We start from the raw sequence: 143616 nt of genomic DNA, 5'->3' as shown, positions 1-143616 counted from the left end.
ATGTGTATTCCTTATACATTTCACGAATTGGAGAGGTTTATACACATTTATTCCTTTGCTGCCCTTCTGCCTTCCCTTCTCCTTCTTTGCAAAGACTCTGCCAAAAGAAATTCAATTCCATTAGAGGACAGAACAATTTTAAAACTACTTTGAAAGTCATAAAGCTAGAAAAGAACCCCTGTCTAATTAATGAATGGATGAAGGCTGGCAAGAGAAATGGGGGAGGCAGAGGAAATATGGATTTTTAACTCAATTTATAGGCAATTTATAGACATTTTGGAGTGAAAAGCTTTTGAATTTTGGTAATGCTCTCCTGAAGAGTGACAAAGTTTAAAAAATGAACCTTTTGTGTCACAGCAGCTGTTTTATGCATGGGCTGATGTGTGTCTCTAGGAGTCACACCAAGGGTAGGAAACACTTGTCTCCATGTTCAAATGCTCAACAGCTTCTTTTCTCTGAAATGTGATAGTTAAAAGATACTGTTTTGATTTGTACTTGGGAATTAGTATTAAGATATTAACTGTATTAGGTTGATATTGTAAACTTTGCATTCCACAGACCTGCCTGACTTACAAGTAGTGCAAATGAGTGGTCCTGAGGCAGGGAAGTAGCTGTTATTGCAAATGAAGATAGGTTGCTGTTGGAATGACTGCCATGGCTTTTTTTAAGATGTGGACCTTTTAGCAGGCATGTTCCTGCTGTCATATTTATTGTATTTGTCACCAGGGGTGAATGCAGCTCAGACTGGTGCTGCTGTCAGAGCTCTGTCCTAAGCTTTGGAATGGGACTGATGCTGGATGTAAACAGTTTATTTGTTAAATGAAATCAGAAGAGTTGGCTTACTCTGTAATGTGTCTATTGTAGCAAGGGTGGAAACTGTAGGGACAGTATTACCATTGATTTATGAATCATGCAGGCATGGCTTCATTTCTTGTTTATAACTCGTGGAGGAATCAACACTGATACTCTGAAATGTAGCTTTTGTTGACATATATTTACTATATATTTTCTATAAATACTTCTTATTCCACACTCAGTTTCCAAGTATTTCTTGTTTAACATTGAAAATTACTGTTGTTTGGAGGGGTAGCCCCATGGAATTAAAATTTCTCCAGACTTCTGTGAATGGGCAGGCTGAGGGCAATACAGCACCTCAATTCTACATGTAAAAGGGCATTTTTCAGTTATTAATTCAACATCCAATTCCACAAAGCTCTGAATAATTTGGCTGGCTTTTCTGTTTCTCTAAACATTCGTGGGAATTTCACCACCTAGACCATTGGCAAAAGACAAAATGCAGCAGGCTGCCAAATGTGATGAAGTAAAGCAAACTTAAAATATTTTTAGAATTTATGTATTTTAATGTGAATTGTATAGGTTTGGGGGTGTGTTAGGTCTGGTAATGTGAAATCTAATTGGTAGTGTGGGTCTTCTTCCCATTTAGGGAAGTGTGGGTCTTTTTCCCATTTAGGGCTATTAGACTATCAGGAAATCTGGGAGGAGTATTTTTCCTGACTGTGTCACTGAACTCAGCAATAGCATTCTCTTCCATGTACAGGCAGAGTAAAAATATGTTCCTATTATTGGATTATAGATTACAGTATTTCAATTTTAAAACAAATTTAAAAGTTCCTCTGCTGTTAATGGTACCAATTACAGCATAAAAATTATGTAAAATTATCAAACTTTAAAAGATTGTGATAAACAGGAATAAAAATGTTATGGTCATTAAACCTATCAGGAGCAAGAAGCCTGCCAGATTTGTGCCAAAGGACAGCAGAGTTAAACCAGAAAAGTTAAATGATAGTCTTGTCAATTAAATTGATAACCACAGATGAGCAGGACCAGATGGTAATTACTCAGAACTCCACAGTGTTATTATCAGCTCCAGACCAAAGTGTGGTGCCTGCATCTAAAAGCAGGCTTGATACCCAAGCACAGGAAACTGTACAAATGTGAGTTTTATTTCCAAGGGAGTCTTGGAGGCATATAGGGAACAGTGGGGCAAATCTGGCAGTGCTGGTTAACCTGAGAGGAACAGCAGTGCTGGTGATAAATAAGAGGTACTGTAAAAAAGGTTTTGTGTGTTCTTTGGCAGTGTCTACAAGCATGTCATGAATTGTCCTTCAGCTTATAGTGTATGTGGTTTTTCACAAGCTTGTCATAAGTCACTCACTAAAGATCCCTACAGAAACTGAGTTTTGTTGGAATAAGGAGTTTTATATTTTGTTTTAATAATTTAACAGGAAGGTGGCCATAAATGGTCAGGTTTTCAATGATCCAGAAGAACCAGTGCTGCTGAGTGCATTCCTAAAATGTAGTTGAAAATAATGTGATGACAATGCAGAATTATTCAAGACAGTGAAAAGAAAAATAAGCTGCAGAGTTCCAGAAAGATCTCTGGCATGTTATGAGAGGTGATAATGTGATAAATGAATGTCAGTGCTGACAAGTACCACATAATACACAGTCTCCAACACTGTAGCACCTAGGAAAGAGATCTTCATGAAGACAGAGGCAGCAATATACCATAGCTATATACCTGCAAAACCACATCACTAACCAAAACCACAAAGAGATTGTAGCATTTTTATAAAGAAATGGAAAAGTCCAACCAACCAACTAACCAATCAAACAAAAACTGAAAAAGGAATATTGTTTTTTCCACTACAGGAATTCAGATATTTTCTCATCTTTTCAGTGTGTGCCTTGAATCCTTGATTAAAACATTAATAGTCTTGGAGCTCCTGCAGGATTTGCTGGAGGGCCTGGGTGACCTGGTGAATGACTGATGAAAAATGGCAGAGTCACACTTCTACAGCAGATTCTCCTCATTCTTATTGCTGGAGGCATCTGTCAGCAGCCAGCTAAATGTCTACAGCCTGGTCTTGGCATGGTCTGCTGAAGTATAAACAACTGCAAGGTGAATTTCTTCTCGGCTGACATCCCTGACAGGGAAACTCCAGTGAAATATCTCACAGGAATTAAGGAATGTTTCTCTAGGAAGATGACACAGCCAACAGCTCAGCTGAGGTACATTTACACCAAAGCAGGCAGCATGAGAAACAGAGGAGTTGGAAGCCACTGTGCTGCTGGAAATCTATGACCTAGCTGCCATTACTGGAGCTTGGTGGAGTGAATCCCATTACTGGAATATGACTGTCAATGGCTACAGGGAGAAAGGAGAGGTGGTGGGGCTGCCCTGTATGCCAAGAACTGGATTGAGTGTGGACAGTTGTCTCTCAAGAATAGACATGAGCAGGTCAGAAGTCTGGGACAAGAACCACAGACCAAGGCAGCAAAGAGAAACTTGTGTTGGTGCTTACAGGCCCTGGATCAAGGGTAGCCTATTGATGAAGCCTTCTTGCTCCAGCTACAGGAGACATTGTGCTCTCAGGCTCTTCTCCTTCAGGGAGACTTGAACAGCCCTGAAACCTGGGAAAGTTGCATGATAGCTGTAGGCAATCCAGGAGACTCCTGGAATGCATGCAGGATAACTTCTGACCCACGTAATAGCCAGCCCTACCAGAGGACATGAGATATTAGACCTGGTAGTCAGCCACACAAGCAGGCTATTCTGGGATGTCAATACAGGAGGCAGCCTCAGCTGCAATGATTATATGCTGGTGGAGTTTGCAGTCCTGAGAGATATGGGTCACGTCAGCAGTAAAGTAAGTAAGGCCCCTCAATTTTAGGAAAGCAAACTTCAGCCAAGTCAACTTTCAGCTCTTCAAGGAGTTAGTAAATAGGACCCTCTGTGAAAGTGCCCTCAGGGACAAGGAAGCAGTACAGACCTGGTAGATATTTAGGGACACCTTCCACAGATTGAACTTTCCAGGAGCAGGAAATCAGGCAAAGAAGGCAAGAGAGTGGCATGGCTGATTTGGGACATGCTGGTTAAACTAAATGGCAAGAAGGAAGTTCATGAGCAGTGGAAGCAAGGGCAGGTGCCCTGGAAAGAGTACAGATACAGTCTGGCTATATAGGGATGAGATGAGGAAGGCCGAGGCAAAGCTGAAACCCAGCTTTGTAAGGGATGCACAGAACAAGAAGGGCCCGTGTAGATATCTCAGCCAGAAAAGGAAGTTCAAAGAAACTGTACCATTTATGACAAGCAAGGCTGGCACACGGGTAACAGCAGCTGAAGAGAAGGCTGAGGTACTTGACAATGTTTCTGCCTCAGTCTTCACTGAGAGCTTTTCTTCCCACAACTGTCAAGTGAGTGGACGACAAGACAGGAACTAGAGAGCAACATGCTCTCTAATTCTTACACACTAGTTCACCCATGCACTGTTGGCAAAGATCAGGTTCGTGATCACATGAAAAATCTGATTGTGCATGAGTTTATGGGATCCCAGGAGATGCATCCCAGAGTCCTGATGGAATTGGCTGATGCAATTGCCAAGCCAGTCCCCATGATACTTTTGAAAAGTCATGTGAAGTTCCAGGTGACTGGAAAAAGGGAAATATGTACCCATCTTTAAAAGGGTAGAAAGGAGGACCCTGGGAACTACTAACCTCTCAGCCTCACCTCTGTGCCTGGGAAAATCATGGAGCAGATTGTCCTGGAAGCTCTGCTAAGGCACATGGAGGACAGGGAGGTGACTTGACACAGCCAGCACAGCTTTGCAAAGGGCAAGTCCTGCCTGATCAACCCAGTGGCCTTCTGTGATGGAGTGACTACATCAGTGGACAAGGGAAGGGCTACAGATGTTATTTATCTCGATGATGGTAAAGTCTCTGACAGGATCCCCAACCTTTTCTGAATTTGAGAGAGATGGATTTGATGGGTGAACTTTTCTGTGACTAAGGAATTGGTTGGATGGTCACATCCACAGGGTAATGGACAATGGCTCAATGGGCATTGGTGGCAGGTGGACTCCCTCAGAGGTCCATGTTGGGACCAGTATTATTTAATATCTTCTTAAAGACATAGACAAAAGGAGCGAGTGCACCCTCAGCAAATTTGCAGATGTCACCAAGCTAAGTGGTGTAGTTGACACACCTGAAGAATGTGATGCCATCCAGAGGGACATGGACAAGCTCAAGAAGTAGGCCTGTGGGAATATCCTGAGCTTCAACAAGACCAAGTGAAAGATTTTGCACCTGGGCTGGGGCAACCCTGGGTGCTAATACATGCTGGGGGACTGCTGGATCCCCATCCATGGAAACATTCAAGGTCAGGTTCGACAGAGCTCTTAGGAACCTGATCTAGTTCAAGATGTTCCTGCTCATCGCAGGAGGGATCGCACTGGTTAACCTTTAAAGGTCCTTCCAACCCAAAGCATGATCTTCAGTGTTTGGCTTTTTTTTTTTCCAATTCATTATGGCTGTGGAATGAATTCTCAGCTTAAGGTCACTAATACTTGAAGTTAATTCTGGTGGCCTTCCTGAATAAGGGCAGTAAAAGGTATAGGATAACACTGAATATGAACCTCAAAACAAACACACTGCTTTCATTATTTTTAGGATAAGAAATACATTCTCCTTGGTAGATGCCTTCTTCTGCTTGCCTGGCTCAGAGATGGTGACTCAACCACTTCACTGGGCAGCCCATTTCAGTGCTTGACAAAAGTTTTATTTTTTTCTTTAGTTGATTCAATGCTTCATGTTAATCAGACTTAACCTTATTTGCATGTACAATGAGATGGCACACATCTCAAAGAAGGGAGCAAATAAAGCTGAGCGTTGCTAGGCAAGAAACATGGAACAAATTGCCCAGAGAAGTTGTGGATGCCCCACTGTTGGAGGTGTTCAAGGTCAGGTTGATGGGATGGGGCTCTGAGCAATGTGATCTAGTGGAAGGTGTCCCTGCCTGTGGCAGTGGGGTTGGAACTAGATGCTCTTTGTGTCCCTTCCAACCCAAGCCATTCTGTGCTTCTAAGTAATAATTTTAAATTGTGCTGACATGTAGGGGATCTTTATGTTCAGGAGCATGAAGGAGTGAAGAAACGGTCCAAGATTTATGCTGAGAAGAGGGACACCAGACTGTGCCCACCTTGTCACCAGCTCCTGGCTGCTGTCAGCTGTGTGTAGTGCGTTTAATGCCTGCTCTGTCCTTCCCTGGTAGTGCAAGCAGCACATTAGCAAAGCTGTTGGGAAAACCAGTGCTGCATTACTTGGACTTATCACAAAAGCCAAGATGGTGAGGAATGGGACTCTAAACTGAGTGTTTATTTCCATAATCTAACCTTCCTCTGTAATTTAGGCTGCTCTGGATTAACCTGAAGTGCCTCATTCATGTGATGATAGGTGTGTTCTGTACCTTCTGTGTCCATCTATGTTGTCTTTTGAACCAAGACATCTTCCTGTCTTGCAAGAAAAACAAGGCGACAGGCGAGTCAAAATTTTTTTGTGGGCTGATGAGGACCTTCCTTCACTTTTCTTATGTGAAGAGCCCTGGAGCATTATTTAAGCACACACTGTAACACCAGAATTAACAGGTTGTTTGGGTTTTTTTAACTAGTAATTTCCTTGTTGAGTTATTTGCTCAGCTTCTCTAAGTGTCTCTTATCATGGTAAAGACCATTTAGATGCCATGCACTTGCACAAAGAGATTGGCTAGAGAGAAGAACAGCAAACAGAAGGCAGGGAAGGAACAGAGAGGCATAACCTCAGGCACTGCTGGATGTGAAAAGTGCATTTGACTGCATGAAGTCATGGGTAAATCAGATCCTTTGCCCTCATTTTCATATCTTGACAGCAGAGGCAATATAACTCATCCATGGATTTCTTTTTTTTTTTTTTGACACTGATTAATTCCTATTTAATTATAAAGTCATACACTTCTGCTTCCTTCAGCAATGAGTTTTGAGGATATATTCAAGCCTTCTGTAGTTAATTTTTCAGAATCTGAAGCTGTTTGTCATATTGTTTTAGTTTGAATTTCATAATTAATCTCAGTTCTCCTCTGTTTTAAATAGGGACAGATTTTTCCCTTTGGTGCCACCTCTTTCTCATCTGCTTATTCATCCCACCTGTTTGGAGAGCTGCTGCTCCCTGCAGAGAGAAGTCACTAAAGCTGAACTTTCATCTGAACTCTCTCAAAGCTCTTCACAGAGGAGCCCCCTGCCTTGCCATGGGGTGTTGTCTTACCTCCTGTGGTCCCTCTACCATTTCTCAGCCAGTTGTTTGGAGAAGGACTCAATGCCATCTGCTATTTTTTCCTAATGGCAAGGAACGAACTTGAACTAATTCCATGTGGCTTTTTATAGAGCTAAGACTGTGATGGTCTTAATATGCTGAACTGGAAGTTTAACAGCAGGGGCTGCCCTTACTCGATCTGTTTGGGGCTGGTTACTATATACACAAATGAGGGACCAGCTGAAGCTGGCTGTGTCAAGGATGAGCACTCTCAGGGCTAGAGACTTTGGCTTACTTTTTTGTTTTTGTTGGGCTGTTTGATTTTTAATTTTGTTGGATTTTGAGTTTTTTCTGGTTTTGTTGTTGTTGTTGTTTTGTTGTTCTTTTTGTTGTTTTGGGTTGGGGGTTTTTGGGGGTTTTTTTTGGTTTTTTTTGGTTGGTTGGTTGTTGTTGTTTTTTTGTTTTTGTGGGATGCATAATTATCCCCTGTTGTAACAATATTTGCCAAGCAATAAATTTTTCAATTTCTTATTCAGGTAAAGCTTCTGAAGCCACTGAGGTTTGTGTCAAGGTGAGGGTTGATTAAACAGCTGAATAACAAGAATGCATGTTCTGATTAATGGTATCCCACTGAAGAAACTCCTTGCTTCTCTTCCACTTGTGAAAAATGTGGTGTTTTCTCTAGAAGGAAAATAAAAGTGTATTTAAAGAAATTTCAAATTAATGACTAATGAGTAGCCCAAGCAATATTATAATGAGGCAATTTGTTTTGCAACAGGAATAAGTATTCAGAAATCAGACTTTGCAGACTAATACTAGATGTACTAAAAAAAAAAATAGATGGAAGAATCTCTATTGACTTAGAATCATGGAATCAGTAAGTCTGGAAAGGACCCCTAAGAGAGTCCAACTGTTAACCTAGCACTGCCAACCCCACCATGAATTCCTGTGATTTTTAACAAAGCTGGACTTGTATGAGCGTCACTATACAGATGCACAATATAAATACAGGGTGTGTTTCCTTAACTATTGTGTGTGCAAATAAAAAAAAATCCAATGCAAATCAAAGCAGCTCAGTGCCTGAATTAGTCCTCAAACTCTTGATGACATTATTGAAACCATAGTGGAAGTGTCAGATGGCTGCCATAAGGTAAATTTCTATGTCACTGGGGACTGGGGGCTTTTTTGCCTTGCACTGCAAAAAATGTATTTCATATTTTTTATAAAGTCTATTTTTAAGAGGGCTCTTGTATATTTGGTATCATGCCTTTTTTTAAGTTTTTTTTCTTGCCTCTCCTTTTTTGCATTTATAGAATTAGTTTGGGTGCAAAAAGGATAGTTTTGAGACCTCCAGTTTCACTCGGATTTAATCAACATCTGTGTGCTGTGGTGTGCCACATCTGAAAGCTCAGCAGATTTGTCCAAACAAGAACTGCCTGACAGAATTTAATCCTGAGTCACAAATAATATTTATTTTTAAAAAAATCAAATGAGCTCCAATGTCTGTCATCACATCTTTTTAACTGCTGGCTGAAGCTATAAATTCAGCGTAGCCTGATCTGCTGTATCCTGCTCTGTGTGTGCTCTCCATCTTGTAGGTAGGAATAGGATACTGATTTGGCTCTGCAGAAGTTTAAAAGGATTGCCATGTGGATGTTGAACAAACATCTTCAGTCAGTAGTGATCATTAAGTCCTTCCTAGCTCACTAAAGTGCGGAAGCGCAAATTAGAGACATAAATCAAAGTCTGACTGAAAGGAGAGAACTGGCTTTTTTTATTTTATCAGAGGGACAGCTGAATCGCAACTTATTTCCTCAGCTTCATCTATTTTATTGGTGTGTTTTGTGAAGGTGAGAGGCCAGAAGGCCCAGGAACTCAGTGCCAGGGAAGAAGTCAGCCTTGGCAAACTTTTTGTTGTGCCTCTGCAGTCATGCAGCTTGCCTGTAGTATGTTAGGAATGGCCCAGAAAAAGCAGAATTATGTTATCTAGCAAGTACCAGTAACACTTAAAGCTATGAAAGATTTGCCTGGCAGCTTTTGTAAGGCTATTCAGAAAAGATATTTTGGGATAGCTATTACATCAAGGCTAAAATGATTCCCTGCCAGCATCACCAAAAAGATGAGGGGTAACGTTATGCATTTCACACCAGTGATGGGCCCCACAAATGTTTAGTTGGCTCCCTCCCCTCCCAGGACATGGTTCCAGGCCTTCGTTTTCATGCCAATTGGTCAAAACCACAATTGTTTTAAAAGCTCTCTAAGGACTGCAATTGCAGTACTGCAGCACAGGCAGATGCTCAGAGAAGGGGTAGCTGTGCAGTGCAGGAAATTATCAAGTGAAATGTATGCCATGAGTAACAATACTGTGTCACATAGCACAGGCTAATCCAGTGTAACAGCAGTAGCAATCCTGGACAGCTACATCTGGTGTTCCAATTTCGTGTCCTTTGCTCATCCTCTCCTCCATCCCAGAGCTCCAGCCTTCCTGCCTGCATGCTTGCTGTCACTGGCAGGCACTCTGCCTTTCTGCTCCTGTGTCCTCGGTGGGAGGGAGTGATGCTCACAACCTGTCTGAGTGTTCATGACCTGCTCTATTGTCACTGCTCTGCATGAAGCCTCTCTTTGGGGAAATTATTATTCATGTATTATTACTCATAACAACTGTGCCATTGTGTGGATATTTTTATGTTGTTTCTCTTTCTGGTCAAACACTGAAATGTACTACTAAGATCACAGGGAGTTCTCTCCAGCTGTTTTGAATGTAAATAGTTATTATGGATGTTATGCAGTAAATGCTTTCCTAGACAGTTCTCCATGCATGAGTTATGAAACTCAGTTAGAAGAATTACAGTTTTACTTTAGTTTTAATTATCACTTCTGCAATGCAGCTCTTCTAAAGAATATTGCTAGTGGTAGTGCCATGTAAGCTAAACAGTAAAGCTCCTTCACTGATTAAGTGCTTCCCCTTGCATGTGTTTTAGGAGACAGTGAGCAGCCTGAGGTGCCTGCTCATTGCTGATGTATTGGTATTACCAATATGATGTGGTTCTCTCCCAGCTGTTGGTCCTCCTGCCACGCACTTGCAGAGGTATCTATTGCAAAGGCACCTGTGATGGGGTTTTTCAGTCCTCACTGACCTGATTCTGCAATGTCACACAGGCACTGGGGACAACGTGAGAGCACAGAAATGTGCTCTCAAATAACAAGTTTACCCAAACCTTTTTAAGTTTGGATGTCATTTTTGCTCACTTGTATCTCTCATGTGCTTCTGTCAAACTGACAATGGAAAACTTTCGTCACCTTGGCAGGGAGGTTTCATTTCACAGAATCACTAGTTTGGAAGTGACATTCAAGACTGAGTCCAACCCAGCCCTAATACCTCAACTAAACCATGGCACGGAGTGCCACATCCAATCTTTTTTTAAACACACCCAGGGACAGTGACTCCACTACCTCCCTGGGCAGACCATTCCAGTACTTTATCACTCTTTCCATAAAAAAACTTTTTTCCTAATATCCAACCTGTATTTTCCTTGGCACAGCTTAAGACTGTGACCTCTCGTTCTGTTCATTGCTGCCTGGTGAAAGAGACCAAACCCCACCTGACTACAGCCACCCTTCAGGCAGTTGTAGAGGTGATAAGGTCACCTCTCAGTCTCCTTTTCTCCAGGCTAAACAACCCCAACTGCCTCAGCTGTTCCTCACAGGGTTTGTGTTCCAAGCCCCTCATCAGTCTCGTTGCCCTCCTCTGGATGTGCTCATGTGTCTCAATGTCCTTCCCAAACTGAGGGCCCAGAACTGAACACAGCACTCAAGGTGCAGCCTCACCAGTGCCGAGCAGAGGGGCAGAATGACCTCCCTGCTCCTGCTGGCCACACTATTCCTGACACAGGCCAGGATGCCATTGGCCTTCTTGTCCACCAGAGCACACTGCTGGCTCATGTTCAGCTGGCTGTCACCAGCACCCCCAGGTGCCTTTCTGCCTGGGCACTGTCCACCGTCCCCAGCCTATAACACTGCAGGGGATTATTGTGGCCAAAATGCAGGACTTGGCACTTGGACATATTAAATTTCATCTTATTGGACTCTGCCCATCCATCCAACTGTTCCAGGTCTCTCTGCAGAGCACTCCTGCCTTCCAACAGATCAACACATGCTCCCAGCTTAGTATCATTTGCAAATTCACTAATGAAAGACTAACTTGTTCTAGACACCATATTTAGGCCACTTAATCCTGCTGGGAGAAGGGACTCAATACCAGGTGAGAACATCTAAACTCAGGCATTAATGTGGGAGTTCAGTTCACTCCAGTCCATGGATATCTATTCTGTATAATTGATGAATCTAGAAATAATTAAACTCTCTAAACCCAGGATTCAGTAGCCTAGAAGCAAATGTCTAATGTGCTATTTTAGGTGTTGTGGAGTATCCCACTTGGCATCCAGTTGCTTCAGCAAAAAGAACCTGGGCTTTCTGCATCTTACCAGCCCTGTGCAGATGTCTCATCTGCCCTGGAGTATCAAATGGCAGGAGGAGCCAACATTAAAGAGCTGAAGCCCATCTGTTCTGGTAGGGCATCTGATTTCTCCTTCAGACTCCCTTGACTGCATCAAACTGATCTCTGCTGATTAAAAAAGGAGCCAAAATACTAAATTATGAGACAAGATATAAGCCTGACTCTGCAAAATAAAGCTATCTCACTGGAAAAATAACAACATGTGGGAACTGAAAGTGACAACTAGATAATTTGTGGGTGCAACTGTCTCTAGTCCATCCTCCTCTTACCACACCAAATGGCAATCCAGCTTACAGGGCAATGATTATTTTTAAGGCAATTTTTCACAGTCCCTATTGCTGTAACTGCACCCCCATGTGCAACTGGCTTGAGAATCCCTTGTCACCTAGACAAGGTTGCCAACTAGGGATTCAGAAGCAAAGTATGACAGGAGGGAAGAAGTAGACTTAAAATTAAATCTTGCCTTTGCAAGGTGAAGGAGGTGGGAAAGTGTCGCTGGGAAATTCACCAGAGTTGTTTGGTTTTTTTTCACAAAAACATTTTGATTTGACTAATTGCATCTATAACCAGCATCCGATGAGATGGAAATTTTACTATGGAAACAGAGCTACAGGGCAGATTTAGCCAGAGACAAACAACAGCTTAGGGTGGGAGTTCACAAGATTGGCATTGGACTTGGCTGCCCAAGAGGCTTACGACTGCCTTTTATGATCTAAACTTTTTTCCTGTCTGTGTCAACACTTGAGAGAAGTGACAGATAAAATGGGATGGAAAGTATGTCATGTCCTCTAATCTGTAAGCTAAAATGCATTCTTTCCAACAAGAAAGCATTCTCTTTCCCCCAGTCTCCTCCTCTTGGAAGTGAGGCCTAAGTAAAGTTAGAAAGGTTTAACAGCTACAGAAAAATCTGAGTAATTAAGATTTGTTTTAATCTTGGCTACTAGCTAGTAGCTGTAGTTGTCACCCATCTAATAATCTAACCATCAGGTGCTATAATTTCCTAGAAATTTCAGAAAAGTGGGTTGCAATTGCTTGTGGAAGGCCATTCTTCCAGTCCAAGACAGGAAGAAGTACACCTGAGCCATTCCTAGCAGACATTTGACTAACCTGCTTTTCAACACCAGCCAAGAGGTGCAGTCGTCATTTTACTGAGGTCTGTGAGGAGAATGTCACAGGTGCTGGGTGCAAGGGTGAAAGCAGGTTTGCACAATTTGCTTTTGTGCAGCCTCTGGTTGAAGCTCCAAGTCAGATGATTGCACAGCTGTAGCAAAAACTTTGGGGACACTCCAAATCCCATTAAACCCAATAAGATTAAATTGAAAAATATATGCAAGCTCATTGCTGAATGACAACCACAACTGTGTTTGAGCATGAGGTGGCATTATTTGACACCTTTCCATATCCTTAGTACCTCACTAGACTGAGACTTACATGGCAAGAAGTTGCTCCGACCCCTTATGAGCCAACAAGTTCCACAGTTGAGTGGCCTCTGAGTTAAACTGTTCTTCTTAGCAAGGTTAAAGGGCAAATGCTCATTTAAAGAGAAGAAATAGCATAGGTAGGCAGACACCCTACTCCCATCCCCACGACATTCCATGTTTGTAAACTGAAAGGTGTGAGTGTGTGACTCACTTGGCAGGCACAGATATTGCAGCCATCTATGCTGAAGGAGGACCACATGGAAGAGAACTGCTTTGGCATGTTGTTTTTTCCAAACTATATCACTATGAAGACCGGACAAGAATGTACTTACCCCTCAAAACTGGAATGAGAGCCTGCAAACCGAGCTATATCCAGCAAAGTTTTATAGACTCAGAATTATCTCCAGCATCTGTGCAGGAAACATGAGAAAGGACATTCATGCAGTGATTTAAGATGTTGCTAATGAGGATACGGTTGCCTCTACCAACTCTTTTCAGCTGCCCCATGCATATTCAAGCTATTCCATAATTTTAAGCCATAATTTGAACAGCAAACTGCTATGGGCTCTCTTCTAAAGGTTACCACCCAACAGGTCTCATGAGCTCTGACACACCTTTACAAGCAGAAAGACTTGTCTAAGAGCATCATCTTAGAGTGGCCACTCTTCTGCAGAAAGCCATGTCCCTGGTTTGTGTGTGGTCTGACTAGAAAAACATTTCTCTGCTGCTTGACTGATGGGAGAATTCAGGACCAGATAGAAATTGCTTTAGTTCTTCGTGACAAAATGCATCTTCCTAAGAGCAGTACTGCTGGCATGACTATCTTGAGCCTTGTAGCACAGCTCCTTAAAGTCAGCTGCTTCCCAGGACCAGAACAGTAATAGCCAAAGCAGTATAAAATCCATTTAAAAGAATAGCACTTTCAATTTTTCAAATTATTATTTTTTATGACAAAACAAATATAGTTTCAGTTGTCAGTTGAAGGGGACAATTTCTACAAAAGCACTTCTTATCTTGCAGTGTTTTAGCGGTTTTCTCCTGCACTCTGAATAGAAGTAGCTCCTTATTAAGGATCTTTGATTTATTGGTTCTTAAGTACAGCTTCAAAAACACCAGAATTCTATCTACTACTTTAGAAATATGTAATAAACCACAGAAGCAAAACCTGCATAGAGCTAGGCTTGTAATGTGTAACATTTATCTTTTCATTTAAATTCAGCAGTGAGTAATAGTGCCATATTACTTAGGAGAATGCCTTGCCAGTGTTTGCTAATCACTCTTCCTAAATGTAACAGATATCCATGGTCCAACAAATTGTAAGTCAATCTTCAGGTTCAGTGAAAGGCAATATCCTGAAAGAAAAATCACTTTGGCAGTTTGTGATCAGCAACTTGAGTTACAGTCGTGGTACTCTCAGCATCACACTGTTTCATTTAAGAAACATGACCACATATTTTTGAAATGAGGACTGGTTTTTTATTTCATTGCAGAAGCCAAGTTAAAAATCATAAAGATAGCAAGAGAGCAACAGCCTGCCTCATCCAGAGGAGGAAAAATCAGAACATAGCTGTTAAGTGTAAGAAAGAAATAATTATATTTAATATATATAATGGTTTATATTATATATATATATATATGTATATATAATACAATTATAGCAATAGGCTAATGGTTGTTTAATTAGAGACTTCTGTACTCATTCCATTGCTCTTATCTCTGGATATAAACGTGGTATTATTTTTTTCCATTGTGAATACCAGTTTATCAGAAACATTGAAAAGCCTGGTGTTCCCTGTCTCTGGAAACATCCCTTTCCTATACTTCGGGCTCTAAAGCATTGCTGAAAGGTGGGGCAGAAGCCAAGCAAAGGCCAGGGCTGTCTCACTTTGTGTCTCCCCCAGGGACAGGAAGAAAGAGGTGGTGGCTCTGCAGGCTCTGCCCTTGCTGCCAGAGCTGACTGAGTACCTGGGATTAACCCAAACAGTGCCAGCAGGTGCAGGGAGAACCTGCTGCGGTTTTTAATCCAGGGGACCAATGACAGTAGATGAACACAAAACAACAAGCCTTTTGGCAGAGCCAAAAGAACTCAGGAAAAAGCATTTAGAAAACCCTTTATCCTTCACCCTTCAGCAGAAAAGGCAGGGCTGGGCTGGAGCCAGCCAAGACACCTCATGGCGTGTGCCAGGCAAGAGCACAGAAGGGGAGAGATGAGCTTTCCTCGTCCTTTCCCACAGGTTATTTCTGAACTGCTGTCTTCAGGGACTAACTAGCTCAGGTTTAGTTTCAAATGAGCCACGAGACCCTCTTAAGTCAAGCATCAAAATTCCAATCACTCAGTCCTAGGTCTGACTTCCTCAGCTCCCTGTGAGGTAGGAGAGGACAGCCTGAATGGGCATCTGAGATGTTCCCACTGGCTCAAGGACTTTTCCACAACATGGAGCCATCAGCAATTCAGGTCTTGGGGAGCTTGGCAGAGTAGCACACATCTATTCACCCAACTCCACATCAAAAAATGGTTCCCCTTGGTGTTTCACCACTGCAAGCAGGAAGTGTTGCTCCCCATGGCCATGCCTGCCTTCCCAGCCACCTCCCAGCCTTTAGGTGGCCCTGGCACTCACTGGCTGTGACATCATTGAGCTTGGTAAGCCTCTCCCCACCAGAGAGGGATCTTATTCTGCAGAGTGTTTGTGTGTGCCACAGTGGCCAACCAGCACCCCAGGGCAAAGAAACAGTGGCACTCTGTGGTGGGAAGCAGTGGGAAGAGGAACAGAAGAAGGAAGATGCACCACATTCTCATTTCCATTCACCACATTCTCATTTCCATTCAGCCTTCTGTGCTGGCACAGAGGCTCCCACCCCACCAAGAGTCCTGCAGCTGCCACATTTAAATCAATCAACAGGGTATTCAGACACCAGGAATGAAGCCTGTGGTTTGAGGGCTTGTCCTGTGCAAGAGTGCTGCAGCCCCTTTGCCAGCCAGATTCAGTACACAGATACAGCACATTTGCATTGTACATTGACAGCAATAGAGATGTTGAGAAGTCACCTCACTTGTCCATTTCTTCCCCATCCTCCCTCTTACTCTGCTGTGTTCCCAGAACACTCTCCGCATTTGTTGGCTAGAGAAGACCACTGGCAGTTTTACAAGAGCAAAGACTCCTTTCACAGGTACAGCACCTTTTCTAATCTTACCCTCTCCCTGCCTTAAAGGGCCTCTGACCAGATGCCTAATCATTTGCAATGTCTATTATGGCATTTCTAGTGCAAGAGGACAGTGACAAAGTCAGGCTGCCTTTTCTGATGGACCAGTCATACCAGCTCACCCAGCTGGCTTGAGACTCCAGGCACAAGGATTACTGTTTCTCTATGCAAAGAGAATGGTGGTTTCCTGATGGAAAGCCATTAATAAAACTTGTCAAAATGTAATTTAAAAAACCATGAAGGGGCACTACTTATTTTATCTACAAAGTAACCTGGCCTCAGCAGACCAGAGACTCTGGCCCTTCCAAGCCAGCTAAATTGGTACCTCAACAACTGCATTATTCACTTGCACTTTCTACTGTCAAAGACTTCTTATTGGATCACATAGTGTTTCGTTTTCCTCAGTAGTGACCATGTCTGTTTCCTGTAAAGCACTCAGCATACTGAGCTTGCCATAGCCAAGTGTCCTTTCCTCCCATGCAGCTGTCACATCTGGACAAGGATTTCTTCCTTCAGACACAGGCAAGGAGGGAAGCAACGAATCCTTTTAATTACAGACTTTAATATACACGTGCTGTAACACCTCTGATCCAGGTCTTCTGGGCAGTGGGACATGTCTGTGCTGGAATGGAAACACAGTCCTTTTAGAATAAAGCTCATTATACCAACAAAGCCACCTAATTCCATTATTTTGTTTCACTAAGCCAGCACCCTCAGCTCTAATTTGACAAAGGTCACAGTGGTACACATGTAGGCCGTGACTCAAGCACAGGTAGCCATAACCATCAAGCAATGCTGGCATGTTCCAGTTATGAATGTGCCTACGAGCTTATGTTTGTAATATACACGTGCTGTAACACCTCTGATCCAGGTCTTCTGGGCAGTGGGATATGTCTGTGCTGGAATAGAAGCACAGTCCTGTTAGAATAAAGCTCACTATACCAACAAAGCCACCTAATTCCATTATTTTGTTTCACTAAGCCAGCACCTCCAGCTCTAATTTGACAAAGGTCACAGTGGTACACATGTAGGCCGTGACTCAAGCACAGGTAGCCATAACCATCAAGCAATGCTGGCATGTTCCAGTTATGAATGTGCCTACGAGCTTATGTTTGACCTTGGTCCCCAGATGTGAACTCCTTTGGAATTCATGTGGATGTGATGTAAGTAGTTCCTACATCAGTTAAATATGGCCTGCAAAGGAAGCACAGTCCTGTTAGAATAAAGCTCACTATACCAACAAAGCCACCTAATTCCATTATTTTGTTTCACTAAGCCAGCACCCTCAGCTCTAATTTGACAAAGGTCACAGTGGTACACATGTAGGCCATGACTCAAGCACAGGTAGGCATAATCATCAAGAAGTGCTGGCATGTTCAAGTTGTGAATGTGCCTACAAGCTTATGTAGGCACATTCACCTTGGTCCCCAGATGTGAACTCCTTTGGATCTGATGTGGATGTGATGTAAGTAGTTCCTTCTTCAGTTAAATATGGCCTGGAAAACAGCTGTTCAATAAACTGCAGGTGCATTTAGGGGTCTTCACATTCAAGGTTATTTCTTTAAAAGAGCCTGTAAGTGTTTCTTTCTACCACAGGGTGCAACTCTTGCCAAGTAAATATTCCTGAATCCTGGAGCTTCCCAGCCTCCCTCAGCAACTTCTCCTAAAATATTTTGACTTTACTGTACAGAAGGATCCTGAAAGTGTTGGGAATAATGTGTTTCCTTCTCTCACTGTGCATCAGATGCATAATCCACATGGAATATCCCCACTGTCCCATTCAGTGACTGTTCAAACACCTAACAGAAACCAAGTTTAGGCTGAAATATATATATCCATAGGAGTGTACATGGACTCCACACACACACACACACACGCGCATTTCTTTCAAAAAGGGCTTCACAAAGTCTTTGACACACATGAGCGAACAGCACGAAGCTGTGTCAGGAGAGGTTTAGGTTGAACCTTAGAAATGGGGTTTGGGTTGAACATTAGAAATGGGTTTTTCACAGCACCAAGCCTGCCAATATTTCAGGAAGTTTTTGGACAAGGCACTCAGGCACATGGTGTGACTCCTGGGGCTGTCCTGTGCAGAGCCAGCAGTAAGAATTCAATGATCCTTGTGGATCCCTTGCAGATCAGGATATTCTATGATATCTCACTACAAGCACATGCAGATATCCATATCTTTTAACTGTGACGCTGCATCCCTGGTACCAGGAAATACACTGAAGCTGGACACCTGACCCAGGCAGGCACACTCCTGATGCTGCTCCCCACACCTCTGAGGAAAGAGGGAATACCCTGGCATGGGCCTCCCCTGGGAAACTGAAACCTGAAGTCACAAGCACTTTGCAGCCCTGTCATGAGCTCAACTACCAACCTGCCGCTTCAGTGCCAGAGCGTTCCCTTTGCTATCAGTCAGTGTCAGAGGTGTTAATATCCAATTATAGCAAAAAATGAGCTTTGCAACAAAGGAAAAATTGATGTTGCCTTTTCATAAGCTGGGAAATCTTTGCTTCGGGGAGAGAGCATTTTTAAAACCAACTATGAAATATATAAAATCACTATGAGATGTGTTTTCATTAAATTGAGAATGAGGGGTTTTTTAAATGCATTTCTATTCTTCCAAAGCAAAAGAGACATTATAACAGAAAGATTTTGCTTTTTAATTTCCCCCCTCATACTTTTTTGCCAAAAAAAGTCTAGGACTGCCAAAGATCAAGTTATCTTGATCAATATCTGACACCTCATTAAGTTTCAGAAACACAATTTACCTTTCTCCATTTTTATTCCATGTTACACATCCATTAGCATGGCATTTTATGCGCGCTTTTTTCAGTCTGTGGCAAGCTGCTGAGTGAGTTAAAAAGGCTGACATGAAGAGTGGCAGCAGAATTGCCCTCTGCACCTCAGTATATAGGATCCCCCTGCCTCTGTGGGGATTAGATTACTGCTGAGTGAGAAGGCCTGCACGGTCAAAAATACCCTGAGAACAGTCCACTTCCTGACTTCCCATAATAAGCAGCAACAAAAGAAAATCTGCCACGTGTACCTATGGACAGTGCTTTTCTCTTCACTCTCTCACATGGATTTGGGGTGCTGCTGCCTCACCCAGGAGGAACAGCTGGGCCCCAGGAGAGTGGAGGCAGAACGTCCTTCTTCTCCAGCAACTGAAACAGAGGTGAAACAAGCCATCATCTCTTCCTCCACAGCCATCACAGAGGCCTCAGTGCTCTGGGGTTGCCTCCTGCCACCAAGAGATTTGTCACTGCTCCTGACTGACTGGTAATGGTACTCAGGCTGATGAGGACAAGATGGCAGTGCCCACTTGCCCAGAAAAGGAAGAGTCCAGCCAGGGAGTGGGAACTGTGGGGTCAGATCCAGTCAGACTTTTTCAAGTGCCACTCTGCTGCCAGGAGACATTCCCACTCAACCATAGCCATGACAGAGGTCACATCATGCTTTTGGCAACCTCCCACAGCTGTTCCCAGCACTGCTTTCCCTGCCCTTCCTGCAAGCACATGGAAATTTATTAACCATATCCTGGCATCATTTCAAATCCTGCTAGACCAGGCAGCCAGAAACGACTGTTTGGAACATGGTGGCAGTCGGATGGGAGGCTCCTCCCGAGCTACAGATTGCAAGCCTTAGGGAAGAAGATACTGAGAAGGGCTTTGTGCTTCCCACAGGGGCCTGGGGTGCAGTCTAGGCTTCAAACCCTACCCCAGAAATGAACTGGGCAGCTCAAGCTGATCTCCAGTGCTGCAACGTTTTAATGGGTCGATGTTACTGACCCAGCAGTGTTTTTCACAGGCTCATCTGAAATGAGGGCACTCCCCAGGCTGTTTACACAGTGCTGCTGCTCTGTCCCTTCTGATGGGTGTTTTGACGGGGATTTCTTTCATCCATAGAATATCTGGGGAAGAATTTTCTGAAGGGAGCAGCTGACTGGCAAGGGATCCAGCCACCTTCAAAGCTGTCATGTGAGATTTTTCACAGGATGCCAGAGAGGGCACTGAAATCATCAAGATCACAGGTTTTCCAGGCATGGATTCCCGGTCATCCTACCTCTAACTATTAACACAAGCATTACTTCACAGTGAATGAACTCTACCCACTCCCCTTGCAGAGATGTGGCATGAGGCTCCTGCAACATTTAATGCTATTTAACCTCTCAGACTGGGGCTTTAATGAGAATTAAATGCTGAGTTTGTGCTAGACTGTCCAGAGGAAAGTTTGCTTCATCCTGCAGGCCATGAACTTGTAAGAATTATGGTATAAGTTTAAAAAAAAAGTTCTGTTTTGCATGTGCATGAGTATACCTGCACATTTGTGTGGGTATTCCCATGTGCTGGTATTTGAAAAAGCACCCCATTAAGTTTTTGACCATTTTCTTATACCATTTAAGATTAAATGGTATAAATGTAAACACAAGAAGGGATGTTTGGGTTTGGGTTTTTTTCCTGCTGTATTTCATTGGCTGCAATAAGCACAACATTAAGACTGCAAATGAAGAATGGGAAGTTCCAAGACTGTGAACATATTTCACCAATGTGTACATATTGCAAGTGTGCATTTGTGCCTCCTCTGCACAGAACACAATGCCTTAAGGATGATTCCTGTGGTCCCTTGAGGCTCAAGATGCTCTAATTAGTCCTTGTGGCTTGGAAAATCCTTTTATGAATTGCCTGAAGATTAGTTAAAAGACCTAGTGTCATATAAATGGTGTAGTGAAGGTACATATAGCTGCCAAAGATGCAGTCTTATTTTCACAGCTGGTTAGGGACTGGAAGGAGTAAACTGGGAAATAGAAAACCTTCTTGATTAGTATTTCAGTCATTTTCTTCCCTTGATTTTTCTCAGCACTTTCTCAACATCTGTAAGATGCAGAAGAAGGAATCCTACACTTACTACACTCCTGCAGTTCTGGCTAAGAGGGAAACTCATTAGGCTCTGGGAGACCATGCACTTCAGGATGTAGAGACAGCAACAGGCCATCCATGCAGATGAACACCTGACTTCAGCATGTGTTAGCTTTACCACTACAGCTAATACTGGAGTTGCTTCAGTGCTTCTGCTGAACAAATAACCCATGGAACGAGCAAGAACAGTGCAGTCTAAATTGCCGCACTTAGCATGGGAAACTGTCAGCACAAGCAGCATACGACTAAACCTTCTTCAAGGTGATTAAAAAAAGCTACTGGCACTGGAGAATTCAAGGCTCCTTCAAAAGAAAGAAAGAAAGAAAGAAAGATAGTTGAGGTGAGTGTCCTTGGAAAGCTAAAGAAAAGGATGTAGCAACTGGAGGAGGCAAAGCCACACTTGACATATTTGAGGTATTATCAGCTTCAAACAATAAACTTGTGAAAGGAAGTCAGAACAAAAATCCATATGCACAGGAGCTTAAAGGTTAGATCTTCATGAAACTATGAATTCTCTGCCATCAGATTGCCCAGAGGCTCAAGAGCAACGTCTGCAGGTGAAACCCCTTGGTCTCACACAGTAGAGCGGGCTGGCAGGAGAGCTGCTAACCATTTGCTTTCCAACTATCCAGTTTCACTTCTTTGGTAGCAAACAATGTTGGGACATATTTAAGACATGACAATGTGACATTTCCGACTGCTCTGCTACTCCAAAATATGGAGATGGGTCTGCAAGTGTCAAGGAACAGTAGAGTGGCAGAAATCATACTCCTCTCTACAATGCTCCACTGAAACAAATCAGAAAGAGGACAGAGAGAGATCAGTCCATGAAAGACAAGAACCCAAAATGGCATGCTGCATCCTCCAGCTTCCCCTTGAATGATTTGGCTGGAGTTACCTAAGGGCCCTGCCTGGTCAAAATTCAGCACACCCTGCTCAGGTCAGGCCATTTGACCTGAGCCCACTGTGTGTGCCAGTCTGCAGAAAACTTGCCTGCCCTTCCAAACAAAAGGAGGAATGCTCTTGAGAGCTGAATAAAAACACTGTGAAACTCTAAGTGCAGGTCTGTATTAAACCTTGTGAGTTAGCATTCATTACCATGTAGGTGAGGTCTGGGACTGGGACCTTGCACATAAACACTTTATCTTATGAACATTAAACATGCACTACTCTGCACTGATTGTGCACAGAGAAAATGAGCAATCCATTTCAAAAGACAGCATTTGGTTTGTTGCACACTTCCTCTAGGCAGAACGGAAGAGGACAAAGAGCTGATGTCAATGATACTCTGATATAGGCATAAACTTACAGGAGTGAGAGAGCTGCAGGGACCAAACAGAATTATCTACTGTGCCTGTACTAGCACAGCCTCTTCCATCCCCTCTCTGGGCTGTGTCACTGCAAACACAAGGGCTGCTGCCATAACGTGGTCTTAAAAGTTCCTGACAGTCACCACAGCAAATGTCATATAATGTTGCATCGGCAGGGATAGGGCTAGATGACATAGCTGGATTCTCTCATTTCTGCAGTTCAAGGAAAATGCCTTGCCACTTAAAAAATATTTAACTTCAGTGATATCAAAGCATCTGCTGAGATATGTTTCTGCTGCATTTCATTTCCACTACCAAATATTGAAAGGGACATTTTAAGAATTCTAACAGATTGATGCAAAATCAATGCAAAACCATTACTTTCTTCCAACTCTTTTTTGACAAATCAACTGACCTACCTCACTGATTAATTGATCCAACCTCCTTTTTTTGCAGATACAAATAAATTCCTGACCACATGAGGGCCTATAACCTCAGCTCAGCATTTAAACAAGGCCAAGAGCTCAAAGTGAACAGAGCATCTAAGAGAATGACAAGTTCATAAACATAGTTTGCTGCCATTGGGTCCTAAACCTGATTTGGATACAGTTCTACTCCGGGCTAAATCTGATCTTGATCCAAACTGGGGACTTAGAAATCTCCCCTAACCTGGAAATGGCTCATTTTCTTAAGGGTCAATATTCTAGGAAACAGAACCTGCAGTTATTTTCTTTGAGGAAAAACAACAACAACCACCAACAAAACAAATAAACAAAACCCAAAACAAAGCAAAAGAAAACCTATTAAAACCAAACAGCAACCTACAATCCCAAAATCAAAGTAAAACCTGCCTGAATCTAAAATCTAAAACTGGAAGGACTGAAAGCAGCAATTAAACTGCAAAATAAATAGCACCATAAATTCCATCCTGCACATGACCTTTTCCTAGGTCATCTTTTCACCACCCCTTCCATTAGCTCTGTACCTGTCCATCGTGCTATCAAGCACAAGGCCAAAACCTCGCTGTGGGCCACAGCACAAGCTGGCATGAGCATGATGCAGTTTGCCAAGTCTGCCTCCTTCTGAGTTTATCACCAACTTGCCTCTTGACTCCACAGTGTGCCTGATGTCATTGCTCAGACATCCTCTGTGTGATTTGCTGCAATTGGCAAAGACCTACAAATTCCCCATGAAAACAAGTCCTCCAGCTTGTGAGTGTAATGTTACTATCCTTAGTGTCTTCCCAGAATGCTGCAGTGTAATGATCTTCTTTTTTTGTATTTGTTTTTCAGTTAATGAGATTAATTGTGGAACAGACATTTGAGAGACCTGTGTTTTTAGATCCAATCTCCAAAGGGCTTTGCATGCTAAGTATTCAGGTGATCAAGACAAGGCTGCATGTCCAGAAGTTCAAAGGTTAACCCTGGGATGACCAATCCCACATAAATAAAAGTCTTGTAATGCTACAGGGTCTTAAGAGTACTCACAGTGGATGAAATCCTGTGCTTCATCTTTCTTCTTGACATCTTGAATTTATTCATGTCATATAATCTATTGCTTTATAAGAGCTGAGGAGAAGAGCCAAACACGTCTGGGGCTGAAAGCTGTCATGTGGACTTCAGCAATCTGTTGCCCTTGCAGCATCTCATGTAAAATCTTCCACTTGGCAATCCAAGTGCCCATGTACAAGAAATGCACACTTTGTGACACAACTCCACAACTTCAAGTGGAGGTCAGATACCTGACATGGTTAATTTCACCCAGCAAGAAATTCTCAGAGGAGAAATAGATCAGGACACTCTTAATGGTGTATCAGACAAGTACTTATGAGTACTTTTAAACAGCTTTGTTTAAAATTATGGATTTTAAATGAGTCCAGGTACAACATGTGTGTTACTACCGGAACCATTCCTGAGTCTTCTCTTCCAGCCTATCAAAGTCTTTGCAAGGGCTGCAAGAGCCATACCCCTACAGTTTTATAACAGCTTTGATCCATCAATTCCCACTGAGTTCCAGCTGAGTAACTACAGGGCACAAAAAACCCAGTTCAGTCAGAGCAAAGGGCATTCTTACTTTTGTCACCATTTAATGCTATAGTTTCCATGCATCCCCGTTGAAAATTTTACAACCAAAACTGCACAGCATGAAGAGGTGGGGGAGAGATCACTCAGGCCATACTTAATTATTGCTTTTCAGGAAGCTGTAGAAGATGTGAGGAAATTCTTACACTTTGAGAATTTGAGAATATACTTGATCAGGACTGAAAGGTCCTGAAAAAAGTTTCTGGCTGGTCATTCCTTGGGAGGGAGATCACAGATAAGAAAGAAGGGTGGTCAAATATCATCTCCCCAGATATGCTCAGATTGGTTTTAGATATGGCACAAAATGCAAGACTTAAGAATGTCCACTTAGCTGGATTTGCAAGGACATGTAGCAATACGACAAAGGGCAATGGCTTTGAGCTGAAAGTGACTAAGTTTAGATTGGCTATTAGGAAAAATTCTTCATTGTGAGGGTGCTGAGGCACTGGGACAGAGTGCCCAGAGAAGTTGTGGATGCTCCATCACTGGAAGTGTTGAAGGTCAGGCAGGCTGGATGGAGCTCTGAACAACCTGGTCCAGTGGAAAGTGTCCCTGGCCTTGGCAGGGTGGCTGGAACTGGATGATCTTTAAGGTCCCTTCCAACTCAAGCCATTCCATGATTCTGTGGTTACCAAGTGCATCAAGATGCTAACAACTCAAGCACTGATGCATGGAGCACAGGAACTGAGATGAATTCATTAGCTGGTTGAGCACAGAGTGCAGCTTTGCAGGACACCAGGAGGATTTAAAATAGCTGGTGACAGCCTTGCAAGCATTAGTCCACCTAAGACTCCCCAAGCACAGTTAGAGGACGTATGAACTGTCCTATGAACACTTAATGAGCTAGAAGACTGCTCTGAGAAGTAACAGTTCTTTAAAAATTCTGCTTGGGGCTACTGACAGCCACGTGTCAGTCTTCAGGCTCATTTCCTTGCATGCTAACACTTCCGGTGTGCATGTAAATGAGTATGAATGTTTATATTCAAAAGTATATAGCTGGTAGCAAACTAGATCCTGTTACACATGTAAATACATGACAGTGTGTAAGATAAAAGGGGAAAATAAAAAGGTAATAATTAGACCTTCAGTATGACTTCAGTTCTATGCACTAAGCAAATACACACTCTCTGCTGAAATCTACCAACAACTGAACAATATCCAGAATGGATTTGATAAATTGTGTGAAACCAAATAATTTCTCCACCTACTCCAGAAGTAATACATTTTGTGAACAGCAGTAGATGTTGACTTTATTACACTTTTCCACTGCTTCTTTCTATCAGACTAGAGAGTCATAGCATAAATTAACTTTCAACAGCACACATGCAAAACCAGAAAACATTTCTGAGTAATGCAACTGAGACTGATATTCTGTTGGAACAGAAGAATAAATCACAGAGAGTTCCTTGCACTCTTTTCTTGAATTCTGGATGTTTAAAAATATCTTGGACTCCAGAGTAGATAAGGTACTTTTTAACAATACAGGTAAGAGAAAAGGAATTCCTGGAATGCTTTGCAAAAGAGAGTTAGAAACATCCTAAGTTAGCCTTATGAGGAGCAGCTGAGGGAGTCAGGGTTGTTTAGCCTGGAGAGCAGTAGGTTCAGAGGAGACCTTACTCTCTACAACCACATGACAGGACGCTGTAGCCAAATGAGGGTTGGTTGGCAACCAGTGAACAGGATAAGAGGACACAGCCTCAAGCTGAACCAGGGAAGGTCCAGGTTGGACATGTGGAAGAATTCTTCACTGAATGGGTGGTTAAACATAATGAGGTGCTCAGGTAGGTAGTGGAGTTATTATCTCTGAAATTCTTGAAGTGAATGTGGCACTCAGTGCAATGGTCTAGTTGATGTGATGGTGTTCAGCCAAAGGCTGGACTCAATGGTCTCAGAGATCATTTCCAGCCTAAATGATTCTGTGGTTCTGTAATTCTGCCTGCTTAAATGACAGAACTGACCTGGAGGAATGATAATTGAAGAATGTAAATCATGTATCTGCAGAGACTCTGCAGTTACTCATTCTGACAGCTTCTGGATAAACAAAGGGCTTAATTTTCTGTCAACCTACGTGGGAATTAAAGGCAAACAGAAGTGCAATGCCACTTCCTGCATCTCATAATAATCATATTAACAAAAGTGAAAATGGCCTAGGATCTTGCAGCAAGATGCAAAATGTACACAGTGCCCATATTTAGGGGTTGTAGCATAATGTTTATAACTATAACTATCAATAAACTCCAGATAAGTAACTTACTTGAATGATTGAAGACACAACTGCAGAGGGTATCTGATTTTTGAACTGAGAATTAAATGTTAAAGAGATTTAAATCAAAACAGTGTTCACAGCAAAAGAAACCCTAGCAGCAGCAATCATGCTCTTTACCATCCCTAACCATGCTAACCGTTTAAAAAAGCAACACATAGAGTGAAACTTCAGAACAAAAACATACATGGAATTAAGCTCAGCATTCAAAGATTGTATGAACATGCCAAAACTATTAATTCTTTCCTTTCAGCATTGAGAACAGAAAGGTTTGTTCCACTGGCTCCTGGCCAGGTCAGTTCACCATCAGCCAAGGGGAGAGAATAATGAGAGCGACCTCCCGCTAGCAGTGTCCTGTGCAGTCCCAGCACATGCAAGAGCTGTAACAGCTGCCACTGCAAAACAAAGTGGTTGCATTTATCAAGAACAATGAGGGAATTCAAAGTCCCTAACAAAGACTCTGAGAAATGTATAGCATCCAAATTTGTCATGCAGAAGCATGTGTTATGATGACACCTTCCTTAATTAAAGTAAGGAACTTTCATTTAGCACCACAACTACAAAGCCAGAAATGTTCCCAAAGAGACTCGTGCACATGGAGAGAAGCTTTTATGCACTGCACATTTGTCACCTGACGTTATCACTGCTCCCAGAGTTTATGACCTAAATAATGCTACAAAAGGCACCATGCACCTGACATAATTTCATAAAAATAGGTGCCTAGCACATACACATTATATATTTATTATATACTATATATTGCATATCAGGAACACACTTACATAGTAAGTCTGAATAGACTAAAAACAGGTGGGCTTACTCCTTCACCCTTCCTGGAGAAAGTGTTTCTGCTTATTGCCTGCCCATCACTTCCTCTTTCATGGAGGACTCAAAACTTCTTCAGACCCTCAAGAAGTACGATGCAATAGCTAAAAATTAAGCAGTGTAATGGATATCACTACTTTTAAATATAGGAAACTATACTGCCTCATCAGGTAATAGCTGGCTGATCACTTTCAGAAAATTATTAAAAGTTACTTTTGATACCTGTGAACACAGCATGTCCATGTGCTGATGTGTATCCACATCCTCAGGAAAAAAAAAAGAAGGTTCTTGCTCAAAAGTCAAGTTTGTAATTTAGAGGGAGTTGAACTTTTAGAACAAATATGTGTCTCCAGCCTAAAACAAACAAAAAATTTATGGTCTTCTATTAAAAAATTTAAGAAAATAAAAAATGTTTCTGATCCTAATGTCCTTAAGCTGATATTTATTTTACACTGAAATACAGACCCCCCAACATATGTTTTTATACTTTTATAATTATCTTTATGCATTTCTCTGAACAAATATATTCCAACAAAAGCTTAACGCAAAAGGTCATCTCTGTTGTTCCCATTGTGTGTTAATCTAAGTCTCTGGTATGAAATGCTGTATTTATAATCCAAAGAAAAGAACAGGGATTGTCTGATGTGCTACTGAAAGTTATCAGGTCCCAAGTTTAGACCAGGGATAATGTCATTCTTTGGTAAACAGCCACTGTTTCTTCAAACCCAGCTGCCTTTGGCATATCAAACCTGTCAGAGGTGCTTACAGCAGTGCATAGGTTATTATAACGCTCGACATATATTCCCATTGAGAAATGGCAAATCACATGCCTCAAATGATTTTCATATTTGGTGACAGACTTAGATTATTATGTATGTACTATGTAGTTTCCCAAATCAACTTCTATTTCCAGGAGTGATGTAAGGTTAAAGTTATGAAACAATGCCATGCTCCTAAGAAACCATGTTTTCTTAGATGTTAAATTAAAAACATTGACTCAGAAGTTCAGAAAAGATTCATATTTGTGTTTTTGGTGGAGCTTTAACTTACAGTATTAATATTTAAGTGTGTTAAAAAAAAGGATTTTCAATACTCCTATAAAGGAATAAAACTGGATTTCAGAATAGTTACTCAGCACACTTGAAAATCAATAAGAATCTATCTAAATGTCCTCCTAAACCCAGAAAGAACTAATTTGGAATAGTTTGATATGAGACTTGCTTTATGATGGCAAATTAAAAAAAAATAATTTGCATGTTAATTAATGCATTTTATTAGATATGCAGAACTCAATAAAACCTAAAATTTATCCATCATAAAGAATTTGCCCATGAGTTGGAATCCAATATATATATTTATAATTCAATTGCCTTTGACTTACCTAGCAATACCTGGAGTCATCATCTTCCAGAAAGAAAGCTACAGCAGGAAAAGTGTGGCAAGAATGTACTGGTCCAACCCTACTGCCATGGACCAGAGGATTAAAGAATGACAGACACTCCTTCCTCACTCATTCTCTTCATCACAGAAAGGTTTGGGTTGGAAGGGACCTTAAGGGTCACCCAGTTCCAGCCTGTCTGCCACAAAGAGGGACACCTTTCACTAGACCAGGTTGCTCAGGGCCCCATCCAGCCTGGCATTTGTGATGGTCTCAACTCTGCTGCGTATTATTTACCCTACCTCAAAGACTGTGCTTATGCACAGAAGAGTTTCAAGTGCTGAAAGGAGATTGGAGCCAAGAAAATGAACAGAAAAAAAATAGGAAGTAAACTGGTAGCAGCTTGCTACCAGTAATGCAGTAGTTTACATAAGAAAACTTTCTTTACATAAGAAAGTAGTTTTCCAGTAAAAAATAGGAAGTAAACTGGTAGCAGCTTGCTACCAGTAATGCAGAAAGCATAAGAAAGTAGTTTTCCAGCGGGAAGGGGTTACACATGGGTAGATTTAATGGGCTACATGTTCCTCAAGGACTGCTCTGGAGACAGTATGTGAGTAAAGCAGGACAAATACAGCAGGGAGACTGAAGAGGGAGGAAAAATTAAAAAGAAAGAAAATGCAAAAAGCAGACCAAGGAGCAAAACAGCACCAAAAATATAAACTACACCAGTGCACAAAAATATCCATTACATATAGAAATGAAAGCAGTATTGAAAAAACCCAGAAGCTAATAAGAAGGAAGATTTTCTTAACCTTCTTCTTGCATGCCTGTTTTCTAGGCTGAGATTGTAACTACTTTGGGACAACAAATCTTCTCAGTCCACTTTTGCCAAGTATCGTATTTGCAAAGGCTTAACTGGTGTGAACTACTAATTAGAATATTGTGATCTCCAATCAAGACAAATTAATCTGACATTTCCCTAGTCTGCTGGACTCCCCAGATGTGAGCTATGGCTCCAGGAGCAGCTGCCTGGACACCGTCTATGGTTCAGCTCAGTGGAAGGTGCACAACTCACGCAGGCTGTGCCTGACTTTCACTCAGCTTAACACTTCTGCATCTCACTTTAGCTTGACATCTTTTAGGCAAGGTAGAAATCCAGAGAAATAAATCTCCCTGTAAACCTCCCAGGTTCTCCACTTCTGTCTTTCACACTTATAATGCCTGGATTGGGAATTGGCCTGTGAGGTGGCAGGATGGTCACTGAGACAGCAGCTCAGAACCTGAGCTACCCTGCCAGGTTCACTTCTCAGAGGGCTGCAATATTTCAATCCCAGTGTTTGACAATGTCCAGCTGGCAGGCTGACAGTGAGACACTCAGAGCACAAGCCAGAGTGAGCTTATTTTCCAGGAGGCGAACATATGAAAAACAAAGTTCTGCTGGGTGATGACATCTTCAATCAGCTAAGTAATAGGGCATCTTAATTGATATGAGTGAGCTTCATACGCTGATACTGGAAGAAAACATGAGCTCTGGCTAAATACCTTGCAATAGAGTATTTTGGAATTTTTTTATTTGCCTGTGAAATGCTCAATATACAAATACTACAAGCACTGTTATATATTGTTGGTGCTGTCTTCCACCAGATTAAGGCTGTGTTTTGAACACAGTAGGTCATTTACTGTACAACAGAGCACAGCCCTGGAGACAGATGTGTACCTAGAAAACCAGCCACTGAGTGTCTCTCCCGTTTGTCAACGTCAGATGGATTGAGTGTGCTGACAGCTGCCAAAAAAAATTGCCTGATGTCACTCTGGACATCTCACCTTTCCCTCTGCACTTGGCTCTGCCGAGTCCACACCCTGAATGCTGTGTCCCATTCTGGGCCCTCACTTCCGCACGGACACTGAGGCACTTGAGCACGGGCAATGGAGAAAAGGGCAATGGGGCTGGTGAAGGGTCTGGAGCACAAGTCTCACGAGGAGCAGCTGAGGGAGGTGGAGGGGAGAAAAGGAGGATCAGGGTGACCTTATCGGTCTCCACAACCCCTGAAAGGAGGCTGTAGCCAGGCGGGTGGTCTTCCCCCAAGCAACCAGCAAAAGGGAGAGAAAATCGCCTCAAGCAGTGGCAGGGGAGGTTCAGGCTGGACGTCCGGAGCAATTTCTTCATGGAAAGGGTTTCTAAACATTGCAATGGACTGCCCAAGGGAGGCGGTGGAGTTGCCATCCCTGGAAGGTGTTAAACAAATGACTGGATGTGGCACTCAGTGCCGTGATCTTGCTGACATGGTGGTGTTCAGTCACAGGTTGGGCTCGATGGTCTCAGGGGTCGTTTCCAACCTAAATGACTCTGTAATTCTGTGACTCATCCCAAGCATCTCATCTTCTTGACGTCAGTAAAAACCTGACTTTCCGAACAATCCCTACGCAATTTGCTTTATTTGTGCTGAACCACCACCTAGCAGTCCGTGCAGTTTTTGTACACACGGCTGAATAAAAACAATTTACGTGGGGCTTTATTTATTTCTGGGTGTTTTATACGTTTAACACGGCCCAACCCGCGCCCCTCCACAACCCCCCGCGCAGGCCGCAGCCTCTCCGCTCCCTGGGGGCGGGGCCTCGCCGGCTCTGACCAATCAGCGCCGCGGCAGCCGGGCCGCGGGGCGGGACTGGCGCGGGGAGCTGTCACTCCGGTGACGTCGCGGCGGGATGAGCGGGCGCGCGGAGGTATGGCCGGCGCTGTCCGTGCGCCCGCCGCCCGTGGGGGTGCGCGGGCTGCTGCAGCCCGGGACAGCCGCCCTTCCCCTCTCAGGCGGCCCTGGAGATGGGCAGGGGCGGCGGGCTGGGTGCGCTGCCGCCTCTGCCTTCCCAGGAGAGGTGTGTCCCTGGCTGGTGGCGGCTGCAGCTCTGCCTGTCTCTGTGTGCAGGCCTCTGGCTGTCCCGCGTGTGCTCCGCCATCCCCTGCCTGGTCTGGATCTCCCACCCCTCCGGGGGCCGCAGCTCGGCAGGGCCGCTGAGCGCCTCCCTCGGCCTGTGCAGCTCCGCTGCGGGCGCTGCCGAGGAGCGCCTTCGGGACACTGAGTTTATCCCAGCCCCGGGTGTCCTTTGTGCTCCCAGAAGCCGCCACAGGGACACTTGTGTTGCCCAGTCCCGTTCATTCCGCAGAACATGAGCAGGACTTGTGTCTGGATCGGCTCCTCCTGCCTGTGCTGATGGAGGCCCTGTGCCCCTGGAGCTTTGGCCGAACCTGTCCCCTGTCCCTGGGGGAGGTTTCAGTCGTCGTCTCTGCAGGCTCCTGCTTCAGTCAGTGGTTACCACTGTGATTTCAAAGTGTTTGCTAGGCTCTGTGTTAATGTCACATTATTATGGTCTAGGCAGCTTAGTTAGGCCTGAAAAAGCTAGACATAGAGGTATAGAGAGGATCAGAATCATTTCACTTTGTGCTTTGACTGCCTTCCCAGGAGAGGTGTGTCCGTGGCTGGTGGCGGCTGCAGCTCTCCCTGTCTCTGTGTGCAGGCCTCTGGCTGTCCCGCGCGTGCTCCGCCATCCCCTGCCTGGTCTGGATCTCCCACCCCTCCGGGGGCCGCAGCTCGGCAGGGCCGCCGAGCGCCTCCCTCGGCCTGTGCAGCTCCGCTGCGGGCGCTGCCGAGGAGCGCCTTCGGGACACTGAGTTTATCCCAGCCCCGGGTGTCCTTTGTGCTCCCAGAAGCCGCCACAGGGACACTTGTGTTGCCCAGTCCCTTTCATTCCGCAGAACATGAGCAGGACTTGTGTCTGGGTCAGCTCCTCCAGCTGGCTGTGCTGATGTCCCCCTGGAGCTTTGGCCGAAGTTGTGCTGTCCCCTGTCCCTGGGGGAGGTTTCAGTCGTCGTCTCTGCAGGCTCCTGCTTCAGTCAGTGGTTACCACTGTGATTTCAAAGTGTTTGCTAGGCTCTGGCCGAAGTTGTGCTGTCCCCTGTCCCTGGGGGAGGTTTCAGTCCTCGCCTCTGTGCAGGCTGCAGCTTTGCTCAGTGGTTACCACTGTGTGATTTCCAAATGTTTGCTAGGCTCAGTGTTAATGTCACATTATTATGGTCTAGGCAGCTTAGTTAGGCCTGAAAAAGCTAGACATAGAGGTATAGAGAGGATCAGAATCATTTCACTTTGTGCTTTGAAGCTTCATTCTCTAATGCAGAACATAAGGTGTGGAGTCATAAAGTGACTTGCTCATTATTGTACGGAAACCCTGAACCCTAGGTGCAGTTACTCATTTAGTACTCTTAAGAAATAAAAACAGGCTTGCAATTTGGGTTTATTTTTTATAGACTAGGAACACTTCCTCTTGGTTTTTTTGGGGCTTTTTTTTTGTTTGTTTGGAGTTTTTTTGTGTTTTTGTGGTTTTTTTTGTTTTTTTTTTTTGATAATAATATTGGGTTTTGTTTCATTTCTAGGTTAAAGTGAAAATACCTTTTGGAAACAAATGCCTTGATGCTATCTTTTCTGTCCCAGAGAAGAAACCAACGTATGGAGTGATTCTTACTCATGGAGCTGGAGGAGACATGAATTTCCCTCATTTAGTGTCCTTGGCAGCCTATCTTTCATCCCATGGAGTTCTGTGTCTGCGGTTTACTTGTAAAGGCCTTAATGTTGCCTACAGGACTAAGGCTTTCAAAGCAGTTGTGGTAAGGAGTGAAAAAATTCTTAGACCAAAGCTTAGATCCATGGGTGCTGTCTTCCAGGTTTCTTAAATTACAGCCAGAGATTAGTCAAGTAACAGTGGGAAAATTAGAACCAACGTTTAGGTAAATGGAGCACTGTGTGAGAACAGAAACAGCAGAAGCAGTTCTTAGATGAGCAACAGCTGGAGCAGCTGCCACAAGTGTGCGGGTTTGAGATCAGGGACAAAGGAAAGCCTGACAAAAATCAAGGGTGTTTCATGGGAAAACTTACAGCTTGCAAAAAGTGGAAGAATTTAGGATGGAAACAAGCTGGGTGGAGAATTTAGGATGGGTGATCTGCTTGCATTGATATAGAGGACCAAAGTCCAGTTCTAAAGGAATTTTGTATTATGTCATTGTGATGATGTTATATGTACATCAATTTGAAGTCAGACTTTACTGTCTTTAATGGGTATCTCCAGTCTTTATGGAAGAAGCATAATTTTGTTAGTGCATTGATGTTAATATGCTGATTTGTAAAGGTAATTTTAAGGCAGCTGCTAAGATGATCTGATAAGATAGCATCTGATTAGTTATCTCCTAAAACGTGAAAAAATGTTGCTGAATTTTATCTTTTCTGTCGGACATAACTGATCGTGTCACAAATACATAATCTCAGTGAAGGGCATTTTTGCAAACCTGCTTTTCCTTTTGATGCGCCAAGAGTGTGCATGGGGTCTGTTACTGTAACTGAGTTGATACATAGTAATCACTTATGTTTTGGTAACTTTATAGGGCATCCGATATTTTAGAGTTGCTGAGAGCTAATGTGAAATTGATTATGTTGTTGCTGCAAAACGTTATGAAACCATTTGTGTCATAAAACTCAAGAGAGCACCTTCTATGTATCTGTTCTTTAATCTGTAGTGCTGAAAGAGCTTCCCATTTTTTTTGTGTAGTAGTTACAAACAGAGCTTCCCAGCTCTTAATTCCGACTTATAATGCTTCTCTTTCTCTTATTTCTTTAGGAATACTTAAAACTTTGTGATGATTATAAACTTTCTGGTGTTTTCCTTGCAGGTATTGTTTTTATTATCAATAATTTTCTCTCTTATACTGTCTCTAGTAATAGCAATCTGTAAGTATTCCAAGTCTGTCCCACTTTGGTGAGAAGTAAATGAACCCTCCTTATGATACAATAGATCTTACCACAGAAGAGGAAAGAAAGTTGTATTTTCCAGGTACTTTGGGAGAAAACTTCCTTGTCACTTAGAATTTACAGGGCATGAGTTTTCTGATTATCCATGTGTACTTTTTAACTGCAGGTCTTGAAGAATCCTGATAAATGGAAGTTTTCCCAAAACAGGTTTTGGGAATTAAAACCTAGTGACAGATAAAAAAAGTCAGCTATGTTTTGTGAAAAGGGGAATAGATGGGGGTAGTTAGGAATATCTTGATAGGGGAAATTCTAAGTTTTCTCTTCAGTGAAAGCAAGTCTGTGCCGCTATAAGAACTAGCAACTTGTAACACTCAATTGCAGTGCATTGTCAGCTCCTGTGCCTCCTCTTTGAGGAGATACTTTGATATTCCCTTGCTGTTACTGACTGACCTCATGTTCTGACTTCACACTTTTTTCCCTTCCTTCTACTTTTGCTTTTAGGCTGAAGTTCAAGGTGTGCATAAACACTTGCTGGATTTGTTTTGTGAGCCAAGTGAAATCAAGCACAGAATTTTGTTTTGAACTTGAGCAAATTGAGGTTGCATGAAAATAATGATACAGGATACTGTCATGGCTATCTCAAATTTCCAGGCTCTGGAGCATAGGACCAATCCTTCTATCCCCTTGTCCCCAGGATGGGGTGTTGTTCCTTCCAGTATTGCAAGGGATCCCTATCCATTTAGATTTTCTTTCTTTTCCCCTTATTTTTTAAACAGGGGTGTAAATGTTACAACTAGACAAATATCTTAGCAGAAAATGTTGAAATTAGGATTAATGTTTTTCATTAAGTAGAACATCCCTAGAATTTTGTGCCAGTGAAATACACTCAGTTGGATTGGTTTGGGGAGTTGTTTACTAAACCAGAATGTAGATGAGGTGACAGCAGATAATACTTTTTTCCTTTATTTCTGCATGGGAGAAAGGCCGTTCCATGGGCTCACGAGCTGCTGCCTCAGTGATACGTCAGCTGAGCCAGGGTGATGATGATGATGGCTTCATTCAAGGTCTTGTGTGTTTATCTTACCCTTTGCATCGACCAAAACTGCAGTCCAAGCTCCGGGATGAGGATTTATTACTGATCACGTGTCCAGTGCTGTTTGTCTCAGGATCAGCAGATGAGATGTGTGAAAAAGTGAGTACCCTTGTAAATCCTGCTATGAAAGGGCAGTCTGGAGGAGCAGCAATGAGCCTCAGTGATGCCTGTGTTTCACTTGATTAACAGCCTTGCCTAAATAGGTGTCTTCTGAAGGAAGCCTTGGGTAGAAAACTTCATCAGATACAAGGAAGCCTGGGAGTGCTTCCTTTTGCTGCTTAAAACGTGCAATGGAACATGCTTGATCTTCCAATTTAGCAAGCTCATCTTTGGGTCACTGAAATACCCTGATTTGAATGGTTTTGATAGGATTGCATAAATTAAAAGTGGTCTATGGAAGGAGTGAGTTATTTGCTATTTTGTTTTATCCGTTTCAAGTTACAAAACCTGTGTGGTGCCACCAATGTCACATTGGTCACATTTTCATGGCAAATTCTTCTAGCAAAGCAGTTCTACCCCCAAGTCAGACTTCTGTGGCAAAAAGTGATATTTTTGTAGAGAGGAAGAGCAGGTGTACAGAGAAAGGGAAACAGTGATTTTCTGCCATGTTTCCTTGCAAACAGGCATCTGTTGCTCTTGAACAGGTCAGTGTGAATTTGGGTCTATGTGCAATTGGCATTTTCCGTGCTTGGACAGTTTCTAAGGAGTCATAATGCTTTTGTGAGGGTTTGTTGCCAAAATAAGTCAGGCTAGTGACCAGCAAGCAGATCCTTGGAGTGCCCTCTCTATGGAGATTTTGTGAGCTGGTTCTTAGATCTGTTTCCTGAGAAATTACAACAGTGTCAAAGCTAGTCCCTAAGGAATTACATTGCTACTCAGCCTCTGCAGACAAATTGGACTTCAATTGTATCATTTTATTGCCAGGACTACCCTCTGACAGTAAAAATGGACTCCTTTGAAGTTCTAATTTTCTGCTGTTCTCTATTTGAGTGAGGGTGATGCTTTGAGCAGATCTCAGTATTCATATCCTGAATAGAGAATACATCCCATTTTCCTAGCAAGGTGTTTTTCATGTGCACACAGATCCATCTGCTTTTTAGGAGCTGCCTGTTTTGCATTACACAGGCAAAGCAAGAGTCATCTAGGAGTTACAGGGTTGGTAGCAGCAAATTCTCTAACATTTGCATTCTTGTTTTCTCCATAGCAATTGCTAGAAGGTGTGGTGAGCAAAATGAAAGCCCCTAAAAGAATCCATTGGATTGATAAAGCAAACCATGGGATGGCAGTCAAAGGACGAACAGCAGATGATGTCATGGAAGAAGTAAATGCACAAGTTTTTTCTTGGCTTAGAGAAAATGTTCAGCTGCAGCACAAATAATTTGCAGTGTTCAAGCAGTATCTTCATTTTTCCTACATGTGGCAAATAAAGGGTTTGTTATTTTTAGAGGCATATTTTTTTAAAAACTGATGTTTTCAGAGGTCTAAGTGCAAATGCAAATAAAGCTGTTTATGAAAAAAAAATGCAAAACAATAAAGAACTTCCAGAAGGACAGAAAATATAGCAGCATTGTTCTGTGTTTAAAAAATGCAAAACAATAAAGAACTTCCAGAAGGACAGAAAATATATCATAGCAGCATTGTTCTGTGTTTCTATGCAAATAACCAAATACAACACTTGGAAATGCAGAGGCTTAAGTAATGCTTTTTACTTATATTTGAAGTAATATACTGGAAAAAAAATCTACTTGGACAGAGTATCTTTAAGATTCCTCAATTTCTGAGTATATTACTGATGCTGTACTCACTTGCAATTAAAACCTACTGCTTTGTAGGGTTCTGCCAGCACATCCCCTAAGGCTGGTGAGCCTGGTGTACTTCTTTGCCTTGGTGCTGTGTGCTGGCCTTCCCAGGTGTTTCCAAACCTGTGAGGCAGGGAGAGGAATCCCTGGTTGGTCACAGTGTCTGCCACATTAGGGAGCCAGATTCTGCCCGTCTGGGGAGGAGGAGGAGGTAATGCAGGCACAGCTGCGCATATGGAGCAAAGAAGATGGTTCAGTTTTGAGGAGTTCCCTTCACCAATGTTCTTTGTCTAAAGGACTGATTCTGAGGCCCTCTGATAAATAAAAAGTGGTAGACAAATTGTGTTTAGTGATGGAGGAGCTCCTGGAGCAGGAACCAGTTCTGCATCCATTGTGACAGGAGGAACTTAGCTCACTGAGCTCTGACCTTGGAGAGTGGATGAAACACTTAGTGTGTACTGGCAGCTGCAGCCTTTCTCATTATGGGTTGTTAGTAACCCTTTGGTATAACCAAGCTTACTGCCCTATTGGAATTGTGGTTTTCCTTCAGGTTAACAAGATTTATTATGAACCCCACAGCATTGCCTTTGAGATTCTCTCAGAAGGAGCAAAGTTGTGGTCTGAAAAAAGATGCCAATGGATCTCATCAGCCCTTCTTTACAGAACAGTTTCATGTTTGTGAAAAGACTTACTATATACAAGCATGAGTAAAAAGTACCTGCATTTCCAAGGTAACTCAGGCCAGGAACACATGACTGATACAAACATGTTTTTTATTTTTAAAAAAAAAAAATTATAAAAATGTGTTTGAATAAGGCTCTGCCACCACTGCATGATGAAAAGGAAATCAGGGGTGCTTTGTTTTCTTCCATACGTAGATCATGAAATGGTAAACTTTAAAATATCCACTGACATTATCCACAGGCATACTAACCCAGATTTTTCTTTTTTCAAGAAGACAGTCTGAATTTAGGCAAATACTGAAAAAATGTATTTTCTTCTGTCAGAGTTCATCTTTGGCCTGCAGTCAAAAAAGAAGAAACACGTTTCAGTTAACTGGAAGCCTATTTTTCACTGTCTAGTCCTGCAAATACATCAAGAAGTGTTTCTAAGTTCGATAGGTGTTAATGGCCTGGCCTGATAACTGATACTGTGGGGCACTGAGCAGCCCTGCTCCAGCGGGGCTGAGCAGGAACTGAAGACACTCAGCACTTTACATTTAACTCTGCATAGGCTGTACCTTTTTTCGGTGGCAAGTGCATGGGAAAAGGTCATCATCAGGCTGCTGTACCTTCTCCATCCCATCTCTGATTTTTGGCTCACTCACTTGCAAGCTGGCATATTCCTAGTTTTAGAAAAGGAAGGTATCATTAATTCATAAACTTTTTAGATTGTACATCTAGTTGCCAATATTGTACCAAATCAGCTGAGCAATTCTGTAAAAACTCTGGGGCTACACAATCTGTTCCTTCAGACTGTCAGAGACAGGGTGAGGGAACACTCAGCTGCAGATGGGAGCCCTTTCGGGTGCCTCCCTGGAGTTCAGTATCTTGGTGCTAATGCACAGATATTTTCAGCTGTGGTTCACAGGGTGTGCATCTGATATGAAATTCTTTGATCAGTGTGGGCTACATATTCTGGCAGATTAGATCAAGATTTATGGGATCCCACTGCCTCTCAAACAGCCAGCATAGTCTTAAGGGGTTTCACGGCATATAATTGAATACAATGCTTGTAAAAACCAAGTGAAGATTTTAATTGCTGCTGCTTGCTTCGTGGCTTCAAGTACCAGACTGGCCAATTGCCAGCAGCTCTGTTGCCCCAGACTCTTGCTGTGTGATTTCTATTTCTGTGCCAGTAGCCATTAAAAATATACTGACCTGGAAAAGTTTGAAATAGTAACAAAAAATGTGGTCTCCCATGAGATTGTTCCTTGCAAATTCTTGTCCAGATTTTGCAATATTTTTTGCCTGTCAAAGAAAATGAAAGTTTGGTTTATTTTTTTAATTGCCCAGAATTAGTATTTATTTCAGGGTGCTACTGTTGGTTGTGGAGTTACAAATGAAGTTGACAGTTTAGGGTAACTCAAATAAATAATTCTTTTTAAAAGTTAAGGCTTTGTTAGGAAGATACTCTTTTTTTCCTGAAGTTCAATTTGATTTCAAATTAAGGACAATATTATGCATTTTAGTGTTTTTCTTCTTTGTAGAGTTGATGAAAACAAATTTCAAGTTCTCCTAGTATATTTTTTTGTTTTTTTTAAAGAAATTAAATTTCTGTTCTCTTCTAGAAACATTACTGCAAACTTCTTAATCTTCTTTGTAGAGTTGATGAAAACAAATTTCAAGTTCTCCTAGTATATTTTTCTTTTGTTTTTTTTTAAAGAAATTCAATTTCTGTCCTCTTCTAGAAACATTACTGCAAATTTCTTAGTGTGTATTTTACCTCTTCATCATGATCTTTTGCCCACTGTAGCTTTTCTAGCAGATCACTCAGGTCACTTTTAAATGGGATGTAGTGTTTCCATGGCTGCAGCTCATTATAAAAGTGCTCATAGTAGATGGAATCTTGCTTTAGCACCACACTGTTTCCTGCTAGTAGATAAGGCAATCTGTAGGCTGCCACTGTGCCATCAATATTAATTTGATATTTATACTGGAAAGAAAAGGACCAGAAGTTATTAAAAACCACAAGATCCCTGTGGCTTGGTTAGGTTATATTCTGAGGGCACTGGTGTTACTGACTTGCCGATATTGAGACAGGTAGGACTGGCTAGGCAAGCATCAATGTCTAAGAAGCTTTTATTATCTAGTTTGGAATTCATCACAGTGCAGGGTACACAGAGCTTCATCAATTAAGTTCTCCAGGAATTCTTAGGTGCTCATCCTTGGATGTGAGGGTAGATGTGCCACTTCATCCACTGATTTTCCCACTATGTTAGTTATGTTAGTAGTCCTGATCGCTGAATCAGGAAAAAGAGATAAAAAGGAACTTGAAGTTATATAGATTACATGAGGTTCTACAGAACCTTTAGATGTAAATCAGACATTATTATCCTGAGGGTAAGAGCTACATAGCAGTTAATCCCACTGGAGGGATGTCTAGTCATGCTTGTTACTGATGGTGTCCTGAAAAACTACAAATCACTTTATTTTCAATAATACATACTAAGTTATTTGATAATTGGAAACACTGAGAACTGACTTCTAAGAAAAATGATGAGTGGCTTACCTTAAAAAAATCAAAAAATGAAATGTGCTTAACGATAGGGCCATAGAGGCTTTCATCATGTTTAAAGAAAAAAAAGTTTGTGAAAGCAGCATCTATGATCTCTGGATATTTCCTGCTGAGTTTTACAAGCTCAAGCCTCTCTTTGCGGCTGTCACGTCCTCTCCAGAAGGCTGTGGTGTTCTTGTCTTCCCACGATGGGCCAGTGTTTGCTTGGACTGACATCATATCCAGGCTGACTCTACAGCAGAAAGAACTGGTTTAATAGTGAAGCCTACTGGAAACTTTTTAAAGTGCAGTTACTTAAAAGAGTTCACAGTACCCATAGGCAGAGAACAAAGATGAAAGGAAGTCATAAACACCTCATAATGTGTTACTGTATCAGTCATTTGCAGCAATAGAAACAGAGAATGAATGTTAAGTTCACAGGCATATAGCATGACAGTATCATTCAACAACATGGCATGTGGAAACAGTACCTGTCAGCTGTCATGGAAAAAAATAGGTAAAAGTAGATATGGTTGCCAGAGAAGGTGATGCAAGGTACTTAGTAAAACATATTGCACATCCTTAAAAATGTTAAGAAATTAAACACATAAACTGAGAGGGCAAGGGATAGCAAATTAGAAAAACTCTTGACAAAAAAAAGGAACCTGAACTAAATGCAGTGAAATGGTAACTTCAAGATGGATTACAAAGATTTCTTAGAAGCAAGCTGCCTTTGTAGTGTTTCAAGACAGAAAAGAGCAGTTGCCAAAGCTAGTTACAGTCAGTAATCAAAGTGGGAGATGGTGGCTCCTAGTTCAAGAATTCCCAATAATTGTTTTGGGATTTGAAAGGTACAAAAAAACGGATTCTAACAAAATCAGGAAAGAAAGACATCTGGCTAGTTGTCAACAAGTTCATGGGGGGGGAAACAAAGCAAACAAATCAAATGCCTAGCCTTGAAACACTCTTAAGTGCTATTTTCAATTATTTGACCATGTTTAGATAAATCTGGATTTTTCAAATGAAACAATGAAGCACAATAATATATTGATTACACAGTTACTGTCTACCTAGAATGCCAGTGTCTCAACGAGTAAATGAAAACACTGTTACCATACAGATCTCTGTGGAAGATCATTCATTGTGAATTTTGTGAAAAGTTTAAGCCATTTCTTACCGTCCCATAGTCTCCAAAACTGAGTCTGTTAAGTCGTATGTTGGCATGACAATGTCTTTTGACTCACTGGACCCACACCATGAAAAGATTGGGTGCAAGTTCTGTGGGGGCTTCCTTTTCTCCAAAGGCCAGTCCCCCAAATTAACAAAAAATTCTACATCTGGCATTTTCACCTAAAGAGAAGCAAAGCAGGCACAAATGCAGTTTAGCACATACAGTATTCTGCTGGCATCTTGCATTTTGAAAATAACCTAAGATGAAAAATAGCCACGTGTCTAATTTACTTCATGTACCTGTAATAAATCACTGACATTTAGAAACATGTTAGAAGTACTGAGAACACAAAGTAAAGCCTACAGAATAGTATTTTTTAAAAAAAGATTTATGCAAAGTCACATAAGGCATAGGAGCACACTTTTTTTAGAGGATGATTTCTGCTATACCTTACATGATTGGCCACACAATCTTTTTATCATGCAATCACTGGGACCTAGTCAGCAATTGTATAGTTCCAAGGTAAGCTGGATCATCTTGTTAGTATATAGAAAACTGATGCTGGCTAGTAAATCAGTTTTTTGACACATCAGTGATCTGATTCACCCTGTGTCTGCAGGATGCCTAAATCCAACAGAAGACAAGAAACAGAAATAAACAGCCATGATGGGAAGACCACATTTAGTCAGTGCTTTGGTTAATTATTCAGCATAACATCATCGCTTGTTAAAAATATTAAGTAGTGTGGAACCATACATGAAATCACTGTCACAGCCAAAAGGCAAGAAAAATACTGCTGATGGCCAGGAAGCAGGACAGAGGGCATAATTTTGCTGCTTTATGAAACTGTGATGCACCCCTGTATTGAGTTGGTGATTTCAAGTGAAGTACAAAAAGGTAGAAAGAAAGGCAGCTTTGTACTTTTCCAAAGAAAGGACCAGCTGCCTTGTGAGGAAACACTGAAAATGGTGAGACAGTTCAGTTTAGAGAGCAAAAGGCAAAACATGACATATGGCTGCATTTTACAGAACCCTGAAGGCACATACAAGGTAATGTTTAGAGAGCAAAAGGCAAAACATGACATATGCATTTTACAGAACCCTGAAGGCACATATAAGTTCACTGCAGAACTAATGTCATATCTCAGTTCACTCTCTTAATTTAATTTTTTAAAAACATACATCTTCAATACATCCCTCTCAGCTGCCTCTTTCTAAACAAAATAAATTAATAATTTGCCAAGTATCAAACACTTCCAAATGGCAGAAGATACTCTATTCCTTTCAAAGGGTGCTTGCTACACAGTCTAACGCTCAGCACTAAACTTCATTACTACGGTGCCATCTAATGGTTGTAATGGGCATAAACCCTACAAATTGTGTTTTCTACACATCCTCAGTAGCAGAGTCAATCAGCAGCTTGAATCTTCTTCTCCAACTATCTACTGTCACTCAGTGACACTATCCTAATAAAAATTCTTATTTAATGGAAATGATATAAACTGTGTTTTCTAAATCTGTAAACAGTTTCTGGTTTTGGATTTAGCAATCCTTTTTCAACTTTTAGTATGAAGTCCTTAAATGCCTATCTACTGTCACTCAGTGACACTATCCTAATAAAAATTCTTATTGAATGGTATTTAATGGGAATGGTATAAACTGTGTTTTCTAAATCTGTAAACAGTTTCTGGTTTTGGATTTAGCAATCCTTTTTCAACTTTAATCTGAAGTCATTAGATTTAATTTAACTCCATTATTTCTTGTCCAACACTACTGACACCAAGAACAGTTTACTTCCATCTTCCAGAGAACAATATTATAGGTAACTGTAGTCTACATTCATGTTTTCCCTTAGACATCATGTCCTCTTGTAGACAGCATTAGATGAAACAATCCCCGCTTAAAGTAATGTTCATTTGGACATTTAGTCATTTTTCCCATTTTCCTGTGCAATGTTAGTTCAGCAATGTTAGCAATAGAGCAATCCTTAAAGCATGACACCCAAAGGCAGACAGAGTAGCATAACTGATCCATTACTAATCCTGAGGATAGTGGAAAGGTTACTTGATATTTTTTTAACATGTTGTGTCAACTTGTGTTCAGCTTTTTGCAGCAATGTACATGCAGAGACAGAATTTTCTGCTAGATGCTGGAGGATGAGTTATTTATTTTACAGAAAAAAAACCCAAAACAACATACCCTGTTGGCTTATAAACTTGTGTTCAGCTTTTTGCAGCAATGTACATGCAGAGACAGAATTTTCTGCTGGATGCTACAGGATGATTTATTTATTTTACAGAAAAAAACCCCCCAAAACAACATACCCTGTTGGCTTATCAAACTCACCTATAAAAGCCTACTTATTCAATTAACTTCTATGATACTCAATCAGATGGCATTCTAGAACATGACAGCTTCAAACAAGGAAAACCCATGACCTTTCCATAATTAATCAGAGAGCAAGAGTTTTTTTAACAGAAAGAGCAACAATATGCTGATGTGTATTTAAGGCCAGGCTTCTATAAATTAGGACATCCAGAATATGAGAAAGAGCAACAATATGCTGATGTGTATTTAAGGCCAGGCTTCTATAAATTACGACATCCAGAATAAGTGGCTGTAGAGATGTACTCACTTTTCTGGTCAAAGAAAGCAGTATGGCATCCATGAAAATTCTGAAGCCAACATGTTCCCCATATGTCTTTATATAAACCTGAAAATAAACAAAGGTTTTACTGGGTGATTTCATTTCAAAGAACAGCTGGCAAAATTCAAGCTCTTTTAATTGCATAGTAGCTACTCAGAGTATATGGCTGTACAGATTTATGAATCAGCTGGGAAGCAATAGACATCTCATCACAGAAAAATGATAAAAAATTTACAAACTTTGCTTGCTTTTGCAGATGTTTGAGGTCTGTTTCATGGAAGCAGAAACTGTTGCCTATTTCTGTGGTGTTCCATTCTTCTCATTTCTATATAAAATTCCACTGAAATAAGTGCAGTATATACAATTATTTTTTATAAAAAATTGTAGCCCTGATCCTCAGTTCAGCTAAAAGTGGTATCCCAGAATTAGGCATGATGTAATTTATCGATGTACTTCAAATTAGATGATTGTGACACATCACAACAGTATTGCCCAGAGAACAGGAAACTGAATTAGCACTTAGGAGACTTGGGTGTGTGCCCAGTACTCATACTGATTGCCTGGAAAGTAATTTGCTTTCACTGTGTTTCAGCTGTAGCACGGAGAAAAAAGCACTTACAAAGTAGGACAGACATTGCTGAGCTCGTACACAAACTGCAGAGTATTCAAGGACAGAGAAGCAAGCAAAGTCTTGTTCTTAAAGAATACACTACAAGGAGCTTTTACAATTGGGAACAACCAAACTGCTCATGGCTTGCCACCAAATTCCCATATGGACTTCAGAACAACCAGATTCCATACCTCATTGTCTTTGATAGTGTAGTGACACAAACTCTGTCTTTGTCCAAACCTCTGTGGAATTTCTTTTGCAATCTTATCTGGGTCAACAATGGGAAAATTTGCTAGGTCTCTTTGAATCTGTGGAAAGGTTTGAGGGCAGTTCATCTCTTCCAGCCATGCACTGCTTTCCTCCTGAGGGCAGTCACAGTTTTCATGGTAAATAGGTCCTATTGGGAACAAAATTATTATTTTACTTTTAATAAGTCATAATATTGAGCTGTTGAGATCACAGAACAGGGTCAAGCTCTGAACATTCATTGCTTAAGGCCAAAACTTCAGCAACTCTAAACAGATACGTCTGAATTTTTTTTAACTCTAATGGAGTCATGTCAACCTACATCAGCTTATGTGTGACCCTTCTACCTGTATTTATTAGGCAACAGCTTCACAGCACTTGGTTCCTTTCATTATTTTGAACACTATGTGTAGGACACATATAATGAATCCATAATTTCAATGGGATTTGATAGTCTAGAGAAGTATGAGGTATGAGTATGTGTCACAGAATGTCTTCTACTATGCTTCTAGTAGAAGACATTCTGGGACACACTTTGTCAGCCATGACAGGAAACCTGTGATAGTGGTGCCTCTTACCTTTTAAAATATATGGAGACTTTGCAACATGCTTATCTCCAGTTTTGACTTCTATCCTCAGGCTTTTGTAGCTCGCATACATCCTGTACCTCACGAGGAAGGAACCATCTTTCCTGTCCAATACTTGCACACCAACACGAGTAAACTGTTCTTCAGGAGCAGTGATCTTCACCTGGAATGCATTTTCACCTGGTGATGAAGTGAACCTACCCAGAGAATAAGTGGGAGCTTAATAAACAAAGTAAACATACAACAGATTTCTTAGTCCGGTCTATTCCTTTGCAAGTCAACAGATTTCCAGCGAGCCGTGTTAGCCATTTCCTCTGAGCCATGTTAGGCCTCTAGAAGCACATCCGAATGTTCACTTTAACAGGTTAATAAGTCTATTATTTTACATTCAGAAGTAAAATGTTTTCAGATTATCTTATTTTCCAGGTATTATTTAAGGAAGTAAAGAACAAAGTTACACTTCTTAATCATTATAGTAGCTTTTACAGGAAAAAAAAACAGGGAAAAATTATAAAGGGTTCACGTAATTCAGTGTGTAAATGAGATATTTTGGTATAATTAAACATACACCAAAACAGAAAAACCTCTATAAAACCAAATAAAATAATCTGAATAATCATGAAGTTATCACATATCATTGAGGTATCAACAAAGCTGGTGCAGTCAAAATGCTGTCAACTTCCTTTCACTTTTCTTCCAGCAGTGCCCAGACTCTTGGGCTGTAACTTCTTAGTTCAGCTACTCCCACCACCTTTCCTAAAACTTGTTCAGACATACTCAAGAGCTGCCAGTTCAAAATGCAAGAAATATTTACTATCCAAGTTAAGCTAAATGGCAGCTCATACTCACACAAGCCATGATGCACCTAATCAGGATGACCTTGATGGAGCATTCTGAGCACCTATCTAGGTTGCATGACCAGTTTTCCTAAATAAATGGAAAGCAATGAGTATCCTCTGAAAATCACAGAATCACAGAGTTGTTAGGGTTGGAAAGGACCACGGGAGACCATCTAGTCCAATCCCCCTGCCAAAGCAGGGTCACCTGCAGCAGGGGACACAGGAACACATCCAGGGGGCTTTCCAATGTCTCCAGAGAGACACTCCACAGCCTCCCTGGGCAGCCCGTTCCAGTCCTCTGCAACCCTCAGGGAGTTTTTCCTCATGGTGAAGTGAAATTTCCTGTATTCTACTTTATGGCTATTGCTCCTTGTCCTATTTCATTCCAAAGAAGTTTACCTCTTGGCCTATGGAGTAATTCCTGAATTATTCTACTGATCTTGTGCATCGGCCGGTAGAAGAAATGCTAATGTTCCCAACAGTGGAAACAAGCAGGATGCCTGAGCCTAACAAATTAAATGTATTAGTCACTGCTAAAGTTTTGACAAAGGAGAATAAATAATGAATTTTTCCACTGACTAACACGTACGCTTTGCTGCTGCTGAACGTTTTCATCCTCTCATCTCATCCCCTCGCGCCGTTATTTGATACTCCTTGAAAAGATTAATTAGCTCTTGCCAAGTGATATGCAGAGTCACGTAGAGGGAGCTTTTAGCCTGCACCTTCTACGAACAAATCGCAAGTCTCTCGGCTTGACCGTGCCCAGAATCTCCCCGAAAAGCCGCCGCTGCCCTCACCTCAGCCCTCGGGCGTCCACGGCCTGCACATAGAAGTACCGTGCGGGGAGCGCGGCCGCGGCGCGCAGCCCGGGCCCCCACACGGCGCTGCGCTCCATGGGGCGGGGCCGCGGCATGGCGGGGCGGCGCTGCCGGGAGGCGCCGGCCCCTTGGGAGGCGCTGGCTGAGCCCGCGGGAACTGTTGGGACCAGGGCCTGGAAAGCATTAGGGACAGCCGGCTCTGATGGCCCGCGGCCCTGTCCTACGCATCCGGACTCTCTGAGCCGCTGTTTAACCCATGCCAGGAGCTCAAGTTCTCCCCCCACCCGCCTCCCTTCTCTCCGTTTGCAAACATTAGGTTGGGAAATGGAGTTTAGAATCCGGAAAATGTGTTTTCAGAATCCTCCCCGGAGCAGCTGAAGAGCTTCTTTGCGCTGAGGGTGACAAAGCCCTGGAACAGGCTGCCCATGGAGGCCGTGGAGTCTTCCTCTCTGGAGGCATTCCCAACCCACTGTGTTCCCATGCCACCTGCTCCAGGTGACCCTGCCTTGGCTGGGCGGTTGGATGAGATGATCTCCCGAGGTCACTTCCTCCCTTAATAGTTTTGTGACTCTGTGATGTGTGGCTGCCGGTAGTGCAGGTCTGGGATTGTCTGGAGCAGAGGTGAGGGGGCACGTCACCCACTGCCACCAGGGCAATCACCCAGTGCGGGCCTTTGGTGATTCCATGGCCCTTTGTCTGTCAAATAATCCAGTCTCCAATTGCAGAGAGATAGTGCCAAACACTAATGCTGTTCTTTACTACACACAGAATCATTTAGGTTGGAAAAGACCTCTAAGATACTTTCAACTTGGCTCCTGACGGCTTCTCTCTTGTTAAGGCAAACAGTAAAGAAAATTGAAACTCATCAGCAAGGACTCATGAATTTCAAAAAGATTTTATATTTTACATTTTGAAATACTGCAAATATGCTTAGAGAAAAGCACACAAAAAGCACTTGTTTGAAGCAAATTTCAAGCTGAGAAATGACAACTTGGGGTGATGAAGAGAGTGTTTTCTAACCAAAAAGTCATTACAAAATGCCTTAAATATTACCAAGATCCAGCTTCTAAAGACATCATTTTTGCCCTGTTATGTTCTAACTGTGATGAGTTTTCAGGACATTCAGCATTTAGAAGACTTACAATTTCCAGTCTAAAAATTCACACAGACTCTATTGTATATCCATGACTCTAGCTCCTCTCCTTTCCCCATCTTTACTCTCCTGATGTGTAAAGAAATCACATTCCTTCCCAGCTTATATTTTGCTGTGTGAGAGAAGCCAATCTCCTCTAATGGAAGCGAACTTTAGAGATGTTTTCAATTAAAATAAATTTGATAGCTGTAGAATTCACAGATCATGCTTCCTCCTCTCAGCAGGACAGCACTGACATGTTAAAAAAACACAGCAGTGATAAAGTAAAGGTGACACACTTCCACCCTCCTGATGTTCTCTCCTCCAGCTTTTTTCCCCCCCACATAAGTGCAGCTCAGGGAATCCATGCAGAGATTTGGCACTATTTGTCAGCACCCAAACAAGTTATAAGATAAATCATGCAACCTAATTTTAGTCTTGGCTGGCAAAGCCAACATCGCTGCTATCCTAATGCCTATAATTTGGCTCAGATAAAAACGCTTTGGAGGCAGAATTATTTAATTATATCAAATGCTGTTGGCCGACTAAGGCTCAACAGGCTTCCAGCTGGCAAAGGCATAAGGGACGCTCTCCTTTACAAGGGGCAGGTTGCCTCAGGATGAAGCCACATAAACTACGGAATGTGATCTAGGTCTTCTCATGTCCAAGGGAGGGCAGACATGGCTGTACCCACAACTGCTTGAGCACTTTGGCAATTGAGCTCTGCCTAGCCACTGAGAACCATCAAATAACACTAGCAATTCAGGAGATAATAGATTCTGGGTTTGTCCAGAATTTTGTAATTTTTAGTTGCAGCACCTCACACAGAAGGTATTGCTGGGAGTAGAGGCACTGTGGACTGAGGGCACAGTGTTGTTATTGCCAGGAGTGAATCCTCTGTCAGCAGGACATCATATAACTTTTTGATATTTTATTTAAAATTTTATAACGACTTTATTATAAAATAAATCTGAATATATAAAATTTAGTTAATTTTACATATTTGTGGCAGTAGCAGAACAGCTCCAGTTGCATCTTCAGTGTACTGTGTTTGTTCATGTTGACTGCAGTGAAGGATGAGACGACAAATATTGTCAGCAGTTCCAGACAGCGTTACCTGAAATAAACTTTCATTCCTTCATACACTTTTACAGAAGCATTGTTGTTACACATGTCCTTACTACTGTCAAGGGAACCAAGACCCTGGTGCAAATATAAGGTCATCTGCTCCAAGCTCCCTGCCCAGGCAGGGTCAGCCCACAACACATTGCACAGGATTGCATCCAGACGGTTCTTCAGCGTCTCCAGTGAGGGGGACTCTGCAACCTCTCTGGACAACCTGTTCCAATGCTTGGTAACCTGCACAGTAAATAAGTTCTTGCTCATATTCAGGTCGAATTTCCTGCGCATCAATCTCTGTCCGTTGCCTCTCGTCCTATTGCTCGGCACACCGAGCAGAACCTAGCTCCATCCTTTTGGCACCCTCCCTTCAATACTTATAGACACTGATGAGATCCCCTCTCAGCCGTCTTTCCTCGAGGCTGAGCAGGCCCATCTCCCTCGGTGTTTCTCACAATTCCGCGCCGAGCCCCCACACAGGAGCCGCTTCCCGCCCCCGCCATCCCCGACCCGCTCCTCCCCTCCCTCCCTCCCCCGCCCGCCCGCGGGGCACCAGCGGGCGAGACCATGAGGGCGCAAATGGGGGGGAGGGCGACCGAAGAGGCGCCACTCACGGCACGGAGGCGCAGTCGCGGCCCAGCCGGGAGGCGCTCGCCACTGGTTCCTCCGAGGCGCCGTGTGGGCCCTCAGCGTGAGCGCGGCCGTGGCCGCCGGGCAGCCCCGCGCCTCCCCCCGTCCCCGTGCGGCGGTGGGAGTTGCTGCGGGCCGGCGGCGGAGGAGGCGGGGGGCGGCGGGGGCGCGCAGGTGAGCGCGCGGCTGAGTCTGCTTCCGGCGCGCCCGCGTCCCGGGAGGCGACGCCGGCGAGCCCCGCTCCGCGCAGGTAACACGGGCCGGGCGCGGCCCCGCCGCCCCCGCCCCTCGCAGGCGCCCAGGAGGGGAGCGAGCCCACGGTCCCGGGGGCCCCTTCCCCCAGCCCGCGGCTGTTCACTCCGGAGCCGGCTGGCGGCAGCGCGGGGGGAGGGGCGGGTGCGCGGCTGTGTCCCTGCGCTCCGCCGAGCGGAGCCCGGCCGGCCCGCAGGTGCGGGGCAGCGGCCCGAAGCCAGTGCTGCAGGAGGAGGCAGTGGAGCGGAATTCCTGCCTCCCTCGCGCCAGGTTCCCGTCTGCGGCGCGTGTCTGCAGACGTGCGAGCTGCTGGGATGACAGATAACACACACGCTGCCAGCTTGCCCTTTAAAAGTGATCGCTTAAAGCAAGCCAGCCAGCCGTCTCAGTTTGTTTTTGGTGATTCTTAGCTGCCATAAACAAAACCTGCTTTTCTTTCTCACGTCTTGAAGAATAAGAGGCACGTAAAAATAAAAGGGAACCTTTAGCAGCTGTAGGAGGAAAGCACTGGAGCAGATTGAGGGTGGTGTTGTCAATTTACAATCGATAAGGTTATAGTTACTGTAATCGTATGCTTGAACTTCCCTTGCAGCGAAAGTTTGCAGGATTCAGCAGAATTAAGACCTTAAATTATGACCTTAAATTGCTGTATGGTGATTTATTAATTTGTATGAATTATTCTGTATTTCACAGTGTATCATGACTGTAAGGGATAGAAAAGAGCAACCACAACCAAGAACATGTAGAAAGCTTTTAATTTTTCTTTTTTTTGTGTGCTGGTTTGTAAGTGCAATTACTTATTATGTCCTCATCATGATATCACTGCGGTGTATGCTGTTGGCACCTCACAAATGATAAAAAGTGCTGATTGCAGAGTCTAGAGAGGCTTAGGGAAAGACACCACGTGTGTTGTGGTATCTCAAAGGGTATTTCAGCTTTTATTGGCTATGAGTTCAAAGATAAGCTTTGTGTATGCTTTATGCGGAATGAGACACCTGTACTAACTTAACATTTTTTCAGGTACCTTGTTGATACCTTGCAAAGGCAATGGAGGCAATGATGAAAACCCTGTTGTAATTAAAACATAAAGAAAAAATATTCTTTGCTGTGCAATACTCTTAGTATCATTCAATGCCTACTATTTCAGAAGATGAAAAAGAAAATGGTTCTGGAAATAATGGAAACACTGAAAACAGACCTGGGAAAGAATCCCCAGAAGCTTCTCTTCACGATCCCGTGAAGCCATACTGCATGTCAGACACCTCCACTGCATCCTTGGTGTCTAGAGAAGATGGGCATTATCCATGGGGATGTCCTGTGACTCACACAAGAGAGAAGTTTTATACCATCTGCTCAGACTATGCTTTTTTAAACAGAGTCACATCTATTTGTAAAAGTCCAAGTGCTTCAGTTAGTGCCTGCCTATCAAGTAGTGCTGCCTTAAATGTTGGAAATAACACACCTAACTTACTCAGCATTCAAACTGGTGCTTCAGAGATTATCTACAATGAAGATGCTAACTTGGAAAGCCTGCCTGGCAATCTTGGAAAGCTTCCACTGGCATGGGAAATAGACAAATCTGAGTTCAATGGCGTGAACTCAAATCTGAAGAACAAAGCAGGTGAGGTGGTGATGTTTTGATGTGAAAGGAAAAGGCTTTTGTTTCTGGCTTGTTTGTGAAGGGAGCTGGCCAGCACGTGTTTCCTGTGAGGAATTGCTGTGGAAGAGCCTGTACTTCATTTCAAGGAGCCTGCTCATCAGGATAGGCGAGAGAGAAGGAGTGAAAATCAGTATAACTGCCAGGGGAAGTTGATCCAAAGCAAGGCTGACTTGTGCTTAGCTGTGTAATTTTGGGATGGTTTCTGGTGTCTGACCCTCCCACTGTGTTGTTGGAGTGGGTTTTTTTCTTTTGTTTTACTAGGACCTAGTATATTATGCATCTAGATGTATGGCTTCAAAAGAGGACAAAAGTATTTCTGCTTTAGCACATGGCCCAGCTCTCCATTTTATGCTGTCACAGTGGCTTATAAAAAGGAAAAGACCTTGGGTGTATATTATTATTAATGAATTTGCATATAAGTTTTCATCAGAAACTGTAGCTGGTTGAAAGGCTGGCAGTGAAAAACAAGCATTTAATTACGTTCTGTGCCTACATAGTGTTAGGAGATGGGAGGTCCATGTTGGTCTGAGACTATTTCTGGGATGGGTGATTTAATGCATTAGAATAATCAGATTGACTTATCTCTAAACAGTTGGACAGGTCATCATTAATTCTGTTCATGATCTAAACACCATGTTGTTTACAGAGCTAATGGCAGCTTTACAAACATGTTGACAATTCAGATTATGTATTTGAGCTTTCTTCTTTCAGTTAACATTTAGTCCCAGTTTACGCTTACTAACACAACTGGTGTCTCTATTTGAGCTGTATGCTATTATCAAAAGTATTTAAGGAGAAAGCTGCAAATGGCAAACTAGACATTCATTTGATTCTGGAATTTCATTTGCAGGCAGCATGAAGAAACAAGGGACAAAGAAGAAATCTGTGGACAAAAAGAGCAAACAATACAGGGAGTGTCCTCAGCGTTCAGCTCTTGAAGATGTGAAGGAGAGAAAAGTGTTGGACCTTCGGAGATGGTAGTATTTATGAATTCATTTATGAAGTTAAGAATTTATGAACTACACTAACCACATAGTTTCTCAGTAAACACTGTTGCTAGTTACCTGATTTCAAACTTCTCAATAATGACTTTGTAAATTTTTTTTAGTAGAGATGTTAAGCATATACACACTGTCTCATGCATTCTAGAAGAAAAATTAGAGCTTTCCTCCCATCTGTTGAAATTCTTAAAACATTTTTCTTTCCAAAAATTCCTTTTACTTTCTGCACAGAGGAAAACCTACATGGGGATTCATTGCAAAACAAAATACAAGTTCAGTAGCATGGTCAAGCAAAAAGTAACCTTAATACCATTGATAGGTTTTACTTCTGATTTTACTTTTTACTGGGAAATACTTGATCAGAAGCTGTCATTTCTATACAACCATTATTGTATTAATGTAGCTAGCTCACTAATTCAATTAGTTTAATGCATCTGTCTGGTTCTAACTTCTTATGTGACACCAGAAAGTTAACCTAGGGAATCTGTGGCCCAGAATGACATTCATTAGTAAATTGGTAGAGATATGGTTTGCCACAAGTGCACTTGTTAGAAGGGAGTGGATAAAACCATTCATTATATTAGTACAGAATCATATTTTCACACAGGATTATTTGTACAAAACTCCCATGGGGCTGTTAGAAATTTGACTGATGTGTATGAAATACAGTAGTGGCATCTGGCAAAGAAATTTATTAACATATTTCTTAATTTTTGTTTTTAAGGATACAGTTGCTTTGGGGTTTTTTTGTTTAATTTTAATACAGATGGCATAAAAACATTCAATATAATGTGGCACTAGTGGCATGGCACACAAAAAAGTAGTTCATGTTTGTCATATATGTGAGTCAAGATTGTGTTACTAATATGTTTGAGGTTTTTTGTTTAAGGTATTGTGTTAGCCGACCTCAATACAAGACTTCCTGTGGAATTTCATCCTTAGTGTCTTGCTGGAATTTCTTATATAGTACACTGGGAGCTGGAAGGTAAAGTCACACATAGACTGCTTTGCTTTGCCTCTAGAGTATCAAAACTATGTTTCTAATTACAACACTTTTTTTTTTTAAAGTTTACCCCCCATCACTCAAGAAGAAGCCTTGCATATACTGGGCTTTCAGCCCCCATTTGAGGAGATTAGGTTTGGTCCCTTCACTGGAAATACAACTCTAATGAGGTATGTTTGGTTCTTTTGATGCAGCTAAGAGACAGAACCTTAAAAAATATGGTAGTAGTTAATTTATTTAAAAACTGTCTGACATGTTAATCCTCTTTAAGTTTTAGAATAATGAAGCATACCTGAGTACTCTGACAATGAAACTTCTCAAAGGATTGTTTGCACTGGCTATTTTGAATTATTTGATGTTGTTACACTGGTCAGGTCAATGTGAAATTGTATTTGATTTTTGGTTCAGTTTCAGGTCAATGTGAAATTGTATTTGATTTTTGGTTCAGTTTGTGTAATGGTTATATAATACTCTAATGAGCATAGTCTCCTGGTTAGGAAACTTTCTCTTTACACTTATTTTCCTCTTTTTGAAAATGCATGTTAAGTGCTTGCTAGTATCATTGAAATGGCCTGAAAAGACAATTGATACACTACTAGCTTAATGTAAAATGTAATTTAAGAAATGAAAATGAGGTAGTGCTGAATCCTTGCTGCATTGGAGCTGTTCAGGAACAAAAACAGGGCTGGAGTCACAGAACACTTTGCCATTTTTTATCACTTCTGCTCTGATGTTTCCTGATATTTAAAGGTTAGACCTAAATTCTTTGTACTTTTTTATTTTAAATTAATAAGACATTCTAGGATTAAACAGAGCCAAGAAGCATATTGTACTAGAGTGCTGAACATGTTGACAGGGCTTTGGTGTGTTACGTTTTAAAAACTTTTGCAGTGTTCTTGCTTGCTTCATGAATTGTATTTGATTTAGTTAATTTTTTTTTTAGGGCAGTATGTAGTATTTGGCAGATCAGGGTTGTGCTGGATTTGAAAATGTGGCAGCAGTCTATTCTCCATCTAGCATACTGGCTAGATCATTGGAAAATGTAATGAAATTTTCCTTACTTGCTTTAGGAAACTCAGATCTAGGATTTGTATCTCTTCAGAAGTATGTCAGGGTATAGCAACTCTGTGGTATAGCAACTGTTACAGACCAAGATGATATGATGTTCTGTCTCTTTGTCTCAACAGTCTATACAGACAAAGTTGAAAGTTATAATTATTCTTTGATTTCCTCTTTGAGCATTCTCTATGCAGCAGAGAAGTTACCTATCTTTCTGTTTTCTTTTTTTTTTCCTACCTTGTCCAATAATTTTGAAGTGCTTGGCAGATTGGGAAACAGGAGGGCTGGAAGCCAACCCCGTTACCCAACATAGCTTTATGATTGAGGTATTATCTTCAAACATGTGAATTTGAATCTTCCAATTCGGGCTTGTCCTTACTTAGTGCTGCAGTGAGGAGTTGAAGTATGAGGCTCCTGTGATGCTCAGGCTTTGTGAAGTTTAGGTGAGAGAAACCCAACAGGATAAGCAGAAAGTCTCACTTGAAGGGTCCCTTCTGGTATCTTAGATTTCATTTATGTACCCTACAAATCACAGCTGAAGTTTGGTACCTCAGAATTTGTGTGTCTTTCTAAAGGCTGAGTAATTGAACATTAGAGGTGACTGGGCTAAATACAACAGGACCAACATTTCACATCCAGATCTTTGGTGATTATGTATCTATATGTCAAGTCTGGAAAAGCAAAATGAAGGAAAAGCCTCTGTGTATTTACTTCTCTGTCCAGGATATGTAAGTTTTGTATTTGGTGCCATGGTCATCTACAATCTAAATATTAGTGAGGTGGGTACTTAGTAGAGACTTTTTTTCCTAAACTGTCTAAGCACAGGAAAAGTGTGAGAAATGAAATTGCATTTAATAACTCTTGAGTTACTACAATCTTTAAGCTTATTGTTTCAGATGGTTTAGGCAAATAAATGATCACTTCCATATCAAGGGATGCTCATATGTTCTGTATAAACCTCATGGGAAGAACAAGACAGCTGGAGAAACTGGTACGTAGCTAATGCTAAAGTATTTATCTTACAGTGTATAAATTGAAAAATCCTGCAGTGTGTAGCATTTGACAGGACAAAGTCTGTAAGTAGTACTTCCTCTCCAATATGAGGTATCAAATAGCTCCAAGTTGGTTGATTTTTCTTCCAAGTTGGTTTTACTTTTTCTCTTATTTAGCTAAAAATTTCATTTATACTTTTATCATGATAAAATACATTCTGTGCTGTGTATTCTGCTGTCACAGAATTGGAATTTTAAGATATCCAGGAGAACAACTGCATTTCAAGTTCTGTGTTGGTGTGTGGGAAGATTTCTTTGCTCTCATCCACTGTGAGAACAAAAAGAATTTGTCCTTACTTAAATGTTTTATGCTTTTAAAAAGCCCAGTTTTAAAGGTAATGAACTTACCTGTTCTGCTTGGCTGTAGCTAACATCTGTCTTTAAAGTTATTATGATTATTCTCAATTAGCTTATGAAGCTGCATTTTTGTCTACTTTTTAGGTGTCCTGTTGAAAAAATTTTACTTTCCTTCACAGTTTACTAGCCTTAGGTATAGTCTGGGTAATTACCTTCTATTGAAAGCACAAAATCACGCTGAAAAGTTTTAAATATTATTAAAATGGATTTTTTTTCTTGACATCCCACTTGAAAATTGTCATGTTCCCGTGCCTCTTCTAGTCTTCTGAAACTGAGCACTGTGGTCACATTATAAACCATTGATTGCCTCTGTGTGTTCCTGAGACTAGGAAGCTCATGAAACAAAATGTTTGAGTGTTTTCAGTGGTTTCAGTATTATCATCAATATATGCCACATGTGACATAGGGCAGCTGGGACTGCCTTCTGTTGCAGTGTGTATTTCCTGGGTTAAGAGATTCTTCTGGTTCCTTTTATTAAGTTTGATTCTGATCTAAACACTAAGCATACTTTATATTGCATTTCCCTGGTACAGACTATGCAGCAGATAGTATTTAATTTCCTGTCTGGTACAAAAAAGTACTAAGTTCAAAATCAGAAGTGTATTTTGTGCATGCCTGTGAGGTCATGTCCTCCCACTTAAAAAGCAGTATAACTACTTAGTTGTCAAATAGGTCTTTTTTTCTGCTGACTGTGTTACACAGGACCCAAAGCACCCTGGCCTGTAACCTGATCTTTCTGTGTAGCTGCAGGGGCCCTAGCAAAGCTAACACGTGGACTGAAGGACGAATCAATGGCCTACATCTACCATTGCCAAAACCATTATTTTTGCCCAATTGGATTTGAAGCAACCCCAGTAAAAGCTAGTAAAGCCTATAGGTAAGATACTGTGTTTATGCTTATTTTAGTGGAAGAAACACAAAAACTTACTGCAAATTGAGACAATTTTTCTCCATAAATAATGGTTCTGTTTGTGTCATATAGGCATCTGTGTGAGCTAGAAAAGCACAACAGTGTGATTTGAAAGGACTGACTTAAAATGAAACATAACTAACCAGACTACATTGAGAGAACTTAAATCAGAAAACTCTTAAGTGGTATTAACAAATTGGTTTTTAAGACCTTCTAGCCATGTAGAGAGAAGGTAGTTATTTTATTGAAGGACAAGCAAAGGTAACTAATCTGAAAAATGAAATTGTATGGGCTGAAAAAGACCAGGTAGAGTGTTTTTTAAGGCTTTTAATAAAAGGCCAGCTAATTATAGTGAGAATCTGTTTCTAGAGAGCTTGAAAAGGAAAACAAAGTGTATGTTGCAATTTTCCTTTATAAACTAGAAGCAAAAAGTCTACAGTGATATTAATCCTTCATGAGGTGGATGTAATGAAATTTACATTTAGAAACCAGTGCTTGAGTATGGCATAGCAAAGGTTGTGTAGATATCATAGGATGGTGGTTACGTACTTTTGTTGCATTTATATTGACTAATAATGGTGATGGTAAACTCCAACTACTGGCATGTAAGGCATATAAAAGTAAAGATGTGTGAAGAATTTGTTACCAGGAATTGGGAGGGAGTGGGGGGAGAAAAGCTAGAAGAGACCTTTGGGCTAAGATATTAGGTTTGGCTTTTTTTAACAATGCTTGAAATGCTGGAGTACTTGTATAAGCTTAATATGCTAGTTATTTTTAGAATAGAAATGCAGTTTCCTGTATAATAATTTCAGATTTGTCAGAATGACTCTACTAGGATAATATAATGCATGAGCTGATACAGTTTTCAATTGAATACAAATGTAAAAAAAAGCGTAATAGCACTAATATTCATATCTGTATAATAATTTCAGATTTGTCAGAATGACTCTACTAGGATAATATAATGCAGTAGCTGATACAGTTTTCAATTGAATACAGATGTAAAAAAAGGGTAATAGCACTAATATTCATACGGAATTTGGGGAGAGTCTTGTATTAAACCCACAAATTTTAACTTTGAAAATATTAATTCTTGAGATACATATTAACTTTTGTAAGGTATTTACCTTGCTGCTTGATGCAGAGTGCTGTACTTTGTAGAGCACTCTGTGCACTCTCTTGAGGAGAGTAGTTTGTTTTACCTCATTCACTGAGTCATATTAAGCTGTTATTCCTCTCTCAGAGGGGTTGCAAACATGGTGTGTATTAAAGGATTCTGTTGGACTTTCTCTGTGTTCAGCTATTGGTCAGTATTAGTATTATAAAGCATCAGCAGTCAATCCCTGAGAAAAATAGCAGATACCAGAACTGGGGAATGTTAAACAATGAGCAGTGTAGGTCACTAGTATGAGGTGAACTTCTGCCTATTTGCTTGCTGAGCAGTCTGACTTTGACTTTGTTGAAGAGCTAGGGTCACATCAAGGAATAGAGAATGCTAGCTCTACTTTTGGAGTTTAAAGTGGTCATTGATTGGGGTGATAAAGCATAATCATCTGAGTCTAATTGGTTCCTAGTGTGAAGCTTATGATAGGGTTAATGAAAGCTTTTAATATATGAACAAAAGAATAGAGTTTTTTATTGAGACTGAGTTCACTGACTTGTCAGGTTTGTGAGAAGAGTTTAAAAAATATTCCCCAGGTAGAAATCCAACACATCAGTCTATTTGAGTTTGCCAAAATGTTAATCTCTTACTTCACTCAATCAATTAGGAAGAATCTGCACTAGAAGACCAAAGTGAAAAAAAAAACGTTTACTAGATCAAAAATCCAGTCTGAGAAATAATATGATTCAGAGTGTGGAAACATAGCATGCCTTTTAACTAATTTAAATTTATGTTGTTTACTAATGAGTGAGAACAACTTTCATTCTTTACCCATGGCTGAAATAGATTCTTAGTTACTAGTGATGTTATTTTTAAGTTACTATAATCTTTTTTTCTTAACAACATTTTTCTTCTAACAATGTAGCATGAAATAATAAGTTCAAGAAGCTTTTATAGCCTTTCTCTAGGCTGGAGGTCGTACCAAATGAGCATCCTGTTTTCTTTGATTTTTCTGATCCTACTGAGGGGAAAAAAACAGTTTAGTTTTCAGAAGGACTACCAATAGATTCTGGAGCAGTTCTTGTTTACCTGTTTTTGCACTCTACTTACAAAGTAAAATTTTTATTTAAAAATCCGGCTAAGAAACATTTTAGGTCCCAAAAGAAGTGGGTAGATAGCTTGCTAGACTGAGCTTAGAGACAGTTCTTAGGTCACCCACAGACTTCCTGTATGATCTTAGGTTGCTGGATTTGGACTCGGGAGACCTGGGTTCAGTTCCCAGTTCAACCACAGACTTCCAGTGTGACTTTAGGTAAGTCAATCAATCTATCCTGTGTCTTGGTTTCCCATCTTTGCACTGATGGAATACTTTGTTATTTTACAGGGAATTTTTTGAAAGTAAACAAATTGTTCCAAACAATAAGGCTGTATGCTGTCTAATACCCTAGGCAGAAAAATGTCAGGTTTTGTCACAGTTGAAACTGATGTAGTTTTTAATGAAATAATTATGCACAGCCAGTCACAGAACAGTCCTTTGTATCTTGCCAGTTTTGCCCTAATACCTCTTAGAAATTTTCCTTGACAAGTTTACTGCAAGCTTTGAGCTTCTTGGAAGTTGATTGCAAAGTAGTATTAATTCAAAGGTTTGGATTTTAGTATCTGGTATTGGATGTTTAGAAGGAAGCATTTAAAGTTGCCAGTTTCGTTCTTACAGATTACTCTACAGCTCTTAGTAACAACTGTCAGCCAAGGTGTAGTTTAAAAATAGTGGAAGTGACTCTTTCATGTCTGTTAGACATCACAGATAGGGAGGAAGCTGTTTGTACCACATTTATGTGGCTTTCCACAACTCTTATTTCTGTTGTTTCCTATATATTTATATTTACATCATGTACCAGACTGTCTTTCATCCAAATAAATCTGCTTTTAGTGAAAGTCTGTCTTCCTCTCAAATAACATGTAGAAGCATCCCCAAGGTTTGCTTTCAGGCCTTGTGGAGCAAAAGGTTCCTCATACACAGTTGCAAGCGCTATAGCACAGGAGCTGGTTTTTAGTTTGGCTGAGGAAACAGTTTTAAATGTTAGAAACTCCTAAAAAGAACAAGAGACTAATATCTTTGTAGTATGTACAATAAATCTTACTAGGATTGTATCTTCTTTTGAACAGAGGTCGTGTCTTGCAGCAAGAAGTGGAATATTGGATCTTAATTGGAGAGCCCAGCAGAAAGCATCCAACGATACATTGTAAAAGGTATGTTACTTGGTAAGAATGTTTTCTTTCAGAACAGTTTGTAGTTCTCTACTCAGAGTCACTGAGTGACTTTTTAGTTCTTTTGAATGAATATATACATGTGTATATATATGTATCTAATGGAAACAGATGCTGCTTTAGTGAGAAGCTTTGTGTTTTGACCTCGAGGCTGGCTCTGCACTTTTATATCACCTGTTAGAACACATGTGGGCTTTCAAGAGCCAAAGCCCATATCTCTTTTTTGAGTGTGACTCAGCTCATATTAGTCAGGAAGAAAAGGCAGTTTCAGCTGTCATCGTGCCAGTTGTGACTTACAGTCTGCATGGCCCATGGAGGAGTTTGCCCTGGAGCTGAGGACATCCACAGGCCTTGTCTGGGCTGTGCACAGAATATTCTGCTGCTGCTGAGATTGTGCACAGAATAGTCTCCTAGCTCAGGTGCAGCCTGTACTCTGTTGTGTTATTTGCTTATCTGTGCATTCAAGCAGTACATTCAAGATGAGAAACAGTACACTTGACTCAAACAAAGTTGGTGTCTAAACTAGACATACAGACTAGGAGAACTAGAGGGTGCTATGTAGAAATATCATGGATTAGTTATATTTAATATTTTTTTATGTCAGTAATGTGACCTTGTCAATAACTGCAAATACCTGGATATTTTGGACTATGAGATTAAGTGCAACAAAATTAAAATCACATTATGCATATGATAGGAGAAATGGCATATTGCAGGTCCCAAGGATAGAACTTTGTTGTGTGGTATGTTAGCTACAAGTGGCACAGGAAAAAGTTTCTGAATATATAATAAAACCCTCTATAATACTAATTTTGATTGTGGAGACATTATTCCTCCTGCTGCACTCCCAGTGAGAGCTGGCAGAAAGTTCTGTGCTTAAGGAAAGGGGGCAAAAGTTGGAGTAGAAATGCATTTTCTCAACTTGGAAGGTGATGTTAGAGAGAAACGAGTAGTTAGACATTCACAGAAATGAAAAGGTGATGTACAAGTTTAAAGAGGTCTGGAATGTGAAAGTATTTGTTTCAGTTGGGCTGGAAGGAATTATGAATCTTTGAAAAGCTGAGTGAATGGGAGTGATTGAATTGATAGTTTAGAATTAAAGAAAATGTAGGAGTGAGTTATGATGAAAGCTGTCTGGTAAAAGCCCATTTAACGTGCAAAAGAAACCAAGGAACCAAACAAAATAATACAAAAGGGTAGGAGAGGTTTAAATTTAAAAAAGGCTAATGTCAGCCCATTTAACGTGCAAAAGAAACCAAGGAACCAAACAAAATAATACAAAAGGGTAGGTTTAAATTTAAAAAAGGCTAATGTATCTCCTTGCCTAAACCACACTTTGCTTCTTTCTTTTCCAAACTGATGAATTGCTAAGTGTAAGGAATGTAACTATGACTCATGGTGCTCTTATTAATTTTGGAAGGTGTTTCCCAAGAGCAGGGATGATCACTGTTAATGCTTTGATTAAAAGTGACACTTTTGCGTCTAGCTTGATGTCTTTAATACTGAGGCTTTTGTAACTTTACACATTCACTTATCTTTAAATCACTGATAAGACTATTTAAAGCTACAGGTCTGTATTTGCATGCATGTGTACGTGAGTCTTTGTGCTGCTGAGGTTTCATAAATATCAGCTGAGCAGTAATGATTTTATTCTGTAGGTGGACAGATATTGTCACTGACCTAAACACTCAAAATCCAGAATATCTAGATATTCGACACCTAGAGAGAGGATTGCAACATCGAAAAACAAAGAAGGTAAGGTAAACTTCCTAAGAGGGGAGGAAACTCATGGTAGGTTTTTGCAAACTTACTCATACTTCATCAGTGTAAGATGACTTCACTAAAGGAATTTGTTCTGTTGTGAAGCATTGCTGAAGACAGAAGTATAATGTGGGCTCTTGCATACCAAAGTCATTTAGATTTACTTGCTGGACAAGATATAAAACATTAGTAGCTTGGTATATGCTAGGATGAACCAGGATATCTGTGTATACAGAATGTATTTGGTCAGAATATTTAACTTTGTTGGTTTAAAATGTAGCTGCAGCAAGTATAGAAATGTTCTGCAGACAAATTACAGACCCTTTGGGGTATGGCCCTCCAACGACATTTAAGTGGGAAAGAAAGTACAATTGACTAGGATCAGGCATAAATGAATGTGTGTGTCTCACTTGTGTGGAGTTACTGTCAATGCATGTGGCTTTCTTTCCTATAGATAGGGCTGTATCTCATGGGTGGAGGATGTGTTTGTGATTTGCAGATTGAAACACTGTGAGAAATAATAGACTGAAGAGATGATTTCAGGTGTGAAGACCCTATGGAAGACTGTGTCAGCAAGATCAGTATGAACCAGAACAGATAATTACTGAGAAGATAGCTAGAAAGTCAAAAAAGACTAGCAGAAGATAAGTGATACTGGCCCATGAAGGATATAATTGATAGCTTAAAAATATGGAAGAGATGAATAGCAAGTAGTAATTGAACTGGGAAATAATCAGAACTGATTGATGCAAGTTGTATATTTCTGTATATGATTTTGTCGTGTTTTGTTGTTGTTTTTTTTTTTTTTCCTGGTTTGTGTGTTGTGGCACTTCTTGTTTGCTTTCTTTTTGAAAGTATCATGTTACTTGCCAAAATGTTGATGTCAAATATCTATGTATGTTAGAGATGTGCCTGTGGCATTTAACAAATAACTTTTTTTACTTTGATTAGGTTGGAGGAAATCTTCATTGCATCATTGCCTTTCAGAGACTTAACTGGCAAAGATTTGGTCCTTGGAATTTTCCATTTGGGAATGTTAGACAGAATAAACAATCCCAAACACAAGGACAAGGAATTTCCAAATCTGAGAGTGAAGACAATATATCTAAGAAACAACACGGGCGACTGGGTCGATCTTTCAGTGCTAGTTTTCATCAAGAATCCATGTGGAAGAAATCTAATCTTCGGGAGAGGAGGAACAGTGGGTATCAGAGTTACAATGATTATGATGGAAATGATTAAAATTAACTTTAGATTATAGAGTTGATATATTAAAGTTAGTTTTAATCAAAACATATTAGGGATTGATTAGTCCTAGAACACATAAGAATAGAAATTATGGTATAAGATACAGCTTCATAATTATTAAATATGTTGATATGGTTGTAATAGATAGACGAGATCTGATGTATAAAGTGACAGATAAGCACAGATTGTTGTAATTTTGCAATCAAAGGTGAACACGATAACAAAATCAATCATTTCTTTTGAAATAATTGTACTATGTCCTGATCTGTGAAAACAAAAGAGCAGGTTGAAATGACTCAATGTAATAAACAAACTTCATTGAATATATTTATTGTTCAAAAGCATGAAAAATTATGGTATGGCAATATAAAAAAAGGGTTATTCTGCAAATGGTGTAAGGATAAAAGTAAACATTGCCTTTGTTTTTAGCACTTCATTTTAGTATGGCTGCCCATATCCAGTGCAAATGAAAAAAAAGATCACATAGGTTAGAAAACCTTGTTGGATTTACAAAGAGAATGTACATTCTCCGTTTAATTCCTATTTGACTTCTATCAGTCAGATAATCATATCTTGTCAAGCAGGTCTCAGTTTCTTTTCCCTTATCTGATTGCCTGTTTTTGACTGTGAGGAATCACCTGTTTGAGGATGGAACTTCTCTATTATTTTTGCTCTGTGGGTAAAGTGGCTGAATTCTTGCCCTGGAGCCTGAGAGCATGGACTCACTTAACACAAGCTTATGAAATTCAGTATTAAAAGCTGCATTTACCATTAGCCAAATGAGCTAGCTGAACACTGAGTTCTGTTGGCAGTTCTTTTCCTTGTTCAGTCTTAATCTCCGTCCTTTGTCTGCTGCTTTTTTCATTTTGTGTGAAGGGGATGCAAGTGCTGAAAATTGCTGGCAGCCCCGATGATATACCTCTCAGCCAGCACACAATTCAAGCTTTTTCAGGTGTCCCAGGTGAATTCTTTTTTTTCCTTTTTCTTTTTCTCTTTCCCTGATAAATCCAGTTGTTTGCCCAAACACATCTCAACAATTGTATTGTTCTGTGTACAAATGTTCACACCTGCTCAAGGATTAATTTTTTGACATAAAAAGATTTGTCATGGAATGCAGGGGTTTTGTAGGTTGCTGCTTTTGTTAACCAAAAATGGGAGACTTTTAGACTTTTGTTCATTCAATAAAATTTGTTTTCTATCTTGTTTGCTTTTCATTTGTTTTGGAAATGATGGCCCTGCATTTAGTGAAGGTCTCCTGTAAAGTAGGTGAGCGACAGATCAGAGTTGCAACTACTACTTAGTAAAATAGGTAAGATCCCATGGGATCATAAAAAGTGGTGCTCGGTGCAGCCACTGTGACTTCTATTTAATTTCACAAAGCCTGCAGCCTCATGACTGAACAAAACCCATAGGTTTTGAACTTTTATTTTCCAGATGAGCTATTTTCAGCCCCGGGTTTTGCAAGCTGAGTTTGGGCTGAGGGCTCAGCTCAAGTTTAGAGTACTTGAGCTCTGTTCTTTAGGGGATTTAGGACTTACATAGCCAGAGTTCCATGTGTGTCTCTTAACTTTTGCTTGGTAGTCACAGTTGCACTGAGAAACAGGGTCTCTCCTCTGATGGTAGTTGACTGTTCTGCTTAAGTAGGTTGGGATGAAATTCTGGTTTTACATTTATTTTCCTCTTGGGCTGGAGACTGTCACACTTTATCCACAAAGTATGTAGTATATGGATTCTTCTAGCATTAGCAGTATCCAAGTGCATGTCCTTGGGGTTGTGCTGCAGGGAGCTTTCCCTAGGGATTCCCAGATGGTGGGGTGCACTGGGGCTGTGGTTGAGGCAGAACAGAGAGAGCACAAGGCTGCAGGGGAAATCATGTTTGGGAGTGGGAAAAATAGGGCTACTTTTGGTCTGCATTGTGAGATTTTGTTCTGGGACAAGAGACTTCTTCCATTCTCCAACCAGAAAAGGACAATAGAGCTGGTAAAAGCTCTGGAGCACAAGTCCTGTGAGGAGCAGCTGAAGGAGCTGGGGTTGTTTAGCCCGGAGAAAAGGAGGCTCAGGAGTGACCTTATCACTCTGCAACCACCTGAGAGGAAGGTGTAACCAGGTGGGGGTCGGCCTCTTGTCCCGGGTAACAAGTGACAGGATTAAAGGAAATGGCCTCAAGCTGCACCAGGTGAGGTTTAGACTGGACATAAGGGAATTTCTTCCCGGAAAGGGTGATCAGATATTGGAAGGGACTGCCCAATTTGCTGGTATAGTTACCGTCCCTGAGTGTTTAGACTAGAAGTGGCACTTAGATCACGGTCTAGTGACCAAGGGATGTTCGGTCACAGGTTGGACTCGATGATCTCAGAGATCTTTTCCAACATAATTGATTTTGTTATTCTCTGCTGTTAGGTACTAGGCTCTCCTCCGGGCGGCCGAGGAGCCCACCAGCCCCAGGAACCGCAGCTGCAGAAGGGTGTGTGGGCGGCCGGGCCTGCGCCGGCTCCGCCCCGCGCACGGCGACTCCCGGCGGCCCGCGGGGCTGCATGGCCTACATTTTGGTAAGTGGAAGTTTTGCTTTATAATATGTGAACTACTAAGGTCTTTTATTTTCTTCTTTAAAAAAATTGCCTTTTTTTTAATAGGTTCCTTACACAAGTGTTGGACTATAGAACTTTGTACTTTATAAATAAATGTGCTGCTCTCAGTAGGACTATAAGATGAAGAAGTTGTATGCTTATGCATCAGCTTTCCTGTCCTGTATACTTGGTTAAATGCTGGAAAGATGTGGAAGGAAGTTACCCATCACTTACCTGTAAAAATAACTGGGGAGGTATTTGCTGTGCTTTTGCTTACACTCTGCTTTTTGTGCAGGGCAGTATGGGCAATGATTTTTTTTCTTCCAAGTTCAAAGCTATTTGGATAGTCTTGGTTTTGATAAGACAAGCTTGGAGCCATGGGCAAAAGCCACTCAGTCAAATCTGTGCACTTTATAGGAACTCCCAATGTGGTATATGTGTAAAAGAGCACGTTTTTTTCCTCTCAACGGTTCTTTAAGATATCAGTATTTGGTTGAACCAAGCAATAAAGGGAGCCAGAGATCGTGGTGGCATTTCTGTACGGAATGCTCACCTGCTCACTCTGTTTCATCGACTCTGCAAGTTACTGTTTTTCCGGATTCGACCCGTGTTTGTGTTTGATGGAGAGGCGCCTCTTCTGAAGAGACAAACCTTGGTAAGTACCTCTGTGAGTTACTGCAATGTAAAAGTGGCTGTATGTCTGCTGATGATAATCTGCCATTTTCAGTTTCCTTCCTGTTGTTCTGCTTATGTTTCTGAGCTGTGGGGATGGAGGATTGCAGTCCACTGTTCTGCGGGTGTCCTTTGCAGTCCCACCTGGGTTAGCTCTTGGAGCATGCATCAGCTCTTTAATTTAGGCAGGTGTGATTTGCATGGGAGCCAGGTTGCAGAGAAGTGGATGATGGCACAAGCCTGGCTTGTGACCTCCAGAATGGACCTGAATGCAGCTCTGCTGATGTTTGTACCCAGAAGCTGAAATGCTGCTTCTGAGGCCCACAGAGGAAATGGACATAGATTTAGAGGCTCTGAAGGCTCTGTCACCCTTGGTGTAGAATGAATTAGAAGTAGCTCATAGGCTCAGCACACAGAATTTTAACAGGGATTCACTGGATGTGCATCTTCATCATCCAGCAAAATCTTCTTGGTGTTAATCTTATTTTCGTAGGCTAAGCGAAGACAAAGAAAGGAAATTGCCATCAATGATTCCAGGAAAACTACAGAGAAACTCTTGAAAACACTTCTGAAGAGACATGCTATCAAAACTGCTATTGCAGGCAAAAGGCAAGAATAAAAATTATTTTTCCCTTGTTTATAAGTGACAGTAAGTCTTTCTGAAGCTGTTCATTGCTGTTTTATTTTTTCTTTTTTCTCCCTAAGCAATGAAGCTTTGCCCAGTATTACACAAGTTCGAAGAGAAGGAATTGATGATATGTATGTGTTGCCTGCTTTAGAGGATGAAGAGAAGAATAGGTAGGTAGAATTAAGAAAAAAAAAGATTAAATGGTTTTTAATAAACTTGAGTAAAATTATAAGCCACATTTCTTTATGCTGATTTAAGGCCTTTGACCTATGAGACACTGTAATATATATATAAAGTATATTTATTTAATTTATATTTTATTTCAGTTTCTTTTTGTATACAGAAGCTTCCTAGTTATTTATGGGAAAGTAACACAAGAAACTTTCAGCCCACAGTTTAAATTTCTACACTGGATTCATGTATAAGGATGAAAGTTCTACCAGTCTCTATGGCCATGTCTATACAACTAAATGGGACTGATTGTTCAAGCTTGGGTGTGGCAGCTTGATTCTGTTTTGTTTTGATATGTTCAGCAGAGACAGGCTTTGTCTGTACTTGTCACACCTGTGGCATCTTCTTAAATAACACTGAGAATGTGAAGCTGCCCTGTAGGTTATTCTTTGCACATCTCTACTTTTATATACTTCAAATGCTGACCAAGTAAGAATTGTGTCATGATCTAAACAGCAGCTGTTGTCTCCATCTAGTTTTCACTGACAAAAGTTTGCCTTTTTACTTTCTGCTCAGGTCTTTATGACCTGTGTACGTATTTATATTGTGTTTGATGCTGTAAATTTTTGTGCTTGACCAGCAAAGGCATGACTAATGTCTTTTTGCTTAAAATATAAACTTTTTCCTGGATAAATATCTACACATTTGTTTTCTCTTTGTGATTTTTAGCTCAGAGGAGGAGGAAGAAAAAGAATGGCAAATGAGAATGAGCCAAAAACAGATGTTGCAAGTAAGTGTAACTTAGTTGCCTCGTTACTGTGAACAATCCTCTCATTCATTTGCTGTGCTTAAAAGACAAGCAAAAAGCTTATAAAATCCAATTATTTGGAGATACAGGTCTTATTATAGCATTACTTATAACAAAACAAGTTAATTTTCAGTACTTTTAAGAATTCCAATTAACGAGGAAATAGAAATGTGATTTCTCCACTAGAATACAGCAGAACAGAAAATTCTTGTGATAGCTTTTCTTTTTCCTTTTGCTACTTCCTTTGAACATACGGAGAAGACATTGGTTTTTGTAACAATGCAGGAGAAATTCTTGCATTTGTGCATGTGTATATAGATAAATAACAGCATATTTAACAAAACTCCTGTGCTTCTCCAAATGTGAACTGAAGCTGAAGCACTTGAGTCCTTGTGTTTTCACAGATAAATTCTGTATTTGCTTCTGATGTGCTGATTTGATTGGAAGAGGAAAAGAGAAATACATAACCTAAGAAAAAGACATAATAAATGATAAAATTAATTCTGCATTCATCAATAGGGGAAAAAAAAGAAACATTGTTGGAAAGATTGTTTGTCTTTGAGGCAGTTCTCATTCAGAAGGAGAACCTCTTTAGAAGAACAAAATCTGAGTAGCTGAGGCTATATGACCTGGTTCTGTGTTTTATACTGAGTATCTTTTTGTAAAAAGAATAAAACCAAGTTTCTCTGTATAGTGTACATCAATAATGAGGTACTTAGCATTATTTTGTTACTTAGTAGTTACTCTTTTTTTCTTATTTTCTTCACTATGTGGGAAGTAGCAACGAAGTTCTTGAGGGGTTGATTTTTTTATCTTGCTCGGAATGATGCTCTAAATATTTTATTATTTTTGTTGTGCTGTAATATAGAATATGTATTCTTATTCTCCATTTTTATAGGAACAGTTATGTGAAAATCCTTATTCTATAGATATTGAATCAGAAGATTTCCACAAGCTGCCTCCAGAAATAAAACATGAGATCTTGACTGATATTAAAGAACTTACAAAGCGAAGAAGAACGTTATTTGAAGCAATGCCAGAGGTAATATTTAAAATAGCTTTCAAGGCATTGGAATGGAGCTGTTGCCATTAATGCAAATAAAGAAAGAGTACTACATATGGAAACCTTTACACCTGGATTGTTACTGTGAGGAGAAAAAAAATCCAATGAGATAATCACTCTTAACAGACTTATCTCTTGATTTCCACTAAAATTAGCAGAGCTAATTCAGTTTGGCAAAAATATTAAAAATTGTGCTGTGTTTTGCGCCTCATCAGCATTATGCCGAAGATTGCCTAACATGCTACTGGTGTGGATGAACCAGGCAGGATTAATGCAGCTTGAATTCTAAGCCCTGAGGTTGTTAGAGGAGCTGGCAGCTGGGAAAAGGCTTTTGTAACTTAGGCAGATGTGTTGAAGCTGTTGAGACACAAATGGGGAATCCTACAGTACCACTTCTACAGTGAGGTTTTGAAAGTACAATATACATCAGATTAAATGATGGCTTGTGTCCAAGTGTAAGCTAAGAACCATCATTTTAAAATGATCCACACATGGATTCTCTTTTAATTGCTTTTCTTTTTAAGATGGAGATGAGCTCTGATAACCAAAATTGAGATGTTTTTCAGTACTGAGAACTACTGGTACCTTTCAGAATCGTTGTATGTTGCCAGAATAGTATTGCTGTTGCTTGGGAGTCCAGCAGCCAGTGAAAGACAAATGTTAGCTGCTTAAAAGAACTCTTTCAAGAGTTCCCACACTCTTCTAGAATGTGGGAGATGAATTTGCTTAAAAGGGGTGTTTTATTTCAATTAATTTGTTTTGTTTTGTTTTTTTTGAGGACTCCAATGACTTTTCCCAGTACCAGCTCAGGGGTTTGCTTAAAAAAAGCAACCTCAATCGGTGCATAGAAAATGTACAAAAAGAAATGAATCAACAGCACTCGGGTGAAATCCAAACACAATATGAAAATGAAGGTGGTTTTGTGAAAGAAGTGGAATCAAGGAGGGTGGTCTCTGAAGAGACTTCTCATTATATTCTGATAAAGGGTATGTTGGGTCTTAATTTTGTAAAACCTGTTGTTTGGAGTGTGCACACTTAAAACTGGCAGTTTTAAGACAAACCTGAATATTGTTTATTGGTGCACCTAGCCAGTACTTTATATGAAATGTGCATTACTGTTATATGTCATTAACTGTGATGTGTAAAAAAGTGGTTTAATAATCTTTATATAATAATGTTCATTATGTAAAATTGAATGTTTTTATAAAGCAGTATTTTTCCACACAAAACTTTCTTTCAGGTATTCAGGCAAAAGGGGCTATGAGTAGCAACTTGGAAACTACTGCAGGACCCTCATCAAAAATGCATGAATTGACTAAATTAAATAAAATCAATGAATCTCCTGCTAATGCAAAACAGGAAGATGACAATGTAGTGGCAGCACCCCCATCTCCTCGGACTTTGCTTGCTATCCAAGCAGCCATGGTGGAAAGCAGCTCAGAAGAAGAACTGGACACAGGACAATTGAACAGGGAAGAGGAAGGCAGCGTGTCTCCAAGAACACTGCGGGCAATTCAGCAAGCTCTGAGTGAAGACGATAAAGGGGAGGAAGTTGTAACTGCTACAACTGGTGGAGTGCTATCAGTAAGACCAGAAGGGAAGGATTTTCTGCTTAGTAGCTCAGATGAGGAAGAGCAGATTCCTGTAGTTAAGGAGGGAAAAAACATTCCTACAGCTACAATTCCGTCATCAATCCAAGTGACTATGCAAAATGCTAAATCTAAACAGAAGAGTGAGGAGTTGGAAAAAAGTGATATTATACCCAAAGACACAGGTGTATTCAGAGATGAAAATTATTCTGCTATTGGAAATACTAGAAAAGGCAGAGAAGATATAGACAAAGAAGAAAATGATTCAGGAAATCATATTGTACCCAAGGACACCAGCATATCCATAGCTGAAACTTCTATTGACAATACTATAAAAGACACAGAAGAGGTAGACAAGGAAAAAGGTGGTTCCAAAAATCATATTTCACCAAATGATACCAGTATATCCAGAGCTGAAAATTATTCTTATGTTAACAATACTAGAAAGGATAAAGAAGACTTTGACGAAGAAAAAAATGGTTCCAAAATGGACTTAAAATCTCTGGGAGATAAGAATATGAATTTGTGTTTGCAGAAGCCAAGCTGTTCCATTGTGCAAACTAGTACAGATGCTTTGATTCACACTGAAACAACAGACCTTTCTAAAAATAAGGAAAACTTGAAAATTTCTGAAAACACACAGGAAGTAATTTCACAAACCGAGGAGAATGTGTCTGAGGATACTAGATTTTTTCCAGAAGCAAGAGATCCCGAGGCAGAAAGAGAAGAGATATCACAGTCCGAAGACAGTGATTCTGATGGTATGTGTTTTTTGATTGTGTGAAAGGATAACAAAGTAGAACAATAGTGTATCTGTAGTCAATGAAGGTAAGCTTTTCTCTTAGTAAGAAATGCTTAAAAATGCATCCACTCCCCCTATATAGCAGGCAAGAAGAAAATCTGAGCTGTGTTGTTCTCCTTGGTGTCACATTTTATCATTGAAACCTGAGTATAGAATATAGAGAGTCAGGAAAGCATGTTGTGTACATCAAATGGAACTGGTTTGTTAACCAGTCAGCCACTTGATTTATGTAATTTCACAATCCTTATATTTATCTGCTGCATATAGGAAAAAAAAAAAAGTTACTGCCCGAGTTAAAAGCGTGTACAAGTCTCTGTTTTCCTTTGATAGGAAGCTTTATTGAAGTGGATGCTGAGGTCAGTAACGAGGCTGAGTCTCCCACTAAATATGATGAAAAAGGGGGTGATGAGCCAACACTTGCAGAAGTGGAGACTGACAGACCTGATGTTTGCACACTGGACTTGCTGAAGGAGTCTGATGAGGTGCAGCTGGGAAACACTCAGAATGTTGAAGCAGAAGCTGATAGTAAAGGTGCAGTGGATGAATGGCAAGACATCAGTTTGGTAACACATTGTTTTTTGTTTTGAGCTTGTAATGGAGTGCTTTGTTTCCAAATAGTTAAGGAAAACTATTGAACAGCTTCTTATTGTTTCATTGCTTTCTCACATAACCGTCTAATTGTATGGGAACTGATGCTTCTTTAAAGATGGTTAATTATAATCTCCCTAAAATCAGAGGAAAACTTCAAGGTAAATTCATCACTAGACCATCTCTGGTCTTACAACTTGCTGCATTAGAGTAGCTGTTAACAACTTCCTAGTGTGAATTAATGGCACATGTACTACTACAATAATTGTAGTTAGAGACTTTATGCAAAGTATACCTGAACTGTTGAAATAGTAAAAACTTTGGTTTATATTTTCAGGAAGAACTAGAAGAATTAGAAAAGGACCTTTCTGCTGAGCAGAATACACTTCAGTCTCAAAAACAGCAGCAGGAACGTGTTGCTGCTTCTGTAACAGGACAGATGTTCTTGGAAAGCCAGGTAGTATTTGCTGAGTCATTTTGATTTGTTTCCTTCCTTCACCCCAGTCATTTAGTCAAAAGCTGTCAGTAATTTTGCTTGGTTATAGGTCACATTTTTTCCCTCTTAGGAGCTTGTTTTCTTCAGTTTGCTTGTTTTAAAATATTGAAAGTGTTGAGGTAATCTTTAATTCCAACTATTTTAAGTAAATGTAATAATATAATAGTGTAATTATGGATAAATCAGTATATCTTTTAAGCACCAGCTTTTAAAGTCTGGGCCAGTTAGATTTTGGCCTGTTCTTGTGAAAGGTGCAAAATGAACAGAAAATATTAGGAAGCTATGTTCAGCAGCAAAGAATTGATGCAGTCTGTGTGTTAGGTAAACTGTATTTCCCCTAGGGATTAAAATGTTAAAAAATTACAAGAAGTCTGTATAGTTTATGCCCTGAGTAAGCAATTTGAAAGAATCTCACCAGTAACACCAGCATAAGCCTGTTACTTCTGTGTCAGTATTTCAAGGTTTGGGTTAGCAAACCCATAATATAGTAGTTTAGTGATAGTGTCTCTAATAAACTTATGCTAACAAATTAATTCTGAGAAATATGTAAATGCCTGTATTTTTTTTTCTTAATAGAACAGTTTAAGTAGTTTTATAATGATACTTCATCTGGGTTAAATATTTGCACATGCTTGTTTCTTCTGGTGATTTTTTTTAAGGCCAGTAGATTGCTTTTGTAGTATTACATGCCATGTAGTCATATGCACTCAATTATAGTTGTAAGTCTTTTGATCTTGTGCTTTTGTTATTAATTACAATAAAAATTTAAAGTTTTGAGGCTGATTGTGTCAAGCCTCAAAAGCCATCTGAGTGAAGAATATAATCCAGACCTGTGTAACTAGCACAAGCCTCTAAACCTAGTGTGTGTAGGATATTTAACTGAGGTTGTGTAATGAATCCCATAAAAGCAAAAATGCATCAAAATAGAGGCATATCAAAACACTGTCCAAGGACTGATTAGTCTTCCCACTGTTTCCTGCTTGATATGAGTGTTTCTCATATGCTTTCATACTGCTTTGTTAGATGAAATGATGACCAAATTTTTTTTTAATATGATTTTTAAAAAATTTACTTTTTATATTTAACCTGCATTTTTGTTTCACAGAGCCCACATAATTGTAATGCATGGAGTTTTCTCCTTGCTGTGCAAAAAACCACTTAAGTATGCTTGTGTAATTCAGATGGCAGGTTCTCAAACTGTGTGGTAAAAGTGTGCTCAAGTAGTGCTTGACTTATATGGCACTGTCTGCCTGAGAGGAGTTGAGTGGGGATTCCCCCTTGACTTAACTGAGCTTGGCACTTTTCACCGGAAGTTTGAGGTTTGTTGTCAAATATTAAATAGCTCCCAAGTGTGAATCTAGCAGTTCTGAGTCAAACACAAGTGCATTAGAAGTTAACTTTTCAGATGAATTGTTAACTGTTTTCCTTCCATCCTCCAGGAGCTTCTCCGTCTGTTTGGCATTCCATATATCGAAGCTCCGATGGAGGCCGAGGCACAGTGTGCAATATTGGACCTTACTGATCAGACCTCTGGGACAATCACTGATGACAGTGATGTTTGGTTGTTTGGTGCACGACATGTTTATAAAAATTTCTTCAGTCAGAACAAATACGTAGAATATTATCAGTATGTTGACTTTCAGAACGAGCTAGGTATGACTCAGGTATTGATTTGTTAAACACAGTCTTTAATAAGACAGCTCTGGCATCTGTCTCTTTGTATTTTCTACAGAATTTTGTGTCTCTTATTCAGTGTCTGTTCCTTGGAGAGTCTCTAAAGCCATTCAGTTAGGTTGCTGTTTTACTGTCAGATGACCCCCCTGAATTTGCAGACCACCTGCATTTGATATACTGAGTGTAAAGATCACCAAGGCTGGAGATATGAACTATTATACCAGTTTCTGGGTAAATTTTAGCATGCATTTTCTCATGTGGTGGGAAAATTATATTCTGATGTCATCAGATTTTTAGTCTTCTGGAAATAGAAGTTAGTTTTGGATGTATTGAGATGTAATATATTAAAAGTGGTTCTGGAATATGTGTAAAATATTTAGCATATAGTTGACACTGAAAGATTTTTTTCTTCTGTCTGATTGCTCTTGAGCTAGTCTAATCAAATTGTTTTCAGTTTTGTTGAACTACTAAGCTTCAGTGTCACATAAAGTATTAGGCAAAATATGAGCCAATTTAAACTTGTTATTATGTCTTGAGCAGAACTCTTTTAAAATCAGTTTTGACATTTTCAATTTGAGAGGCTATAGACTTTGAAATAGTAGCATGTAAAATTTCATAACATTTTTATGTGATGAAAAATGTAACTTTGGTTTCTTCCAGCAAATTGAATGAAATAATTTTGCCCTACTTAAGTATGCTACTGTGGCTTAATTGGAAAGGATTTCACGTCTGTGATTTTTAACTGGTTTTAATGTGATAAGCCAAATATTTATTTATTTATTGGGAAAAAATATTCATCATCAGTCTTGTGCTTCTCCTTTCCCATGCATTGCAGAAATTCTTCTGTCTGGACAGCTGATGGATGTCATGACTAACATAATGATGGTCTTGCTTTGCGTGTTTAGACTCACGTCCCTCCTTTGCTGCATGGAATTTTAATTTTTTTTTTTCACATCCAGACTCTTGAAGGTGGCCACTAAAAGTCAGTATGGTTGCCTCAGACCTTACAGCCTATCACGTGGAAGTGGTCAGCTGAGTTCTTCCTTCTTTCTGGCTGTTTCACAAGCTCTTCTGGTGTACTTAGTAACTGTACTAGCACAGAGCAAAAGGCTACCAGTTGAGGAACACTTCTAGGAAGCAGAGGCATTGGTATTATGGACTAGAATTCAAACAGAATGATTTTATTTGATTCTGGCATTACTCAATTCAGGTCAGCATTAAATGAAAACAGAACAGTAACTGGATGTAATAAATGTAAAAAAATATCTTGTAACAACCCCGAATTTGAATGGCATGAAATTACAGAATCAAAGAATTTTTAGGTTGGAAAAATATCTCTGAGAAAAAAAAAAGATCTCTGAAATCATCAAGTCCAATGTTTGTCTGATCACCACCTTGTCAACTAGACCATGGCACTGAGTAACACATCCAGTTGTTTCTTGGACACTTCCAGGGATGGTGACTCCACCACCTTACTGCACAGTCCATTCTAATGTTTAACAATCATTTCCATGAAAAAAATGCCTCCTGATGTCCGTTGTAACATTTTCATTTTGGCAAGATATATTTGCCAAATTAGCACAATTATTAGTGCTTGAGCTAGCACAGGAGTATATTGATACTGCTCCAGAATATAACTTAGCAAATGCTGCTGTTGAATTAAATATAATTTTATGGAGTTAATGCCTTTGTGTTCCTTTCAGTTTTTGCCTTTCTGATAATATTTTTTATTTTGTAAGATAATAGATACTGAATCCATACACTTTCTTTTTCAGGGTTGGACAGAAGTAAGCTAATTAATTTGGCATACTTGCTTGGAAGTGACTACACTGAGGGCATCCCAAATGTTGGCTTTGTAACAGCGATGGAGATTTTAAATGAATTTCCTGGGCATGGCTTGGAACCTCTCATAAAATTCGCGTATGCTTCAATATGATTTGCTTTTTTGGATCTCCATGTTGTGATTATTAGTAAATGTGCTTTTCTGATGCTTAAGTATGCAGCAAAACATATGACCATCATTGATTAATGGGAGCATCATTAATGGGACTAAGTAGGCTGTAAAACATGACTCCATTATGTCACTATTTGGAATGACAGGTAGATGACGTGACAAGTTGATATAGCAATCACAGTGAGACAAAGACAGCAGAACAGCTGTAGAATTGTGCATCTGCCTCAGAGTTTATTGGAGAGGTGGATCCATAGTGGAGCAGAGGTTCATTCTCCCTGGTTTGGTGGGAGGTTGCTGTATTTTGCTCATAGAGAGAGGGGACTTGACTGAGGAATGAATGACGTGGAAGGAGGCAGGCAGGTAGGGTGTAGGCAAGAACAAGATCTGAAGAGGGCTAAGGCAGCTGTATTGGCTATAGCAAGGATAGTTAGAAGTCTTTTTTTCTTTTCCTTGCATACCAAAAACCCTCTAAAAATGATCATTGTGTGTGGAACATCCTCTGCAAGTGAGGCTAAAACTGGGGCCTTCTCATTAGCAGCTTATGGGGAATCCAGGTGATATTTGCTGCTTTGGCTTACAATAGCTGCATTTAATGTGTATGTTTTGTCTTTTCTGCTTTTAAGATTTTTTTTTAATGCCCTTTGGCCATCTTTCATTTGGATGTTTTGTACATCATCTCTTGTAGTAATTGAAGTAGGGAGACTAAGGCCATTGAAATTAGTATGGTGGCTCTTGATATTTCAAATTTTATTTTATGAGGCAGATTAATAATTTTCTCTGTTTTTCAGTGAGTGGTGGAATGAAGCTCAGAAGAATAAGAAAGTGATGCCTAATCCACATGACACCAAAGTCAAGAAGAAACTGCGGGATCTGCAGCTTTATTCAGGTTTCCCAAATCCAGCAGTGGCAGAAGCATACCTGAAGCCTGTGGTGGATGAGTCAAGGGGTTCATTCATCTGGGGAAAGCCTGATGTTGAGCAGATCAGAGAATATCCTTTTACTTGTTAGGTGAAAGTACTCAAAAGTTCATAAGGAGTCAGTAATGGAGTGTCAAGTTCTTAACATCTCTTTGTTGTGAGGGGCCCCAAGCCCATAGTATGTGCTCCCCTAAAATGATACCAGCTCTGGAATAGAAGGGGATGCAGCCATGCATGTGTGGCAGTCAGGGCTGCTTGCCCTCCTGATAGAGTGGGCTGCCTCACTTTGCATGCAAAGAGAATCTTGTAGCTGAACTGACTAGTTTGTTGTGATATTATATTTCTGTAACTGTCCTGTGCCTGTTTCTGCTCTTTAAGTGGGATTGTTTGCACACTCTCTTGGAATGTTTGCCCTTTTTCACAAATAAGTCTTGAAGTCTAGACAGAAATGGTGTTTCAGTGTGCACTTAACCCTAGTTATTCCTTGTGTTTCTTCCAATAACGTCTACTTCTTGCTTCAGTTGTAGTCTGAGCTGCAGCAAACTGTTGAAAAGTAGATGGCAATAAATGCAGAGCTAATAGTGTTTTAAATAGTAAATGAAACTTCTCTAAGGTACAAGTGTAAAAATAAGGCATATTTATAGGCATTTTGTGCTATGGCAATACCATTTAGCAAAATGAGTTCTGTCTTCACTGAGACATGCTTTTGGAAATGTTGATGTTAGAGAAAAAGTTCTGCAACTAATGGAGATGGAGCAGTGTGATTGTGATATGTTGTTTTAACTGAGAGTCTTTTGTCTGATTTTGTAGTAGAAAAAGCTTTGAAGTGGAGCAACTTTCCTCGACATCGTTTACTTCAGGAATTTTCATTTTATGTGTGTGCAAAATACCAGTAGTAGCCATTTTGTCAAGTTCCTTAACTTTCTGCACATTCTGCAAGGATCACTTTGGCTGGACTAGGACAAAGATAGATGGGATCCTTTTGCCTGTGATGAAACAACTGAACTTGCAGCAGGTGAAAATCTACCTATAGTTTAAGAGTAACAGGAAAATTGTGAGAAAAGCATTTTAAAAAGAACAGCAAGGCTTTGAAGTAAAATGTCTTTCTCAGAAGCTGGGCTTTGGTTTTTAAAGTCACTAAGCTTGCTTCTTTAGACTTCATTTCTGTATGATTTGAGTATGCTGTGAGGGACTCTGCATAATTTCTGACATTGGTTTCAAATTTCCTTACCTATCAAGCACCCATCTTAAGTCCAGGCTGCTGTTTTTTCTGGACACAGTCAAGCTACAGGTACCCGTCAAGCAACTTCAGTACTTCTAGAAGACAGTGTTCCATAAACACTTCATAAAGTATATATAAGAGTGCCCCTGAGGTTTTGGTGGAGTGATACTGCCCATTTGTTTCTGTACACATCCTTTGAGAAGAGTGCGGACTGAACTGTTGAGCAAGTGCCCATTAGTAATGGTACTCTAATTTCCAAGTAAATATTCTGTCAGCTTTATTAACACTTGAAAGTGAATGGTGATGCCCACTGTGGTAGCTGTCGAAGTAGTTTGTAAAATTGATCCCCAATGTTAGATTCTTTTTTCCTCTTGCCATACACAAGATAGATACATTGTCTAAATCAGTGTTCTACGTTCTCTGTGTCACTGAGTGGAGTGAAAGCCCTGTAATTATATACATATACTTTCAGGTTGACTGGAATATCCTTTGGAAGAATCTGTCTCTCCTAGGCAATGTTAGGGATAAAGTAGAGGACTGGCTTAGCCTATACAAAAAGCCTAGCTGTGGTTGAATAGCACAAATCCACACTGTGTGAGTACTGTTAGTTCTACTCTTCAGTCTTTATTCTGTAGCAGCATGTGGTGCAATGAGCCTGAGTCAAACGCCTGCGTGTTCTTGCACTCGGAGGCAGAAATGTGAAGTGCACTTACATCATTTACTTAGTAAACATTCTGCTTTCACAGCTGGAAGCTAAGGATGTGTTTGTGAGGACAGACTTAAGAGCACTACAGAGATTCTCTGTATTAGGGTTGACAATAGCAACATATGTCTAATCACCAACAGTGCAATATTTATGAAATCTCACTGGAGTTTGCTAATTATTAATTTCTGTAAAAGTTCTTGTTGCCTAATTTATTATAAACTATGGGTGTTATTGTAATGATGTGTCTTATTGTTCACATCTGTGTGCATATGTATCAATTTCATTACTCCTTTGTCCTGCTTTAATTTCAGGTGCTTTATAATATAGCTAACAACTGAATTCCCACAAAAACATTCAACTGTGTTTCTGTTTTATTTTGATAGACTCAGCTTCGAATCGATTCATTCTTCAGACTAGAACAGCATGAAAAACAAGCTATTAAAAGCCAGAGACTGCGCAGAGCCGTGACTTGTCTGAAGAGAAAGGAAAAGGAAGCAGATGATGAAATTCAGGAGGCTGCTGCTGTCACGGAGACAGAGCTTAAACAGCCTGGGAAAAGGAAAGGGCAAGGTACCACAGGTGGTGCAAATCAAGCTGCAGCAACAAAAGTACAGAGTGGAAAGAGAAGAAAACATTCAGATTCCAGAAAAGAATTTTTATATGGAGGTGGTTTTATTGGAAATTTGCATCTTTCAGAAACTTCTAGTGACTCCTCAGTGGAGGAATCCAAAGGCAGAGATTTAGGCAAGAGCAAAAGGAGGAAAAACATCTCTGCAACAGAGATGGCAGACCATAAAGAGAAAAAAGGGTGCAGTAGTTCAAGTGGTGAGGATGAAGACCTGGGAAATGTAGTCATGGTGACTGCCAAACCTGTGTTTGAAGGCAGAAAAAAGAAATCACGGAGCAAGAGAGCAATAAGAAAGAAAATGTCTTAAATAAAATAATTATTTAAAAAGACTGATCTTCCTGACTTGAGCTTTGTAAATATTCTAATGAATTCCTTATAAAATGTAATAAATTATCCTTATTTGTACTTCATTTTGTCATTCACTTTCTGTCCAGAACTTAAATAGAAGTGATTCCAAACAGAACACTAGCACACTTACTCAGAAAGACCTAGATTTCACTTGATAGAAGTTTCCAGGCTTCTGATTTTAAAATTGAGCTGAAAGATGTTGTCCATTTATTTCCATTCTAATTGAGTTGATAGAGTTAAAACCACATGCAATCAGTTGCTTCCTTAACTTCAAATTGAAATAAAATTCTGAAAATGTTTTGGGTTCTTTCTAGGTGTTGGGAGAAGTAAAATACGTTCAATTTTTTTGTTTTTCTTCATCCCTAAGCCTGTCTTGAAAGTTTTATGCCCAAAGTAATATTTTTTATTGAAGAGAAAAAAAATCAAAAAAATCTCAAGGAAAAAGATGCAGTACAGTAAGTCCCTCTATAATCTAATGTGCAGTAATTGTTGATATTCTGAATGTAAAATACATGTTTCTAGATTTGGAGTTATGTATTACCAACTCCATTTGGAGTTTGGCTGTGTTGAAAGACAGTATTTGTTTGCAAAAGTGATGTTCAGAGTATCACTAGTTGCAGCACTCACATTGTATTAATTTGTGTGGGGTGATGTGAAGCTCAGACTTCTCACATGCATCTCTTCTCTGAATGTAACATTTATTTCCAGCTCCTGGGTGTTAAGGAGGGAAAGCACAGAATTTTACCAGTCTTACTTGTGTTCTTACATTACATTTTAGTCCTTGTTGTTTTTTGGGGTTTTTTTGTTGGTTTTTTTTTGGTTTTTTTTTTTTTTTGTGATCTCATTTGATATTTCTGCATTTCTCATTGTTTCATTATTTGAAATCCAAGCCCATATGTTAAAGTTTTGTATGAGACATTATCCTCCCCTAAATGGGGGAGGGGCTGAGGAGAGCTGGGTAGGATTTGGCCCTTATCATTGCAGATAGTCTAATACTTCGTGTACAATTTTTACTGGGTGAAAAATCATCCCTTTTGATACTTCTTTTAGAAAAGATTATAACATTTTAAGCAAATTCTCAGTCTGTCCAGCCAGTTTGCAGCACTATTTTATAAATCACTCATTAACATTACTGAATTTTGCTTTAAAAGTGTGTATCAGGCCCTGGTGAGTTTTTTATACAAGTAGAAGAGCTCCCTTTAATTTCTTCTGCTAACTATGGCACAGAGACTCTCACTTCTTTGTAGGGCTTTTTTAATGTTTTGGTACAATAATTTATTATTTTTTGGCAACACCTAGAAAACCCAGTTGAGATTGAAGTCTAATTTTTCTAAAAATGTGTAAAGTAAGAGACGGCTTCTGTCCTGATTTGATTGCAGTCTGAAAAAGAGAAGTCTTAGATACCTGTGTTTGGTCCCACGACAGTGTTTTCATCCAGTGAATGAATGGACATCTGGGATATGGAGGAGTGGTATGTTTGTATTTATGCAGGGTGACAGCAGGGTCATGGGGTTAGGATTTTGAGGGTTATGTACCTTGTTACAGTTCTGCATTCTAACGGGAGCATTCCTATACCACAGCTGCAAAAGCACCCCTTCCCCTTGATAATTTTTTCTCCTGGAAGACCCTTTCAGCTCTGAAGAATGGCTTTGTGCTCTTCGGTTACTTTTTAGTACCAGTGAGGAGTTGCAAACACCCTGCCACTATTTATTTAGTAAACAGTGCTCCCAAGTGGGTTCCTTTGTGCTTGGAGCTCCCTTGGGGGGTGTCTCTGGCTGTTCCAAAATTGCTCCCTTACGTAAGGGCTGCGTGGTGCCCTCTTTGTGCTCGGGCTGCAGCTGTCGGGTGTGTGATCGCTCCCGGTGTGGTGTGGGGATGTTGGCAATGCGTGACACAGCCTTGGGAACACGCCTGTGCCTGCGGCTGTCAGCAGGGGAAGCAACCGGCAAGATAAGGACTGTGCTGTTGGAACACCATCTTTGGAAAGCTGTGAGAGATTCAGGTAACGTTGACCGAAATGTGGTGGATGCCAGTGGTGTTTCACTTGTCTCTGTCTTTTATGCTAAATTAGTTTATATAATTCACTTTAAAAAGTGTTACTGAGCTGTTCAGTGCTGTTTAGTTGCTTGTAGTGCTCCTGAATGCCCACGTTGGACTATTTTAGGTTGCTGTGTAGTTCAGTGCACCTCAGGGTATTTTTAGGATGACGTAAAAAATGTAGAGGACCACAAAATAAAATGGCTTTGTCCTGTAGGGTGATTTTACCTTTTATTTTGTCTTCTAATGAGAAGAAAGTCTGTCATTTTTAATATTTCTGATATAGAAAACAGGCTGATGAATGTAACGTTTTCTGCTTAATATCCCTGTAGTTTCTTATGCCACTTGTTATTCAGAAGAGGCATACAGAGACTGAATCCCACTGAGTCTCTTTTCTGTTGCCTGTCTAATCATGTTACTATTGCTAAGTTCATGTCTAGACATAAGTATAATGGCAATATTTTTGTTCTGTGTGCTATGGTGACATGTAGAGAGCCCCTAAGTTATTTTCACCTTCAAACAGGATAATGGCCGCTGGTATTGTAATAGTATAAAGCTAAACATTGAACCTGTGTGCCTTTTGTGGTGTGAAGAGAGTAAGGTGCATCCTCTCAAACAGGAGAGGGCTGTTCCATACTGTCCTCTTGATCCTGAAGTTTTGAGAGAAAAACCTACCTAAGACTTTGCACTGTGAGGACAATTTCATATTCAGAATATATTTTTATCTTGATTGTCCTTTTTTTTTTCTTTTATTTTATTGTTTGGTCCTACTATGGAGAGATACTCTTTTAGTCATTGCCTTATTTAATTGCATCCCTATTGGGTGTTTAGACATCTGCAGATTATTAACTATGCACTGCCTGTAACCACCCTGGCAAAAATTTCCACATAAGAGTAGACATTTAAAAATTGTATCAAAATATCAAAAATAATCAAAGCATTGTGTGGGGTTTGGTTTGTGGTTTTTAAATTTTTTTTTTGGGGGGGGGAGGTTGTTTTGGTTTTTTCTGGGTTTTTTGTTGGTTTTTTTTTTGTTTGTTTGTTTGTTGTTTTTTTTTTTTCCCTGTGCACTCAGTGTTCTGATTGTAAAATATCAAGAATTGGAGACTATTGGTTTTCTGTCTGCTTTTCTGCAGACAGCTGAAAATTGTATTGTCCTCTGTCCCACTTTTCCTACTACTTTTTTCTGCAGCATGCTGTTTGTTCTTATAGGCACATATTCTTTCTGTTCAGCATGTTATTCGTAGATCTTGCTCCCTTATTCTCATGTCCAGCTTTTACTGTTAGATTGTTTCCTTCCCTTACAAGCCAATTAATTCAAACAAGATTAGATCACATTGGTGCAATTTTTCTTCTCTTTCAAGGATTTGTTTCTATCTTTCCTTTCAATCCTTTATAAGCCTACCAAACCTGATTTTAATTTCATAAAATAGATCTAAACATTAATCAAAACTTTGGTTTGGTTCTTTGTTTTTAATCTGTTCTTTTTCCTCTGTGAGAATATAACAGTTGAACTAGTTTGCTGTGTCTTGTACTTTTATGCCTTGAATATTGATACTTATGTGTCTTCATGACTTTACTATCAGTAGAAGTAAATTGCAGCATAATACATATATTTTTTTTAATGAAGCTTATGTGTGAAAGAGGAAATAAAATAATTTTATTGAGACAGACTTGTGTTTCTCTGTCCTAGGGTTTGTGGCATAGCATGGATTTGACATCATCACAGCATAATCATCTAAAAAATCAAGCGGTCAGAGAATTCAAAAGACAAGAGGGTAAAATGTTTCTTATTTCACTATGTTTCCTTGTTGCATTTAAGAATAATATTAAGTATAAGGAACAAAGTGTCTTGCTGACAATGAGCTATCTTCTAATTTTTTTTTTTTTTAAGAACTGTGTTTATGGCATTTGTACAGAAAATGCAACAGATAGCACTGTTGTAGTATGCTAGCAAAGCATGAGGTATTTCAAGTGTGTTATACCTGCATACTCTTGTCCTGGCAGCTTCCTGCTGATGCCTGGCATCTGTCCTCCAGTTACTTGCCTGTGTCTGGTTCCAAGGAATGAAGCTGTGACTATGATCAAGCTTTTCAGACAGGTTTGTTTACAGGCTGTCAGTTAGGAGAATTGGTTATTACAAGCCTGATTTCTGTCTAGACAGCCTCAGACCCTACCTTCAAATACTTTCAGGGGCTGTTGGCAGTGTTTTCTCTTAAGTACTTTCGTGGCTGCACATCTTTAAGGATTCTAAAGCTTCATAAATTGTCCCCTTTTTAGTAGTTACCAAGAGTAGGTTCTGCGATGGGGTCTAGTTGTGTTCTACAGCTGATGCAAAAGGAGGACATTTGAAAATTTGTTTTATTTTTCATAATGTTTTTGTGTAAAATCTCAGCTGAGTTGTGGTCTGTGTAGAGCCACGTAGTTCTCTTCCCTGTCTATAAACATTAGTCTAAGAGAATGAGAAGACATGAATTGGATATCTTTACAGACTTTGCCATCTTAAATTCTCTGCCAGGTTCTGGAGGTGGAAGGGTGCTGAATGTAATGCATGGAGATTTTCCTGCTTGATTACTTTGAGCCTGTGCCTTCCTTGTTCTCATCCTCTTTTTTCTACTGCTTTCCCCATTCCTATTTCATTATTCCACCTGCCCAGTCTCAGTATCTGTTTCTTAGGGTTCTTATTCCAGTTTGGTTTCTTTGCAAGTCTCAGTCATAGGAACATAGACTCACAAAATGGTTTGGGTTGGAAAGGACCTTAAAGACCATCTAGTTATAAACCCCCTGCCACGGGCAGGGACACTTTCCACCAGACCAGGTCACTCAAAGCCCCAACTTGGGGCTTTGAACACTTCCAAGGATGGGACATCCATAATTTCTCTGGGCAACCTCTTTCAGTGTTGCACCACCCTTACAGTCTGAGCTCTTTATATTTGGTGCCTTCCCCTTTGTTTATTAATTTACTTGTCATACATTCTCCAGTTTAAAACTCCTTATTTTTGTTCACGATTCCCATTACTACTGGTTCTCAGTTTACAAGTCAGTCCTCACCCAGGCTGATGATTCCTTTTGTGGTTTTAAGCAATCAGTTCTCCACACCTGTATTGTTAGATGTCTCTCTCTCCTCACATGTTTTCTTGTATTAGCTTTAACTCTTCTTGGCTAAATGTTTCTGAGACCAGATGCTACCACTCCTGTCTTGATTTCTTGGGAAATTACTTTACCCTAGTTGCCTTATATAAATTCACTCCAGAATAATTTCACACCAGAATAATCTCTGAGATAAAAGGAGAAGAACAAGTTTGCAAGGTGTACTTGTCCTTGACAGTCCATCGTCTCACTTCACTTGGCCATGGCTCAGTTTTTAATCCATAAATATCTGAGAAAATGCTGACCTAGTAACCTTCTCATAAATCCTGACATTTTAATAGGGACACACTCCTTCTACTTGCCCTGCCTGACAGATGTCCTCATTGATGGCAGTTCCTGCCATCATTTAAAGCATCTTAGTGGAGTCCAGAGTGGTGCCTTAAATGGGACATACTTGGAATGGAGCCAAGTGAAAAGCATCCTAACCCTGTAACTTACAATTTAAGATAATTCAGCTGGGAGGAGGTAGTGGTGTAGCACCTTATTCATATTTCCTGGGTTACTTCTAAAGATACTTCTCATCTCTCTCATTCTCTTCTGCACTGATGCTTTTTTACTGACTTCAAAGACTTTGTTATAAAATGTGAAAAATGTCCTGGGACCGGAGCATGGACCCATGCTTTCCTTTTCACAACTGAGTGCCCAATTTGTAGTTGGACTTCTCCTTGCTTGTTATTCTTCTAGCATGATTCTTGCAATCCTGGTTTCCTACTGGCTCATCTTATTAATTTAACACTTCTCTGTTGTCTTTCTCTCCTCTCAATAAGTAGACACACTATCTTTGCTTAAGACATGGCTAAACTCAAGTGAAAACTTCTTGTGTATGGATAGAACTGAGGTTGGAGGCAACATTCAAATAATCAAGGCATACGTGACCTTTGTAGGGAAGTCAGTAACTTATTCTTCCACCTCAGCCATGTGCCCATCTTTCCTATTTTCACTTCTTTAGTCTTTGCAGTAGCTGCATTTTGACAATAAATAATATATCTCAACTTCCACATAAGAAAAGTGGTATGACTGCATGGGTTGGTGTTCAGGTCCTTTATACAAAGAAATGTTTTAGAAATCAAGAATTATTGGTAGCTGAATACTGACAACGTTTTTTTAGGTCTCTTCCTATCTGTCAGGAAGTTAGCTGCCTTTTATAATGTATATTAGGCCATCTAATTTAAGAACAGAGTCTGCTTTGCAGTCAAATGGACATAATTTAGTTATTTTTAGAAAGTAAATAAATTCTGAGACCAGGCTTGGAGATGTTTTCAATGACAGACAAACATGATGAAGTAACAAGTGAAGTACTTGGCAAACTTGAATTCATTATGTGTTCAGAAGATAAAATGACTACAGTACTTCTATTTCCAGCCATTTAATGGTTTATAGATGACCTTTGACTTGGATAGGGCTGGGATATCAATGTTGTAAATTTGAAACTGAAAACACACCTCTCAAACCTGGATAATTACATTGACTGGATACTGTGAGCAAACCCTTCTCTTGTTCTTGTGTCCTCATGCTCTGGGCTTAAGTGCATTTTGTCTATTGGCTGAGAAGAGTCTGCCTGTGGGTTGCAGTTTTGTATTTCTGCATTTCAATGTATAAAGTTTCAAGCATTTTGTTACCCTGACGTGGTATCTCAGATTAATCAATATAATACACGCCTTCATTGCTATCACTTCAGCAGACAGAGCTTGTAATGAATGTAGTGGAAGCCTACACTTGCAGGATGATTTCACTTTCTGTAGGTAAGGATGAAATAAGAAAAAAATAACTGTGCAGTTCAGACATACTGGAAAGGTACTTTGCTTTATATTCTTAGAAAGGGGTATGTTACATCTGACTTCTGTGAAGTCAAGAGCACGATTAGCTTTCCCTCCTAACACTTTCCTGTGAGAGCCCTTAGGCTGAAATAGAATAAAATAGAAATAAGAAATAGAAATAAGTGGAATGAAAAATAAAAACACTAACATGATGATGCCTGAAATTTAGGGACTGCGTAGTGATTCAGGATTGTGTATGTTTCCACAGAGCCATCTGTAGTGCTTGTAGGACTAGGGCTCTGATCCTGACATGTCAGTAGCTCAGTAAAAGTTCTGACACTCCAGAGTCCTACTATTGTGACCTCTATGTAGTTTTAGGATAAATTTGGTGTGAGACATTAGAAATACCCATATGGATTTATTGGGATACCTTTGGATAATTTCTATCAGTGGAGCAATGTAACTCTTCTCCAGTAATTTCTTACAGTCACAGAACTACTTGCAGGTTTGTTTCCTTACTGATCTTTTTGCAGGTGTCCTCTTGACTTTGGGATATATAGATAGTGACAATATATCTTTTAAATATAAACAGTATGTATTATATATGTTATTTCCACATTATATAAATAAAATACATCTTAAATACTTAGTTTGGATGACTCCACTCCTGTGTGTCCAGAGTGATCCGAAGATTCCCGGATATTATGAATTCTTGGAATCTCTCAGAAACTCTCTAGCATCACTAAATCAGTAAAATCAGCACAGGTAGTCCTCCTTTGCAGGGGCAGTTGCTGAGAAGTCATAGAGAAACCATCTTCACAGCTGCTGATGCATGGTATTAAAATATTTGTAAGGACAAGCCTAAATGGTAAACTTTAAATCTAAGCTCTATTAGTGAGAATATGGGAAGATGGGAGAATATGTTGCTGTAGGGCTGAACTTTGTCAGGGCAAGTTCATGCTAAAGTCTTGGATTTCATTCCTTTTGCCAGTTGGAGAAAATCCATCAAAGCAGGAGAGAAGCAGATGACTGGATCTTATTTCCTTATGACATTGGGCTGTGACACCATTTGACCTCCTGAGATTAAGCTGAGTCAGGCCAACACTCAAAAGAGACTAATATATTTTTTTCTTCCTTGTAGGCTGCTCCCATGAATCAATGTGTGAAAATATTTTTTCTGAATGAATGCTTCTTCTAATCCACTAGCAAAGTACTTGGTGTATGTTTTGTTACTCTATATGTTTTTTGTGAATAAGTCTGAAAATGGAGCTATTGAAGGCTAGTATATTCTTCACAGCTTTCATGGTGGAAGGGTCCTTTAACTTTTTTAGCTATGTTTTAGTTCAGGTACCTATATTTTATGTGACAAATGGTGTAAATAACTAATCATGTAGCTTGTTTCTAAACAGGCAATACTTCTAATTCTAAGCAAAATTGTACACATAAAGATTGCCTTAATTTTTATAGAAAAAGATGCTGCAGATAACAATTTTTCCATTCTGACGTGGTCTATTTCATGTTATTTTCTTTCTACTTTCCCTTCCCTACTTGAAGGAATTCTGCAGCTTTCTCTTAGCAGAACTCACATCATTCTGTTTATTTAGCTTTTGTTCTAACATATAGCATTTTATGCATATAAACCTTTGTTTAACATGATGTGTGAATGTGTCAGCAAAATCCTCTACACAGGATTTTGGAGCTTCACACACATTTCTCTAACTAACCTGCCACTGACTTCACAACTCTGGTTTTCCACATGATTAGTACCTCTGTTTGGAAAACTTTGTTTGCATTTCAGTTGCTTAGCCATTGAGAATGACGTTTAGGCTCATGTCAGTGCAAGATGTGTCAACAGTACATGAGGTTTTCCCTCAGTCCTGATAATAATGTAAAATCAAGGGTGCTCATGGAACATGCTCCAAAGACGTTAGACTTACATAATAAGCAATGCTTTATCTAAAATATTCCAAAGAACACTGTAAGTAATTAACCTATTAGGCAAAAAGTCTTAAGAAACTGAAAGATATTCTTGAAGAATTTGGGGCATCTATAGATGGTAACTTTTTGTACACAAGTTCAAGACAAAGGAGTTCACTATGTTTCACTAAGAAAAATTATCTCAATTTCTATATATTGCCTTGAATAGATCACACTGCTTCATCTTACCATAAATAAGGTTCTGGCACTAGAAACTCCAGTGGTTTCTGTGTTTGCTCATGCAAATAGATGAATAGGCCAAAGAAAATAGTTCTGTGTGTATACCACTTCCACACTTCTCCACATCAAAGAAGAGGATGAGGGCAAACCTATCTTGTCAAACACAGCCTGTGTGTTTGTCTTCTTCTTGCTCTGTGAAGAAGGGAGGAGCCAAACCTGGCAGACTTTTAAGTTCTGATGGTTCAGTATCTGTGCTCCAGTAGTATTGCTGGAAATGCCCATTATGCACTTCCATTCTTACAAGAATTTATAGCCAGGTCAGTCAAGCTTCCTCTTCTCTTATCCTACTCTATTCTACTGATGAGTAATCTCCATTTGTTTAAAATTTCATTAGAGTCCATTCATTGACTCAAAATTTCAGGGCTTTTTTTTTCTGAGCAAGAGAATATTCACTAGCACAGAGGTAAACACTTTCAGGAGAATAACTCCCTTTCAGCTTTTTACACCTGTTATTTAGGAACTAGTTTGATCAAAGGACGAGCAGAATTTCCTTAATGTTTTCAGATATTAAAAGAGTTCATCTCACTTGGATTTTACTTACTCTTACAACAGTTTTTGTGTCACTTAAAATATTTCCCACTAGTTCTTTATTTTTCTATTCTCAGTGCTTTGAGGGCAGTTACAGAAAAAATAATGTTTCCTTTTGTGCACTCCCACAAGAAGTTGTTCTGAAAGATAAGAAGCAGAAAACAGAGGAGTGTTTTTTGCTGTTCAAAGGGAAACTTGTATGAAATAAATGAATCTGACTAAAACTCTGCACTCCTTATTTTTCAGCTCTCTTTGTCAGGATCATTAACATCCTGGTTTTCTGATAGTTTCTCCTTTGGGCCTTGTCTAACATATGGTAACTCTGATGAAACAGATATTATTTTTGGTTCTTCAAAATAGTAGTGGTTTTTAAAAGGGAAATTAAAAATAAAAATAAAAAAAAGCATAAGGTTCTCCAGATAAGGTACCTGGAAGATTACCAAAAGGTTAAGATGGGCAAAAATTCAAGAGGTGTTATTGATCAGCAGATTTGGGATTCTTCTTTCAGGGATACAAACAGTGCTCAGGAAGAGAGCAGTGGCTTACAAACTCTGTTAGTGTAGGTGCTATCCAAACCTGAAGTAGAAAGTGTGCTGATCCTGTAGGGAATAGGGGGGAAATGTTTATTGAGTGCTAGAGGGGCAGCTGTAGTACTGCTAAAGTTTTATAGATCTTCTCTCAGGAGCTTTAGAAGTTCAGACCTAATAAGTTACCAGCATCTCAACAAAATTGGATCCAAAACAGATGTCAAGGGAGGAAAATCAAGAAAAATGGTTGTAATTGAAAGGTAATAGAAAGAATAGCTTTTACTTCCACAGCTAGCAAAGATCACAGAACAAGATCAGACTACTCTTAGCAATCGGAGGAGATTAAAAGCAGGCTATATCTGGTATGCTTGGAAACAGGATCATCTATTAAATACATTTATGATATGTGTAATAAGACAGCTTTTTATTATTTCTTTCATAAGAGAAATATTATTTTTGTCCTGAAGCAGCATTTCCCATAAACATGGCACTTAGCTCATGTTTGTCAAGAGCTCCCTGATTACAGGCACAGTGATGAATGTGTTTTCTCCCAGCTTAACATCAGAGGCTTGAAGAGGCTGACACATACTGCTTGTTTCCCAACAGGTTAAAATACCATGGTTTCAATGTTGGGCATTTTATTATAGTTATATTAATAAAATTTATGAAAACCTTTTTTTCCTGTAGTGTATGCATGATATTATTTTTAATTTTGCTGTATTCCATTATTAGGGTTTTTCCCCTGCAATAAATTCTACAAGTACTGTGGTTGGTTAGTCAGTTTTTATTGGGTTTTGTGTCTTAATATCAACATAACAAATTCAAATATTTTTGTTTTTTCTTGCTTGTTTGCTGCTATTCTTTATTTTCCTGTGATGGTGAAATTCGAGTTACAAGCTCAAAGCACTGGCTAATAAATTTGAGCAGCTTCATGATGTCTTTTTGTCTGGTATAATCTTTTTCTTTGTTCACCCCTGCTTTTGTTCCTTAGGCCTTGTATCCCAAGGAAGGAAGGGAGACTTTGTCTATATGTTATCACAATAATAATACTGAGGCATATGGCAATATAAATGACAACACTTGGGGTCATTATGTCCTGTGACAGCCATGATTCAAGGGAGAAGAAAATGTGAAGAATCTTCAGTAGAGCAAAGTCTTTTATGTTGATGAAAGCATAAATGGTTTCATTTTCCAGAAGCAGCAGATCCCAAAATTAATATCTGTGATTTTGATAGGAGCTGCAAGCTTGATACAGAACCTCTGCTTTGGACAAGGTGGTAACTGGGTTATCTAAATCTCTAGCATGCTTTCTAGAAGGCATAGCTTGCAAATGTTTTTCTTTCACTGGTTCGCCAACAGACCATAGCTGGCTATGAAAGCAACATTCCTGTGAAAACTTGGAATGAATCTAGACTTTGCTAAGAAAATGCTCTAGACAGTTTCCCTTACATATTGTTTTCTGACATTGTGGTGCAGTTTTGTGTGATGATGGCAAAACTGAAACTATCTTGGTGTTCTGCTAAAAAGGAATGAATCCTCTTCTGTTAGAACAGTTATCCAGGATTTTGTAGCTATCATAAATATTCTTTGCTTAGCAACAGGGATGGTATTCAGGATATCAAGCCAACTGGAAAGTATCCCTCTGACAGGGCTCTGTTGGGGTGGGTGGATAAGCTTTCCTGACAGCACGAGTGCTTTCACTCCTGTCTATCATAATTTGTGTTGCTAGGATCTGTTTCACAGGTTTTGTGACAGACTTATAAATTATATTCTGGCTCCTTTTGTTTACTGCCAGAAAGAACCAGAATATGGGGAAAGTGAACAGTAAAAGGATATGGAGAATAATGAAAAATCCAGGTGCATAAGGCTGTGAGTGTCTATACTAGGGTAGCTGTTCTTGAAAGGAAGAAGAAGTTTAAAGTTTTCCTTTGGGTTGCTGAAATGGAAAACAGTGTATGTTAATATTCCCTTTCTTTACTTTGTATGGACTTGGCTGCTTCAGTGAAACATGAAAGAAGTTATTTATTCACACACTGAAAATTTCAATTAGAATTCAGGAGAATAGCTGTGTATCATGCTGACCATTAATGGTGAAATGTATTTTATTCACAGATGTAATTCATATTCTTGCTTTTCAATATGAATTGGTAGTTTTATTATCAGTCCACTCAACCTCTTTGACATTTTATACTTTTGCTTCCAGGGGAAAAAGAAGATGAACAGATAGTTGCAGAAATCATGGGGAGGCGTTTTTTTCCTGATCATACAGCTTATAAGACCTGGGAAGGCTTTCACTTTGCTGGCCATGAGATAAGAATTACAGAAGCCACTGATTGTTATGGGGCAGTCGTCTGGCCGTCGGTACAATATTTTTGTAGTATAGTTATTTTTCATTTTTGGAGCCATCTAGCATTTTAAGATTTGTTTTGTGTAATAAATATATTTTTTAACATGTTATAAATCCAAGGAAATAATTCTGTGCTTCTCTGTCTCTGTTCTGCAAAATCCAAACCTGAATTTAACCTGGTTTTGTGTGGACTTACGTTTCTCAAAGCTTACTTGGTATTTCTTGTGCATGCCCCAATCACCCAAGGTGTATGATCTTGTGTCCCCTCCTTGCTTGCCAGTAGCTTTTAATCCTATTAGCCAATTACCAGCATATTTTGAAAGAAATATGGCAGTTTTATGATGATTGCATTTCTATACGTTTTATAAATACAGATGGCCGTGTAGCAGACAGATCCAGGTTGCAGAAACAACTGTGATATGAACTCACAAGGTGTTAGCACTCACAGAAGCTACTCAACCTACTCATGTAAGGAACAAATTTACCTTGTTAATAATAGACATGGGAAAATGTTCAGCTGGAGCTTTCAGTATCTTAAACAGCTGGAAATCTAGTTGGAGAGAACAATTTTCCTTGGCTCTTGATATAAGAACCATCAATGCTTTCACCATACAAGTAGTCTTATTCAGATTTTGAATCTGTCCAAAGCAGCAAACTTACTGTTTTGAAGTAGTTAAGACTGAAAGAAATCTCCAGGGAGGTGCCACAATGCATGATGAAATATTTTGTCCCTAAAGGAGAGACCCAGGATGTTCCATTTCTTTCCCAACTGCCTCAGCCTCCTAGGATCATACAAATTTTTAGAAGTATGACCATAGTTCAGCTGAGGATAGTTGTTCTGCTCTTCTGCTTTGAAGTCCAAATGATATTTCTGGTTTTAGGAGATCTGGACTAGTCATCTGTACTATGTTTTGATGACCTCAGTGTATGTCTTCATGGAAAGTTTGGCTGACTACCGATTATTCATGCAAAATCATGGACTTTACTGAATAACATATATATTTTTTTTTTCTGGAAGTACTTAGCCAGTTTTGTTGTGGAAGGAAGACAATCCTTCGATCTCTGTCTCTTGATGTTCTTCCTTCCACTTTCATCTAGCTGTACTTGAAATCTTCTGAAAAATGTCAGTCAAATTTGTCAAAAATGCAAAAACTTTAAGGAAAGTAAAGTTTCTGCATGTTTCCTGGAAAGGAATGCAGATTTCAAAGTTTCCCTGATTTAACCCTCAGAAACTTTGATTATGCTAGCCAGTTTCTACAACAGAATACAGCAAAACCCTGAGGGAAGGAATTATAGAAATTAATGTAACTAGGAGGAAATCCTAATATAAGGTCAAATATCATGTCAATATAATGTCAAATATCAGATCCAGTCTTTAGGAACCTGACTTTAATTATTCCTGATTCTCACAAACTGATTTCTATATCAAAGTGCTGTTGATTAAATGATACATGTAAGTTCAGATTACCTCCTCTTCTGTGCTCTGAATTAAGAGGTAGAAGAAACTCCTTTGTTTTACTTTCTAGCATTAACACTGGGTCAGCAGTCCTCCTGATCCTTTCCTTCTCATTCATAATTAGTTAAAAGCAAAACTAAATTTGCTGTGCCAGGGCAGGCCACTAATAATTGTCTTTCCGGGTGGTCATCTGTATTGTGAAAGCATATAGCAATCATCTTATTTGTCAATGGAGATTATCCATTGACAAATTAAGCTATCAAAGTTTGAGAGCTATCAAAGCTATCAAAGTCTGAGAAAAATATGGAAGTAAATATGGAAACTATCTTCTTGAGGGAAATAAAAGTAGCAGTTTCTATTTCACCAGTGAACTAAAACTCACTGGTCATTGTGAGATAGGGCAGAAAAGCTGAAGAAGATTTTTAATCACTTTAACTGATCAGTTAATCACTTTATACATGTGTAAGGAGTCTGTTGTAAATGCTCTTTGTGGCTCTGTTTGCTATGACGGTTTGCTAAGCTTAACAAGGTAAGCAAATAGAAACTGCAAACAAACTGAACCAGAAGAAAAGGAAGTAAATCTATTTGTCCATTTTGAATCCTAACAATAATTAATTATTGCCAGAAATAATTGACTATTGGAAGAACTTAACAAGGGCTGTTGTGGATTTTCTCTCAGAAGCAGTCTTTATATCAAGATGTTTTTGTGAAGGACGCATTTTATCTCAACCAGAAGTAAGTCCAGTTATAAGCAGGGATTGGTGACCGGAATTTTACAACTCATGTTATGTCTTGTGACTGTTATGTCTTGTGACAGATTATCTAATTGTAGTTGCTCCTTCTGTCTGTAATAATTCACAGACCTATATGGGGGCATTTTGTAGCATTTATTTTGTGGCCTATAGAGCCCAAAGAACATATTGAGCTGTGGTCCATTATGGATTGTGTTTGAATGAATATTGCTCATTTGAACATACAACAAATTTTTTGCATGCTTTTATATGCCAATTCATATTTAGTAAAGGAATTTAGTTAATTATTTTGTTCAGTATGTTCATGGATTTCCTCCCCTACAGGCTCTTGTTCTGTGTTATTTTTTGGAAACTAACTCTAAACAATGCAATTTGGTTGACAAAAATGTGATTGAAATTGGAGCTGGAACTGGCTTGGTCTCCATAGTAGCCAGTTTGCTGGGTGAGTATGTGACATTTCTCTTAAACTCTTGGAAACACCTCTCAGATGAATAATGGAGGACAAATGATGTGGCTTGGTCCTTCTAGGAGACTGTTGTTTGAAAGTTTCCAAGAGAAAGCGAGAAACAGTTATTTCTAAAAGGCTTGTTTGAAAACATGCTTTGGTGTGGTGTTGTTTTTTTTTTTTTTTTGTTCCCCTGGGTGTGTATTGATACAATAAAGAATAAAGGAGGTCCCAGTAGATATGTTGTCATTAACAATGGAGATCAAAATAAAAAATTAGTGGCTTTGCAGGGTATCAGTGGCAAATAGATTGAGCCAGATGTAAGTATGACCAGTGCATCCCCTATCCCCTTCCTTTGACCAAACAGCTCTTGGATGCCAGGTCACCTTCTATCCAATTCTATCCACTTGTGTTCCAGTATTTTCCTTCAGCAACTTGATCTTTCTGCTACAGACATTGTTGTATTTTCTCTCATGGCACCCTATTCATCTTCAAGAGTAATCCAGGTCAGTGGGTTCTTCATTTTAACAGAACTTTAGCTTTTGGTAGTCTGAGAAAGCTTCTTGTGTGAGAAGGGAAGAACCTGAGGTAATGCTTAAATCTCATGCTGACTTCTTGGATTCAGTAATTAATATTCATCAATCCCTAGTCAGCCACTGTACTTTTAACCAGTGTGGTATCAAGATACAGTAAGTATCTGAGTTCTCCCCACCAGCTGCATTTAGATAGCAATCTGTAGAGTAGAACTACGAGAAAGCAAATATTTATTTTAAACACAATATTTAAGAGGTATTGGGAGCATATGCATTTTTTTATTGCCCTCATTGAAAGTTACCTGATAAAACCAGTTTCTTGTGCAGTGGCTTTTGTGAGTGTGCTTTTACTCAGTGTTGATGTATATTAAAATATTTTATTTGTTTTCTCTGTGTCACAGGTGCCTTTGTGACTGCCACAGATTTGCCAGAACTGCTGGGAAACCTTCAGTACAACATTCTCCAAAATACAAAGCAGAAATGCAAACACCAGCCTTGTGTTAAGGAGTTGTCTTGGGGAATTGATCTGGAAAAGAACTTCCCTAGGTCTTCCTGTCACTTTGACTACATTATGGCTGCTGACGTAGTTTACTACCATCCATTCTTGGATGAACTCCTCCTAACTTTTGATCACTTGTGCAAGAATGATACTGTTATTCTGTGGGCCATGAAATTTAGGCTGGAGAATGAGAACAGATTTGTGGACAGATTTCAGACACTGTTTGACTTAGAGATGATTTCTAATTTTCCCAGTTTGAACATAGCCTTGTATAAAGCAATGAGGAAAGGCAGGATGAAAACCAGACCTTCCAAACAGAAGGTCTGAAAGAGAGATATAGGGAGGTGACAGTTGTAGCTTTTTATCTCTTTAATAATTTCCATTATAGTAGCTGCTGACACTTACATGAATGACATTTCTAGAGACAGGTAAAACAAATCATCAAATTCCTAGTGCATTCCTATAAATTCTTAAATTCAATTTGCCAATTGTGATATACACAGAAAAGATATATCTGTGACATTATCTTGACTTTTATGTGCTAAGCTGACAACTCTAATAACTTTTACAAGTCTTACCATGATTGTTATGGGTCATATAATAAATATTTCCAGAAGTTTTCATTTACAGCTTTGAACAGTCTCTTATAAGTTTGAACAATTATTTAAAACTTTAGACTATAAATCTTTGTATCTACAAGTTTTGGTGTTAAATCTAATATTTCCCCATTTTTACTATAATTTTAATCCTTCATTTGAATACTCTTAATAGGACATTAAATTAGCTGAAAAAACCTCACCACCTGGAAAACACATTTTGTGATAAAGGGATAGAATATATTAATTAATCTTAACGTAATGATTATGCTTTAATTTTTTACTTTAAATTTAGGGATTCTTCAACACAGAGAGCATATGAGGCAAGAGGGATTTAAATGTTTTATTGCTTGAACAAAGGTCTTGTATTGGAAGTGTACAACAACCAGCTGCCCTTTACAATGACTTTTAATTCTTGGTCTGGAGCTCTGCTCCTCCAAAAATAGACGGTTATCTGAACCTGAGTGAGCAACAATGGAAAAAGGACAGCAGCCATCAAGAAAGGAGCTTTGCACTGCTGGCTGCTGGTGGCTGGAGGCAGAAAACCAGCCTGTCACGGTGTGGCTGAGGCATGGATAGACTTAGAGATTTGTTTGTTTTTTTAGTATGGGCAAACAAAAAACTTTCCTCCTAACCACTCAGTACTGCATGCTCCTGTTTTCAGTGGCCTACCTGAGAGTTTTCTTTTGGGTAGGTTAATAAAATTTTTCTTTCCACACACCATATTTTCTGATTCTGTTTGTAGTTGATTTTGAGGCCTTCAAGTCTCTTTCAGGCTAGAGAAGAGAGCTTTATCACCGCTCCTGTAGCAGGCAACTGCCCTAGTAATGTGGAGGCTCTGGGGACTGTCAGTCTTTATCTTTTAACTCCTATTTGTATTCTCTCAGGGGTTTTTTATTTTTTGTTGTTGACTTCTTGAACATGCTATTGTTTTTATCTTTGATTGTGGCAGATGCATGCTACTTATTTACTCTGGCACAAGTCTGGGGCAGAACTGTGGTAAATGTGATGTGGAATGCACTTTTTGTCCCAGCTGAACATTGGGGCCCAGTGTTAGAGGCGAAGAAGTGCAGAGAGGAGAGGCTGATCTGCCAAACTTTTCCAGTGGGAGCTGGATTTCCTAGAGCATCCTTGGTGAAACACAAAGGGTGACCCTAGGATAAAACTAAAGCAATCAGTAGCATGTCTTAGCCCAGAAGCAAAATGAAAAGAAAGAGAGTGAAGTCTATTTTTTACCACTCCTGCTGAGAAATCACATGTGAGATTTTGTCTTGGAGTTTATTAGAGAAAAATCTAACCCTCATCAGTAAATTTCCTGTGACAAAATTTGTAGAGGTAGAATCCTTTATTGGATCAATCAGTATAGCTAGAAAATTAAACTCTATACAAGCTGACAGGGAGTGTTACACCTCCTTACAGAAGTTACTGCGCCTATGCCCTTGGATAATTACAGCTGTAGAAAAACAGACTGCAGAATGGAAATATTTGGAAATAATTTTCTTTCTCCATTGTGTAATAGAAATAGTTTAGTGTAAGCAAATAAAGAAACAATCAGGGATTTCTGCCATTGTTTGATTTCCTCTCCCTCTCTCCCTGCTTCCTTCCTCTTAATTTGCTTGCAATCATTGAATCTTCTGCAATTGTAGCCATAATCCTTGTATCTGAAATGGCATCTCAGTCTACAAGTGTTTCATGGGTAAATGGATTGTCACTATCATTAGTCAAATGACCTTGTGAACTCCAAAATGACGAAGGCAAAAGAGGAAGACTACAGCAAAGCCGTTAAGTGTGATCACTTTTAAGTAGCTGTCCTGCTGACTAGCCCTCCTGTTTGAGCCACAGACTGACCCCTGCTGAGCTTCTGCTGAATTCAACAGGAGATGTGTTTGTCAAATGGAGTCAGGATTCAGCACTTTAGGCCCAACAGCTTGTTAATATGTACTGGAACGTAACATCAGCTCTCTTTCTCACAAGTCTGCCTAGCACTGCTGTGTGAAGCTTCCTGGGAAATCGCTGGTGACTGGCTGCTCTATTGTACAGCCACCCTTTGTCCTCTGCTGTGACGGGCAGGTTATTAGCCATGACCAGTGGAGGGTGAGCTTGTATTTGGCATTTGCCTACAGAGTTTATTTCTGCTCTCTGAGAATAAGTCTTACATAAATGCCAAGTATTACTGACCCCTAAAGTCAGTCATAATTTTAATAACCACTCATTCTTTGTTCCAATAGCTCAGATAAAGGATCAAACTGTCATTCCGTGCATTATATTGCTAATACAGATGGCATTTGTAGCTGTAGTTTCTGAAAGGCAGGGGACAAGAAGGTCAGTTAAATTTGTGGGTGAAAGAGCTCTGCTTTTAAAGAATGCCAGAGGATCTGCCTATGCTAGCAGGATTTTACAGTCTCTTATAGGGTGTTATAATAATCAAACTAATTTAAGAGATAATAAGAGATATATAGGTATAGGTTCAATCCATTCCATGGGTTTTATGTATTTCAACCTAAGAGCAGCAGTATATTTAAGTAACTTGGTAGTAGTTGCAAAGTTTTCCACAAACAGTATGTTTTTCAAGTGCATGTGTTTTCTGGAAGGGTTCTTTTTGAATGAGTGTATGTAGAATTATTACAGTGATTTACTTTGTTGCTTATTTTATGTTTTCATCAAGGTTTTTACAAATCTTTGCCATTTTCCTCTCAGAATTAAAGAAACAAACATTTTTCACATTGTAGAGTTTCCATATGGTCATATTTTGATTTTGTCTCTCTCTTGCTGAATTTCAGTCTTGCAGCTATGAGTTATTTGGTTTTGTTTGCATTATTACACCCACCCACTTGGGCTTTTACCTCTTATAACAACTGTAAGAAAAAACTGTAGCTGCTGAAAATTTAGGAAAAAAATATTCAAATGGCAGTACAGATCCTAATTTTTATTTAGAAGCAGTAATGGAGCCCCAGCCTAAGAAACACAACTGCTAAAAATATCCAAGTAACTACCCCTGGCCGAAATGGTAGTTGAATGATGAACAACTTATATTGGTCATTATCCAAGTGCTAGGTGAGCAAAAAAGACCAGAGAACACCAAAGAACACCAGATGTTTCCTCCTGAATGGATCTTCACTGCCAGCCACATTGAGTATGTCAGGTGACTCAGTCATCTGAAGAAACAGTACATATACCAAACAACCCAGGACCTTGAAACATAAATGGATTTAGAAGTCACCAATTTAGAAGGCACCAATTCAGCCAACACCCTTTCAGTTCTGGAGACCTGAATGGTGCAGGACTTTTCCCTATTCAGCCACTGCTACTGCACTGCTGACCTTGAGGTGATCTCAAGATAAATTCAGTGACAAAGATAGACAAGCTGTCAAGATGTCATTGCTCCATGGGTGTAATTAAGAAATTGACATATTCATTCTTGTAATAGGTCTGTGACTTCAGGGAAATGTTGTTATACAGGTGTAAAGCAAAGTGGAAACTGAGCTAAATGTTAAGGGATTTAAACCTCATTCACAGGGGAAAGTTCTTTCACAGTAAAATAACATTTTCTGTGCTCCACCTTGTTTGAATTTTTTGCATTAAGGAAAAAAAGTAAATTAATTTTATTGTTGCACAAAAACAAATACTTCTGTGCAACTCTAGATAAATTATAAACACCCTAAAAGTATAAGCAGCCAGCAATAGGTCAGAATAAAATAACTATTTTTCCTTTTGCATAGTTAAGCCATCCAAACATAGAACACACAGAGTGTATTTGATAGTCTGGAATTTCAGAATCATTTAAGATGGATGGCACATCTGAAAGGTATGTAGTCATACCTTCTGCTCACATCTGGGCCATATTTAAAGTCTGAACAGGTCGCTCAGTTTCTCCACCAGTGAATGAAAATCTTGAAGAAAGAAGATTCCACGATACACCTGAGCAGCCTGTTAATTTCTTCCCCCCCGCAACCCCGCCACCTCACATATCCAACTGGAATTTCTCTTGCTGCAACTGGGCATCTGTCTATTGTCATTTTGCAGTGCACCTGTGGCTTCACCTTCTCTATAATCCTCTTGTTATGTCACAGAACACAGCTATGAGATCCACCACTCAGGCTGAAGAAACCTAGTGCTCTCAGTCTTTTGCTTCCTCCTGCCCCTTAACCCTTTCAGTCCTCCTCTGCAGTCTCTTTAGTTTGTTAAGATTCCTATTACTAGTGGCTCTACAAGCTGACACAATCCTGCACATAGGGCACCACTATGCCGCATGGAAGAGTAATGATCACTTTGAATGATCTGCTGGCCAGTGCAGTTAACTTGCATCAACTGCAAGGCTACAGCACTGTCTTTCTTCCTGTTCCATCAGGACATCCAGTTCCCCTCCTGCAAATGCAGTCTCTAGGTTGTCAACTCATGAGCTGGCATGAGTTAAAGCCTGAGCTTTTGCCTTCTGCTACCCTGTTGGATCTTATATGGATTTTATTGGCCTATTCCTTCCATCTGCCAAAGTCCCTCTGAGCAGCAGCTTTGCCCTTGCCCTGTTTGGTGTTGTGGTAGCATTTAATTTCAGTTTATGTAGTCTATTGTCCATGTCACTGATGGAAATTAATGACATCAGTCCTTGCCATGACCCCACCTGCATCACTCCTACAGACTGCTTGCTTGGGCTTTTTGTGTTCACTAGCCTTGATTTGAAAGGCCCATTCAGTTTTTAACCACTCATCCATCTGCATCTCTACAACTGAACTACAAAGGCTCTATAAGAAAAAAATGTGATAGAGATTGAAGAAAAAGCACTGTGCTCTGCTTTTCCACAGGAATAGTCATAGAGAGCAGTTAGTCTGTTCAGATCCTTAGCAAATTTGTATTGGTTATTTGCAAACATGTGTGCTTGGAAGTGTCTTCCAGGAGTGTTTCGTGCACAGCCTGCCTGGAGATAGGATGATGCAGACTGGACTGTGGTCTTCCTGAGCCTCCTCTGGTTCTTTTTGAATATAGACTAATATTTGATTTTGTTCTCAGAGACTGGGAGCTGCCTCTGCCACCTTTCAGGATTGATAGCACTCTTACAGTGACATCAGCCAGCTTCCTTGGCATCCTCAAGACACTGCCTTGATCCATGGACTTCTGTGTGCCCATAGGGATTAAGTGGACCCCAGCTTGACTGCTCCTATGCCTGCTGCTTTCACCAAATTCTGTCACTAAACAGGAAAATACAGAAATCTTGAGAGCTGGCTTTGCCAGTAAAGACCAAGGAATGGATTAGTTCAGCCTTTGTCACATCTTTTTTTATTCACTACCCCACTCAGCAGTAAAGTCATGTTTTCAGTTGTCTTCCTTCTGCTGTTCCTGTGTAAAACCCTTCACATCCATATCTTCTTATCCAACCTCAGCTTTCCCAGCTCCTGCACTGCCTGTTTGAGCAATGGCTCTTATTCCTCCTTGATAGCCTATCCATGTTTCCACTTTTTTAGTATTTCTTCTTTTTTCCATTTTAGCTCAGTCAGAATATATTCCTTTTCATACATGCTATTTTTTTACAGAGTTTTCTTGGTTTTCCACATGATAGGATAGACCAAATATCATTGAAGAAGTTGCTCCTGAATATTAGTTAACTTCTTGATGTTTTTGCTCCTCAGGGTTGTCTGCAATGAGATCTCACCTACTCATTTCTTGAATCGTTCTCTTGGGAAAGCTAATTCTTTAGAATATCTTTTAATGTCATAGAGTCTTTATTCTCCTAATTGATGCCTTCTCTTTTCTCAGACCCTATAATCCCCATTTCAGGGTTTCTGCAGTCAATGCAGCCACAGGCTCTACTTATTTATGAGACCATTTTTTATTAATAGAATATCCAGCAGAGCACTTTCCCTCTCTGGCCAGTCCAGCATCTGCTTCAAAAAAATTGATTTTTGACCTCAAAGCACTCCAGAAACCTCTTGAGTTGCTTGAAGTTTTGCAGGTTACTTTTCCAAGATACATCAGGAAGGATTAAAGTCCTTGTGAGAGCCAGGGACTGCAGTCCTGATGCTTCCTCAAACTGTTTAAAGAAGTCTTTCCCACCACCTTTTCTCTATGGGATGGTCTACAGCAGATGTCTGTGTTGGTCTTCTCTCTGATCTTACCCATAAGCTTTTGGCTCACCCATTGTCTAATCGATAGCAGGGTGTGATTTATCTGAATCTCTTCTTATAGAGTGCAAATCCACTCCTGTTTCTGTCCTCTTTTCCTGTCCTTCTTAAAGACCTGTGGATCACAGCACAGCTGTTGTGCCATTTACCTGAAATACAAGACCCTAAAATAGACCGGTATGACTATGACTACCTCTGAGGAAGAAAGGTAATCAGAAATCAAGAGGGAAGTAAATCAGGTTTACTTAAGAGAGTAAGTCTTAGGGGCTATCCAGGAATTGAGTACAAATGCATTGAAATCCTGGATGTTTATGCCCTGGAAAGTCCATAATTATATGAATTTTCTAGAAAATTAATTGATTTTTAGAGATTATTAACCTCTAGTATGAGATGATTACTTTATTGGATTACCCAGATTATATATTATCAGATAATTATTACAACAAATTAGCTATAGGCCATCTGTCCTCCTCCATGTTATTGACCCTACTCACATTCTTTCAAGTTGAAAGCAGTTCATGTAAACAGAAAATGTTGTTGCTCGTCGGATGCCTGTGATTATTACATCTCTGGGTGCAGCAATGTTGCACTCCCAGGGGCTCAGCCTTGCCAGCAGAGTAGAAGGGTCATTAAATTTTGGCTGTGCTCCTGCTAACAGTCAAGCAGTACTGTATCAACTGGTAAAAGTGTATGAACACTCTGGTAACTGTGCAGATTTCTGGATGGTAGAAACCATCTTTGTTCACACCGAATGTCTAGGGACCTCTGTTAGTGCTCTGTCTCCCAGAATGGGTGGAACCCAGTACTCCAAGACAGAGCCCTGAAAGACTTTGGCTCACATGAAACACTGGACCCCAAAGTCTCCAACTTTTGAAATCTGTTTTTTCTAGAAGCACAAGAACCAAGTAACTTTAGTCAAAGTGTGTTTGTTGCAACGGATGTGTTTTATACTGCAAACAGACTTTGTCAGTAGAGTCCCAGCAAATTCTAAACAGAAAAATGCAGTGGGAAAAATTTTATTAAATAAGCTGTGCAAAAGGTTGCAGAGATAAGAAATAATATGCAAATTATTGCATATTTATTAAAAATTTGTTTGCAGTCTAATGCCCTTTTTTCAGTAACCTCCTAGCAAATAGTCCACATAGTAGCCTTAAGCAACTGAATAATAGACTCAGGAAAAAAATTTAGAAGACAAATTGTCTGACACAGCCTGTGAAGAGGAATCTGCCTTTTATTTAGTACATGAGGATACCCACTTGTAATCTCAGCACTACCAGAGGGAATCTCACACTACAGACATCTGTGGGAAAAAAAAGATGTCAGAGTATAGAAAGAGTAAGAAAGAATAGATCTGGGATTCTTTTTCATGTGTGCGGCCTCATCTTTTTTTTTGTCTCATAGAAGTTTGATATAAAATGTATATTCAATTTAGTGAGTTACTAGGAAATTCCTTGCTCTGTCTTTCCATCTGAAAGGGCTTTGTCATTTGTCATGCAGTGCTAAGCCTAGCCTTGGGTCTCTGGTGTCTGATCCCATAACTCCTACCTTCCCGGATGCAGAACCAAAGCAGAGATTGTTCCCATCTAAGTCCATGATGAGAAAAAAACCTTGAACTTCAGTCTTTGTCTTCTTGAATAAGTGCCATAACCACTAGACAAATACATAAAGTCTTGCACCACTACTTCCCAGTCTGGATCAAGAGACGCCTGCTCTTTCTTTTAATGGGAGAAGGGGATACATAATTTAAGCAAACTAGATCATTACCACGGTTTTTAAATTCTGTGTAATATAAATGGAGAGATAGAGACACTGATGACAAGTGAATTTGAAGACTTGGCAGACCTCTTAAGGCATTGTCTCTCTGCTAATTGTCTAAGGTACATAAAATATAATACTGAAGGGACTGGATATATCCTTGCAGCCCCAAGCAAGCACCTAATATTCCACCGAGATAATGTTGAAGACAAACATGCAAATAAAAGATCTTATTTATTTATTTATTTATTTTTGTAAACATACAAAAAATGTAACAACATTTCTCTTAACCATTAGAAGAATTTACTCAACCAGTTCATTAGATGATTAGTACTTTTTCCAAGAGAATCTCTCCAGGTAAGACAGCAATTCAGAGATAAGCCTATGATATTAGACAAAGAGTTCAGTCAGTTGTGGTCCATAAGCCAGATAACAGATGTCTACAGGAGATAGATTCCTTATTTGTATGAAACAGATAATCATCCCTTGAAGCTGTGTCCATTACAGATAGATGCAGACACCATGGAGTTCCCACAGAGACTCAAATTCGTATATTGCCTAAGGAACAGGTAATCTGGGTCAAAGCAAGCACTTCAATATATCAAGAGCTCTCCTCTCCTCTCCTCTCCTCTCCTCTCCTCTCCTCTCCTCTCCTCTCCTCTCCTCTCCTCTCCTCTCCTCTCCTCTCCTCTCCTCTCCTCTCCTCTCCTCTCCTCTCCTCTCCTCTCCTCTCCTCTCCTCTCCTCTCCTCTCCTCTCCTCTCCTCTCCTCTCCTCTCCTCTATGCCATTTGTGTCTCTGCTGAAACACAAACCCTATGTTTCAGTCTCTTTTTACAGGATTTATTTTTTTGAGGGTCAGTGCAACAGGAGGTAGTACCCCTGTTGCTATGCAAGAAGTCTCACTTGACCTTGTCCCAGCATTTGGAGTTCATGCTGCCCTTCTGCTGTTGCTTGCAATCCAGGTTGACAGTGGCAGGTGTCTCCTCCTTCAGCCAGAAACTTCTTTCCAACAAGCTAACAGCCTGTTCTCTTCTGTGAAATGCTATCCCCACACAAATGTGCTGATGCTCTGAGAAGTTAAAATGGGAATTATGGCACATTTTTTGCACGTTTAGGGCCACTTTGTGCCACTAGAGATGCACAGCACCACCATGGGCTGAGCCTTCCCTGCCAGGGATCAGAGATCTGTTCATACAGGAGACCAACACACTGAGCAGTGGGTGTGTCTCTTGCCAGGGCATTCTCCCAAAGCTCAGCTGTAACTTAGCTGAATGATTGAACAGAAAGATTGTGATAGTATTTTAATAAAATTGGATGTAAAATTATTTAAATAACTGGAGAACATGACTGTTCAGGAAGACCCTGGTTGTATCTGTCTGCAGCTGAAAGACCTAGAAGCCTTGCCATCTTGAGACAAAGATGAGACAAGGTACTATGCAATTCAAAGTGAATTCTGTCACTGTTTAAGTGACTCTCCTGCCTCCCTTTTGGGCATTATGGGATGCTACTTGAAGTTTCATGGTATTACTGGGATATCTCAGTTTGATGACACCTCTGTTTCGTTGTCCTTCAGTCTTTTTTTTCAAACAAGACCCCCTCATCTCTCAATGGGATGTGTTAATGTGAGTCACCTGCACTGTGAATGAACCTGTAGGGAAGCTCTTAACACAAAAAGAAGGAATGCCTATGCCTTTTAAACATGTAACTTCTGTATGTACTTTAACAATTGTCCTATCAAGGCCTAGAGGGTTTTCCTGGAAATCTGATGTTGAGATAGAGGGACATGAAAAAATGCAGGTAGTTGTGTGGAGGGGAGTGGGAGCCTGTGTATGCTGAAGAGAAAAATGGTTGTGCTACTAGTGGTGAATGCATGTGTAAATTCCATAGGACCACTTGGAAAAGGATCAGTTAGAATTGCTTTTTCATTATTTGAGCTTGTCTTAAATCCAGGCTTTTTTCATTTATGCCTACCAACAATCAGGCTACTGACTGTATCAGTATATATCCTCAGAGGCCATGGGAGTACTTTAGTAACCTAGAAACCATAATGAAGAATGTCACTTACAAACATGAGTGGTGGACAAGATGATATCTCTCACCTCAAGCCGTGCCTGAGGAGGTTGAATGTGCTGGTTGGAAAATCTGTCTGCACTCTGAGGCAGGGGCTACAGACAGAATAGGATTTAACAGACTGTGGGTTGAATAAGGGGCTCCACCATTACAGCCCTTCTCCCATGACAGTTCATCAGTCCAGCGTGGGACTGAACAAAGCTCTTGCACACATCTGAAACTGAAATAGATAAAGTTGTTGAATTATAGTACCAGAAAATGCTCAGTATATGTCTCATGCTTTAATTGTTCATTCTTGTATCTTGGAATTTGTTTTTGCACACTTTACAATATTTGAGGGGTTTTTTTACTGCTTGGGTTCATGTTTGATGAGAAGGCACAAAATGTATCCCTCTAAAACTAAACTCTAAATGCAGAGATGCTGCTAGAAGGATTTATAGATAGATAAACAAACTAATTAAAAGCATACCAGTTAAAGAAATGTCTAGATAATGAATACTTTAAACTTTCCCCCTGTTACTTAATTCAAGATAACGATGATAGTTAGTCTTCAGCTTTGATCCAGAAATACAGGGATCCAGTTTCCGTCTCCATTTCCAGACCCACCTGTCACACATAGATAATAATCAGGGATAGTTTTACCTCTCCTAAAATAAGTCTAGAAGCGTGAAAAGCTTCTTTTGGCCACTGGAGGTCACTGTAGCTCTACAGGAAAAAAAAAAACAAAACCCACACAACACAACAAAAACCAAGCCAAAACCACCCCCACCAAAAGCCAAAACAAAAATCCAAACCCCTAAAAACATTAATTAACAACTGACCAGGAAAAGGTTTGAAGATTGAGTGTTCTGGGACTTTCTTTACTGTGTTTACAGTGTGAAAACTGTGGGATATAAAACAAAAACAAAACCCACTGAAAAATGTGACATATTTTTGCACTTTTTTTTCCCCTCAAATTGTGCATGTTTAGGATATATTTTGAGCAAATAGTGTAGGAGTCCACTTCCCACGTGCTACATGCTGAGAAGATTTCAAGTGCTCAGTGTGAGAGAAAAGGCACTAAACTAATGCTCATTCTCTCATCTTTACATAGGGAAGGATTTTTTCTACCAATAATTTTTTTCCAGCCTCATGTGACTGCTATGTGAAGTATCTGCATCCCTTTGCTGGCCATATCTATAGGAGATCTAAACGCTGAGGATAGAGGAAGCATTGCAACTGGGGTTTTGTGGTTTCTCAAAATTTCACCTTTGTCCTTTTTTGCCCCACCAGATGGTAAAAGTGCAACATCTGCCTCCCAGTAGTTAGATGAAATGCTCAGCCACAGCAAGCCCTGGTGCACCAGGACCTAAAACCACCAGCTCTCATTACTCCTGGTTACTGATGCATATGCAAGCACTGTAACTGGCACTCTAACAAGCACTGAGCTGCCTTCACTGAAACTTGTTACCTGCTGCATGTGTAGCGGTGACACCAAAAAAGGCTGCAAAATCTATGTGAAAAGGTGGTTAGACTTCATGGCTTTTATCCTGCCCTGAGCTCTGTGCTGCTGCAGCAGTCCTGCCATCAGCTGTCGAGCCATCATCCTGTTTAAAGTCAGCTCGGGAAGAATGAAATTTGGCAGTAATACACAAAATGGTTTCCTGCAGCAGAGCACTTTAACATATGCTCAGTCAGTCCCTGACTTCAAATGATGCATAAGAATATGGTTAAAGAATGCAAAAACTTTTTAAAATACTCAGAATTTGTTAAGTTCTTGCACCAGAATGGTTTCCTGTCACTTGTACTCTAATAGGTGCAGCTCGGAGATCTGTCACTAGAAGTTACAGATATTGGCCCAAAAAAAGCCTCTAGCTAAAGACAGTCAATCAACAGTTAATACGAAAAATACAAGTGATGGAAAATACAGAGAGACTCAGTAACTGCTCCAGTAGATTGACATCTACTAAAATCACTGAAGCCTAAGTTCCCCCTGTGCAAGGCACAAGCCTCAGTTTCATTTTACGTTTTAGCTCTGAGGGCATTCCCCTTCTGCCTCCTTTCAATTGTACAGAAGAAAGCGTATGAGTGAATGAGGGCTGGCACCTCCCAACCCACCTTTAGGTGACAGTCTTGCCCTGTGGTGAGTAAGATGAGCTGCACTATCAGGAACATGAGATCTCAGGAGCAATCTGCCTGCTTCCCCAGGAAGATGTTCATTGTAAGTGAGGTGAGCTGGCAACTGATTGGCAGAAAAGGTCGCAAATGAGCATTTCAAAGAGAAGCTGTGTTCACTCACATCTCTTTCTTTGAGCCAATTTAATAGAAAATTCATGCATACTTAAGTGCTGTTTGTTTATTACGTGCATTGACATCTGATACTTAGTGCAAATAACCTTCAAGCACATGTCTGGACATTGATGATGCAAAGTGTGGCTAATAGGCTTGCAAGAAAAGTGTGTGGTGGATTAAGAGAAAAGATGACCAAATCATGGAATGGAATCCCCTGGATTCATCTCTCTGCATATATACTTACACTGGAGTCTGCATATCATGTCTGCAATCGGCTTGTGCAGAGGACAGCAGCCCTGCAAGGTGTGTGGGGTAGGGATGGGGCATGCAGCACTGCAGCTGCATAATGTCTGTATTTCAATAAAAGGGCAACAAATTCGGAAAGGCCTTAAGACTCCATTTCAGATCAGTGTTGCCTTATTATCTGGTGACAGAAAGTCCAAAAAGCTGCTTTATTTCCTGTTAGAAATGCTCAAAATTATTATGAATGGAGCTGTCACTAGTGCTCATTAATCCTTCTTTTAGGAGTATTGTTGCTAGGTAAGGCTGGTGCTAGCAACTAGAGTTGTTTGGCTTCTTCATGGACTTGCACAGCACCTCTCTCTCCTCTAAGGAGATTAATACCAACATATTTGGCTTCACTGTGCAAAAACGCACTCAATACATCATTAAGATTGAGTCCCAAGCTAGAAGGGCAACAGAGAAATGTCATTCCAGGAGAGTTCATTGCATGTGTGCCATGCACAAAAGGTGTGTCAGGTAAAAATTCCAGTGAGGACATGTGGAGAAGGTGGGAAAATAGGGGAATAGGTTCACAGCTGGTCTTGTGGTTAGGTATTCGTGCCATAAGAGGTACAGCCCCCTGACACGAAGGTGTTACTTAAATCCTTTCCTGTCACGAACTTGTGTCACGGGATTACAGAGAGAAGGGAGAGGCTGGTACAAAGGACGCCATGTCAGGGTCAAGGTATGTGCTCTACTGCTTCCAGCTGGCAGAAATGTGAGACATTTAGAATGCTGACTTTGGATTTTCATCTGATTTACTAGCCTTCTGGGCTAATTTCTTTGAAAGTCAAGTGTGGGAAAAGACCTTATTTGAGGTCTACAATTTTCCCTGTAGTGTATGAGTCTGTGCTTGAGTCACATCTGAGAGAAGCAGAGAGCAGTAGCACAAGTTTTTCTCAGAAAGGCCTGATGAGGCCTGCCAGGAAAAAGGGCTGAATGCAGTGTGACCTGAGTCTGAATGCTGTTCCTGTAGAAGAAGGGATGGGAAAATCTCCAGGTGCAGCAGTTATCCCTGGAGGAGGGAGAAATATGTGTGGATGGGTCTGGAGGCATGCACAGAAGGGAAAGGCTCAAGTGCAGGTGGCCACTGGTGCTCCTGCTCAGTATTGAGAAACCTCCTTCATTCTTTTTCAAAGTGAAAACAGAAATCATATATTTCACACCTCACCAACCAACTCTGTTGCTTTCAAGATGTTTTGTGTTTACATCCTTTCTCTACCATTCAATTTGAATATCAGACCCAAAGAAGCGTTTCAGAGCAAGAGAAGGTAGTTTCTAGGGGATTTGTAACAAGAATTTCACCATAGGAGAATTCAAAGGGAATTTTTAAAGAAAAGTAAACATTTGATCCTAACCTGTAATCTAATTTGGAAAATCACCTGATTAGAAACTGTGGCTGACAACTCTACAAAAACCAGCCATGCTTTAAACAGGAGACCTGGCATCTGAAAGATGTTATCCATCAGTCTGTCCTTAATACCACATCAACATATTTGGGAGAAGCAGGACCAAACACAGGGCAATGTACTTGAAACTCAACTTTGCTAATTATCTGTAACTGCCTGACTGATTTTGGGCAAACCTCTGCACTCCTGCCACTGTTTTCTTGTCAGTCAAATATGGTTTTCCTGCTGAGTGCTACGAAGTCTGCCTTTTCTCAGGCACTCCAATGTTTCCAGTCTGTTTACCAGTTCCTCCCTGCTTTTCCAGGACTGTTGCTTGACTTGTTATCATACATTTTGACAGGGATATCAGACAGCCACAGGATAAACTGCCTTCCCCTCCTAAATCTCTCTGAGGATCCTAAAATGCAGGTCAGTCTTCATTAAGGCTGTGAGGCACCCACCATCTCATGCTGACCTATGTCTGCCTCAGTGTCATATCTGAGAACAATAACCAAAACCTGCTGGGGCTGTGAGGTTTCAGCTTGCTCATGGTCTTCCTATCAATACCAATATCAGTCCTAACAAAATGGTAACAGAATCATCTACTCAGCTTCTAGATGGTGGGGATGAGCAGGCTAGAGCAAGTCTTTGTGTATGCTTCTGAGTCTGGTTCAGTGCTAAGCTTGTGCAATTGTGGGTCATGAAACATAAGAGAGGGGGTGGTAGTGACAACTGGATGTGTCAAACTGTGCCAACAGTTTTACCAAGTCCTTTCTTGACTCCATCAGGGCATGTTGCCTTTGAAAGAACAATTTGGTCTCTCACTTTCTCTTCCCTCTTAGTAAGCTCAGTCCTGGTAATCTGTTTTGTTGTTTCTCTTTTACTCCTCTGAGCTTTCTGAGAATATGTTGTCTCTGCTGGGGTGATTTTGAAGTGCAGGCAGGTTGTGCAGGTGTCACTGTCATGTGAGCTGTGGTCAGAGCCCTGCTCAGCTTCCAGGCTCAGGCACATCAGTCATACAGGCTTCATGAAATCCTCTGCTTATTGGAACAGGTGAGCCTTCTCTTCTGGCTGCTGCAAGGCTCAAAATATTGCCAGCAAAGTCAGGAATTCTGTAATGGTGTTTGTCAGGACATCTCCGTGGTAAAAATGAATCTGTTTCCATGCTTCATGTTCACACAGACGTGGAAGTGTTGCTCTCACTATCTATCACAGCAGCTCTACAAGGGAAGAAGAATCTGTCTCTGCTCTCTAAGCCTGGTTCCCTTTCTTCCAGAACAGGCATGCCAGGACAGACTACCAGCCCCCTGGTTCTTCCCCCTTTTCCTGCCTGCTGGGGCTATCCTGAGGGTCTTTTTTCCAGCCAGCAAATGTTCTATTGCATTTGTACCTTGCTGTGCTGGAACTTGTTTCCGCTGGGAGCTTGGAGATGTGGCCATCCTATGAGGCAACTTGCACATTCCTATTTTTAACTTTATAAACTGAAAAAACCCACCCTCAAATGAGCAGTTTGTTAGGTCTGAGCTATCTACCAGTGAGGATGAATCATCCTCCCAGCCCGCTTTGACAAGATTTGACCATGTAACAGCGGGTGTGACAAAGACTCAGAAAGAGGATACAGATGGACAAATAAACACAATCATTCACACACTTATTCTGTGTGTTCCACTGCTTCAGTAGAAGCTCATGTCCCTTCTTTATTTGCTTTGCATGGGCAGTGAAGGCATTTTCTCTGATTGCTCTTGATGTTGTGTTCCTGAGTCACTGTGGGTGTGCAATTAACAGGGCTTATTTCTAGCTTTTGGGATTTTGGTTGCTACGTGCACAGTTTTGGACATGCTTCTGAAAGGTCCCCTCTTAGTATGGAAAAGATCATAAAGGATTTTCATCTTTTATTTTTTATTTCTTCTCAAAAACAATCAGATATCTTTCCACGTTTGTTGAAAAATTGTTGAGAGGTATATCCTGAACTGCTCTTTTCAATTCCCCCTGGGAATTACTGCAGTAATGCATGATCATACATATCCAGCCAATCTTTCACTACACATTGTACATGGTGAATAATAATGTCTGACTGTGGGCCACAGTTTAGAGAACATAAAATTGGGCAATTTGCAGTAAAATTTGGATTTAGACACATTACTGCTAGTCTCCATCATTCCCAGTATAACAGACGGTGGAAAAAGGCATTAAAATAATAAATTGTCCACTGAAAAAGCTGTAAATCCAGACTGTGCTATGAATTTAGCACCGCAGAACCGCCTTAATGAGCCATGGGCTGCCACCTACTGACATGCTGTTCAGCAGGAGACTGAAAGCAAGACAGTACTAATGTTAGAAATAGTACAGGATTCACTGACAAGCTGCAGAGGTATGAAGAAAGAGGTGAGGAGGCAAATCATTAGTTTGCTCATGTTTGGAATAGGAAATAACAGCTGCAGCTCAGGGAGGTGGTGTTGTCATACTGTAACTGCTTAAACATCACATAACTTTGCAGTAAGATTTTTTCTTGGGATTTATTTGCCACTGCCCTTCACCCTGCAAAATGAGCATATCTGGTCAGTGCAGTCACACCAGAGAGGTGGATACTGCAAAGAATGGAAACAGAAAGGTATTCATTTGACCAAGTACAACTTAAAGGAGTTTGAGCCTGAGTCAATGAGCTCAGAAGCAGAAAAGAAAGGCAACTACTTCTGGGTTTCAGACAAGTCTCAAGATTGTTAGGATTTGATTTAACACTGCTGAAATCATCAAATTATAAATCGTGTAACTATCTGAGCCATTGAGATGTAAAAAAAAAATAGAGGAAATTACAAACCAAGCTGGAAATCAGAGATTTATATGCTACTAAGGGTATTATTGTTTAGCATTACCAATATAATTACCTTAACAAAATAACAGCTATATAGTATAAAATTCAGGTTTTCATTAAGAAGCATTTAGATTTTAATACTTAGATATTATTAAGAGATATGCAAAATTCTGTTGTTGAATGGGTGGTGTAATTGCCCCCTCTGGTAGATTTCAGGTTCTGCAAGAAAGAACCAAAGCTTTAAACAGTGCAGAAAAGAGATTTAAAATGAAAACAAAGGTAAAATATTTTTCACTTCCACTTTGTGTCTATCGTTATGAAAGGTACAAATGAAGGTATATTTCCCAAAACATTTGCACAACGTGTGGAGGGAAGGATTAGATCATTATCTCTGGAGTCTGGAGTGAGACTTATGTTGCATAATTTCTGACACTTACATTGTCTTTTTGTACATTTTCTGCTCAACAGAAGACTTCCCAAGCACCTTTGAAATTCACAAAATGTGGTTCACCTGCTTTAAATGTCTACGTGAGGATGAGAAGGGCTGTGTTCCTTGCTGCTGGTGGTGAAAGCAACTGACAGAGCAAGGTCAGAGAAGCCCATCCCATCTCTCGTCTGGGCACTGGGAAAGCAGAGATAGCTGGAAATGGCAGAGGAACATTTCCTAAATCCCGTACCATTGCCTCCTGCCCTTGATTTAGAAAAGCTATGCAGAAGTGGAGAAAAGGAGAGTCAGCCTATCTAACCCTGTCTCTACAGGATCTCTGAGAAGCAGCTGGGAGAGCATCTGCCAGCACAAGGCGCCAATTGATGCCCAAAGCTTTGTGGACAGCTCTTTCGGGTGCTGGGGATTGATCTCATGGTCTGCTCTCCTTGTGGGGTGCCCCTTGCTTGCACCCAGGTAGCACTGGCCATCTCCCACTGTGCAGACTATTTCTCCTTTCAGTTGTTGCCTTTTCTGTTGTCAGAAGAATCAAAAAGCCCAAATGGTTGATAGTTCTTGTGAGGAGGACACACAATTTTCAAGATCCTGATTGAAAAAGCAATTATTTCCCAGGTGAGAACATTTCAATGAGAGGCTGCCTTAGAATGAGAGAACAACAGGAACTGAGTGAGGGACCCAGTTTGTCTGCATGACAATGTGCTTCAGAAATTTGCAAATTTAAATGAAAAACTAATGAAAATTTAGGTTTAACTTTTTTCCCTATAACTGACCTTACATCTCACAGCTGATCAATAATTTGCTTTGACATCTGAAAAAGAAGAGAGAAAAAGGGAAAATCATGGCAATATGCCACCTAATTATAGCTACAACACAAAATCACTACTTCAGCTGTATCTGACAAACATCAGGGAAGCTTTAAATCTAGCTACGCATGAAATTTCTAACAGACTTACCATGTGTGAAAATTGTCTGCAAAACATTGAAAAGGATAAATTCTACACTTATTGTGTTCTAATTAAATAGACAATGAGGCACCATATCTGGATTTTTTTTGAGCCTTAGATACTTGCATATCTCATTATAATAATTAACAATACCACTGCAAGTGAAAATCAGTTTTGTGGGAGTTGATGCCCAAGTTGTCATGAAAGAGAATAGCGAGGAGAATTTCTTTCTACTTGGAGAAAATCAAGCTGTGAAATTTCAAAAATAATTATCATGACTGTGAAAAATCTGCTTGGCAGCTCATTTCATTTGCGTCTCAGGGTTGCCATTCTTTCTTTTCAATGATTTCTTGCTAGGTCTAAATACAGACCTCCAGTCTGAAGTTAATTCTCCACTTCAACTTCTAAACTCACTTTTGAAGAGAAGAATTATGTTTGGTGACTTCTATGATACTTGGCGTTTAACTGCACTTCGTTTTCACTCCTGGATGTAGACTTCAAAGTGCCACAGAGCTATTAATCCATCCTCCAGTGTTTGCCATTTACTCCTACTCTAAGTTCTTATTCTGCTGTGGTTGGCATCAGAAAGCACAGGCTATCCTTAGCAGGGATACCAGCAGTGTGTCCAAGGACTTCACACTCCAGGGCCTTGCTTTGTGACTGTGCAAATGCTTCCTTTAACTCTCCTCAGTAGTCTGAATGTATGCGTCAGGGTATATTAATTAAAAGAGAGAAACGAAAAACCCTCATAAACAGATTCAAATGTTAAGCTTTGTTGTAAAGAATCCCTTGATGATTTACAATGTAGAAACAGTGCTCTGTTGATCACATAGGGCTGGCCTAGTTTGGTTTTAATGCATTGCTACAGGAAGTGTCAAGGATAGCACTGTAAGGGAAACTGGAATGAGCAGTGCTTATTATGGGCTCCTGTTAGACTCTGTACTTGAAATAGAACTGAACTATGCTCTAGTAAATTGAGTCTGTGCGCTGACCCCTGGAAAATTAAAAAAACCTCTAAAAACACAGGGAGTTATAATCTAAAAATGAGTGGCCTTGAATGAAGATGTTGCTGATACTTTTCTAATCTATTTAAAAATATAATATTCTGTGAAAGACATGACAGGAAGGTAATTTTTTTTCTCCCTTGCTGCCTATTTTACTTGCAAAGGGTACATTTTAAAAGGTAATTCTTGAGGCCAAGTCTCTTCTGAAACATGCTGTAAACCTGTGCTTGACTAGGATAATGGCAAAACATGGCAAAAGTGATCCCAGGCAGATGGAGAAGGATTCCGGGATGCAGCAGAAATTCTGCCTTAATTTGAAAAGGCAAATGAAAATTTTACACGTATATCTGCAGGTATTGCGTAATGAAAAATTTGAGAGTAACAGTGAAAATTTATTTTGTTTATATGAGGCTTGTTACAGCTATTGACCAGATTAGATCCATTAGATTTTGTTTATATTTGCATGGATTTATACTGTATACTTTGAGGGGCTTTTTAAAGGGATGTGACATTACTCCTGCTATCTCCAAAACCACTAATGGGGGAAAATGTGCATGTTTTCCATGTCTAGCTAGAAGAACTGGGAAGATAAAATGCTGAATCCTTGGGCCTGGAGGAAAATATCCTGCATATGAGCCAAGTTCTCAAAAAGGCAGGCAGTGACATCAAATGAGGGCACAGCTTTTTTTGTCCCCTTTTTTGCCCTTGCACTGTTACTGATGGGCTCTGGACAGATGTCTTGGGAAGTCTATGGCTTTCCCTCCTCATCTGAATTGTCCAAATTCCTCCTGGCTACTCTAGGGCTGTCTTACATCAAGTATGTGGATGGTGACAGCTTCTGGTTTGAAGCAGACCAAGTTAAATGCCACAGAGAACAAAATTTTCTTTAGCAAACTCTTTTCGTTCCGAGAGCACATCCTCATCACTCGTTAGTGGGCATTTGAAGGGGAGGCAATTCCTGATGCTCAAACCACCTGAAAACTGTTTTCTTTGCTTACAGATCTGACAGCTCTCTTCTCCTGCAGCTGCATTTATTGATTAATTGAGAGTCGTTCAATATTTAGCAAAGCAACCTGGGAGGCAATTTTTAATAAAAAAATCTATACAAAATAAACTTTACTGTATTATAAAGCTGCATGTTGCAACTTGAATGTTACTACTGGCAAACCAACAACAAAACCCACATGATCATTTGTACATTATGTTCTTACTGTCAGGAAAGGAATTTTGTTCTCAAGGTGTTATGTACTAATTTTTCTCCTCATCACAGGCTAGACAAAAGTAGAAGAAAGGCACTGCTGTTTCTTTTCCTGGACATTGGAGAAAGCTCTGTGTACCTTTGCACTTCAGTGCAAAGCATGTTTGCAGGCCCAGCTTATGATGTTTATGGCCCAGTTGCATGATGTTGACTGATTCCTCAATGACTAACTCTCCATATGTGAGAAGAAGTGTTACCTTTGTCACTCAATTCTTCCTGCTGTAGCCGCGGCTCTCCTTTGATTTAGATTTTTTTCATCCCATGCTAATCACTAGATTTGGTCATGGAATTCTCTCACTTCAGTAAGTTGGGTAAAACTTTAAAATTATGGATAAGCTGCTGAAATGTGTATGTACAAGAAACAAATTTCTGATTTCAGCTGTTTTGAACATGTCTTTTTATCAGCAAAAATGAAATGACATTTCTATGACTGATTACAATAATTAGTGATAATTTAACAAAAAATTTTGCAACCCTGTAAAATGGGAAGTAAAAATAGATTTTTATGTGATTTTCAAAATAAATATGCATCTTAGGGAAAAACAAAAAGGGTTTTCATATACTGCTGAAAGAAACTTGAAAGACCCTCTTTGAACTTTTGAACTTTTTAGCACAAGGCTTTTATTTCCCTTACAAGACTGTGGGCCTTATGTGAACGCTAAGTATCCGCTCATTACTTTTGTTTCCCTGGTTTGCTGCAGCCGGTGGATACTGCCACCCCCACTTCTGCTGCCTCAGCTGCTGCTCTGAGCACGGAGTGCTGCTGAGCCCTGGGCCAGCTCTCAGCACATCTGGCTGCACTAGCATTTTACTCACTGTATGGCTCTCCAGGGACTTTCTCAGATCCTTCAGCTCTGCTCCTCGGCTTCTGGCGTCTGGAGTTTAAGCATTTGCATTTCGCGTGCACTGTCTTCAAATCCTTACAGAAATGGGACAAACAGATACACAGTTTGGTCCTGAGTTTGTGTCTGAAATGCTTTTAGCTATAAATCCTTGGGCTGGTGAAAGGAGAGTTTATCAGGCAAGAGATTAAATTTAAACCCAACGTTTCCATGTTGATAACAGCATTATTATTGTCATCAAGCACATGCACTGACTATCTCACTAGTAAATAGCTCTGGTGTATCACTCAGCTTCAAGGTCTGTTCAAAGGATTTTTTGTTGGGCTCTTGTTAGCTTTGGATTGACCTTGTTTTGTCCCCCCTTAAGTTTTTGTTTGTCTGAGGAACAAGTTTTAGAGAAATTTTATAATAATTTACAAAGGCAAAGCTAAATCTACTTAGGTTGTCTTGTTATGGGGCACAAATGCTATGATTAAAAGTTAATGTACAGGTTTTAAGCATATGCATTTCAGCAGGTTAATATTTAATACTTGATTTGTTTTACTTACATGTGGCTGTTGCAAGGGGAAGAGCATCAGTGTTCTTGTTGGCTGAAACTTCATTGCAAGCAGATACTTACACATTCTTTTATATTTTCTCTCAGCTTCTGCAGTTCACCTGATCCAATTGCCCACGGTGCTTCTTGGAGGCCAGCCAAGGTCCTGGGGCATGGAGCTGGGCTTGTGTCCAATGTGTTTGGATGATTTGTGGGTGCCCATGCCAAGAATATCTGCAAAACCTTTCTTTTTTCACAGTATACAGTCTGACTTCTTCAAGGGTTTTCATCATGTCCTCTTCTTTGGCTTCCAGCAGCGGTGCTTCTGTGACTTCTCAACAGTCTCTCTGTCCTTCATTCTCATCAAAGGTGACACTCTTTCTTAGTTCGACCAGCAATGTCTCTGTTGTTTAAGAACAATTCTGCATGTAGCCCTTTCTCTTATCCCAGGCTGAAGGTTGAAAAGGCCGTCTACAAAGCTGTTGTTCTTTGGGTACTTCTGCAGATTGTGCCCGGTCTACATCACGTGTGAACAATCTTCCTTCCACTTTTCTGTGAGATGGACAAACAATTGTCCGTGCACCTTGTGGTCAAGGTGTGCACAGTCACCTCCATCGGACACATAGTGGTCCTAACAAGTTGAACATGCTGGAGCATTTGTGAATAATGAAGTTGTTTTAAATATAATATCTGAGTGGTGTTTTGGTCTTTCTGAACATAGAGGACCAGCACACTGATATATTTACTTTAAACAAATGAATGAAAGTCTTTGCAGTCCATCTTCCTACTTCTGTGTCAGTCTTTGTTGGTCTACAAGTATTTCAGTATTAACATTCTATCCACCTCTCTATTGGGCTCAGAATTACACAAAGTGGGGGTTGTTTCAGGACCTGACTTGAGGTATCTGCTGTCAGTGCCCAAATAAAAATCAGCATAGACAGAGTTCAGATGTTGCTTTTCTGTGCAGACAGCATAGATTTCCAGCTCAGGAACCTGTCTTAGGATCCTTGAGTTGGATGGTGCTGTAGCAGGATAGAGCTGTGCCTTTGTATGCTCTGAAATTCCCTGGTATAATATATATCACTATATTATCAGGCTGTAAATCTGGTGAACAGTTTTCAATTGTGCAAAGAATGAAATATCTTGCACATTTGTTTAAATAAAATCTGCAATTAGCCTGGAAGATTGTTGCATTTTGCTTGGCAAAATATCAGTGGCAGTCTTTGGTGGCCAGTATTACAAATATCACTGTGGTCATATAGAATCATAAATTTCAGTTGAATTGAAACTATATGTGCAGAATGATTTTTCTTCAATACATGGAACTTCAGATGGTTTGAAAAATGGACTGAAATTTTTCTTGGTTGCACAACAACATCGATCCTCATAAGATGGAAAACCTCTCATATCTCCTTTTAAAAGTCTAGTGTGTTGCTGCAAAATGAATTGCTTCATATGGATGTCTTACTTCTATGATTAATGGTAAAACTGATTTTTTTTTTTTTTTTTTTAGATACAGGAAAATATTAGCTTTATCCAAAAGGGAACACCAAAAGGACAAATGGCATGTTCATCAGGCAAGAAAATTTGACAGAGAAAAATTTAGTGGTGGCCAAAGATTATAGAGTTTTGCACATTCTGTGGTTTTGTTTTTTTTTTTCGCTTTAAGTGCTATTTCTATAACTGTGATAATGTCAATAGATGTAGAATAAAAAAATGTTGCAGGAAAACAGGATTTGCATTTATATGTGTCTGATGGCTCTATGACTTGGTATAAGCTGGGAGTGGGTTCAGGCGGAGTTTGACATGTAAGCTTTATAATGCTGGTGTCACAGCAGTCCTCTCACTGCACAGGAGAGTCTCACTCAAGAACAAACAGCTCCATGCTCAAGGCTCGCCCTGAGCAGCTCCCTTGCCCCTTGACTCTCTTAGCCAAGCCATATTCCTCCAGCTTTTGATACTCTTCACTTGAGCCAAAAGCAGTGTCCTAGTGGCCCAGGCTCACTACTGATGACTTCAGGCCCCACCTGAAGCATGCAGAAGTGGCTAAGGTGCAGCTCATGGTTGCCATTCAGGATTCTCCAGGGTACCTGAGACACCTGCCTGGGCCAGGCAGATGTACCATGACTTATTAGAGACTGTGCTCTTTCAAAGGGGCAGGTGCAGGCCGGGTGGATACTCTGTGCTATCCAAAATAGTGTTGGCTACCAGTGCTCATGCAAATAAATCCCACTCTCGGAGCCCTTCTGTAGTCAAGGAGGAACAATAATAATTTCTAGAGGCTTGTTCGAGATACTAGGTATGTTGAATCATGCTGCTGTTTCTTTTTCTGTTGATAGCAGAAGACTCTTCAGATGATAATGCTTTCAGTGTTAAGCATCCCAGTTTGATTAGATCTGGGTTTGTACATATTGTGTTCCAGATGACACAGTAACTGTGCAGAAAAGCATATGCTGATTCTAATTAGTTTCTGATTAGACCTAGGCAAAGTGTTTTTCTCTGAATAACATATTTACCAAAAAAGCCCCTACTGTTTCAAGGTGGATGATAATAATTCAGGATATTTGTGTCAGTTTTGCTGAAAGACTGGGTTACATAAAAATGACAGCATGCTGTAAGGAAAAGTCAGAGGAGTTTACTTTGATCTTTTTTGAAATGGTTGTTTTCACATTTGTCTTCAGGGTGAAGTTCTTATAATGACAAGAGGAAAAGGGGACAGATACCACATTTCCAGAAGAGGAGAAGCATGCTGCCTCTTCTTCCTCAGACCACTATGGTTTGCCTGCTGATAGTAATTCAATATCTTATCCTCTTTATTTTTCAAATTCTGATTGTAAGCCTGTTAGTCCTTAAAAATGGTGGGTTGGCTTGTAGACTGGGGCTGTGTTACATCATGCCACTTATCTCTGTTTCTCTTTGCTGCTGGATTGTTTTTATTCACTCTGCTTCAGAGCAGCTGCCAGCTTGCTGGAGGCAGGGCTGGCTTCCCTGTCCTGGGGCTACACCTCTGCCTCGCTCAGACGGTTGCAGTCAAAGACTTATCTTCTTCTCCTGCTTAAGATCATTCTGGTCTTTCCCAGGGATGTGGGGTGAACACACATGCCTTCTGACAACATTGTCTCAGCCTCTTCTGCTGACTCTTATCTTGGCTTTGTAAATATAAACCAAGAACGAACTGGATTAGGAAGGGGACTGGGGCTTAAGTTTCCCTCTTACTGACTCATTCTCATTCTGCTTGGAGTATTTCAGAATATTACACAAAACAGGGAGGCATCAAGGGGAGGGATTACCATCAAGGAGCAGCCCACAGCTCGGTTGTTATGAACTCTTCTGGGGCAGGGACATCCCTTAGGTGGGTCCCACACATCCATAATGTGCATCCAGTAACTGTCAGACTGCTGCCCATGACCTGTACTGCCTCCCTCAGCAGGCTTGTGAGACTAACCTTTTGTTTCCATTGCCTTTCCCCCTCTTTTTTTTTTCCCCTCTAGAGAGCAAATGTCAGGATGACAGTACATTTTTCAGGGGCATTGTTTTTCTGGCTTGTTTTGACAAGGATTGGCGCATAGCACAGCTCCATCCCTGTGAATGTGTCTGTGTGACATAATGAGCATTCCAACTCATCACAGAAAAGGTAGGGGAAACCTGAGATAACTCAACCTAAGCAGACAAGACTTCTGAGGCTTTTTTAAACACCTAATTTTCTTCAGCAGCTAAAGCAGAAATAAACAAGTCAAAGTGGGAAGAACCGCTCCCCTCAGTGCTGCTCCTATTGAGCTGCAAGACAAATGTCTAAGGAGGGAGGGATAAAAGCTCTCCCTCCATCTTCACTGGATGCATTGCAAAGAATAGAAAAAACAGTTGCAATGATATTAGAATATAATAATAAAGAATTAGTAAGACATCTTGGAAAGTCAGTTCATTTCAGGTCATGAGTAAATTGCCTTTTAAAGGTTTTCTGTGTATCAGCTGGTATTGCTGTAGAAGAGATGTTTAATTTATTTACTTGCTATAATAAATTAGATAATTTACAGAAATTATCAGTCATAAATTGGTCATGGAGTGAATCAATCTTATCTCTATGAATTAGTTTATCTGTGACCTGTTTTAAGATACCTGATAGGATCTAGATGCAGAATTAATTAATTAATTAATTAAATAAGCAAATGTTGTCACTCTGAATGAGGTTCTAGCTCATTCATCTTATGAATCACAGCTGTAAGTGTTCATCTCATTGGCCATGCATTACTGCATGATATATTCCTCATCTGAAAGACTGTTCTCTCAAAAAAAAATAATTTATAAAATATTCTATTTGATACCCATCGACCTGATTGCTTATTTTTATACTGCTGAACTCATTTCCTCTGAGGTAATTGAGTCAATCGGTTTCTCATTATTTAGCAGATCCAGCTTTGGCATTTTAATTTTAGACATTCAATAATTTCTAGTCTGTCAGCTTCTACCTTTGATGTATATATTCCTTTATTACTTATTTTAACAATTTCCTTATTATTAACTTTGATGCAGTTGATATTTAAACACTAAGAAACACCTATTACTTGTGAATTGTTCTTAGTTTTGGATTGTTTTCATAATGTTTTTATTATTAATACATATACAGAACCTGAAATAGCAAATAGATGTACAGACTTTTATATAAAATTATGGACAGTAAAAATCAATTTGTTGGAAAGTTGGAAAAGCTATTTGGGGGTTTTTATAGCCAAAGAATAATCAGATGCTTAAATATCTATATTAAAATGATATTTACAAAATTATATGTTACTGTTAATACATGTATTCAGAAACTAGGAGAAGGACAGATACTTAAAAGTAAGGGGAGTTCAATAAGATGTAGAATATTTGATGCATAATTTCAGACATAAATTGATACGCATATGTAAGAAGTTGATGTGAGAGAGAGCAGTTTGAAGAGAAAAACCCTGCTACCACAGAGTGTCCTCATTTTTCAAAATATTTTATTTTTCTTAAGGAATTGTTCTGCCTCTCTTTTCCCTCTCCATTTCATTGTGGAAACTTTCAGCAGCTGTTCAAAAAGTTCTTTGTTTGCAGCAGGTCTAGAATGCCACCTTTGACACTTTAACCCACTTTTCTTCAAGGTTGTGGGTGGGATAAAACAGCACTGAAAAGATAACTTTCAAGGCATCCTTGAGCTAGTGCCAGCTCACTAACTTGGGCTCTGAAGTTCTTTAGCTGGAGTTATAAGGTGTTGCTGAACTCAGCTTGGGAGCTGTTTCATGGTGATCCACGATAGAAACATATTTTTCTTTAACACTTTCATCAGACTTTTCCTGTGTTTGTGGTGTTATTAGCCAATGTGTGGTTTGGTTATATCCTGATTGCACAGTGATTGATGGGCATGTGCAAACTAATTCTCCTTTGCCATGGTCTCCTGGCAAAGGAAAACTCTTGTATTCCAGCAAGCAGCATATTTGTGACTGCAGTTTTCTGGAGGCTGAACTTTATCCTGGCCTGACATGATCCCAGGATGAAGGGTGTTACAGCAGGCATTGCCTACTGGGATTCTGTTTACATGGCTGGCCTTTGTTGCTGAATCACAAGCATTTATTGACTTTATCTGACAAACTGATGCTCATGCTTTACCTTTCTGAATGTTAAGATGCTGCTTGTGAATTTAATGCAGGGCGTGAGTCTGCTGCTGGTGCCAGAAATGCAGTGAACAACACATCCACAGCATGAAAAACTAGAGAATCAAGGAGGTAGTGACAACAGGCCAGGCACAAGTCAAGGCAGCTTCTGGGAAAGGTCAGTCCTGTGCACACAAGAGGGGAAAAAACCTTGGGCTAATGAACTCACATAAATTAACTTTTGGCAGTCCCTTTCCTCTTGGGACTCAAGACACAGTAACACTAGCAAAATGCAGACAGATGCTTCAGTTCATAGTCTCTTCATTAAATTAGAAAACGCCTCCAAACAGAAAGCCAAGTAAAAACATGAAAAAAAAAAGGTGAATGGCAAAAAAGGCTACTTAGTGTGTGTAAAAGGAGAATGCTGAGGAACCCTTTCCTCTGTCTCACTTCTTCATATGTTGGAAATTTCATCCCAGCCAGCCATATTTTCTTGTCCAAGGCTTAGCTTTGATGTCACCCCCACAAAGACAAGTTTTATGGGCAACAACCTGATAGTGGAGCTTCTGCCCAAAGAAAACAGAACTCCCAGACAAAATCTCCTCCACTGTCATTCTCCAGACTTAACAACATTATATGATGATCAGACCTTTCCCAGATTCTTCTTAGAGCAATTTCTGCTCTTGCAAAATGCCTCTTATTTTCCATCTCTCTGATCCAGGTAAGGCAGTTGTTTCCTCCCCTGGTTTTCTGCAGTTGTCACCTGCAGCAAGTGGTACCTAGGCAGTAGTACTACTAGTAGAACCAGTAAGCAGGACCAGTAGTAGCAAGTACCTAGGATGGAGGTAAGTCATGAACTTCACGTCTACAAAAAACTCTTAGAGCTTGGAAGATCTGAAGTGTTGGCACTAATTCCAGAAACTGACCAGTCCCTTGCTCTATGCATCCTTGGTTTTGTTGGTGAGCATAAAATGCATCAATTAGCAGGCACTTCCAAAGTGGTTTTCCCTACCTTGTTCCTATGTTAAGGAACAAGGCAAATTAGAAGTTAAATTTGGCTTTGTGTATTGTGCATTAATAGATTAATTCTCACCTCGTCCCAGTGGAAGAGACAGCACTCAGTTTGCTGCATTTGCAATATTAGACTGCCTTCAGAATGTGACACTGTGTTTAAAAGTGACCTAAAAGCCACTTAAAGAAAATTTCACATGGTACAAAAATTTCAATGAAGTGTTTATAAATATTTAAGTATTAACATGAAACTCAGCACTAATTTTAGCACTGTGGTAACACCAAAGAAGGCAGGACACTTTTATGGTTATTCTGAACTTCAGTTTGTGTGAACATGTGCAAGGCATCACTGAGCCTCCACTGTCAAGGACAGTCTCCCACTGTCCTTGGAGGGCAGTATAAGTAAAGCTGGTATTTGTGACCCTGTAAGCTACTCCACACTGACAAATTGTGTCACTGGCAAATTGTCACCCATGATCCAAGATGAAATATCTTCCCAAATTCGTGTTCTCTCTGTGCCTTGCATAGTTTCCAGAATACTGCCTGGGAAAAGGTAAGAACAACAAATCACAATGTGCAGAGTAACCTAAATTCAGCATCAATAAGGGATTGGGTGTGTGTGCAATGCAGAGACATCGTTGGATGGGTTCCTCAGGTCAACTTCCTTTATAGGCCACAGGGAGGAACACACATCTCCAGTCTAAAGGGAGAAACAAGCACTTCCCATCCTAAATATCAAATGTAGAATGGACAAACCATATCTAAAAATACAGCCTCTAACCAGGCACTTGGGATGACTAACTTAGATGCAGATTGTAGACATTGGAAACATCAGGTAAGGCTGAATCCCTCTGTGTCTGAATCCTCATTTTTCAGAGAAAGTATATTATGGCGACATTTATTGCTCTAGGTTCTTTTGATCAATCCCAAAAGTTATTTGCTTCTGGCCCTGTATTTTCTGCTGAGGTAAGCATACATGTAGTTTTGCTGTTCTGAGTTTACTTTAAATAGATAAATGTTGCACCATCCCAGTGTTGTCCCTTACTGCATTCAAATTTGTCATTTTCCTTGAGGAGAGACCTGAGCATACAGTGTAGATTTTCATTTCATGACACTTCAAGACGTGTGTATCAGCAAAAACTTGTTTTATAGAGCATACTTTATGCAGAGTTGAAGGTCATGAAATATGTGATGATTTAGCATTTCAATGGAAACCATATACCACGTTTGCTGTCTTTATGCTGCTGAAGGAGAAAAAGAGGAATTAGTTTACCTACCTTACTGTTTTTCAGATACCCAAATGCTATACTGATTTGTTGAGCTGGATGTGCATTTCTACATCTTTAGAGGGAAAAAAAAAGACTGAAGATTACTGAGACTTCTTAGTTTCTCAGGTCAAGTGAAATGTGGATTTGTGGCAAGCTACATGAACATTATTAGAGGAGGAAATAAACAGCCCTATCAGGAGGTTTAGACCCTTCTCCTATAAAGACACACATTTTTTGTAACAATACAGATATCTCTTTGTAATGAAAACAGAGGGGTCTCAATACAATTCAGATGCATTTCTCAAGCAATGATAAAAAGATTATATGACTCGGTCAATTTTTGTTGCATACAGGATATCAGTACATTTTCAGCTAATAGGAAATAATTTTGTTTCATGCTGTTTATCACCAATCCCATGAAACATGCCAGTCTCAGGGTCTCATATTTTCCAGCACCAATTATGTGAGGACTCCAAAGCTCAAGTGTGCAGTATTTCCCAGAAGGAAGAAATTTGATGACAAAATGAAGAGATCCATCATATGCCCGTGCACCTCACCCTGATTCCTGCATTATCCTGCACTTAAACAGTGGCCTTGAACTCCTGACAGCATTATGAAGCAATGTTCATCAGTTCTTTGCTCCAGGCAGCACTTGTTTTGCCAGCTTGAATCACCTCAATGTTAAGTGCCTGAATTCTTTTTCCAGTTAATGAAGAGAAATCACCACTTTCACAGTGTAATTCATCTCTGCTGGTTTAGACATCTTGGCTGGTGCTTGCACTCCAATCCCATGTTTCCATGGGATCTCTAGCTAAGTAAAAATCGTCAACATACTCACCTGTATGGGTGGCTACTCTCTAGCCTTTCATAAAGAATATATGTTCACAACAAAAATAAGAGAAATAGAAAAATTCTTTTGCTTCAGTGAAAGAAAAATATCATCCTTTCCAATGGTGGGGAAAAAGATGTATAAGAATCAGTATGTGAGAGAAAGATAGAAGATGGGTAAAGTGAAGGAAAAGTGACTATTTCCAAACATATTAGGCAGTGAACTTACTCTGGATCTGCTTTCATTTAATTTAATGGTAACAATTCTGCCTACTTCAAGGTATGGGATAAAGCCAGACAGCATTGCAAATTAACACAAATCCATTAGGAAATTAATGATCACTCTGATAAGAATGTTTGGAAGGCTGAAAAATTAGGTCAGCTTTAAACATTAAATTTATACTTAACATCATACTTCTCAATAATGGCTAAATCTTACAGGATATTAATCATCAGTGTTTTGTACACAAAACTATTAGTCCTTAACACTTATCCTGAATTGGCTGTATGTAATATCAAGTATCTGATGCCATGTCTAAAAGAATACACGTGCTAGTTTTTGTCCCTGGGGCTCATGCATCAAGTTCCAGATCTCATGGGTATGAAAGCCAACAAATGACATAGGACTATTCTTTTGAAGGAGCTCATTTGAAGCACTTTTTGATGAGGCTAGGGCACTGTGGTGCTGTGTTTGTAACCATGAGATGTGCAGTGAAGTTAAATTAAGTTTCACATTCCTTTTAACTTCTCACCACTGCGAACAGTACAGGCAGATACAGTCCATAGGAGCTTTGTTTGTGCCAAAGACAATGCTTGTAATGTACCTGAGAATGTAAACCTTGGACAGTTCTGACCTCTAAATTCTTTAAATTCCAATGAACAGTAGTTATAGTACTATTTTATTTCATGATGCAGTTATCAGTGAATATCTTGAACTTTATCCTGCTTTGATTTTATAGAGTTAACAGTTGATGAAATCAGGATAGCACAGTGCAGGCAGTCCTGCTGAAACTTGTGTAATGATTAGCTTGATAACATGTCCTTAAAGAGTTTAAGGATATTAAAAAATATCCTTAAACATACCCTTTTCCAAAAGAAATTACTTCAATTTTTTTTATTTCTTCATGCATCCATGAGAGGGTGAAGTAATAAGTAAATAATTATTCAGTGAAACAAATCTTCAAATTAATTCTATACTTTCTCTCTATATTTTCTGACTGGGCTCTGAAACCCTTTCTTGAAGCTCAGGGGTAGTTCACATGTTCTAACTTTGGGTGCTAAAACTTTAGATACTCAATCTAGCTTAAGAAGTATTCTCCCTCTTGGACTCCCTTTAGAGAGAGAGGCTAGGGAGTGATTGAAAGCAGAATATAATTTTGAGTGATCTGAGGCTGCATACAGAAATACACCTGTCTTGTGGTGTCTTGCCATGGCTTGTTTACTCAGCAGGAGGGACACTTGGCACAAACAAAAGCCAAGCCTCTGGCAATCAGCAATGCAGGTATTGCTCCCACTAATTGGGACTCTGGAGTGAAGCTGGATGAGTTTCAAAGTGATGATAATTTTATTATAGTATAAATTTAATAATTTTATCATATTATAAATTTAATAATTTTATCCCCTTATGTATAAAGGGAACTTAGAAAAACCAGGCTTATTTGAAATACTGAGCACCCAAATGCAGGTGGTGGGAAAGCTCTCGGCCACATTCATTATTGGTCAATGATTTTCCAGAATGACAAGGCAAATGTTTGTACCATGTCTGTTTTGCTAGTATGTGATGTTTCATGCATCTCTGTATGTGTTTTAAAAGGAGTGACAATATTTACTGAGTGAAACTTCAGCCTTTGCAATCACTTCTCCTGTTTTTGTAGAAAACTAGGTGGGTATATCAAAAGATCCATCTCTGTCTTGTGGAATATTTTTGGGGATGATGTAAACTGCTGTAGCTACTGTGAGACATAAGTATAGCAGATGAAAGTTTTAGCTTTATCAGTTACAAAGGCTTCTTTCATGCTAGTAGGAGATCAAGATTCAATCTGGAGTGCTTTCTCTACATTAATACTGCTATTCAATTTTCCTTTTCTTGGCACAAATGTATATACTAATAACACACTAAAAGTTAATCTATATTTCATTTGAAAGTGAACACTTTCATGAAATTATTATCAAGTTAAAAGATTTAGTTCTAGAAGTTTCTTCTAAGTTTCATAACTGTCAGCTTCACTACTAGTTAAGGAGGTCAGTTTCAGAAAAGTACAGGAAAGAGGAAGGTTTATGGGAAAGGCAACCTTTTGCACTGAGTCATAAGCAAACATCTTCCGATCTCTCCTGATATGACATCAGCAAATTTCAATACACGGAAGAAGACGCACAAGTGGAAGAGTGCCAGAACATGTTAGAGAGAAAGGAAAGTTTCTGCTAGACTGGGAATTATAAGAATCGGAAGTGTTTAAATTTAGTAGGTCACCGGTGTGCTGATTCACACACATACAGTTTGTCTTCTAGTCTAGAGTATGGGAATATGGCAATTGATGATTTTTCTTCTTTTGAAATGCCACTACAACATAAAAAAACAATTATTTGTTTTCCTGACAATTAAAAACTGTAAAAAATGCTACTCACAACTCAGAAGTTCACTGAAAAAGATCTGGTGGGTTCTTGTGTGTCAGCAGGCTCTGGATCCATTCCCTGCCCTTTGTGCTGTGCGGCTATGGCCAGCCTCTCACACTGAAGTCCCCTGGGGTTTTCCTCTCCATCCTTTCACAGAGTTCCTGCTCAAATGCCTGGTGTGATCCCTCTGAATGGGATGGAGAAGGGCACAGAGCCCCCAGGAGCCACAGGTTGGTTGGTGGGGGCAGCTGTCCAGCAGCCTACCCTGGCTCTGCCCAGAGCTAGTACCAGCTTCCATCCATCTTTGCAAGAAGGTCGTGGTGGACTTCCTTTCAGACAAAACTTTCACTCTGAGAGGAACAAGAGGTGAACTTCTCCCTTTCAATAGCTGTTTTTGTTTTGTTTTGTTTTGTGTTTTTTTTTTTGTTTTGTTTTGTTTGGTGTTTTATTTTTGTTTTGTTTTGTTTTGGTTTTGTTTTTGTTTTAGACCCAAAGGCAGAAATTTTAACTCTGTAATCTACATTGCATAAATAGAAACAACCGATGTTTCTATTTGTTGCTGTTTGAGAATTCAACTTATATTTACATGTATAAATGCCCGTTTATATATGAGCAGCATATTTTTAAAAAGTACTAGTGATTTTCAGGTTGACAGTGTACCATCTTAGTGCCAGTAGTTGAGAGGAAAAAGTTTTAGCAGCAGAAGAACACTGGATTTAGACTTAAATAATTTATGGGAATTATTTTGATGCTTGTTTTTACTTCTATAGTTTTTTTCATGGGTTCATTTTTACACTATCCATAGGCAAAACGAGACATAAAGGAAGAGCTAGAGTAGAAAAAGACCACAATTAATATTGGACTAACTATTGAAAAATATCTCTAACCTTCTAGGAATCAAAAATGGTTGCTTTATTAAATAAGAAATGCAGACTAGACATGATGATTCTTGTGATGGACACAGCATTTCAAAGATACTTCTTAACAGCAAATTTCTAGAGCTGGGAAAAAGTCATTTGAAGAATGTAAGACACAAATAATATGAATTTCTAAAAATAATTTTTAAAGTCTTCAGCTGGAAATAAAAAATGTGTCAAAACGTAAAGGCAATACTCCAGATGAATGACCATCAGAAAAATCCCCCACGTTTTCAAGTGTAAAAACTTTTTCTTGACTGGGTAAAATTAGAAGATGCTATGGAAAGTGTTAAAATTGTGGTCAGAAAACATAAACATAATTCCTATTTTCTTCTGAAGGACAAAGATATTTTACTCTTGCAATACATAAATGATTCCAATCCATCTTAAAAAAAAAGAAAAAAAAAGAAAAAATATAGAAATGAAGTAAATTATTTTGGAATTCTCTTTGTCCATAGCTCAAGAGTGGCCTGCTTGAACCACTCTGTATCTTCAAACAGCTATAGATTGAAACATTTTTCATTGCATTAAAAATGAAGCATTTTAACACTTTATATTACATTGCACTTGGTATGAAATCTGTGGTGAATTTGTAATACTTAGGTAACTATATCTGGGAGATTATTTTAAAGTATTAGTTGGACTTGTTTCAAGGTTACAGTGTGAAAAGCTAAACTGGTTTTTAAACAATTCAGTACAATGAACTTGATTTAAAAACTGTCAGTAAGTTTCAAAAGAACTATATATAGTATTGTGAGAATACTGCAGCACAATTCAGGATGATTTATTAGGATCACCAGTTCTAAAGCTTATGGGCAGAAAGATAAAAACTTCAGTACGGACACCTTGAAAGCCTTGTGACACAGAGACAATTAGCCCTGTAGAAGTTATAAAAAGAAGAGTGGTTCAGGAAAATGCTTTGACAAGAATGCTGCCCAGTCATTTCTTTTTGAAAAAGGGAGAAAATGTGAGCTTTGAAAATGAGTGTGCTGGCATCTCCTAAGGAAAAAACCACTGTTTCCTCTACCTTAAGTTTATATGCTATAGCCTTATTAACTATAATGGAAGGAAAGGGGACACACTTGTAGAAGGCAGTGTAAACACTTGAACACTACGAGCAGTGTAATTGTCTCTCTTTTTCTTGAAGTAAGAGAGAATGTTTTGGGAAAGGTGACAAACTGTCCCCATGGTTTCTGGGAATACAAGATCCTGGACATTCCAGCACAGGGCTGTGTGGGAAATGCACAGTCAGCTGCGTGGGGAGTGTGAAGAAAAAAAGCAGTGTTGCAAGAAAACCATAGTATAGTATTTGATTGAGAGTAAGTGATCACAAATTTCTAACTATTGATGAAACAGAAATTTCTTACTGAAAACAAGATCTATTGGAATACTTTAGCTGGATATCATATGTTTAAAAAAAAAAACAACCCCAAAAGTTTTCATTTTTACATGTTCTCCATAATGGGTACTGATTCATTTGATTTCCATTTAAAAAAACCAAAAAATCCCCACAGAAACAAACCCCCAAAATACAACAGCTGTGATAAAAAAAAAGATGATGATGTCTTCTATATGTGACTTATCTTGGAATAAGTTTAAAAAAAACCAAAACTTGTGAAATTATCATAAAGCAAGTTAGCAGAAGGAAATTAGGGAGAATTCCTTGGTAGACAGAATTTGTAACATCAACATTCATACCCTGCATACTACTTACAATATGATAGTAATTATAGTATGTACCTGTGAAAGATGATTTTGCTATCCCAGGGCAAAAGTTTCTTTTTGAGTGTAAGTGGTCTGATTTTCAGGTACCTTTAATATGTGCATGGTTCACCAAATTTCATGGTATGTATTGAATTTCTGCTCAAAGAAACAAAAGGAAGAAGTGGATGCTCAGTATCAGTTAAAAACCTGGCCAGTTCTTCAGGCAGGCTGATATATTTATGTGGGCCCTTGATTTCAGATATTCAGGTTTCAAAAATTTAGGCTTTCTACAGATTTATAAACCAAATTCTTCATCTAGAGAACTTATTTCTGTGCTCCTCAGTGCTTTTTGTTGCTGTTCTAAGGGAAAGCTGATTCTCTAAGCAGATAAGATTGTGATAAGCTGCAGTAGTTTAGTAAAGTCTTTCTCACTCATTTTATAACATACAATAAAGTGTGTTTATATTTTACTTTTTTGTTCTTGGGAATTTCCTTACACAGTTCATAGAATAGTTTTATTGGATTGTCACTGGTCAAGGATCGTCAATAACTTTGGCAGAAGGGAGCAGAATGATATCTGTTATTTGAACATATGCAAGCTTTCTAGGTACATTGATGTGGTAAAGATGCCTTTAAGATAAGAATGTGTCCTTTTTTTTTGTATAACAAATGCATTTTAGGGAGATTAAGAACGTAAGATGTCTGTCTTGCATATGAGCAGTTACAGGTGATTTTGAAAAAGCTCAGAACTCTCGGTGTCTCTGATGATAGGACTTTGGACTCAGACCCACTCCAGCACATCATAGTATTTTCTTGTACTGATTAGGCTAAACTTCAGATCTTCAAGTCTTTAAATAAAGAAAAAGGTTAAATTAAATTTATTTAATGCAAAAGTGGCTTATTATTTTAACAACCTTAATTTTAAACATGTATTTTCAAACAGATGGAGGTTCAGCTTCTTAATATTCCTTAATATGCTCTCAGCTCTGCACTTGTGCAGACATTCAGGAGTGATTATTGATATGTAATCTCTCCACCTCCCATCCCTTAGGCTTTGCACCAATAACACTTCCGTAGTATCAATTGCATGGATTTGTAGCTGAACTAGGGACTTGACTGAGTGCAATGGGGAATGAGAAGAGTATTTCTGACAGGTGAGGAATGGAGAGAAAAAATTCCCTTTCAAGTGTCTCTATGAGACAATCAGCATCCTCTGGGAGTTCTGCATTGAGTCCTGACACTTGCCATGCTGTTGAATTAACCAGGTAGAAAATACCTGGAGTGTCAATATATGTCTGTTTTAGACACTAGCAGTTCAGGGATACTCAATGTGCAGGGAGAGCAAAGCCTGACTACTTGTCACCATAAGAAATACAGGACAGAGTAGGTTCTGTTTAATTCCCCATTTCTGATGTATCCAACACAGAATTAAACATATAAAAGTTTAGTAGATTTGGGGGTCTTTAAATCTCATTGTAGACAAAAATAAAAAAATCCTAATGATGCTCTGTAGCAAAAGACATTAAAATATTGATATAAAATAGAATAAATTAATAATATGAAATAAAATTTTAACAGTATGACTATGTCTCCTATTCCAGCTTCCTTGCTCTGACAGCACTGTCAGCTGCGTCTAGCAGAGTTTCTGTTTCAGGCTCATAGTAGAGTGTAAATCAAAGGCATGGGGCATCTGTATTTCAAATACCCCTAGTTTAATTGTGTCAGACCTACAAGTATTCAGGTAATTACAAGTGGGAGAACCCCTTCCATTGGAATTCTGACACCAGTACTGCAGCAGAAGGCTGCTTACCAAAAACTTGTTCATTGCAGACAAATAAGACTGAGTGTGAAACTTCCTAAATCTCACACAGGTGTTACAGCTGGAGCACAGAGTACTGCATAATCCAGAAGCTGCTAAACTGTGATAAAACTTAATTATGCACTTTTTATTGAAAGTTAAGAAAAAAGAATAAAAGGTTCAGGGAGGTTACCACTCTCTTTTGTGTTGAAATCCCATGGCTTGTACAGGCAGTGGCACTGTCCCATATACTTCAGATTCTCATAGAAGATTTCTGCCTGGAATCATGCTTCAGACTGTGTCTTCATGGTTTTCCACTGGAAAAAAATCAGTAAATGAGCCTCACCTGAGGTACTTGCAGTAGATGAATTCATGTGCCTTCCTCTCCTACAGCTTATGTGTTCAGGGATAGTAATTAGGGGCAGTGAGATAACAAACATCCCTCTCTCCCTGTAATCACCAAGTCCACTGGACTTGCTCCAGTGTGTCCTTCTCTTTCTTGCAGTGGTGGCACCTCGGAATATAGCATTCCAAATGCAGTTTCAAAAGTACCAAAAAAGTCCGTCCTTAGATCTGTTGTCTGCACTTTTACAGCCAGGATACTGATGGTCTTTGCTGCAGCAGCTGATGCTTTTTTCACTTGTCCATCAGGCCCCTGAAGTGAATTTCTGCAAAGCTGCTTCCTAAATGGATGCCCTGTAGCCTGTAGTATCTCATGGAGCTGTTGCCATTCGGGATGCAGGACTGCATTTGTTTGTGATAGAATTCCTTCAGTTGGAATGGACACATCAGAATCACGGAGTCCAACTCCCTGCTCCTCACAGGACTGCCTAAAGTCAACCCATTTGACTAAGAGCATTGCCCAGACTCTCCTTGATCTCTGACAGGCTTGGAGCCATGACCACTTCCCTGGGGAGCCTGTTCCAGTCACACTCTCCGTGAAGAACCTTTTCCCAATGTCCAGCCTGGACTTCTCCGGCTTCACCCCATTTCCTTCTATCCTATCACTGGTGAGCAGAGATCAGCACCCGGCCTCCACTGCCCCCCTTGAGGAAGCTGTTGGCTGTGATGAGGTCCCCCCTCAGCCTCCCCTTCTCCAAGCCGAGTGAGCCAAGTGACCTCAGCCACAAGAGTTGCCCTTGCAGCCTTTCACCAGCTTGTTTGCACACTCTGGACACTCATAATTTGATGTTCTGCTTGGTTGAGAAGGCCCAAACTGAGCACAGGACTCAAGGTGGGGTTGCATTGTGCAGTGCAGAGTGGAGCAAGCACCTCCCTTGGTGGGCTGGTGATGCTCTGCCTACTGCACATCTGTTTTGGCTGCCAGGGAGCTGCTGACTCATATTCAACTTGCTGTCAATCCAAACCTCCAGATGTCTTTCCACAACATGTACATGTACATGTACATTCCTCAATTTGTACGTGTTACCAAGATTACAGCCATCTCAGATGTAGAATCTCTCACTTGCTCTTGTTAAATTTCACATTTGCTTATTGGCCAGCTCTTTATCCAGAGTATATCCAGGTTTCTCTGTAAGGCTTCTCTACCCTTGAGGGAGCTCACACCCACTCCCAATTTAGTATCATAAGCAAACTTACCTAATCAGCATTCTAGTCCTCAATCCAGATAATTTATTAAAATACTAAAAGTTTTGCTGACAGCCTGTTTCTCCAGCTTGTCTAGGATCTCTCTGAATAGCAATATATTTGGTGTCATCTGCAAACTTGAAGAGAGTATACTGCTGCCCACAATGTTAATGGAGACACAAAACAGTGTTGGCCCCAGCATTCATCCCTGATGGATGTCCCTATTAACTCACTGCCAGCTGAAATTTGCACCACTGATGACAACTCCTTGAGGCCAGCAGTCCAGCCAACTTCCCACCCACATTATTGTTCACGTATCCAGCCCATGTTTTACCAATCTGGTGATACAGAGACTGTGAACACTGTGTCAATGTCCCTGATAAAGTCAAAATGTGTGGCATAATATTGCCTTTTCCCTTATAACAGTGCCAGTCATCTCATCACAGAAAAAAGTCAGGTTGATCAGGCATGATTGACCTTGGTAAATTAATGTTGATTGTTTGCAGTCACCTTATCTTTTATATGACTGGAGAAGGCTTCTAAACACATTTAGTCCATGCTCCCAGGGCCTGAGGTAAGCTATAGCTCTTGGGCTCTTATCAGTGAAAACTGAAATAAAAAAGGGATTGAGGACCTCATGTTTCTCCTTGTTACCTCTCTGTCCTGGTTTTAACTGAACTGGGATAGAGATAATTCAATTCCTACTAGCTGGTACAGTGTTGGGTTTTTAGTATTTACTATAAGAATAATGTTAACAATACACTGATGTTTTAGTATTTGCTTACACCAAATCAAGGTCTTTTCAGTTTCCCCTACTCTGATAGTGAGAAGATTAACAAGAAGCTGGGAGGGAGCATGGCTAGGACAGCTGATACAAACTGGCAAAGGGGATATTCCTTACAACAGAATATAATTCTTGGTATATAAACTGAGGGGAGATAGTCAGGAGTTGCTGGTGGATGAGGTGGACATTGGTCAGGGGTGGTGAGCAGCTGTGCATCTCTTGTTCTCTTGTTTCTCTTGGGTTTTATTCCTCCATCTCTCATTTGTTGTCTCACTTTTCAATCTTCTTCCCCTTCTTCTTCTTCTTCTTCTTTTCTTCCTCTTCTTCTTCTTCTTCTCTTCTTCTAACGTTATGATTGTATTTTACTTTCTTTAAATTACTAAATTGTTCTTATCTCAACTTATGGGCCTTGCCTTTTTTCCCTGATTCTCCTCCCTATTTCATTGGGGATTGAGTGGGGTGAGTGACTACACAGCGCATAGTTTCTGCAGTTAAAATATGGAAATCTCAGTCTCCTTAGACATCCTTCTGTTGTTTCTGTCCTCACAGAAACCTTTCTTGTTGATTTTTTTTTTCTTTCTTTTTCCCCCCTAAAAGTATGCCGTCTAGATTTTCCACATAATGAACAGATCCTGAATTTCTTTTGTGCCATGTCCTATTTGTAGAGCAGAAACACCATGAAAAAACACAGCCATGTAGCTGATTTGCTATAGGATACAGCGAATCCCACATGAGAGTGGGATTCTCTCAACACAGCTCCATGGGTGGTGAACAATTATCACAGCAGGATCTCTGCAGCCTGCCTGCCTTAATTCTGTCTTCAACGTAAGAGGCACAAACTGGGAGGAATAGCCATCATTGCAATGAACTAACTAGTACAAAACAGGAGTGAGAATTCATACCAGCTGTGTGAGAATCCTATAAAGGTCTTTATTTTTATGTTGGGGTGTATAGTGAAAACATTCCTTTACTTTATAAAATCCTACAATACAAACAAGAAGAAAATACTGAAAACAAAAGTTGTATCTGATGTAGGTATTCTTTTTGCAAAGTTGTCCTTCAGATAGTAACTTTTTGATCAGGGTTTATTGGGTAATAAATTCCAAGTATTATATTTACAGAGATACGTAGACAGCCAGCATTATGCTTTGCAGTTTCTGTAGCTCCATCTGCATTGGTCTCATAGGGTGGTGTGCACTTCATACCATGTGGTGCCCAGTGACTCATTCCCTGTGCCTCAAGGCTCACACTACCCAGGGTGTGGTTCTCTCATCCACAGTGGCTTGGGCTTAGCTTTGGGTATCTGATGGGACCATGTGGTCTTAGGACATTGTAATAATCTTCTTTGTATGACTGTTCGTTTCTTTGCGTCCGAAACAATGAAAAAATGGTGGTATTGAAGCCTATTATGGTAGTCATTGTATAGCATGCAGTGGAATACCTATGTTTCACAGGAACATGGGAAGTCACAGTGGAAAATATCTCTAGAAGCTGCCTGACAGTGAATAACTAGATAGGAAACTGGTGTAAAAATATAATTCCTTAATGTTAAATAATTATTTTTCTTTTGAAACCAAACTTTGCTTTAACAAGCAATAATTATGAGATCATTCACTTCTTCACCTGGCTTCAACTCAAGTTTCCTTTAAAATGTGGTTTTATGGAATCCTTTTATAGCTCTTACTGGTGACCATGGTTTTTAAACGTCATCAGACGCTTAATGTTTAACACGCTTTCTGATGTCCTTAACCTCAGAGTTTACCAGATTAGATATTAATTTCCTACAAAGAGGATAAGAAAAGGAAAGTTTCCTGGCTGATGTCAACAGTATATTCTATATTTACAGATGTTTACATTAGGCCGTGATCTGTCAATACCTAGGAAATAGCAAAGGAGTTTTCCCATTACTGCTAGAGTATGACTTTGAAAAATGTTCCTTCTTTTAGAAATTGAAAAGATGATCCATGAAAGTACTGCCTTTTCCTCTACTCATTTTGAAGCCACAAAGGTCTTAAGGGTTGCTGAAGACAGAAAACTTTTCTCTATACATAAAACTGGGAAAAGTGACTGTACAAAAACATACTGATATTAATGACATGTTGACTTGGTCATGAAGGTCTAGAAATGGCTGCATGAAAGAAGTTTCTTCTTTCCATCTGTAAGCTATGCAAAGACTGTTTTTCAAGTATATACAAGTATCTCTGATATCGTAATTGTGTGAAGTGCTCCTAAAGATCTGTTGCCCCAAACAACACTTTGGCTTGTTATTTTTTTTTAACTCCCTTTGTGAGTATTTTGTTGTAAGACACTTTAAAATATACATATATTTCTAATATTAAAAAAAGAATACCACCAGTGCTGACTTGATGCCTTTCTTTTAGGAAGGCAGAACGGCAGAGCAAGCATTTACTCCAGATCCATGGGAATCTCTCATGGGGACATTTGCCAAGCAATGGGAAGAGATAATTTAGGTTCTGTTTTATTTTCAGTTTCTTTACAGAAAGCTGAAACCATCCAAGTGCATTGTTGACAGAAAAGGACTTCTGGAAGATACTTGCTTTTGATCTCCTGCCATACTGTGCTATGGAAGTTATCAAGTGCTCTCAGAACTGCTAGAACAAATTTTGCCCTCTGAATGCTCTTATCCATCAGAGCTGTGTCCCATATCTCTAACAGCTGTCACAGTTTTCTCACAGAGTTATCTCCATCTGAAGGAGAGCAGGTGTTATTTCTAGCACTCCTTCGTGGCCTGGCATCAGCAGTCTCTCACTGTCACCACAGGACCAGGGCAATGCTCCAAGCTGCACATTTCCCACAAACACTGGATAGGGAGGATCTAGAGATTAACAACAGGGCCCACACCTAATTTTCTGATATAAACTATAGTACTCAGGAGGTTTATCTCACCTGTCTATATTATTGTTTCTCCAGTCACAATAGAGTAGTATGAGTTCAAATTGTCACCTTCCCAAGGACAGGATGTCTTGTTTTTGGCATACACTATGGCCTCATGAAAATCATAAGTGAAAAAAAAAAGCTTCCTTTTCAACACCTCTTTCAAGTATGGGAAACAGATGGCTCTCTCCATGCTTTATGGCTGTTACCATTTGATGTGAAGTATCTCCAGTGTTTGAATTTGACACATGCAAGGGCACCACTCTCTGCTTTAACACATCTTCCATATCTTGAAGATATTTAGGGATTGCTACAAGGCATCCCCTCAGAACAGTTCCTTAGGCTATGTTTGCTTTATGATGTAGTTGGTATAAATGAACAAAATGTCCAGTGAGTATTATGGAGAATACTGTGCTTCGTACCAGTTATACATCTGTATTGTCTGGCTGCCCATTCATGACAAGCAAATGTCAGAAAGGAAGAACCATCTCTATTTCACCTCTGACTCAATTGAGTAGATCAGAGCACCATCCATGTTCATGATCCCTTTCTGCAAGACAGAGCAAAATTATGTAGGAGGACCTAATTTTTCTCTGGATATCTCTAGACAGCTTCAGATAACTTAGCTTGCCTATCTAAAGTTCACATTTACCCCTTTCTGCTAAATCGCATAGAGGATAATTTACCCTAAAAGAAAAAAAACTTGGAGGATTAGAAAAAATAAATGTTGAATTCACAAACCTAAGAAACTCCACAAGTTTTCTTTTTAAATTTTTTTCTTTTATTTTTTTTTCTGTTTTGTTTTATGAATTTGCTGTTTCTTACTACTTCCTTGTTCTCCAAACTGTGTATTACTAATTTTGGAGGTTCTTAATGAATGAGGGACATTCATAAGAGTTCTTCACAGTGTAGATAATACTTTCTATAACTAATTTTTTTCAACAATGAAATATGGTTTTTATTTTAACTTACAAAGTAAGATTTTAAAAAGTGAAAGATGAGTAGTAAAGTTTCATCAGTTTAAGTTAATATAATAGAGTAAAATTTCCTCAACTAGTTTCAAGGAAACTTATGCTACTGGTTTTCCACACAGGAGTCAATTGGAGCCTTAATGTTATCTTAAATTGTAACATTCAGTACCCTAAGTCATAAAAAGACTGAGTATGGATCACTCATAAACACAATACATAAATTACAGTTCTCCAGCTGTGACATATTGTTACACACAAAACCTTCATAAAAAAGACAATATTTGTAAGTTATCACTTACATTTTGTGCTGTAGAAAACAAAAGCATGAAGCACTATTTGGAATGTTTGTTATTTATTACTTTTCCTCCACTGATTTAATAAAATTGAAAGAAATTCTACAGGAAAAAATTATTTCACTTATTGTGCAAAAGACAAATGGCAGCAGTAGTACCATCCCCTCTTTCAGCTATATTTTGAAGTAGGGTACATTAACATCCAATTATATAACTTTGAAGAGGCAGATATCTGTGTCTGAGAGTCTTATTCCCTCATTTCAGTAATTTTGGGTATGTTAATTTCTCCACTGATTTGAAGTTTACTGTCTTATGCTAAAGTGCCACTTCCTTCATTTCTCCAGAAACAGTGAATCTCTTTCTACTGCCTTCCTCTCCCTCTGTGTCACATGCGGAGTTTAGGCAGTGACCTTGGCATGCTCATGTCCCCGAACCCTGTTGTTTGTTTGTTGGGTGTAGTCCTAAATAACTTGCCAGGTTGTCCCAAAACCACTTGACTAAGCAGTAAAGTGAACCCAGCTCCTAAACTGTCCTTCAAACCGTTTTCCTCATGTCTATTTGTCTGTGCATAAAATGCCATGGATGATGTTGCCACATCAGCTGCTTTGTAAATAATTATGGTTTTGGCACAGCAATGACTGCTTAAATGTCAAATGGGGATACTATGTGCTATTTGAAATACATGTTTCTATTTGAAATACTGTGCATTAGGTAACTGCAATGGCCCACCTAAACAAATAAGTGGTATCTGAAGCTTCCTGTAATTGGACATTCTCCTGATAGCAAGGATTATAACTGATGATATGGACAATGCAATAAAACACAATGAAAGGTAATGAAATCCTGTACCTTGTCTTAACAGATTTATTTGCTTAAATTCTTTTGATGTCTTCAGCAAGACTAGAAGCCCAGACTGCTCAGTCTACTGTTTGTAGGTTGTGATATCACCCAAATATGACATGCTTTTGAACTGGCACAAGAATACTGTCCCAACCCTAAAACATGTCACTGATTTTGTGGAGAAAAGCCATACTAAGATGATGCTTTCCTAGCCTATTTTGAAGAATGCAGTGGTTAAATAAAAGTGACTAGAACTGGAGCACTTAACAAGGCATCTTATTTCAAATCAGTTTCTTTTACAGCCTGTAGCAGAGTCATCAACATGTAATCTGCCTTCTAACTTCAATACTTTTGTTGAGAGAAGGTGGGGAAGTGAAACTTAACTTTCAAACCTAATAAATAACAGAGGAATAGCTCATCATGGGAACAAATACTTTCCAGACCAAAGGTGCCCAAACAAATCTGCTTTATCCCAGAAAATATACCTTCTCAGCCTGTAAGTCCATGTCTCCTCTCTTGCATCTCCTTCATTTAAATCAGTGCAAAGTAAAACAAAAAAGTTATATTTCTAAAAATTTGTTTTATCTGAAAAGGATGGCTGTTATGAGAGAAAAGTACTCCTTTAGAAATCAGAGGGTTGAAGCACTTTAATTTAAGCTCACATGATTAATGACATACAGTTTAAAATTTGAGGGTAAATGTGGTTGGCATTCTAGAAAAATCA

At 39.8% G+C, this 143616-nt stretch overlaps 4 protein-coding genes across 13 annotated transcripts; 3 read left to right on the top strand and 1 right to left on the bottom strand.

Moving 5' to 3' along the window:
* The first annotated feature begins 31683 nt into the window (after positions 1-31683).
* TEX30 (testis expressed 30) lies at positions 31684-37445 on the top strand. Of its 4 annotated transcripts, none has more exons than XM_039730447.1 (5): positions 31684-31727; positions 33430-33660; positions 34665-34716; positions 35779-35987; positions 37093-37445. In XM_039730447.1, exons 1-5 carry the CDS (start codon positions 31710-31712, stop codon positions 37264-37266), a joined length of 684 nt encoding a protein of 227 aa, XP_039586381.1. In that variant the 5' UTR covers positions 31684-31709; the 3' UTR covers positions 37267-37445. The 4 variants fall into 4 exon arrangements, with proteins under 4 accessions (XP_039586381.1, XP_039586384.1, XP_039586383.1 ...); XM_039730450.1 differs by lacking the exon at positions 31684-31727 and adding an exon at positions 31741-31877 and having other exon boundaries at positions 37093-37427; XM_039730449.1 differs by lacking the exon at positions 31684-31727 and adding an exon at positions 31751-31877 and having other exon boundaries at positions 33488-33660; positions 37093-37427.
* A 998-nt stretch (positions 37446-38443) lies between these two features.
* On the bottom strand, positions 38444-47904 carry POGLUT2 (protein O-glucosyltransferase 2). Of its 2 annotated transcripts, none has more exons than XM_039730486.1 (10): positions 47800-47904; positions 46155-46360; positions 45522-45727; positions 44709-44786; positions 42081-42253; positions 40919-41156; positions 40133-40342; positions 39568-39657; positions 38928-39032; positions 38444-38708 (listed from the first exon to the last, which is right to left on the bottom strand). In XM_039730486.1, exons 1-10 carry the CDS (start codon positions 47895-47897, stop codon positions 38691-38693), a joined length of 1422 nt encoding a protein of 473 aa, XP_039586420.1. In that variant the 5' UTR covers positions 47898-47904; the 3' UTR covers positions 38444-38690. The 2 variants fall into 2 exon arrangements, with proteins under 2 accessions (XP_039586420.1, XP_039586421.1); XM_039730487.1 differs by having other exon boundaries at positions 46155-46326.
* A 2816-nt stretch (positions 47905-50720) lies between these two features.
* On the top strand, positions 50721-81269 carry BIVM (basic, immunoglobulin-like variable motif containing). Of its 2 annotated transcripts, XM_039730420.1 has the most exons (24): positions 50721-50875; positions 51974-52574; positions 53464-53590; positions 54504-54599; positions 54683-54787; positions 56573-56667; positions 57830-57962; positions 61264-61347; positions 63024-63120; positions 64078-64327; positions 67421-67596; positions 68107-68222; positions 68319-68411; positions 69142-69202; positions 70119-70262; positions 71062-71269; positions 71524-72633; positions 73005-73237; positions 73600-73719; positions 75198-75411; positions 77208-77352; positions 78175-78375; positions 79234-79318; positions 80615-81269. In XM_039730420.1, exons 2-24 carry the CDS (start codon positions 52085-52087, stop codon positions 81164-81166), a joined length of 4935 nt encoding a protein of 1644 aa, XP_039586354.1. In that variant the 5' UTR covers positions 50721-50875; positions 51974-52084; the 3' UTR covers positions 81167-81269. The 2 variants fall into 2 exon arrangements, with proteins under 2 accessions (XP_039586354.1, XP_039586353.1); XM_039730419.1 differs by lacking the exons at positions 50721-50875; positions 67421-67596; positions 68107-68222; ... (10 more) ...; positions 79234-79318; positions 80615-81269 and adding an exon at positions 50900-50951 and having other exon boundaries at positions 64078-65576.
* Positions 81270-83048: 1779 nt separating this feature from the next.
* On the top strand, positions 83049-99609 carry LOC120512324 (protein-lysine methyltransferase METTL21E-like). Of its 5 annotated transcripts, none has more exons than XM_039730465.1 (6): positions 83049-83209; positions 84938-85022; positions 94145-94238; positions 95909-95961; positions 96303-96420; positions 97358-99609. In XM_039730465.1, exons 3-6 carry the CDS (start codon positions 94190-94192, stop codon positions 97780-97782), a joined length of 645 nt encoding a protein of 214 aa, XP_039586399.1. In that variant the 5' UTR covers positions 83049-83209; positions 84938-85022; positions 94145-94189; the 3' UTR covers positions 97783-99609. The 5 variants fall into 5 exon arrangements, with proteins under 5 accessions (XP_039586399.1, XP_039586398.1, XP_039586396.1 ...); XM_039730464.1 differs by lacking the exons at positions 94145-94238; positions 95909-95961 and adding exons at positions 85252-85345; positions 93627-93784; XM_039730462.1 differs by lacking the exons at positions 94145-94238; positions 95909-95961 and adding an exon at positions 93627-93784 and having other exon boundaries at positions 83052-83209.
* Positions 99610-143616: the final 44007 nt, after the last annotated feature.

This window comes from Passer montanus, unplaced genomic scaffold, assembly GCF_014805655.1.
Source record: "Passer montanus isolate IOZ18808 unplaced genomic scaffold, ASM1480565v1 scaffold72, whole genome shotgun sequence".
In the NCBI taxonomy this organism is placed as follows: Eukaryota; Metazoa; Chordata; class Aves; order Passeriformes; family Passeridae; genus Passer; species Passer montanus.
Note: the sequence above shows the minus strand (reverse complement) of the source record. Positions and strands in the feature narration are given on the sequence as shown.

What these genes read in the sequence shown, in the direction of transcription:
- BIVM (XM_039730420.1), top strand. Translation starts at nt 52,085, where the DNA reads ATGCCTACTATTTCAGAAGATGAAAAAGAAAATGGTTCTGGAAATAAT. An exon ending in TCATTATATTCTGATAAAGG is followed by an intron (nt 71,270 to 71,523) that starts GTATGTTGGGTC and finishes ACTTTCTTTCAG; the next exon opens with GTATTCAGGCAAAAGGGGCT. An exon ending in GAACCTCTCATAAAATTCGC is followed by an intron (nt 77,353 to 78,174) that starts GTATGCTTCAAT and finishes TCTGTTTTTCAG; the next exon opens with TGAGTGGTGGAATGAAGCTC.
- LOC120512324 (XM_039730462.1), top strand. Translation starts at nt 84,953, where the DNA reads ATGGATTTGACATCATCACAGCATAATCATCTAAAAAATCAAGCGGTC. An exon ending in GGGCAGTCGTCTGGCCGTCG is followed by an intron (nt 93,785 to 96,302) that starts GTACAATATTTT and finishes CCTCCCCTACAG; the next exon opens with GCTCTTGTTCTGTGTTATTT. An exon ending in CATAGTAGCCAGTTTGCTGG is followed by an intron (nt 96,421 to 97,357) that starts GTGAGTATGTGA and finishes TCTGTGTCACAG; the next exon opens with GTGCCTTTGTGACTGCCACA.
- TEX30 (XM_039730447.1), top strand. An exon ending in AGGCTTTCAAAGCAGTTGTG is followed by an intron (nt 33,661 to 34,664) that starts GTAAGGAGTGAA and finishes TTATTTCTTTAG; the next exon opens with GAATACTTAAAACTTTGTGA. An exon ending in TTCTGGTGTTTTCCTTGCAG is followed by an intron (nt 34,717 to 35,778) that starts GTATTGTTTTTA and finishes CATGGGAGAAAG; the next exon opens with GCCGTTCCATGGGCTCACGA.
- POGLUT2 (XM_039730486.1), bottom strand. Translation starts at nt 47,897, where the DNA reads ATGGAGCGCAGCGCCGTGTGGGGGCCCGGGCTGCGCGCCGCGGCCGCG. An exon ending in GTCTCCATATATTTTAAAAG is followed by an intron (nt 45,728 to 46,154) that starts GTAAGAGGCACC and finishes TGTTCCCAATAG; the next exon opens with GACCTATTTACCATGAAAAC. An exon ending in ACACTATCAAAGACAATGAG is followed by an intron (nt 44,787 to 45,521) that starts GTATGGAATCTG and finishes GTTTATTTTCAG; the next exon opens with GTTTATATAAAGACATATGG.